The following is a 144,179-nucleotide window of genomic DNA, read 5'->3' on the forward strand; positions in this document are numbered from 1 at the left end:
TTTTCATTCACTGAAATGCACTTTCTTTAATTTTTGCCCAATTTACATTAACCAGTTACTCAAAGACAACACAATTCATTAATTTAAGATTGACATATTTTCAGTTTGTAAGTCCTGTTGGTTAATTTTTTTCGTATGTCATGACCGTATTACTTTGTTTTTAAACATGTCATGTCAGGATGAAATACTAATTTCTGTTCAAATAAGGCTGTATGCTCAGTGTGTAGGTGGTCCTGTACAGTGTGTGAGGGATCCAGTATAAAATAAAATCAAATAAATACAACCCAACATTACCTATTATGTCCCCTATTCTCAGACTTCTTTTAAACAGTATTACACTCAGGGACCACTTCATTAGATACACCTACTCTATAGCATGTGCCTAATAAACCATTTCTTTTACTGTGAATTGTACTGTCATAACACCACTGCTGTAATCAAAAGTGAATTGGCTGACGATACCAGAGTCTAGTTTTCTAAATGAGTTGTATCAGGAATTATTAGGCTCTTTTCTTTCTGTGTGAGTAGGCTAGTGCCTAAAGGTTAACTGTATGAGCAATTTAGAGGGAGCACATTTTTAAGAGGGGGACAATTTTATTTCCCTGCTCCTCGCATTATGAAAGACAGAGGCCAATTTCAGATGCATTGCCTCACATGCTTTAGATCCACAGCTCTATTTGTAAACAACTGAGCAGCCAACAATCCAATTATGCATGGTGCCCTGAAAAGGGGGACTCTGCATAAAAAGGGCTTTGATCCCTATGTGATTCATCCAAAATCAATGTAATATTTGTAAATACCCTCATATTGAAGCTGACTTTCTCCACTGTAACTTTATAGTGACTGTTTAATTTCAAATCTAATGTGCTGGAGTACAGAGCCAAAAAATGAAAAGTGCATCTCTATCCAGCTTTGTATAAATGCATAAAAATGACAAACAGATTATTATTAACTGATTCATAATTGCAGTCACATCATCAGCCTTTTGGTTTTTGGTTATACAATCATGAACATACAATTGTTGTAAGCCACTTGGTTAAAACAAAACTAATGTCTTATGTAGAGTATCTCAAATACAGTTTTGGACTGTTTACTTCATTTACCTGCCTATGCCTTGCCAGTGGCACTGGTGGAAATTCTGGGCCCTCTGAAAACTTTACGGACTTGCCTTGCCTCATGACCACCACATTAAAACATGCCAGAATTTTTCAGAATTCCACTTTTTATTGTGTTATACCTCCTACTGAGCATGCAAAAAGCTGTGAATATGCACTACATAATGAATACTAATGAACTGTTTTTGACTAGTACAGGGCAGATATATTACACAAAGCCCACTAAAAACTTCCAAGAACTTATTCGTTATCCAATGTTAGATCAGGAAATTCAGTCATGGAATAATGAAAATATAGTTGTTTTCATTAATAATTCACCCATACAGCTGAAAGATAGGAGGCTAGAAAGTGTCTGTAGCACATAGCAGACCACTTTCAGCTTCACCTCCACTTTCATGTTAAACTTTTGCATTTAAGTGGTGGGGAACACAACACAAAAACAGAGGGGGTATTGGACTATTGATTTATGAGGGAAAAACTCAAAAACATTATAGATTTGCAGGAGACATGGGGTTTTGTTTACACAGCTCTGTCACATCACTTCTAGCTGCAACCACTACAATATAAGCTTTTTTTCTATTATCAGCTCCAGTATATCTTGACAACTCACCATTAACTCTGAAAAACCTGGTGACATTGTCATCCCCATTTTAGTGGTTGTTCTTTACCTGCCATTTTTGAAAACTTGATTTGTATTTTTGGCATCATAATTATTTGAATTCAGTACTAAGCCACTGAACTTTTACACAGGGTGTCACTGGAGAGGTGACAGAATACACAACGCAATGCAGTTGGCACTGTATCTAAAAGTAGTATTTAACTGTTAATTACTAATAATGAAGCATTTCAGTTGAGAATCTTTCTAAACTTCAAATAAAAGCAAAGTCAAACTTCAAATAAAAGTCAAATAAAGCAAAGATACAATCTTTGTGGGCCCTTGGAATGTTCCTAATCCACGATGTTTCCCTTGGTGCCCCTGTACCTTGCCTCACCTATTAGTACTCTGCTGTCATTTTAAAACCTTGTGATTTTTTTTTTTACACCATTTGAACACATTAACTGTCCTTTATATTTCATCATGAATAGACCAATATAAATAGTGCATAACAGTGGCAAGAAAAACTATGTGAACCAATTAAAATTGTCTGTATTAAATATGTCATAAATATGGCCTGGTCTTCATATAAGTTACAATAAAGACAAAAATACAATCTGGTTGAATGTTCTGTGGACTGATTAAAAAAGGTTGAATTGTTCGGGAAGAAAACATAGCACTGCATATGATGTGAAAAGGGCACTGCATACTAACATGGACGTATCATCCCAAAAGTGATGACATGTTTATGGTGGAGGGAGCATTATGATTTAATGATTTGAGGCTGCTTTGCTGCCTCTGGGCCTGGACCAATTGCCACAACCAAGGGAAAAATGAATTCCCAAGTTTATCAAGATATCCTATAGGATCATGTCAGTGTGGCTGTCTGCCATCTAAAGCTCAATAGAAGCTGAATGAGGCAGCAGGACAATGACCACGAACGTCAAAGTAAATTTACTACAGAATGGCTTAAAAAAAATCAGTCTTTTGGAATGGACCAGTCAGAGCTCAGACCTTAACCAGCAGAGACACTGTGGAATGAGCTCAAGAAAGCCATTCACAACAGACATGTGAAGGCTGAGCTGAAGTAGTTCTGTAAGGAACAATGGTGCTGTATTCTTCCTGAATGTTGTGCAAGTCTGATCTGCAGCTACCAGAAGCGCTTGCTTGAGGTTCCTGCTGCCAAATCAGGTTAATGAGTAATTAAATCCAAGGGTTCACTTATTTTTTCCATCAGCACGGTGAATGTTTAATTGGAGTGCACAATAAAAACATGGAAGATTATAAATGTTTGTGTGTTATTAGCTTTAGCATATTGTATTCTTGTGACCTAGATGAAGAACAGATCAAATTTTAAGCCCAATTAATGCACAAAACTTGGTAATTCACACATTTTTTCTTGTACATTAAAGTTGCATTACATATATTAAAGTTAAGACCTCAGATGAAAAGCTCTGGGTCTTACACTGCAGGCTTCAAAGGGCTCACTAATTCTGGTTCAGTACTACACACCTGCATGCTAGTTTAGGTCTTTAACTTCTGGGCTGTTGACATGTAACTTCACATGCTATTTCTCAGACTAGGTCTCGCTGCTTTAGTGTCCTTTCACCCTCAACTGTGAAACAAACTTCTTAATGAACTCCACACAGCACAGTCAGTCAGTTCTTTCCACCATGGTTTGAAGACTCACCTCTTCAGACAGTAATTGGGTTAATATATTATTGCTCTCAGCCACATTATATCTGAATCACTGTGTCATTTCTCTTCCATCTCTACACTTCACATCTGTGTTGTATTACTTTTTAATAAAAATGTACTTAATTAATTCTCCTCGGTGTTTAAACGTGTATGTAGTTGTATAGATCAAGCTATTGTATGGCTCTTGTTTCTAGATTTGTGCAGTATAGATAGGTACTTTGTATCACTTCCAATGTTTGTATGTTTTGTAAGTTGCTCTGGATAAGAGTATCTGCCAAATGACTAAATGTAAGTAATACAAATGTACATGTAAGAAAAATAATTGTGCCAAAAAAGGATTAAATATTTAAAACTGGACTAGAACCCAGTTAAAAATAGGCTTAAAATAGGGAGTAACTTATCACACAGCTTTTCTTGAGTTTCCTTAACTTGAGGATACTAGAGTTCACTCAAATTAAACTTCTATCTTTAGTAAAGAAAAATTCCCCCAGCTGGGACGCTTTCGATTACACAAGCCTACCAGACATTTTTTCCTCTTGGGCTCCCAGTTTTGGATGGCTGTGACATCACTGGGGTTCAAACGCACAAGCTCCTGATATTGGGGTAAACACTTAGATGGTTGCACTACATTGGATTGTGGGTTTGAACCTCAGTGATACCACAGCCATCCATAAACTGGGAGTCCAATAGGAGAAAATGCCTGCTGGGAATGTGCAAAGGAAAGAGTCCCAGCTAGATACAGAACAAAAACATTTTAGGAGGGCTTTTGACTAAACTAAGTAGTTTGAATTGGGTGAATTCCAGTGTTCCCATCTTCTATAATAAGTTACTTAATAATTTTAAGTTGAGCTGTGTAGGAATGGCAGCCTTATAAGCATAGCTGTAGAGTAGGTGTATCTAATAATATGGCTGCTGACTGTAGTTTAGTAGGTTGAGGTTTAGAAGCTCTGACAGGTCACACAAAACAAAACCTCATTATGCACACAAAGGGATGTGTGTGATTGTCTGTTATATATATATATATCAGAACTTGCTCTGCTTGAGGGATACAACCTCTGTTTTGCACTATTCCTCAGAGAAGGGGAGAAAAGAATGAGAGAGAAAGGGAAGAGTTGTCCTCTCAGCATTGTAAAGGATATCAAAAGTGGCCCACATCCCCGGCTCCGCTGTCATGATGTCCCCGTAGCAATTCTGAAATAGTGAAATTTGCTGACTAGTGTTGTATAAACCCCTTTGTGTCACTAACACCTCACACAGAGGTGTCAAAAAGAAAAAAGCTTCACTCCCGCACTGCTCCAACTCACCTGGCCACTGCCTTCTCTGCTTTTTCTATTCAACAGCCAGTCTGATAAGATTAAGAGCATGAGTCATGAGTCTAAGCGGAGTGCTTCTGCCTCTAATGCAATATAACAGAAAGGAGGAGATTAAAGCCTTGTTCCAGAATCACTATGTCTTTCTTTTCTTATTTCACCTTTTCTATAATTGCCAAGTCTAAGGTATAACTGACACCCTGTTTCTGATGCTGGGAAGAATTGAACCATCCAAAAAAAAAACAAGGTATCTAACTACTGACAGAAAAAGAGCAGCCAACGAGAAAACAACACTGTGCTCTAAGGAACTGAAAACCTGCCGAGTATAAATAAAGCTCTATGTTTTTATCTCACGTTTAACAACCATTAACAGTAGTCACAGCACTGTCACGGCCAGCTTCTCATGGGCTGTTGTTAAAGTAATGATTTACCATGTAACATAGTTCATTTACAGTAGAATATTATTGCAAAATGATCATCAAAGATTATCCATTAACAGAACAGTAATTTTAAATAACTGGCTCACCAATACAGGATTCATTTGATGTGCACAATTATTTTATTAATAATTGAGTTTAGGTGTTTGAGCCACAACCTTTGCTAACAGGCATATAAACTCCAGCAGATTGCCATGCAGTCTCCATAGACAAACATTGGCAGTAGAATGGATTGTACTGAAGAGCTCAGTGACTTTAAACGTGGCACTGTAAAAGGATGCCGCCTGCCACAAGCCAGGTCATAAAATGTCTGTCCTGGTAAATCTGCTCTGGTCAACTATAAGTGCTTTTATTGTGTAATGGAAGCACCTGGGAGCAACAACAGCTCAGCCTGACAGCGTTAGACCACGTAAACTCAAGTCTTGAAAATCACCTAGCCTCTGTTGCATCACTCACTAGAGAGTTCCAAACTGCCTCTGGAAGCAACAACAGCACAAGAACTGTGTGTTGGGAGCTTTTGGTTTGGTGAATACCAGGAGAAAACAACCTACTGGAATGCATGATGCCTACAGTGAAGTTTGCTGGAGGAAGAACAATGGTCTGCGGCCGTTCAGGGTTTGGGCTTTGTCCCTTAGAACCAGTGAAGGGTAATGTTAATGCTACAGCACACAAAGACCATCTGCTTCTAACATTGTGGAAACAGTTTGAGAAGCCCTGACCTCACCCTACTGAACACTTTTGGGATGAATTGGAACCTCAATTGTGCAAAACAAATTCTCATCTAACAAACATTCCTGCCTGACCTCACAAACTGACAATGAACTGAGACAAATTCCCACAGATACACTTCAAAATCTTATGTCTTATGGAAAGCCTTTCCAGAAGAGTAGAGGCTGTTATTTGTAGCTGCATAGAGGCTGATGAACTCCATATTTATGCCTACAGTTTTGAAAGCTCAGCACATATATACACACACTTCACTAAATATGCCTAATTGTATCTGCACTCTTCGTCCATTTTATCAGGTCCATTTACCATATTGGTGCACATTATTTTTTGTTAGCCCCCTTTCACCCTGTTTTTCGATCTTCAGGACCCCACAGGACCACCACAGAGTAGGTATTCTTTGGGTGGTGGATAATTCTCAGCACTGCAGTAACACTGACGTGATGGTGGTGTGTTAGTGTGTGATGCGCTGGTACAAGTGGTACAGACACAGCGGTGCTACTGGAGTTTTTAAACACTGTGTCCACTCATTGTCCACTAGACACGCCTACCTTGGTGGTTCACCACGTAAATGGAAAGTCAGACACGATAGCTCATCTGTTGCTGCACAGCCTTCCTTTAGTCCTTAATCAGTGCTGCCCACAGGACGCTGTTGGCTGTATGTTTTGCTGCTGTGTCTGATCCACTCATACCAGCACAACAAACACTAACACACCACCACCATGTCAGTGTCATTGCAGTGCTGAGAATGATCCACCACCCAAATAGTACCTGCTCTATTTTGCTCCTGTGGAAGTCCTAACTACTGAAAAGCAGGGTAAAAAGGGGCTAACAAGGCATGCAGATAAACACATGGACTACAGTCTGTAATTGTAGACCTATAATATGCACCTGTATGGTAAGTGGAGCTGATAAAATGGACAGAGAGTGTAGATATGAGAATATGTACTTAATAAAGTGGGGGGCTGTGTGTGTGTGTGCGTGCCTTTTTTCAACTTGGTAGACATTCTAGCTTGTCTTTAAGGATGGTTCAATATTTCAATACTTAGAGACATGGTGAGACAGAATGTCAGTAACACATGTCTCTAAGTATTGAAATGTCTGGATCTCTGACAAACTAACAATGGAAGGCAGCTATGTTCCACTAGTATGAATGATAGGCAGCAATCTGCAAGTCAGTTCAGCACCACGGACAGCATTTCAGCCTAACTCTTGTCTCCTGAGGATAGAGAGGGTCGATGAAAATGAAGCTCACTGCCAGAAGGCTGAATCCTACCTTCAGGACCAAAGTTTTGCAGCAACCCCACAACCATCTATGGCGGAAAGTCAGTCAGAGAGAGCAGAATTCACAATGCTTGGTGGGAAGGATAAGGATCAGTGGGAAGACCAAGTGTGTTCTTTCTTAGCAACTGTTTTTGTTCTTAACAAAAGTTTGGACAAGCTTTGCAAAAGAGTGGCAAAAATCCTATGTACCCTAAGGAATTTAGTTTAGAGTTTAAATTCTCTGCACAATGTTAAGTTTTCAGTTTAAAATTCTATGCTACTGAGGAAGACTGTGTGGTGATGGCTAAATAAAACTAGGAGGGTTGGGAACAACAAAAAAATTGTCACCATACTAGCATTAGCTTGATTATGTATCATAAAATTTGTTCCATCCTAAGGGTGTGACTTTTCATACACATACAAAATTATTTAACAAATCATTCTAAATTTCCGTATTTTGACAAAAAAAAAAAAATAGGTACTTATCAATACAGATTGATACTAGCCAAAGAAGAGTGCTTGTTAGCTCACATATACAGAACAGTTAGTTTATATTAGTATGAACAGTTAGTATTCATATGTCCAGTGTCATTCTGCTATTAGGAACAGCTCAAGAACATGCTATTAGATGGTTATGTTGAGATAAAGTACATGCTTGGATGCTGTCATACAATTGTAAAGGCAAGACAGCTTAGCTGAGCTTGGCTAACACCAGAAGAAACTTAGCTGTAAAAATTAAGTAACAAGGAAAGCCCACCACATTTACAGCTATGACAAACCGCTCCCAAGTGCTTAACTGCCTCTTTCTGTCAGTCTGCCTGTGATGTCCCACTAGGCAGATTTCTCCCACACAACAGGGCGCTGACCCTTGGAACTTCAAAACCCCATGAGCTGACTCTCCAAAGCTCAATCAGCGACCTACTTCCACCCCTGCACTAATGTTCTGACTCTCACTTGCGTTGCCTAAGTGGGTCAGGAAGGAATGGAGGGGAGGAGTGGAGAAGAAAGAGCATCAGCATTGTCTCTCTGATGATTAATGGATGGCAAGAGTGAGGACAGTTTGAGAAAGATCAGCCCTCAACAGGCAGCTGCTTCTCACTAGCACTGTTCTGCTCCTGCAGCAAAACACACAGTCATCTTATGATTAAACATCAAGAGCCAATGCATTATTGACCTTTTTCCCTGGGTAGAAATACCTTCAAAGACAGGAAACGTGACACAGCATGCAGCAGTGAATCTGCTCTGAGTCTAACTTCAGTATCACCGGATGAGAGCAACTTCCAGCAAGATGGATTTCAGGCAACACAAGGACTCCCAACACTGCCAATTATACCAATTATACAAATTAGCCCAGAAACGGTCCTTTGGTTCATCTTTCTTCCCCTGTGGAAAGCCAGCCATACATTTCTGAGCAGCATGAAAAAATAAACATAAAAGTGCTTCCTTTTTATGAGTATGGATGAACATATTAGACCATGTGCACACACCATGTAATTAGATCAAGATGTTCTTTCTGACTCGTGATTTTCTTGCGTCATGTAATTAGAGGAACAAGAGGGAGTCCTAGCGTGGTCCTTATGTAGATAATACAGTGCGCATGGCGCTAGGCATGCTGGGGGTTCTGCTCTGGTCAGCTCCCAGCAGACTTGCAGACAACTTAGAGAAAGCTTATGCTAACACAAGAAGGCTGGACAAGGAAAGTATCTGCTAATTATCCAGATGCATAGAACATACGAACTCCAAAAGCCTGCCAGCCTTAATTACATCTCGCCTCTCTCTTTCTGTCTTACACTTAGAAAGCAGAGAAAACATGCTCTACTACATATGAACAAACATATTCACATAAAAAAAAGAACATGGGCAAAGCCATATCAAAAACATATAGGCTGTTTACAGTTTGCACCAGCCTGCGTTTTCAGGGACAGGATCACGTTCGAATTTGACCTCAGGATGACTGTGTAAGTGTGTAATTTAGTACAAGTGTGTCATTTACGATAAGTGTAGATGGAATGCATTTTCTATATCCGCATATAATTACATAAGCAGAAATTTATCGAGTGCTGACTAGCAGGTCTAGGCAAGGAAATGCTTCTTGCACTCTGGCCAGTTTCATATGAGCATGAGCCAAGCTTGTTGATCCGCTTTGATGCAGTTCATGAGCGGGAAAGTAATATCAGATCTCATCTGGTCACTCTGAGGGCGCATTCTGTTGAAAAGTATAAATAGAATCCAGCCAAAGTAAATCCAGATACAATGCAGATATGAAACAAATGCTAACACACAGCATAAACAAGATCCTATATGCTGAACCTGAATGACATGCAGCAGGCTGATGTTACTATCTTGAATCTGTTAGTGTCACATTGTTTGCAGATTGTGATGCACGTTTCGTATACCACATGTAGCACATCTGCAAGAAAATGCCAACATCTGCAAGGAACCTTTTGGAAATGCATATGTCAGAGGCAATATATGCATTATTCTGAGAAACAGTGACAAATACTGCTGCCTTTGGCATTCCTGAAAATGATGAAAAATGTGTGTGTGTGTGGGGGGGGGTGTGTGTGTGTGTGTGTGTGTGTGAGAGAGAGAGAGAGAGAGAGAGAGAGAGAGAGAACAGCTATCTATGGCGGAGCTATGCTTGGAGACATGCCTATTAGCATAGATGGATAGGGCTAATCTCTGCTTTTAAGGTCCATTATCTTCTGTAAGCAAACAGCCAAAAAATATAGGATGGGTGAATTCCTCACCCCTTATTCTTTCTGAGGAACAGCTGAGAAGTGTGGAAAGCTGATAGTTCCAGCTCTAACGCACAGAGACAGTGGCATAAGACATGCACACACACACCACCCACCCACCCACCCGCATTCCATTTTATTACATTTTTACTCACAAATACATTCACTCACATGAGCAGTATTTCCATTATACATTTCTAAACATACCATTCGCACTCACACACACATACACGCACACAGTCCATCCCTCAGTTGTTGCTCTTTGTTTCTCTTTCTCTTATTCTTTGCAGGGTATGAACTGTCCTTTCTCATTATGGCTCCATCACATGCTCCTCTCTCTCTCTCTCTCTCTCTTACTCTATCTCTCTTACCGTTGGCTGAGAAATGGCTGTAATGACTTGGATGCCTGGGCTGAGTGGAGAATGGTGGTGCTTGGGCCGATCTCAACAGGGGCACAGCTGCATAGACAGCGTGTTTATGAGGCGAGGCGATGGGCTGGGAGACAGGAGACGGCAGCCGCTCCACTCTTGCCCTTCATTCCACCCCCCTGAGGAATCGCAAACTGTATAATGCCATCCTGCAAGCTGGAGAGGAAAAATAAGCAAAGTGCTCTCTAGAAAACTTCTGGATAGATATAAAACACCTTTTTCATGTATAATGTGTGTGTGTGTCTGTGTCTATGTGTGTCCATGCGCATGCACGTCATGTCAGTGGTGTAGCTAGAATTTTAAGGGAGCCTGTATGTTCCAAATATGTTCACTATTGTCATCACTACAGTGAGGATTAGACACTAATTAGCTTACCAGCTAAGAAAACTACTAAGAAAATTAACCACCAGAAAAAATGCCAATGTTATTTTAACATATCATGGCATACCATGGTTGGTACTGACTAATTAAACACAGGCCTACCTTTTACAGGAAAAGCCACAGTGTTTAGGTGATTGGATAAAGACTGCAGTTTTCTCATTAGCATTTTCTTTAAAGACATAGTATTGTTTGTTACTTGCCATTACCCTGGTCAACTGTTCCAGTCACTAGCTAGGTAAGTAGAAGCCTAGGATACTAGGAAGTTTAAGAAGTTCAGCCAATCAGGAGAAACATTTGAGCAGGGTAATGCTGTACTTACATGTTGCCCTTCAAAGAAAAAACTCTGTTCCATGCCTCTTTGCAGCATAAGTTTTAAACAGCAATGGTGTGCAATTAATTTTAACATTGCCATGGTGATAGCATTTGCTGAAAAGGATAATTTGGGTAGTTCCTAATATTTAGTTTAATGGGAATTCCACAATTCCAAAATTTCTGCATAAATAAACAATTAAGACATAAACAAAGTCAGAGTGGTTTGATGTGAAATGCTCTGTCGTAGAAAAACTTCACAGTGTTAGTGATAGGAACCAGATGTCCAAAGCATTCAATGCCTCTAAAAGCTTCCTTACATGAAGTTATTACACAAAATGTGATAACCTACAAACACGCTGTCTGATCTCCAAGACATTGTTTTATGATAAGATATCTGCCTAAAATACTGTGGCGTTCCACCACTGGCTGTACTGCCATTGGAGCTTGTAAGCATATATGCAAAAGGACCACAAGAAGAGGCTTATGGGAAGCACACATGCCCCCTTATGAAGGATCTGTTTGTTGTTGTTAAATGGTGTTGTTTGTAGAGTGAGATGTGTATATGTGTTGTTTATGTTATTTTGTGTTGGGTGTCTACCATAAAGTCTGTTTCATTGGTTTTTGTGTGCTTCTTTTTTGCTTAGTTGTGTAATTCCATTCATGGTGCAAAGGTACATGTAATACAGAATGTTGTAATACAAAATTTTGCTGCTATTTTTCCATGATCAACAAACTCAGTTGACATGTGTAGGTTCACTGGTGGTTGGTATAGTAAATAAAATGTCTATATTTGTGTTGAAGACATTGCAACCCCTGGTTTCTGTCACCACCACTTTAAAGAAATCTAAGTCAGTAAATTTGTCCTGCAGGTACCCTGTACCTACCCCACAGATGCAGGCGCATGTGCATAGCTGCCACAAAAATATATGACATGCAAAAATTTCTGAAACTTTCTCAGCGCTTCTTCACTCAGTTTGGTTTGCAGTTAATAAGAGAGAATGAGAGATAGAAAGAGACAAAGAAAGAAAGAGAGAATGGTGGAGAGAGAGAGAGAGAGAGAGAGAGAGAGAGAGAGAGAGAGAGTGAGAGAGACCCGGATGCCGTGGCACATCAGTACTAGAGCACTATAGTTTGCCACTTGTTACTATTCTTGCAGAAAAGAAGGAGAAAAAGAATATGGAATAGAGAAATGAGACATGGTGCACAGCAGAAGAAAAATAGTTGAGAGCCACAAAGAAATGGAAATCAGAGGGAGGGAAAAAGAAAACGGAAAAAGAAAGGTAGGCCAATTACAAACAAGCTTTTATATGTCATCCATGTCTGAAGAATCCAAGTTGAAAGAAGAAAAAAACAGAATTCCTTAAATATCATTCTGCTTTAGAAGATTTTTATATACTTGCACTGAGTACCAAGTTAAGTTGATGAGATTTTTGGAAAGGAAGACAGCCTGAGGAAAAGGAAGAAAAACAATGTTATAGACTGCAACATAAATAGCAAGTTTTTATCTTTTATTGTTTCCATGCTAGTGCATGGTGGTGACCTGGGTTCACTGCGATAGCTTTCTTTGAACAAGTCTGTTGAGTAGGCACTCTGACACTGTTTCATTCTGCTTTGCTTTCTCATGCCAATTGAGCTGCACAGCTTTGTGGGATGTGTTATGCACCAAGCATTATCACAGGTGATTTCAAGAGCACTCACACAAAGTGCAGTAATCCCACTTACACAGGAAAAGCCTTCAAATCAGCACAGGCTTTTGTGACCACAGCCAGTAATTCACTGCTTTCATTGCTGTTTTCTGCCACTGGTTCTCTAGCATGCACAAGCGTCTGCATCAAATTCCACACACACACACACACACACACACACACACATATATATATATATATATATAGCTCAGTTGAGAGTGTCGCAAACATCCTTTCTAAAAGGTGAATTACAGAATTTTTTAACACTGTGAAAATTCATTTTTAGCTTGCAGAAGTGGAGGGAGTGCAGATGCATAAGCCTCCAACCCTGCAGGCCTCAAACCCTCCAGTCTTATACAATATGCACAAAAAACTGACCCCAGTCCATGGAGAATGTGGGTCCTCATGGTTCATTCACTGCCTCACATACTGCGGTGGTCAAAGGGAATTTAAGAAGATTTTGAACAGATGCATGCAGGGCTGTAGTATATTAGGCTCTGGTTTAACTCTATCTTGGGGCCACTACCACTATCAAAGCACCAGCAGATATACATAAGACTGTTTAACCCCTTAAAACCCCAGGCTTATTATTCAGTAACTCCATGGAAAGCAATGTAAACTGGCTAAGTTAATGCCAAATTATAGCAGTGAGTAAAGGAAATCTGGATCTTTGGCCATTTAAGGAGTTAAAGTTTCTATATATCAGAATAAAACTACCTAAATTGCTAGCCATATTGTAAAATACAGTAAAGTTAGCTGCAAAGCCAACTAACTGATTTTTATGAGCAGCACCACATACACACACTCTGCTGTAGACTTAATATTGCTTTTTGAGAGAACAATTTGCTCGTGAATTCTTTACAATATATCTAAAGATAAAAATTAAGTATATAGCATTAAAAATTAGAAAGTTTTTAATTGTTCCCTGTCTCCCGGTCTCCAAAGAATCAATAAAATTAATTAAACCTTCATATTTCTCCTCCATTTACCCTTTAACACTTTTATTAATTTTCAGTTTCTACATTCCTGTTTTCTCCAATTCTAGCATGTTTAATAATTCATATATTTCCTAATTTCCTAACAGCTTATATGGTAAAGAGTGAGGCGTGTCTTAGATGTTTATTGATATCTATTACATCATTTACTATTTGTAAAACTACAACACAAATTAAAAAATGCATTTTACTTGAACGTCTGTTATAAGCTTTAATATTTGTCTTGAACTAAAGCTGCCATTAATAATTGCTCTTTTGTGGTCCTGTGGGGGTCTTGACCATTGAAGAACAGGGTAAAAGGGGGCTGACAAAGTATACAGAGAGACAGCTGGACTACAATCTGTAATTGTAGAACTACAAAGTGAACTTAGATGGTAAGTGGAGCTGGTGAAATTAACAACAAATATAGGTACAAGATAAGTGTGCCTAATAAAGCACACAGTGAGTGTACACCTGTAGCACCTTGGCTCTAACATAACGTTGCAGATCCAAGCAGAAATTAGCATTATTGTATAGTTGTGGAAATTCAAACTTACCTGACTCTCATTGTAAACAAAATTTAGAGTTCATGAAATGACTGGGCATCCCATGCTTTATTCCATGTTCATACAGCTGTTTTAGTCTATTACAAGCCTTAGTGCTTTCATAGCTCATGTTATATGCTAGGCTATGAATTAAACTTTTGAAGGAAATTTGATCTCTAAGCCAGATTCTAACACTATTATTCCATTCACTATCATGCTCCCATCGTGCCCAAGGCCCCTGAAGCAAGCTGAGTTAATACTAGGCTTTTGATATATGTTTAAATATGCTTTTCTCGCTGTAGTGAAAAGATCACTAGGTGGTCTTAATTAGCTAGGAGAGGATTTTGTAACTGTTGCTGAAAAAGATGTTAAATAGGTTTATAACAATGAATATTTAATGTGGGTGCCAGTTAAACAAGAACAATTTAGTTCATGTTGTTTTAGTTGTTTTAGAAAAATGTCAGTACTGCATGAAAGTTGTTCTAAGAATCATTTGCATTTTAGACAAAATAAAATAACACTTAACCACAATTTTGTCTTATGATTTTGTCAGTGATGTCTTTCTTGCTACAGGCTACAGAGGGCTCTGAGGTGAGGCGCTATGAGTTTGTGGTGCTTTAGTAAACAGGAAGAAAAGCAGTTTATGGAGACTACTCTTCTGAAACCCTTGTGGTCCTGCCATCTTTAGATATATGAGTAATAAAGATTGAGTCTGCCTTGCATGTCTAAAAATAATGCTACCTCCACCATGTTTCACAGATGTTGTGATATGCTTTGAGTCATTAGCGGTATTTGGTTTCTGCTAATTTTGGAATCATGGATAGTACTTATAGATGTTTTATTCAATATTTTCAGAATTCTGGAAAAAGATGTGGTAGTGCTTCACGTGTCTCAGAGGAAGCATGTGCTAGTTTTGGTAGCATCGTGTGATAGATAATAAGAAGAAGAAGAAGAAGAAAAAGAAGAAGAGGAAGAACAACAACAACAAAACAACAAACAATAAAAAAAAATACATAATAATAATAATAATAATAATAATAATAATGATAATGATAATAATAATAATAATAATAATAATAATGAGAGTTTTATCTTATTGTTTCAGGCCTTCATGATTCTGTTGTGAAACTGGTCCATGAACTGTTAATTGTTTTATTCATTCTGGGGGAATGAATTGTCAGTTTCAATGGCACTTCAAGGCTTTTAATCACATTTCTGATTTGATTAATTATTTAATTAATGGTCCTGTAACTCATTTATGGTGATAGTTTATAGTGATGTGTGAATCACTTTAAAATGTATTTTGGATCTCTCAGTGTCTGGCTTGCATATCATTGCTTCATCTGAGCTAAACTTGCTAGAACACCATGCGTTAGTACTGCATGTACTGTAAAGAGCTGCTTTAAGGAGATGCTAATATTCCCAGAGCTGGTGTGGGAATCCTAAAAAAAAATCAAAACAAGGAAAACATAGACGCTAAAAAAAAAGAGAAGTAACCTTACTCCCAACCACATTCTTACCATGATTTCTGAGAGTAATTCTGAAAACTTTAATAAATACAGACCCACGGGCATTTAGAAGAGCAGCCGGGGGAAAGAGAAGCCTAGGGCACTTAGAAAAGAAACTGGGTAAAGACAGAGAGAGAAGTATGTAGAAATGCATAGAAAGCCAGAAAGCTTGGGGTGTATTATGATTCGAGGGACTGAGGCCAGACTGCAGGGAGAGAGACAACATGTTGCAACACAGCTGGAGGCAAGTAGCTGAGAGTGAGAAGAGAAGGAGGGAGAGGGAAAGGAATGGTGATGGAGGATGAGAAAGTAGAGGAGGAATGAGAGGGAGAGGAGAACTCATGCAAAGAGAGAGGAGAGAATGGGGAAGAGGGAAGAGCAGGGTTAAAATGACGAAAAGAATGAGATGAGCAATACAGAGCAAATGCATGAGAGAGGAATTATAGATAGAAAAATAAAGAAAGATTTGATTTCTTGCTGCAGCAGACGAGACCCTGACAGAGACAAAATGACCCATCTGTGGCCTTACATAAAGTGTTTTCCTCAAGTGGGACTATGAATGTGAAAAAAGTGCTGTAATCTGCTACTCTCAGTCCTGCGGGAGAGAAAGAGCAAAGGTATGTGAACCATGAAACAATGGAAATTTTACTATGTCTTTTTCCACCCTCCCACCTCTTTGGTTCACTCTATCGTTTCTCCAGATAACTGTGCTCTCTCAATTCACTGGGCAATTTATTAGATAATTGGAATGACCAAACACAGTCATATACATTGCCATGGCTTCTGTAGCAAAATGAAAACTAAAAGAAAAAGCTTATTAAATCTTTCCCTGTGCTGTATGTAGAAATACATCACAGCTGCTGAAAGATGCACCTTCTACCACATATTGCCTGTTGCCATTAATCTCCTTTCCTTTACAATACACAAACAATGAATAGTAAATGCAGTGATAGCCAATGAACTCACCACACACGTCAGACTCAATTCATTCTCTCCATTCATTTTGATTAGGGCTTGGTTTACCCTTCTTTAGAAGCGTTAAAGTGATAATAGGAGTCAGAAGGGCAAAGATAAAGGACATCTTTCCCGATCCATCAGTATGGATCCAAAGAGTATAACCATTACGACACTCAGTGCTTTTGATGTTGCTGCCAGCTTTTAAATGTCGGATGTTGAATCGCAATAGCAGTTTAAGTTCTAACTGAGATTATATGTACATAAAACACGCCTGTTATTCATCTATGAATTGCTGTTGATTTGTTTCAGTGTATATCTAAAAATCTAGTTTAAATGTTTTAGATATTTTAGTTTAAACAACATACAAATCAATTAGTGTAGTTTTAAGTTTAAGAGGATTGTCATATATAGCACCAGTCAGATGTTTGAACACACCTCACTGAATGTATGCTTTTAATTTAAGTACATTTTGATCTGGGTCATAATTAAATGCTTAAAATTTGTTTCTAAGACAGTCAGCAGTGTCTCAGTATGGAACTCCTTCAAGTTTTTTGGAAAAGCATCCCAGGTAGCTCCTTATGAAGCTGCTTGGGAGAATGCCAAGAGCTTATAAAATTACATAGAGACCTACATTAACCTCTTAAAGTCTAAGGGTCTATATGAGGTCTTCACTTTAATTCTTCACTTCTATAAATAAAGGATTTTCACATTATTTTCATAGTAGTTGCTGAATTACTTATATTATTAATTAAATCATTTACAGTAACAATGCATAGTAGTTACTGAATAATTCCTAGCAGATACTAAATCATTCATAGTCGCTATTGAATAATTCCTAGCAGATACTAAATCATTCAGTAGATACTAGTACATACTGAATAGTTCATAGTAGAAACTAAATAATTCATAATTGATACAGAATAATTCATAGTAGATACTAAATATATCAAAGTTGATACTGAATAATTCATAGTAGATACTGAATAGTTCATAGTAGATACTTAAGTAGGTGCTATAGATACTGAATAGTCCATACACACACACACACACACATCATCTAAACTGCTTATCCTTCTGGGTCGTGGCTGAATAGTTCATAGTAGATACTAAATAATTCATAGCAGATACTGAATTTTTCATAGTAGGTAATAAATAATCCACAGTAAACACTAAATAATTCATAGTTGATTTACAGTAGGTACTAAATAATTGATAGTAGATACTGAATAATTTATAGTAATTACTGAATAATTAATAGTAGTAATTAAATAATCAACTTAGTTAGTGAATACTTCTTAATAAGTACTGAACAATGTATAGTAGTTGCTATATTGCTTGCTATAATTACTGGACAATTGATAGTGGTTAGTGTATAGTTTGTTGTAACGTAGTGACTTTATTAGGGGCATTCAGATACTCATGATCGTAGCAGGCAGGGACCAACACACAGGCAGGCAGGAAAAGATTCATATCGATACTCAAAATTAGAAAGAAAAGCAAGGGTCAAAACCAGTGAAATCCAACACAGGAAACAGGCTCAGAACTCAGGTAAGGTACACAGGTAGCAACACAGAGACTTCACAAACACATGGTAGAAACAAAGAGGCATATAAAGCCTTCTTAATGAGTCCAAAAGGAGCTGCAGCTATATGGGAGAGTGAGCAGAGCCAGGGAGAGTACAAGTCAGTCTCCCCAGAGGGGAGGAGACATGACATTCATAGTGGTTACTGAAAACTTTATGGTGGTTACTGAATCATTCATAGTAGTTATTGAATAATTCATGATAGTTATTTTTTATAGCAGTTACTGAAACATTTGTTGTAGTTAATTAATTTATATAATAGTTACAGAACAGTAAGTCTTAAGATTAATAACAGAAAACTAAGTCTCTGGTTTAAGGGGTTAAAGAATTTAAAATAGAACATAGTTTTGATTTGGTATATTAAAAAGAAAAACAAAATCACTTTCTGGTCACTGCACAATTATGTATGTGGTATTTCATAGTCTTCACTGTTGTTCTAAAAAGTGGAATGAATATATTAACTCTGGAGTTTGCTGATAAGATTCCACTCAGGTGTAATTTTACACCATAAACTTAAGCTCTTGTCTTACTACAGATATAAAGAACATATTTCATAATGCATTAAAATAAAACTAATCTGAAAACATGTTCCACTTCACTTCGAATTTCCAGGTTTGGGATTTGTCGACATAACCATTAAAATTGACGCTTTTGCAATCATCAAAGGAAACAGACACAAACAGAACAAGTAAGCAGGTGAAAATGTACTTTGATAATGTGACCGTTGGGTGAACTTTTATTTGACGTCTTGTTGGATGTTGTCAAGAGGGTGTGATATTTTTCCTCTCCAATTAGTGAGAGAAGATGAAGCAGGGTCTGCCTGCCTGACATGCAGCTCTGGATAATTATGTTGGCTTGCCACACTCCGCCTACAGCTTTCAAGTCAGAACTACCACACTTGGCATGAAGCTGCAGGCCATGCTCCCTAATACATGCACCTCTCTCATTTTTTTCTCCTTTAGATTTCCATTCATTTTATCTCCCAAACACTTCTGCGATCACAAGCCAAAATCTGACTCATGTATAGATTATATATACTTATATATACTTAATTTGGTGTCCATACATCTAGAAAATAATATTCCTATTTAAATGTGTTCTTTTTAACTCCATAAACCTGTTCTCTCATTTAATCACTATGGAAATTAAAGTGTTGTTTTTAAATTTTTGTTTTTTTGCCATTTTATGCCATTTGTAAGTGCACATCCATTCTAATTATTGAGTTCAGGTGTTTCAGTCACACCCTTTGCTAACAGTAACCTTTCTTGAACTTTTCATGGCCATAGACAGAAACAACCATTGTGCTGCCCTTTTTACTGATCTGACCACAGCGTTTAATACTGTTGACCACTCGCTTCTTTGAAATGGCTGACAAATAATGGATTTCAATAAAAAATGCAATAAACCAACCTCAAAACTATCTCTCATACAGGCAACAATGTGTGGTACGTGGTAAATATAAATGAGATTTAATGCCTATCATTAAAGGAGTTCCACAGGGTTCCATCCTTGGTCCAGTCTTATTTAATTTATATATTAATGATCTTGCTGCCTCTGCCTCTGTCAGACTCTGACAGAGGCAGAGGCAGCAAGATCATTAATACATAAATTATATATCATGCAGCAGTAGAAAAACTTCAGTGCTCCTTTAATGACTTACAGACTGCTCTGTATCAGCTTAAGCTGCTTTTAAATAAAAAAATAGTAATTTCATGCTGTTTTCCAGAACCCTCAATATTGATTTTTAGACTGTGAACATCCACACCCGGATGAATAGTGGTATTGAGAAAGTCACCAAATGTAAGTCCCTCGCATATGGCTGGATAATAAATTTATGTTTGAGTATCCCATTAATTAGCTAGTCAGTGAATGTAGACAGAAGCTCAGATACCTGTACCAAATTAAGAAGTGTTTCCCAATGCAAACTAGGAAAATTATCATGGGGACAACCTTATTATTCGTCCTGGACTACGGTGATGTGATATAGACATCTACCAGAAGCCTTAAACCACTACAACACTCATTATTGCCCACTGCATGAAAAAGCTGTTTGGTCCTCTCTGTAGTGGTGTGGCTGAAAACGCACTGGTGTGTTTTTATTTATAAGGCACCCTCCAGCCATATGCCATAATATATCATATCAGAGCTCTCTGTAAATATTGGTTTTTAATCAGAATCAGGTTTTTTCTGAATTGGGAAAATCTGCTTTTAACTACAGTACACCAGCAAACTGGAATACATTATAGAAAACTCTAAAGCTCCACTTGCTGGTGTCACTTGAGCATTTTAAGCGTCTAATTTCTAACCACCTCCACTCAGCCTGCACCTGTTTTATGTTAGCTCTTTTACTGTTCAATTTTATTTTAATATTAAAATATATATATATATTTTATTTATAATTTCTATGATGTATTATTTATTAAAGATTTTTAGTTTTTCTTATTGTCTATGACCTTAGTTCTTTTACTTTTTTCATTATAAATTTTATTGCTACTTTATCTCTATTTCTTATTTGAGCTTTTATTTATTTTATTTTATTTGTACATTTTCTCTGTTCATTTAGTCTTCTTGGTTTTTGATTTGTTTTAGTTGCTTAATTTGAACTTTTTTCGATCCCTGTTTAACTTGCTTGGCTTAACTGTAAATGAGGGTCACCCTCACTGTACTTCTGAGTTGAAATAAAGGATAAAATAAGCAAATAGCCATGCAATCTCCACAGACAAACATGAAGAACTGAAGATCTCAGTGACTTTATATATGGCACATTTTAGACAATTATATGCTTCCAACTTTGTGGCAACTGTTTGGGGAAGGTCCTTTCCTGTTCCAGCAACCCTGTACACAAGGCACGGTTCACAGTTTGATATGTTTGGTGTGGAGGAACTCCACTGGCCTGCACAGAGCCCTGACATCAACACAGCTGGACACCTTTGGAATTAATTAAAACAATAATTTCGATCCAGGCCTCGTCTAACATCAGTGCTCTTTTCCATGCTATAAGCAGTCTAAGCAGCCATTTAGGGCCCTCAAGCACGAGTGTGTAGAGGGCACAGTGAGTTGTTGTTTAGGCACTATAAGGCTTGTTGTAGTTCAAATTAAGTTAGTGGCTAACTAGCTAAAATCTAGGTGTCAGTCACATTGTGTTGCTAGCTAGCTAGTTTACATCTAGCAAGTTTTTTATCTGTAAAAGCAGCCGCCTACTGATTGTGTCATAAACTACATGAAATGCATCTTAGTATTGATCGACAGTGAAACATATATTTTTTGTATGTTTAGTTAAAAAGTTAATTTACTGATTTGCAAAAGTGCTCCTTGGACATTATGTTGTGTTTACCTTAGAATTTACAAAACTCTTTCAGATCAAAATAAGCTGTGTATTCATTCTTTTTCATTCATCCATATGAATATGACTGGGGAGGGTGGTGGCCTTAAGCAACATCCTACTTGTCAATTAGGCCCCCACCCCACCGTGTAGATATATGTAAATGACCTTTTTTCTGTCTGGCTGTGCTACATTGTGCCTTACCCAAACAGTAGTCCAGACTGAATCACACATCACTTCAGTGTGAATAAGCAGGGCTGAACTGCTGTAGTTAGAATGGCGGATGCATGTAAATCACAAAAACAATAAATTCTGTATGCACTGCATAGTTTCCACATGGTCTCTATGAACAGGGTGAAGAAAGAGAAGCAATGCAGTAACCTTAGAGATTGCTTGTGGGGGAAGAGCATACTGAACAATCAAACAATTATGTGACTGCTTTAAAGTGCTCTGCGATTCAGACTGGTGAGGTCCAAAAATCACAACAGCAAAGCAGATAGAGGAGAAAACTCAAGGGTGGAGAAAGCACTGCAGAGAGATGGCGGCTGCGAAGAACAACCAATTAAAATGTTGCAATGCCTCCTGTGTGATAGAGCACATTCCTGACAGCAACTCACAATAAACAGGTCATTAGTGTGAATATTCTTTCCTTAAAGGTTACAGGCGATTCAGGGCATATCCAAGGTAGCCTAAGGCTGGTGCTGAATCTGGTGAAGTAAGCCTGCAGACAGCACAACAACACTGCCAGAAATTTTTAAAAGAAACTTTTAAAAATGTGCATTTGACAAAGTAATTAAACACTTGCTGCACTGAAACATTAAGTGATAGCACAACTGCATTAAGCAAAATGAAAAACATTTCCAAAAACAATGCATTTAAGGATCAACTCATAGCCATGGTTACAGATACAGACATTTTTAATCTCCCACTGGTCATGTTAAGGTGAGTCAGGAACGATTACTGCGTAAGTGTGTGCAAATCTAGGAGCAAGACAGAGACTGAAATTTGCCTTTTACATCTCTTTCTGTGTTCTCAAATTAAATCCTGTATGCCTCACGTATACCAGAGCAATCCACCAGATGTTTTTGACATCAGTCATGGCTATCCTCACTGACTTTGCTTCTGCTTGACTTCAGTGCCTATGTTTAAGTTCAGTTGTAAGGTTGTACTAGTTATTTTATAACTCCACTTGTATTTCCCAGTGGCTGAGTCTTGGCTCCTTTCACCCTCAGCTTGCTTATGAGAGGGCTGGGCCCGCATTTCTGTAAAGCTGCTTTGGGACAAAGTCAAAGTGCTCTAGGAACTGATGACGTGCAACCGAATAATAACAATAGGTACTTTTTCAGCCTTGTAATTACAGTTTCCTTTGGATCTGGGAGGAGAATTTGTATGAGAGTGAACAGAACCGTCACTTTATAGAGCTGCAATGTGCTCAACATTAAATCACCTGTTGTTTTTCAAGATCGTTCATTTTCAGGTTCATTTTATCTGCTTTAGCTTTGTTTGAATATCTGTATTAAAATGAATACACACTTGGTATCATAGAGAATTTTATATTTATGACAACGGACATATAGTACACGAGCCAAACAAATAAGATAAAAAGAAGCACAAGCCAGACAAAAATCATGACAACAGACAGTACATAATGCAAACAAATAAAGTGAAAAGCAAGACAAGCCAAACAGAAAAAAAACAATGACAAACAGGCAATGTACTGAAGAAATAAAGTAAAAAAAAAAATTGTATTATATGTATACACATATACACATACAAACACACATTCAGCATCTTTGTAGCAAGAATACAGTAATCTACTGTAGTCATCTGAGTCAATAATAACTAGGTAATATTGCTTTGCTATACAGAAGAGAGATCCAGTGCACCCCCAAGGGTCCTCCCCTACCAACCAACCCCTCCGCACGAAGCCTGCTTCCCAGCACAGTGAAGCTGAACCAGAGCCACTTTCCATAGCAGTGACCATCAGGTCTTTTTGAAGAGGCCACTGTGCATTAGTGGATTGCAGCTCACAGAATAGAACAGAATTTGAAATTTGAAAGTATGTTTGTGTATATTAAAAACAGAAATATTCTCATAATTCTCATAAAAAGTAAATTGTACGGATCACTGTGACTTCTTTGCATATTTCTTTGTCACTAGCTGTGTTTGTGGTCTTATTGTGACCACAGTTAGAGGGTTTGCTGTACAAGAATGTTAACAAATTTGTTATCAAAGAAGAACAAATTAAATTAAAATTAAATAAACTGTTCCTCACTCACCTTAATATAAGCATTGGGGGAATGAGATCACAAGAGCATTTTTGAGCTCAGGTACTGATGATGGATGATAAGTTCTGAATCACAGACCATTTAACTCAAAGGTATTGGATAGAGCTCCTCACTCCAGAGAACGTTGTTCCACTGCTTAATGCTGCTAAGCTTTATACCCCTCTAGTCAACGCTTGACATTGGGCGTTTTGACCTTAGGCTCATGTGCAGTTCCTGCAATCTATCCTATTCTATTGGCCATGCTTTTCTAATGAGATTTTACACATTGTATTTGCGCAATTGAATGCCTGTGTCAGCAGTGGGTGTACCTTAAAGTTGCTGAATTCACTCATTAGAAAGGGTGTCTAGAAACATTTGGACATATGATGTAGATCTGAGCCTCAAAGGTGCCATATTGGCTGAGATATTGCGGTAGATGGTGAGCTTACCATTGTCAATTCCCTACATTCTGGAACTGAATTGAATAAGACTAACGTTTGCAATTTAGACTTTACATTACATTTGATTTGACTCTTAGCATAGGATTTTAAGGTTTCTTTTACAAATGTTAAACATATTATAAAAAAGATAATATTACTGACATGGTTGGAGATGTTTTGGAAACAGACATATTTCAACTCATTTAGAGTTCATCACTGCAAAGACAAGCCATTGGCCTGAGAATGATATAGATGATTGTAGCCTGAGATCATCAAAAAGCCAGCTAAGTTAGCTTAAGGATGACATTGCCTTCGTCATAGCATAAAATCATCATTGTAAAGTGAACTATGAAAGCCTAAGGATCATATAGCATTCACGGTAATGGTGTGAGGTCATCATTGACAAAGCCAGCTATGTTAGTTTAAGGATGATAGCCTTCATGGCAACAGCCTAGAGTCATCACTGTTAAAGCTACCTAAAGATGATTTAGGCTGTCATGGTAATAGCCTGTGATCATAGTAGTGAAATCCCAAACAGCCTGAAGTAATCTTAGTAAAATCCTGAACAGCCTGAGGAGCTCATTGTAAACTTTAGCTATGTTAACCTAAGGGAGATTTAGCCTCCATCCTAACAGCCTGAGGTCATCATAGTAATTCTGAATTAGTTTGTACTTGATATGACTGAAACTGGAAGGTTTGATTCAGTTGAATAAAAGAAGGGGGGAAATAAACACTAAGGTGAACTTTGAGTAACTGCAAGCTAACTCAAGTTTCCTACTAACTTACAAGCTGCTATACAACTATACTAGCTGTCTAACTGTCTTCTAAGCACTGTAGCTCCCAACCTATAAAGCTTCATGTGATGCTTAACAACACCCCTTAACAATAGTAGAACATGGTCCCTTATTTGATGCTTTTATAAACAGCAACTTATAAAAACTTATTACTTACAATGAACAGTTCTTTTGGGGATCAATTTCTGTCATAGCCAATCTACTTTAACATCAGCACAACCAAATAAATTGACTGGATATAAAACTTAAGGCAATGGTAAAATAAGGCAAATGAAGCTTTATTCATGCTTAACACCCCTTAACCATTGTAAACTTACTGTAGCACATGGCCCCTCATGGCCTCATGCTTTTATAAAACAGCAGCCTATAAAAACCTATTACAAAAAACTTTTTGGGAGCAAAGTAGTTGAAAATGATTCCATAGACAGCAAAGTGGATTTGAATAACTTGCAACATAAATACATGTGCATGTAGTGTATTTATTGGTCATTTGATCCATTTAGCCCAGTGCTTCCCAACCCTTGTCCAGGGTTTTTGCAACATTTCACTTGTGGCAAAAACTACATTTAAAGTGAACCCTGGTCTGCCCTGCCCATTTTAGTGTTTTCCCTGCTCCCAACACACCTGATCAAACTAATCAGCTCCTTTACAAGCCTTTCATGACATGAAGTGGGTGTCTCAGAAAAATGTGCCGGAGGTACTCCAGAGCCAGTGTTAGGAATGTGTGATTTAGTCAAACAAGAAAATGGTAAATGCATGAAAGGCTGATGTTTCCAACACGATTTCAGTCCAGTTTGCATATTATTTTGGAGATGAAAAGAATTATGTTTAAGTCTGCTGATTAGCAGGCTGGGGAAAAACTTTCAGATGGATTTGCACAGTTTATTAAGTCAGATTATTTTTTTCAATCACTTAAGCACAAGCAGTTAAAAGTGCAGCACAACATAGAGCAGCTATTTATGGTTGGGCTTTAATAATACCCCAAGAAACTACATCAAATCTGACCTCTTGCAAAAAAACTACATTCGAACCGAACTAATAGCTGAACTAGCCTGGTGTGTAGTGTTGATGAGGTAGGCAGGTAAAAGTGTTAATGAATGAATCAGAGAGAACAAGAGAAAGCATGAAATGAGAGAGACCAAAAGAAAGCATGCCGGTGAGAGAGGTAGACAGATCGTGTATGTGCAATATACAGACACATTAGGAAGTATGCCTAAGCAACCATTAAGTGTGGCTTTGGAGCTAAGCTTTGACAGCCCCAGCTGCACCATCCGTTCACACAGTGTCTGTTCTGTGCATTACTTTAACACTAGTGTACTGACAGTAACTAAACTCCTTCCCCTCTGTGACACATGCCTCCCCTCTGGAACAGAAGGCTCTCATTATCAGACTTCTGATTCAAATGAAGATCATTTGCAGTGGCTCCATGAGGCTCCATACAGAAATATATGAGTGTGCAGTCCTTTGGATGTGACTAAGAAGAGCTGATTCACCCTGTCCAGTCCAATCCACTGTGATTCAAAGCTGAAGCACCCATATGAGAAAAGCCTCTTTAGGAAAGCTTATAGTTTTTGAGGAGCATTGAGCTAATTAACAGAAGTTTATTTTGGGGTATTTTTGGATCTCAAGGTCCTTTGAGAGTCAATTACACTGGATTCTATTTGTAATCTATCTCCATGGTTTTTTTTTTCATGTGTTCAAGGTAAAATCTTACCAAAAAAGCACGTTCCAAAATAAGACTGTGTTCTTAGATCATATATTTTTAGCAACATGGGCCAGAAGCGAACGACGCAGGAAGACGACACAGGAAGACTTCAGCAGCGTGTCTCTTTAGTCACACATAAAACTCTTATAACACTTCAGAAAAAGACTTCAGTAGACTGAGTCAGTGGGCCCATTAAGGTGGGGGGTCACCAGTCAGTCAGGCAGCTTTAAACCGGAATTCATCCGGAGCATCTCTGCCTACGTAAAGCATCTCCATGAAGCAAGACCTTTTATAAAGTAAGGCAACACGTATAAATAGTTTACTCTCAGTGGCAGAGCATGTGGAGGCGTAGGGTTAGGATAAAAGAGAAGATGTAGAGGAAGAGAGGAAAAGAACCCAGAAGATCACATAAAAAGGATTTAAGTTAAACAAGTTAATGAGATAATCAATCAAATGGCACTCTTCCTTACAACTATAAACAAATAGAAAAGGTTCCTCATGCTTCTGTTTATTCCTCATCCCCATTAGTGATGGGCATTTTGGGTATTTCTGTCTTTCGGCTTCCAACTCAGCCTAAGTTAGCAATGTCTAACCAATGATCCTTTTTTGTCTATTAAAAACTGTTAAATACCATCTGATCGCCTAATTAAAGGTGCCATAGAATGCATTTATTCACTATTTTAAATTGTTCTCTGATGCCTACATGCCACTTTAGGTGGAGTGAAAAATGTCCAGATGTAGTTTTACATGCCCATCATTTGTCTTTAGAATGAAACAAGTTGTTTTCCCTTTTTTGGGGGCTCATGAATAATTTTATGAGCTGTGCTACGATTTGCTGGTTTACAGCAAAGCAACGTGAGGGTTCACACAGACACATATAAACACTAAATAAGCTAGATTGTCATACTATTTAGTTAAATATGCTAGTTACTTGGAGCTTGCTAGTAGCAAATGTTACCTATACTAGCTCCTTGCTTTTGATATCAGTAACAACACAAAGTAAATTAAAGTTGTTAGCTCACTATGAAGCAATTCAATTTAAGATGATTTGGCTTCAAATTTTTAAAAAGTGGATAAAATCACACAGCATGGCTAGCTACTTATAGGATACAGTTGGGACTGTCATGCTAATTGTCTCTTTAGTGTCAAGCTCTGTGCAAAGCCTGCCTGATATAGTGCAAGTAAGATGTTGGCGAATAGGAAGCCAACTTCAGCCTCGTTTAAAGATGAACATTCATGCCTGCTGACAGTTTGATTTCTTGAGAAGGGTATGAAAAAAGTGCTGACATCCCCTTCACAGCCTGGAATGGTACATTTCTGCACATAGTCTGCCATTTTCATTGCTGTTGCTCTGTTGTCATTGTTTTGTTGTTTCACAGTACCTACTGAGCTTAAACATGGGATGGTGTATGTACATTTTGGTGTCTGTAAATTTTAATGAGTCAAAATTCTTATGTAACAGTTTAGGATTTTGGAACTTGCCCATTTAACACCCTCTTTTGCAAGTGCAGGATCTGCATGTGAAGGAGGAGATAACAATGTTTGAGGTTGATTTCAGAGTTGTTTATTACTACTTGTTTTACCTTGATGAGTACAGCATAGCTGGTGGTATATATGTAAAGAAAATCTAGTGTTTGTTATTTCAGACTGTTTTCTTCAAGTATCCCCAGTGCGCGACATAATCATCAACACAGGCCACAATGCAATCTGCTAATGCTGCTTACACTATACAGAGTCAAACAAATGCCTCAACGTTCTTGCTAGATTTGGCTCTAGATCTAAAGTCAGACATAGTTAAGAGGTTTCACTGGATGCCCTTCAAATGAGTGTTTCATAGGATTAATGTAAAAAAACAGCTCTTCAACAGGAATCAGCTCCCAACGTTCATCTGTAAGAGCCAGTGTTCTAACAATTTGTCCTACCTGTCGAGTAGTCTCACCTCACATGCACATGGGTTTAGCATACTAACTTAGTGTTTTAAACATTTTATTGTGTTTTTGATGTTAATTCAGCCTTACTTTCAAGTCTGTAGTACAGACTCAGCTTAATATTAATAATGTACTTAGCCCCTAATAAGGTGATTTAGGCTATCAAAATCTCCTATTTACACTTTTAATGCTAGTAACATTTTTTGATAGGGTGACTCAGGATATCAAAATATCCTATCTACAGTTGTATGTTGAGAGCTACCAAAAAATATTAGCTATGGTAGGACATTTTGACAAGGTAGGACAATACCTGTCCTGGGCTGTTAGGGTTTGGGCTTGGTCTCTTAGTTCCAGTGAAAGGTAATGTTAATGCTACAGCATCCAAAGACATTTTAAACAATTATATGCTTCCAAATTTATGGCAACAGTTTGGGCACAGTCTGTTCCTGCGTAATTGTGCCCCTGTATACAAAGTGAGGTCCATAAAGACATAATTTGATAAGTTCAATGTGGAGAAACTACAGTGGCCTGCACAGACCCTGACCTCAACCCTGCTGAACACATTTGGGATAAATTATAATGGCAATTGCGGGCCAGGCCTTCTTGTTGAACATCAGTACCTGACCTCATCAAGATCATCAAATGATCTTTTGACTGAATGGGCACAGACACTCCCACAGACACTCCAAAATCTTGTTGAAAGCCTTCCCAGAAGAGTGTAGACTGTTATAGCTGCAGAGACTACTATGGGGGGCAACTCCATATTAATATCCATGGATTGAAGTTTGAATTCAAATTTATTTTATTGTCCACTATTCTTTTTCTTTAACTATGTTTAAGGTGGCTGAGAACAAGTATAAATGATAACATTTAAAACTGCATTTCTATACTCCAACTCACCCAACTGTGTTAGTATTTACATTAAATGAACTAACCTAGCCTAGCAAAGCAAGACCTCAGACTGTGGAATACACCACTGTATCCTTTCCATGGTGATTTCAGGTCATAAGAGTAAAATGCACAGTTTTACTTTTTTTTACTGTTTACTTCTTGTTTATTCTGTCCTAATTTTCAGAAAGTTGAGGCATACTTTGAGCAAGGCCCTTCACTGCCTCTCCCTTCAGGGTATGCTTGTTAATAAGACACTGTTCTGAATGCACTTTCCTAAAATAAAGGTTCTCAAATGCAGCCAAAAGCACATAGTCAAAGGAGCAGCAAACTAAGGACACAACATGTTAACTGCTTGACTGTACTGAAGGGCAAAGCCTGTGGGCAAAGCTCATTCTGGCATACTGAATATTGCATTTTTTATACGTTCCAAATGCCCCATGTGATAGAAATGCCCCTTATGATCTACTTATCTCATGATTTTCAATGAGCTAAGTGATTCACTGCGTATTTTTTAGGGAGTGAAATGATGTTTTGGTTCCATGAGCCGTTCCAACTGTCATAATGTTTGATGTGCCTCTACTGACCTAATTAATAGTCAATCAAAACACAAGGGAGCATGTAGTGTAGTAGTCTGTGATGTGGGGGGAGTTCTGATGCTTCCCCAGTGTGGTTTGGATCAAGCAGTGCATATCAAAAAGTGTTTAGAATGGTTAGTGTTGAGGACACATAGCAATAGTGAGCAGACAATGAGCGCTCACCAGCAGCCCTGGTTTACCCAGCAGGATGCTAACTGTTTCCAGCTACCTGACCAGAGTAATAAAGAGTGAATTATCTGGACTTCAGAAAAAGTTTATCCTTTCATGACTGAGCAGCAACAAAGAACTCATGAAAAATTATGTTAGCGCTCATTGTTCTCTACCTGAGAGCCATTTTGAACATTACACTTTCCTCCCAGACTTATATTCATTTGGTTTGATTCTTTTCCTAAGTCCAGTTTCTTGCGCTCCTATGATCTTATCTTTATTCACATCCAGTTGTTGTTCATACTTTTGAAAATGCCTCAAAATCATGTGGAATAAAACCTCTTTGTATTAACTTACACTCTCAGAAATAAAGGTATGAGACTGTCACTGGGGCAGTACCCTTCCTGTCACTGGGGTGGTTCACTCAAGGGTACATTTCAGTACCTTTAGTCAGGGAACATAATTGTACCATAATCCACTGAAATTAGATTTTCTAAGTTGTATTGACTCCACACACTCCGTCTCGTCTCCAGCCTTTTTATTTTATTGTTCTGTTTTAAAACATTAGATTATGAAAAGGTAGAAATATATAATTTTCCATTGGGAAAAACTTATTTAAGGCCCACAATTAGAGCTTAAAACCACTGTTGCACCTCTGTTTGTACCTTGATGAATGAAAAATGTACCTGCACAGCACCTTTATTGCTAACAGTGTACATTAAAAATGAAGATTGTTTTTGGCCTACCCTAAAGTTCCTATCTTGGAGAGACTTCTTTTTCTTTGGACAGTGACAATTTGCTCTCAGCTGGAGACTTTTTCCAGACAGGTAGGCATTGTTCCAACACCAGAAGAAGGCTGTGCCAAAAAATGTGGGGCATTTTAGAGAATCTGAGGAAAATAGAGTGACAACAGTGCATTTCCTTAAGAGATAAGAAATGAAGCTTTGGTAGAAACTTGAGAAGAGAATATTCTGAGTGAGTGCCATTTCTAAATGTGCATTTTGATGGGTGACAAATCTGCACTTCACAGCATTTTTTAAATAACAGAAATGAGGGATTAAACCCTGTTGAGTGGTCTCCAGAGACACTTGTAAATAAACAGAGACATAAATCAGAAGAGGAAAACCTTAATAAAAGTGCTTCACTTGTAGCTCACTAGCTCATTTGTCAGTTAATATATTAGGACAAAGTAGAGACATGAGAGGCAAAGCAGATGGGATGCAGGAGTTTATCATGCTCATCAGAGCCTGGGCACACTCCTATCTCACTGATCATTACACCTCACACGACTCATGAACTGCTGCATGCTGGCTCAAATATGGCCTGCTGCAGAGGAGTTAAAAGAGCTATATATGAAGTCAGATAGATATTAAGGGGGTAACTGCAGCATCCTTCAGAAATAAATGTAGAGGTTGCAAAAATTCTGCTGTAGTACGCAAAGCTTCTTGAGAAACAGGACGTTTCGGCCAGGAGTCCTTCATCAGCTGAGCAAGCGAAGTTGTAGGAAGTGAAGCAGATGATACTGAAACGTCAAGATATTTAAAGCTGTTGCTTCAAAGGTGCTTAACAAAATGATCAGCCAAGCTTCATTTTGCATATCTTTTGTTTGCAGTGATGCAAAGTTTTAGTGGCTTGGATAATAAATTACTACATACACATCTCCATTAATCCTTGATAAACCTTTTATTTCACTTCTAACTAGGACGCCTTTGATGTTTTGGCCAAGTCTGTGGGATATTAATGGAGGAGACTGCTTGAAAATAGAAGCATTCTCAATATCATGCTGGAGCATTCTGAAGCTTTTAAGGATGTAACAAAACTTTTCAACTGAGTTTCAACAACTTTTTATATATTTAACATATTTTATATATTTTGCTGTGGTGAAAAACTTTGGATCTCCAAAATGGGATCTTACAGGAGAAGAACAAAACATTCTTAGCTTAAAACGGAAGTAAGGTAATTCCAGGTGTTTCTGGGGCATCAGTGGGGTTTAAAAGTCTGGGACCACATTAAAAATGTGTTGTTTTTTTTTCCTTTGAACCTGGAAATTAATAACAAAATGTTTTAGAATTTTGAAAACTTTATATTAATCCCCAGCCCTCCATTATATTAATCTCCATCACTCCAGAGAATGCAGAGTTCTACTACTCCAGAGCCCAATGCTGTGGAACTTTATACCCCTCCAGCCAACACTGGCATTGAACGTAGTGACCTTAGACTCATGTGACTGATCCAGAGTGCCCCATTCTATTGGCCATGCTTTTCAATGGAGATTATACAAGCTCTGTGTGTGCAGTTGAACACCCGTGTCAGCAGCTGGTGCACCTTAAAGTAGCTGAATTCACTAATTATATACACAAATGTAAGTTCCATTACAAGTTACTCTCTCTGATCCCCATGTCCCCAATATTGCTTCTACTTGCCCTTACTGTTTACACCTGTGACTAGTTATGCTAACTGCATGTAGTTCTTTTCTTTATTTTGCTCCTCGTGAAGGCTTAAATATAATTATTCAAATGTAATTGCATTTTTATATTTCATAGTATCTTCTGCTTCTCTTATGTAAAATAGGTCTCTGGTTCTGAACTAAATAAACTGTTTCTTTTCCTTCTTCTAACCTCTAATATGGATTGTGACTATGTTTTTAAGGAAATGTCCTAAAAATGAAGATAGCTTGCCCTTACAACACCAATCTGTAACACATATGGGTGTGTGTGTGTGTGTGTCATTTGTTTGTATGCATACACAAATATACTTTGTACAGCATGGCAGTAAATAATTGATGATTTGTTGGAGCTGATCAATAATTGATTTAATCTCGCACATTTAACATCTCAGGCAGAACTGTGTAGAGGGAATTTCTACATCAGAGAGACAGAGGAAGAGAGAGAGAAGGAGGGAAAGACTTCCAATCCCTCCTGCTCCATCAGTCTCAGGGAATGCAAAACTGTTCAGCAACAAATTCATAAATATGCAGTTTTGCAGTCCAGATTCGTAATTTGGTGGATATATGTACAGCTGGTGTATAAAGTATATTTTATCTCAGTTTCTTTTTTTAATATTAATTCAACTATTTGGTCATTCATTGATCAATTGTACAGCGAAAGATGTATAGTTTGACTTACACTGACTCAGTATGTGTAGTTTTTCAGGACATCCACTTTCCATTGCATCTGAGACTGACACTGCTAACAGGACTAACCCCTTCAAATAATAGCAAGATTCCCTTAAAACTTTCATCACTGTGAATCCTGAATAGAGTAATTAAATGTTTATTTGATAGTGTCTTTTTTAGCCTTGTCTGTCACTATAAGGTCTATTAACCGAACTTCTTTTTCTTCCAAATTTTGTTGCTTCAAATCTAGTATGTCGCATGGCTATCCCTTGGCATTGTCACAGATGCTAATGCGATTAATGCAATGACATTGAGCTGAATGAGTTAATCTTTGTTCATCACCTCATGGCAAACAGGGACTCAAGAGATATTGCTCGCGCAGACAGGGTGTGATGGAGTCTATTGACTTTTATGCTGAAGAGGATGACAGTACTCCGTTTATCTGCTGCTCTCATCTTGGGGAGTAAATGAGGAAAGCCCAAGACAGCTAACACGATTAAGGCTGTGACCTACATTATGAAGTGGAATGCTTAGGCTGCTATCCATAGGCTGTTGTAACACATTATTTCATGATTACTAGGGGGTTACAACAGACCACTCTTTTAAGGTTACTCACAGAACACTCTTTTAAGGTTACTCACCTTATTTAACTTCGGGGAAAGGCAGTTTCCAGCTGTGATAGCCATTGTTCACTCCACTGGAAAACATAAAGAGCTCAGAAAAAGCCTGAAATAAACTGGCACTCGTTCAGTAGGGACAAACAAATGCTATTTGCAGACTTAAGGTAAGGGCTTGTCACCTTTTGTGCTCCATTCAGCTGATGACTGGAGAAAATACTTCCTTTACCCATGTAATAAAATATGGCCTAATGGTCTGCATTATTGGATTTTTAGTTTCTTTTAATTAAATGTAGAACAAAATGTTTTAAAACAGGCATTTGGATGGATGTTTTCACCATGTAAGGTTCTAAGCAGCCCTGGCTGTCTGGTGGGCATACAGGCCCTTCAAAAAACAAAGAGATTACCTCAACATCACGGCCACCTGCTGTCACGCCACTACACAACACTGCACCCACAAGAAAACCCAGCAGTGCACAGAATTAAATAAAAAGCATTGCAAACGGACAGAAAAATACAAGCCAAGGAAGCATGGCTGGGTAAACATGAAATGTGTCGTGAAATGTGTTGGCCTTGAAAGTTGCACAAAACCAGTTAAAAGATTTAAAGAGATCTTATTCTAAGCATAGGCCTGGAATATAAATGTTTTGAGGTTTACAGTAGGCCTAATATTTTCAAGCTTTTTGAGTTCTGTATTTTTTGTCCTTGTCAGATTAATTTGCTATAATGATATAAACCTCTCAGAACATGGAATAGCCAAATAATTTTCTTGCCCCAGACATTCTCTGCTTGTAATTATGAATTAAAATACAATGTGCCTGGAGTCTTTGGAGCTCAAAAATAATTTAATGAGGCTACTAGAGTCAACTAGTGATATTTGCACTTGCACTGAGACCTCATTACCATTAACAAGCTACAAACATCTGGGGAAATTTGAGATTAAGAGGCATGACTGTCAAATTTTGTTCTAAAGGGGGATGAATAACAGAGAACCTTTGCAGCAAATGGTAAAAGTCATGATACATTTAGCAACTACTAAAAGAAAAAAAAATAGAAAATATGCCTACAAACAAAAATACACTATATTGACAAAGGTTTTGGGACACACCTCCTAATTTCTGAGTTCAGGTGTTTCAGCCACACCCATTGCTAACAAATTAAGCACATAGCCTTGCAGTCTCAATAGACAAACATTGGCAGTATAATGGGTCGCTCAGTTACTTTAAATGTGGCACTGTCATAAGATGCCATCTCTGCCACAAGTCAGTTTGTGAAATTTCTGTCCTGCTAGGGGGTGTAAAGCACGCCCCCACTAGACTCTGGATCAGTGGAAATGCATTCTGTGGAGTGATGAATCACGCTTTTCTATCTGGCAGTCTGATGGACGAGTCTGGGTTTGGCGAATGCCAGAAGAACATCACCTGCTTGACTGCACTGTGCTGAGTGTGAAGTATGGTGGAAGAGGAATAATGCCATGGGGCTGTTTTTCAGGGGTTGGCCTAGGCCCCTTAGCTCCAGTGAAGGGAAATCTTAAGGCTTCAGCATATCAAGACATTTTGGTAGATTGTATGCATCCACCTTTGTGGAAACAGTTTGGGGATGGCCCTTTTATGTTCCAGCATGACTGTGCCCCAGTGCACAAATCAAGGTCCATAAGGGCATAGCTGGGTGAGTTTGGTGTGGAAGAATTTGACTGGCCCACACAGAGCCCTGACTTCAACCCCATCAAACACCTTTGGAATGAACTAGAACAGAGACTGCCAGGCCCTCTTGTTCAACATCAGTGTCTGACCTCACAAATGCTCTTCTGGATGAATGGGCAAAAATGCCCACAGACACACTCCAAAACCTTGTAGAAAGCCTTCTCATAAGAGGGGAAGTTGTTATAGCTGCAAAGAGGGGAACAACTCCAAATTATTGCCAATGGTTTTAGAATGGGATGTCATAAAAGCTCCTGTGGGTATAATGTGTAGGTGTCCCAGTACAAAGCGAAGGATATGATGCTACATAGTCTATGGGCTTAGTAGCTACCGCACGCTGTGTTTATTACATGGAGGGCACGGACGGCAGTGCATAACTTTTTGAAACTCTCAAACACTATGGCTGAGCCCCAAATACCTCTCTACTCCCTACATAGTGCACTATGTGAATAATGAAATGTAGACTTCTACACAAAAATAGTGCAGTATATATCCTGTAGGGAATTGTGCACATGTGGCTGAATCTCAAATGGTCTTTTGTTATACATATTATGTAGTCTTTGGGTGCCAGAGTCTAAGACCTACGGGGTACGCTACATAGGAAGTAGGGAACCGTTTGAGATCCAGCCTAGTGATCATGGAATAAAATAAAGTTTATGGGGAACGAGAGCTTGGCTGTGTGAACACACGGTTAATCAGCACCCAGATATACTTCAGTACTGAAAAGAACAAAAATGCTACTATGAATACAAATAGTTTCTCTTGAAATGGTGGTAGATAATAATGTTTTTGTTCAATCCACCGTTACTCCCGCACTCATGAAAGCTTAAAGCGCGGCTGCATGTCCTGAACAGAGGCGCAGGGAGCTGAAAACGCAGGTCTGAAAGTGTGAGGGCTAAAGTAGCAGTGCTGCGGCTCTGCGGATGGATACTACTATAGCACTCCAGTTCAGCGTTACCGTTGCTGTGATACATCTCCCTTAGCAACAGGCACGCGCATATAAAGTGGCTGGCTAGTTTTTAAACGTTAACGTTAGATTAGCTGAATTAGCTATGCTTATTTATCCAGAGTGAATCATAGCTATTAGCTGGTTTTCTTCTCGGTTGGGAAGCGGTAGTCATGCTTGCTTTTTAACGTCTGCCAAACTGTAGACCAGTTAGTTCAGTATAAAGGCAGAAGGCTGTTCTTACTTTTGAAGTAAACTGTCCAAGCGTCGCACAGATGGATCTTGAAATCCGTCACTGCTTGATAAAGACACAGGAGAAAAACGGTAACAGTAGATACTAGCTAGGTTATCGTTTGGGCTCCACAGTTGCAAGTAATTGTATTTCTAGGTCGTAAATTTAACGTAATGATGTCTCATGTCACTTATGGTAACTTAGCTGCAGTGCAAGTTAACTGTTAGCCTAACTATGCAACCTAGTTAGCTGACCAGCTCCAGTGCGTACAGCCATATTCTAGCTACAAACGTGTCAGCCTAAAGTGCCACTGTTTTGCAGACCCTGTAGCTCTGAAGAAAGCGTATGCCGCAATTAAAGATGTTGTCTCAGGAAAAACGACGTCAGATGCCAAATGTTTCCTTCCTGAGCTCTGTGTGTTGTGTGCAGAGCAAGCTTTACGGGTAAGAATTTAAACACACTGTTAACTTAATGTCCCGCTCCATCCACAACTTGACTTGACTTGAAGGAAGTAGTTAACATCAGTACAGTCTACAGTTTGTGGGGTGTGTGAAAATGTTTTCATATAGCTACGTTACAACAAGGCGCTCGGGTTATTAGATCCGCTTTAGTTCATATTGCTTTGCCATGACATATGATACTTGTAGTTGTTGCTGACAGGTAGCTTTATACACAGTCAAATCCATATTTGTTATTCACACGGAAGCAAAATGGTTTAGACATTTCAATAGAAAAATGCATGTATGTGTCAAGATGTCCCATAACAAAGTAGGGCTTTTGAGAGTCAAGCAGAACCTGAGTATTTAGTTGAGCTGTGTGGCCTTAGCAGCTGGATGATTGCTTGGCTGGCGTAACCCGGGCAAATTAGCCACACGGGTGGGTGAGCCTCAAATCATAGTAGCTTGGAAATAAGCAAAAAGTGTCAAAGATTACAGGCGCTGATAAATGAGCTGCATGACTCTCAGAGTTTTTGATTTGCTCTTTTTCCTCTATGGGCTGTATTCATTTCTCTATGCTAACCTGACATAACATTAAATAACCATATATTAAGTGGCCTGTTATGCAGAGAACGCTCCTTCAAAGCTTTATCGTAGACAGCAGAAGCCTTACTCTATAGATTAATTGAATTCAGTATACAGCTCAGTTGAATTTCAGAGAATTGGGCAAACAAACATGAAATAGGGCTTTATAGTGCATCACACTCAATAGTTGATGTAGCCAGTGTGTTCACAGTTGAAGGTGAGGATGCACTATATGAACTGGAAATATGCAATGTTTATGTGGTATATTTTGTATGTCATCTTTGTCTGTAATCGCTGTGTGTCACTCGCATGCCTTCTATGAACATGTGTGACATTTGAATGGCGAAATGAAAGCATCGCACTCTCGTTCTCTATGGGAAAGCCATTTTTGAAAAAACCTCAGGCACTGAGGATAAGCTTGCTTTTACATGCACGCTGCTGAGACGTTGAATTTGGTTTTCCATGGATCTGCAAAATGCATGCAACATCTCAGCCTGCCATGGAGAGGGATTGAATGGAGTGGGGAGGGGGCTTTGCATCCCCACTGCAATAATGCAGTGCTTTCACCCAGCCAGAGTGACAGCAGGATCAGGCTGTGCTTCAGAGAGATAACACTAGCGAAGATAATTGGTCGCTGCACTTTTTTAGATTGCCACATCTCTTTGACATGAGTTTTACTGTACACATTGCTTATCTATGGTCATGGCCAAATGTTCTGTAATAATACAAAGAGCCAACACTTATCCTCTCTTTGGGCCATAAGAGCGAATAAAAGTGTGAATTAGGTCACAGTTATCATGTCTTTCTTTAGGGTTTTTAATCATTTTTTTTAATGAAGTCAGAACATACATTTTTGCAGTCATTGATTGCATAGATTATAGCTCTTTCATTTTGTTCAGTATAGGCTAGTACTTCTGACTGGTTATTCATGCCAAGAAAATTCTAAACATTTCCAGAAGTTAACCAAAAAGTTCTAAAATGGCTGTAATTGTCATGAAATGTTTCAGTTTTTATTTCACCTTTAAGACAAAGGTGCTGTTAATAAGAAGTTGTGCTGGTTTTGAATAACCAGCCTAAATCCAAAGCCGGGCTGCATTAGGAACACATCCTCCAGCTCCCTGAGAAACTGTGGGACACTTGTGTGGAAATTTATATCTGTCTGAAACTGAGCACTGCTACATAATCTATGCAGGGCAAAGCTGAAAAAGTCTGAAAGTGCTGCCCTGCGAGAGCTTTTTAGAGTCATGATTTTCCCACTGGATCGTATTTTAAATGTTAAAATAATGCAGTGCCTTCACTGAATGAAGCAAGCCTTGTTTGAGTGGAGATGCTGCAGAAAGAAAAATGTTAGGTGCATTGAAAGCTTATACAGGCATTGCTCTCCCAATCACATGCTCAAGGAAGATTAAAGTGATGGCACTGTGGTGTAAACTGGATTCAGAAAGTGGCTAAATATTCATCATCTGGGTGCAGGTGAATTTTGATTCATCTGTGCTTGTGCTTTCAGCTGGGCTGTAAGGAGATTACAGAGGATTGCCTAATGATGTATTTTGAGAGCAAACCCCCCCCTAATCAGTTTCTCTGCCGTGCATACTTCTGTCAGGCTCAGTTGAACTCACCTTCCTCTGTCTGCACTGTGGTGAGTAGTCCTGTTACCTGGATTCATTACATGCCTTATAGTCATTTCTGAATAAGTGTGAGGTGCGTGAGTCATAGAGGGTGATGGTGACACATATAGCACGCATAGATCATGAAGACATAGTCCTTCTTAGTGCATGTGATTAGGCACTGTAAGTTGCTACAACATTTTTGTTATTCTCTTGTGTTTCAACAGATACAGCATGGTACCTTTTCTACTGTTTGTCTGTGTCTGTGTTCTATTTCCAGGAGGATATGGATAAGGCTGTGATGTACTATCTGAAGGCTATAGAGATATCCAAAGACAACCCGAGGTAGGCTGTGCAGTTAGCAGGAAAGTGGAGCAGTGCTTTTCCATCTCCTGTCTTGACCAAAGAGAGACAAGTCTGTGCTTTTTTGACATGACAGTCAATGTTGAATAAGTTACTGAAGTTGTGCAGCTTCACTTGTAATGTCTCACAAAAATGCTGTCCTGTCTGTTACAGCTTAAAAGCATCATCTGAAATAAGCTAGATATATTTTGGGAGAGAGCGAGATCTCAAAGGGCTGGTTGAGGGAGTAGAACAACTTGGTTCAAGCCCCAAGACCGAGACAAGACTACACTTAGTACAGATACACATGTTCTCTCACCAAACATTGCTTAAATACTTTACGTCAGGATAACTGCAGCTACAGAATGCCAGTAAGAACTAGAAGCAAGTACGCTCAGCAGTTCATGCATATTACGGTTGCATAGTGATGAGTGGTGGATAACTAATCACTGCTTTCGGTCTGGTATGGAAGTTCACACATACTGCCAAAGCAAAAAATATGTTGGATATGGAGCATGCTAATGTGTGCAGAGCTCCCTGGTGGATAAATTAGCTCTCAAATAGAGTCTACATCCCCTTTTTTGGTGTGATGATTCCCCTTTGCATCCACATCACCCCTGTGGCTCATTTCAAGGCCATTTGCGAAGACCTAGATCCAAGGTCAGCACATGGTGAAAATTGAGATGTACAGAAAAATCAGACAGTGATTCTTTCAACAGAAAAAGCACTGAATAATTGAACTGGTTTCGGTTTCCCTAAAGCACAGCTGTGTTAAGATAATCTTAACTGTTAGAAAGTTTTCAAAGTGATGCTCGCTGTGACATCTTTTGGGAAAACAGATCTTGAATATTTTATTCCCATTCCTGTCTTGACATCTCTCCTTTCTCTATCCCTCTCTTTCACTCTCCCTCACTCTGTCTTGCATTCTCTCTCTTTTTCTCCTTGCTCTCATTATCTCTCACTCTTTGTCTGTCTTTCTCTCTGGCTTTCTTTCTTCTTCTCTCTCTGTCTTGCAGATACCATTTTCTGGTCTTCAACGCATCACTTCTGTACTTTCAGACTGTGCGTGTGTTCTTGCGGCCTGGCCAGCGTCAGCACCTGGTCTCCTCACTCACGCAGGTGCTCAGTGCTCTGGAGGTGGTGCATGAGCCTGACTACGCTTGGCGGGCTGAACTGATGCTGTGGGTGCTTACAGATGTGCACTTTAAATCTGAATGTGTTTAGCAGAAGTTCAGTTATAGAGAGATTTAGGAACATACTGTGTCATTTACATTTAAAATAAATAAATCAAAAATAAATCCAAAATTGAAAAATTGATGCTTCCCCAGCAGAAACATCTGTAGCCAACACTACAAAAGTTTAATAACCTCTTTAGTATTGGTTAAAGATGTTTATTACACTGATAGAAGTAAAGGTACTGTGCTGGTACATTTTTCGTTCATCAAGGTATGAACAATGTAAATATACCCTCAAAGGTACAACAGTGGTTTTAAGGCCTAATTGTGCACCTTAAGTACATTTTTACCAGTGGAAAAGTATATATTTGTATCTTTTCATAACCTGGTTTAACACAGAACAGTCAAATAAAAAGCCTGGAGATGAGACATAATGTGTGGAGTCAATACAACTTAGAAAGTACGATTTCAATGGATTATGGTACAATTATGTTCCCTGACTAAAGGTACTGAGATGTACCCTTGAGGTATCACCCCAGTGACAAGAGTGGTACTGCCCCATGACAGTTTCATACCTTTTTCTCTGAGAGTGTGTCTAGTCAGTTTTCTGCTGAGGAATGTTAGTGGCATGTGTCAAAGCTGTCACTCCAAATAGTTCAACTTCCTTTTGTGTTCAGACTCCTAGTTGAATGCCTAGTGGATGCTGGGAAACACAAGGAGGCAGCTGCTTTTGCCAAGGTCACCTCTGATTTTATAGAACTCCATAAACCTGAGATGTATCCCCGCATTTTCTCCATACAGGTAAATCATTTGCTCTTTCTCCTGTCCTGTCAGTGACACTCTTTATTAAAAGCTTCCTGAACAGCTGAGCCCCTTCACACTCTTGTGGTCTTGGCAATCCATTATCCAAAAGAAGCCAAAAGTGTTATTTGTTCTTTGTTTTCTTATATTTCAAAGTGTCAATTTTCCAGGAATGTTTCAGATTTTAAAATTGTTGTTGTGTGCGGATGTTCTGACATGATTCACAGGTACGACATAACCTTATAGATGCCTCCAAAACTCAGAAGAAAACAAGTCCCAAATTACTTGTCATCTACAAGATGCAGAAGCTCAAAAAGTAAGTTGAATATTTTCTGTGCATTCAGTGGTCCTTTTTCTGTTTTGCTGTGACTCGCGTTATATAATGTAATCAGTTTTCTTTTCCAAAGGGGGTAATTGCACTGAGGGGGATATGTGATATTAGTACAGATACTATTTCCAAACTGTAGATTTTTTTGGGAAGCCTCTACAGAAAAAGTGCCTACTTTGCATTTATTGTCTATTGTACATTTGAATATTTCTGTTAGCCCCAAGATGTTTGCAAGGACCTCTTTCTTTGATGTTTCTTATATAATTTATTTGAGTTAGTGCTGATGTTTTTATATTTGACATCAAAAGGCCCAGCTGTATTGACATACTGTATCTGTTGAAGCTGTAGTGGGATTTTGCTCAAGGCCTGTAAATAAGTCTTGTGAGTTGTGTGGGCCAGTTTTTTACCCTTCAGAAGAGCCCATGGAGTGCATGATCCTGTGCTGTCCAAATATAAATGAATTTGCTTAGCAGAGCAAAAGAAAAGAAGACTTGGTTATCCATCCTGAAATTAAAGTTTGAGGAAACTACTGATTCATGCATAAATCTTGTGGTGCTTAAGTATTAATGTATCAGCAATGTGCCCTGTCATATACATATCTGCAGGTTTTATTGTGCAATTATTTGTTCAGACTGTCTGTCTGTGTTGTCCCCAGCATGGCTGAAGTGAGTGAAAGAACAAACGAGTCTGCTGAACTGAGGGAGATTTTCCTCTTGCTGACTCAATCATCTCAGCCCCAGTCACCTGCCTCTCACAGTTCTAGTCCTGATCTTGATGAAAACTCCCCTATTCTTTTGACTGACAGGTAGGCCAGTGGCATTGTGTAGCTGCGTTATGGTGTTTATGGTTAGGGGTGGGCAACCAGTTATGCATGCTAACCCGATGCATGCTAACCTGCCCCTTTTGCACTACAGTGGCGATAACAGGAACAAACAAAGCAAATTACACATCGGGTTAGCATGCATCCATTTGAAAACTTGTCAGTAAGGCATTTCACTAGTATTTGTTTTCTAGTTGTGCTGGTTTTGTAAATCTTAGGCAGTGATATACACACTGAATACAAAAAAAGAATGAAGCACTATTGTTCTTTTAAAGTTACATTTTTGAACATTAAGGTAAATCAACATTTGCTATCAAGTTAACTTAACCTGGGAGTAGCTGACATTAGGTGGCTACATGTATTTATAACAATATTTTAGGAAATTTGTTTTTTACATACAATTTCAAATGTTGTGAATGAGGAGGTGATAGTGAGGGCCAGAAAGCACAGATCAATGAGAATGAGTGATAATTCGCTATGTCAGCATTACGAGGCTGCTTGGCCTGGCCACTTGAGTGATGCTACATCACAGCTATGAGGCAGCTCGGGCGGGCCACTTATGCAATGCAACAGATCTTAAAACAACCCTCCCAGGGCCTACATCTGTGTGATGTTGCACCATAGTTACGAGTTCCGCCAGGCAGAGAGAGAGACCTTTCCCAGCAGCCAAGGACTCTTTATGGGCCAATTAAGTGACTCTATACAGTAGTCTGGGGAGTTTTTCACCCTGCTAGCCGAGTAACTCTCTGTGAGTTTTGAGTTGTTTTGTTTATTGTTGGTTATATTTTTTGTTATTTCTGGAAAGTATCCCTGGGCTTGAGAAAGGCGGTATATGAGTTAAATTAACTCTCTGAAAGTACAGGGTTGCAGTCTCACTGTACTGAGTTGGCTACTCCTAGACGTTAGCTACTAGCACTATGAACAAATGAGTTTCAATCTGAGGTTGCAGTGCTGTACTAGGTCAGACTGTTGTTGCAATATTCTTAATGCAGTTTAGTTGATAGATTTTAAACTTGTGTATATCTTTAATGTTTTGTTGAATAACAGTGAATCTTACTTATGATAGCTATTTAAAGCCTCAGAGGAACCTGCTCTATTGAAGGCATTCTCCTGTAGTTATGCAGCTGGGGTGTCCCTATGTAAGAAATGTGTCGCAGCATTGTACCAGACAGCATTTGTTTTGGTTAGACTGTAAATGTAATTATCTGCTCATAGTGTGAAAGGGGCCAATTATGCTCCCGACAATAATGAGAAACCATTACTGCCAGAGTATAATAAATCTCTTTTAATGAAATGTATGTGTGTGGTCACTTTTCTTCAAATACCCGTGATGTCTGTACCCGTATAGTCATGATAATATCAGAAAAGCTTGTTGTGACCATGGTAACAATGTGATCTTTTCCTCTCACCCAGCCCCAAGTGCACCTTTAACTAACAGATGGTTTATATATGCAGTATCATTACTAGAGAAGCAGGTGTTGGTGTACATACAGTATCGTTATAGCAGAGAATCTAGTGTGCTGCAGCTACTCTCTGCATAGTCATAGCTTTCATACAAATAAATAAACTTTGGTTTCTGCTCTGTGACAGGACTGAGCTCCTGTTGGAGTTGGCCTTCCTCTCTCTACAGCTGAAAGAGCACAGAACAGCAGAAGACTGCCTTAAGGAGCTAGAAGCCACTGATGCTGCCGTGAGTGGACTAACTACTCTTTACTGACCATCATGCTCTTTCAGATATGCCAAATAGCCAAGCTGTAGCTTGTTTTAGTGATATAGAGGTCAGAATTCTGCATATGTTCTCTTTTCCATGCAGACAGTCGCCCAATGCATTATGATGGAGTGTGTTGAGTGTGAGCTGGCTCTAAAGAAACTGAATGGCCACATTGAGGACTACACCAAAAGCAGTGTGGAGGTGCCAATATGTGTTTGCTTGATTTATGTGTTGAAACTTGGCTAGTGTACTTTTAACAAAAACTTAGCTGAGCTACAGATGGTGTTAATCCATATTAGGTGCTTCATGCTGCCAACAGAAGGCAAAATCAGTTATGTGTCATAGAAAAATGAACGCCTGTATGCTAAAGAGTGTGTACAGAAAACCAAATGAGTTTCATGTTAGTTAGGCTGCTGTTCTACAGTAAGCAGTATGTATGAGCTCTGTTGAGCTTTGCTGTATTTTTTGTTCTCAGGCCCGACTAGCTATTGTTGGCCGATTGGATGCATTGCTCCAGAGGGCAATGAAAGAGGGAGATGGTCACGTGACGCAGTGTGTGTGTGCTTCTTTGTGGAACAGCTGTCTGCCTCTGCTCCAAAACAACCTTCGGAGGAGCATCAAAAGACCTCTGCTTACTCTTGCACATGCGCTGGAGGATATTAACAGGTGTGCACGTGTTTATGTATTTGTTATTTAAATCTGAGTAAAGTGTGTTTCCCAGTTCTTCCAGCTTTTTTCCCTCCATTGATAGTTTTCCATTGGAGCTGTGAAGAAAACTGCTACACTCTGTTGCATGCAGAACACAGAGCTAGGCAGATGTTCTGCAGAACTAATGAATTTGGACTCAAAAGCAGGGCGCAGAAATGGAATAGAAAGCAAATCGGTTCATTCTGAGCAAATCCAATATTTTAACATTTCTGTTTTCTCCCAACACAACGTTCTTTGACCAGTTAGAATAAAGTGAAAAACTAGTTGTTAGGCTATATGTAGGCCTATTCTAATTAAGTAGTGACTAGTGAATAGGCAATTAGACCCGGGTAGCTGTGCTTATGTTGATAACATATTCATATTTTACTGTTTCTGAAGCCAAATAAAGCTATCAGATTATAAGAGTCTGTAATTATTTACCAAAGGTTGTTATGATAGCATAGCATTGTCTGCCATCATGATAACCAAAAAGCAGGGAACAGGACTGATTAAAGTGAGGAGAAAAAAGTATTCAGACACTTTTATTTTTGTAGCCCCATATCATTATGCTCCCACTTTATGCTGAGTATCATGTTCTTGGGATCATATGCACAACCTTTAATTCGCCAACCATGATAAGCTGAATTATTGCCACAGTTCAGTTTTTGTTTCTTCTGATCAGAGTACATTTTTCCAAAATAGTTCTGATTTGTAAATGCTTGTGCAAAGGAATTTTGTGTGGGGTGTTTGAACAGAGATGATTGTGGTGCAGTTTGTTGCTTATTGCTGCTTTCAGGTTGTCCTTCAGCTCTTTTCGAGTGACTGCTGGCTTCTCTCTTACCTTCTGTGTTGTGAAATCTTGCATGGTGCTCCGGTCAAGGGATGACTAGTTTTGGTGCCGTGAAATTTTCCACTCGCATAATACTGAACCACATGTACTGACAGGAATATTTAAGGTCTTTGCTAGGGCTCTGTAGTTTTTTCAGTTTTAGTGTTGTTCAGTAATGTTGGCCTGAGAACTTGCTACTTGCGTGAAATCTGGCATTATCTTTTATAACAATACCAGGTGCAATTTGCACGAGAATATTTTCTTTTTCGCAAGATTGATATTAATACATATACATGATACTTTCATACATATACAAATATATTACTATCTCAATACTTTTTTTCCCCATGTAAGTTTTGTTTTGTAAACATATACATTTGTTATAATATAACTATACGTACCTCCCGCAGTCACTGATCATCAACTCTTGAGATGCTGCACATTGTGCATAAAGTCTTGCATTAAATGAAAGCAGATGATGAGATATGCTGTTGATCCAGAGACATTTGGGAGTTTGGAGGTAAATGAATGTGTACCCCATGTGTATACAGCATGTTGTTGAACATGCGGTGTCAGGTCCATGCTGAGCTGGCAGCTATAGAAGAGGAAGAGCAGAGGCTGGAGCTTGCATTAAAACACCTCCATACAGCACTGGGTCTGGATGAGAACGGCCAGTACCAGCAGCATCTGTCCTCCTCCTTGCATCTCCTTCAGCTGCACACTAGCATCTACGCTACTCCCACACGGCCAGAGGACCAAGCTGCCATGCTTATCCAGCAGGTCTGACCTAAACACTACAAAATTTTAGCTACTGCCTTAGTCATATGGTTTGAGCATAGAGATGCAGAGATGTAGTCAGGGAGCACAGAGACATACTGTTATAATCAGAGGGCCTTTTGTGTTGGAAAAATTTCTTAATATTTATAGGTTCTTCATTCAGTGTCTGTATTTTACAGGCAAAAGAGGGGAGTGGCTGTGAGCCAGCAAAGAAGTGGCGCCCAATGCTGGTTACTGCTGGAATTGCTCTGGCACCTAACTCCTTCCAGATGGTCCTGGATGCAGACAGTGCAGTAAAAGGTGTTTTAAATCAAAATGTTTGGCGGTCATCTTTCTTTTGGTGCTAGAATTTCTGTAAATGTTAGTACACATATCAACATGTCAATGATGCAGATTCCGGACAGATGCTAAAAGCTAAAAGAAGTCTAGATATTTGTTGGGCACTAGTCACTTTGCCATTGGTATTTCCTCTTTCCACATTCCTTCTGAGAGACAGATATATGTCTCTGGTCTCGGTCTCGTTTGATCTCTGTTCTCTTCTGCTCTCTTACTCTTTAAGAACACCACAGCTCCCTGAAGCTTATTAACCATAGGAAGAGCTTCTCTCATTCTGTGTCTGACAGTGATGTGATGCAATTTATGTGAGAGTGTATGTGGGTGAGCATGTGTGTGTGTGTGTGTGTGTCTTGTGGGGGTCAGAGCCTCCAAACCTCAGCCGGAATTCACTCCATTATTCAAGAACCACAGAGACAGGCAAAAAAGGTGTTTGAACTCAGAGCAACAATGGTGCTGACCCTGAGGGACAGTGTGTATGTACATGTGAAGGGAAATGAATAAATTATGAGTGGGGATGTTTCAGTGGTTATGGTGTAGTGGTGTTACACTTAGAGGTGGGATCAGAAGAGTACAGGGTCCTCTCATTCTTAGTATTATTCAAACTAAACCACCAAGACTTAGCTCATTGCTGTGCTTTGTTCGGGCTGTGCATGAAATGGCCCATGCAGTGATGTAACATGCAGCATATGATAATTTTGACCTCACTTTTCCTTTTGCTTGCTGTGATGAATTAAATCAGCATTAGGGATGGATGGTCACAGTTGTGTAATTGGCATTTAACACAAGAAATTGGCATTTAGCTGATGCCAAGTTACTTTGTTGTTTTCTAAGAATCAGGTGGAGCTCTTTGGTGTAGAAATAGAACAGGAAACAATTTGGTTCACTCTGAGCAGAGCCAGTATTTTAATGTTTCCATTCACATTTATAGACCTGTTAGGACATGAATAAATTGTGGCTAGGAAAGCTGTTAGACCGAGCAACTTTATATTGATAAAGACTTGTTCAAACATAGGCTGGAATGTTGCTGTTTCTAAGTCAGTAAGCTGCTACAGAATATGTCAGATAATAAAAGGTCGTTATTTTTTACCAGAGTATGTCATGAAAGCTGAGCACTATGTATCCTATCATAAAAAACAACAAACAGGCCTGATTGTGTATCTGAACACATACTTTGTAATGAGGCTTGTGATGAGAAATGATCTAGGCCTGACAATTATGGGTCTTAGAAAAATAACAAGTTCTATCTTCTCACTTGGTACTATAATGTTTAGAGGGCAGTGGTGAGTAATGTTTGTTTATTTGAGCTTGAGCTGTATCTGTCATTAGTTGGGAGCTATTGAGTTTTGACAGTTAAAAAAGCTAGTTAGTCGTCAGTTTGGCCAAATTGAGCCAATGAACTAAAAAACAAAAAAAGATTGGTGATCACAATAATTTATTTGGTATTTAATTGCTATAACATAAAAGGCTACTGGATATTATAGATGCTATTACATAACCTACCCCTTTATTTAATGGAGAGTCACCTCTCAAGGTGCTGACCAGCGTATGTGAAATGATGCATTAAATGAAAGCATGTGAGACATGCTGTTGATCCAAAAACTTTTGGTATTGATATTAGCATTTAGGTGATGCTGAGTTACTTTGTTGCCTTCTGAATCAGGTGGAGCTCTTTGCTGTAGCGTGCTGTGTTTGTTGTTCAGTTTCAGGCAGCAGCCCCCAGGGCCAGGGCCATTTGGAGCAGCTTGCTGCCAAGGCCCAGCAACACATGACTTGTCTGCAAAGGATAGAAGGTCATCTAGCCAGCCTGGAGAGAGGCGCAGATGATCGAGAGAGGTATGGGGAGCTATGCCCGTTCACCACTCACTTCCCAAGACATCCCAATGTTATGTGTGAATGTATCTGTGTTCTTCACTCGGAACCGCACAGGACTGGCACAGAGTTGTCATGAATTGTCAAGGATGTGTGAGGCAGCATTGTGTAATGAATTGGAATCCTCTTGGACCTCATTAAGATAGCCAGAACCGTTGAGCAGTCCTGCTCAGAAAGCTAGAGAGAGAGAGAGAGAACATACCATTAAGGATAGCCAGCCTCTAGGAAATATCTATTATTTACTATAACCCAAACAAACTAACTAACTAAAAATGTTTGTTCTTGGTGTGTGTTCTCATTTTCCACCAATAGTGGAGAAGAGTAGTACTTCTTGTTTTTTGTAACTTCCATTGTATGCATTCTGGTGGTATGTTTATGTGGAAGGATGAGGTTATGGGCGTCCCTGGTGAAGGCTGCACGGAAACAGGAGGCATGGGATGTGTGCAGGACAGCGTGCCGGTTCTGTCTGCTCTATGATGATGGTAGATGGAAAAACAAACGTAAGTGACAATGAGGTGAATGTCTAACTTCTTGTAAGTAAAGAGTTTGGAGGAGACCAAGATTTCACAAATGACTTTAAGCATTTTGAAACTATATTGTCATTAGTTTGTTCCTCTGTGCTCTCTGTCACCAGTTGATTTGAATATGTATGTGTCTCTTCTCCTGGTCCCAGGTGAGCTGATGAATGAGGTAAAGCCAGTGGAAGGCAAGCAAAGTGACCATGGAGTGGCAGCAGGAGGACTGAATCAGGGTGGGGAGGGAGATCTGCTGCGTCTGTTGTCTGAGGTTCACTTCATTTGTGCAGAGGTAGACCTGATCATTAACAGTCATAGCCTGATTTACCTGCTCTAACAACTGAAGGCAGGATCTATTTGGCACACCCAGGAGTTGCCATATGGCCATCTATAGGCTTGGTACATAAGCTGAAAACAATTTCAGCACAAAATTAGAGTCATTTAGGTGCACAACTCCAGTCCTGGAGGGCCGGTGTCCAGCACGGCTTGGAGTTTCTCTACTCAAACACAGCCAGTAAACCTGCCAATTAACAGATAGATGCAATCAGGTGTGTGTGAGTAGGTAAATCACCAAACTGTGCTGGACATTGGCCTTCCAGGACTGGACTTGTGCACCCCTAGTCTATATATTAATAAACTATAAGATGTTATACCTGTCATCACGGACACCACACCTGCAAATTAAAAAATAAAAAAGGAAAAGAAATTACAGTCTGAAATATGTCAGGGAAAAAAGGTCTCAGTTGAAGAATGGTAGCTGACAAGTTTGTGATGACATTATTAAGACTGCCCTGGACCTCCGGGCTCTGTCCCGAAATGAAGTCTTCAGAGACATTAACTTCCCTTTGAAGCAAACAGAGATGTGAGAGCGGGAGAATTGAGAGAAAAAAGAAAAGCGATGACCTTGACAAAAGCAGAAACGGCTGTCTCTGCTGCTCCTCTTTGATAGCAGCCCATCTCTTTGTTCTCCATGAATATGTTTCCTTTGTTTTTAGAGAGGTCGGCTTTTTCAAAAGGCGTCCCTCTAATTTGATGAGGGTGCCAGGCGGCGGAAGTGCAGGGATTGTACTCCCGGCTCCTTAATCGACCTGTCTCGCTTTGATCCTCTGTCGCAGTATGTTAGAGCCTGGTGCCGGAGGCTCTCAGCAGTTCCGTCTGCTTGGCCCACAGTGACTATGGCTCCCCATCACCAGCTCAGTGTGAACAAGGGTCTAGAAGATGTAGACGCTCTCCAGCAAGAACTTTAATAGGGGCTCTTGAGTATTATAGAGCTAGAGTACAGCTTGACTTTACAGTATCTTGAGATTAATAGAAATCCATTGTTGTTGAATGATTATAGGAAGACAGATCTGCAGAACAAGGATTGTTGACTGCCTTAAAAAAAGTTTATTCTAACCTTAATTTGTCACATGTGTTTCTTTCTCTGTACCATCTTACCACTGCTATTCTTTTACTCAGCTCTTTACACAGAGCACATGACTACAGTGTTTTGTTATTTCTCATAGGCAACCATACACAAACTTCGGTCTGAGGGGGTGGAACTTAATGGCTCGCCTGTTCTACCCATTGAGGGAGTAGCATGCCCACCTGAGGATGATCCTCGCTGGGCTCTGTACAGGTACAAAAACAAGAGTCTCCATTCCTCAGCTCTTTAAATGAACTGCCCACATAAAGAGGGACTCTTATTTAGGTTAATCCATTTTGGGTCATATTCTTGATTAAAGAAAGTGCTAATAATACATTTTAATTACGTTGGTCTTCTGTCATGTTACGTTATGAATATAAGGACAGTTTCATTTTTGTGAGGTGAAATTAATTTCCAGCATTCCTCTGTGTTCTAAAATGAAAACTGGCCATAGAGGCTTTACAGAAGATTGACCAACAGTACCAAGATAATGTTGAAGCACTAGTGTGCCCCAAAGAGTGTGCCCCACTAAGAAAAGTTGGTCTTCTGTCATGTTACGTTATGAATATTGGGACAGTTTCATTTTTGTAAGGTGAATTTAATTTCCAGCATTCCTCTGTGTTCTAAAATGAAAATTGGCCATAGAGGATTACAGAAGATTGACCAACAGTACCAAGATAATGTGGAAGCACTAGTGTGCCCCAAAGAGTATGCCCCACTAAGAAACTGTTTTAGGAAAGTAATCCATTAATGACATGGCTCTAGACTGGACAAGGTACTCATGGGGTCAATAAAACAATTTTTATTCAGCTGCAGCCTTCTTCATAGATTCAAAAATAAAATGACAACAGCCACCCCTAACTGGGGGGGGGGTTGCATGCCATATAATCCTTTTAATATTTGTCAATTTTTATTCAACAGTTAATATAAAAAAAGCATATAGACTAAGGAATACAAAATTGGTAGCTGCAGTGGTCCAACTGTATTGCTTTTGGGGCGGGGGGTTGAGGGGGTGATGTAACTGATAATCGCAATTATGCTAATTATTTTAGGTTATCAACCATGCCTACACTTAATCACAAACACATTCTAGACCTCATTCTAAACTTTTGTCTCCTAGCCACTTTATCTTGTGGAAGTTGAAGTGCTTAGCCTGATATGCTTAGCTCTTCATGCTCAAGCTAACCTGTAAAGACAGGATAATCAGTGAGAGCTCAGCTTTATCCCAAACCACAGCATGCATTTAATGACTTTCTCAAATTATAAGCCACGGGGAACAATAGTCCCTGAAAGCCCATGGCTCACAGCTTGGTAAACAAAGCTCACCAAACACCTTCTCAAATAAGACTGTTAATTGCATAGTCAACAGCATCAAGTGCCTATTAATGTTGTGTTTTGCCCTTTGCTTATGTTAAACAACACATCCTGTCTCTCGTCAGCCCTGAGCTGAGGACACTAGAGGATTACTGTCTTCCTCTCTAACCCATATCATTGTTTCTTCGGTTCTCATTCTCTCTCTCCCTCTCTCTCTTTCTTTGTCTGTCTCTCCTTCTATGTCTCATTCTTTGTGTTTCTGCCTTTTTTGTCCACAGTGATTGGATTCGAGAGCTGTCAGCCTATGCTACAGCTAATTTCCTGCGAGGGGCTGAATTGGGGGCAGAAATTCAGGAGTCGTGGATCATGGCTAACGCAGCTGTGTACCTGTGGAACTATAACAGCCACTTGCTGGCCATGCGGGGACACAGCACTCTCCTGGCCACATTCAGTCGACTAGTGGAGCTACTCAGACAGACAGGCCATGCTGGGTGAGGCAGTGCCTTCAACCCCTGATTTAAGCTTTTTTTTCAGAATTGTTTTATTATGTATGTCTCTTGCACTGAGTATGTCTCTCTAGGGAGGTGGTGCTTCTGGTCTTGTTGTGTGATGCTGTGGCTCAGGGTATCATCCAGCCTTGGTGTGAGACATCTGGACAGATCAAACAGGAGCAAGATAGTGGAAAAGGTGGAATGCAGCAGCAGGCTGACAAGGCAAAAAAAGGTGGAGGAAAGGTCTCAGAGAAATCAGGCTCTACCCATTTCCTTACTTTGGAGGCAGCTGCTGTACAGGACATCAAGAAGGCTTTAGAGGTGAGAGGGGAATGTTGAGTTGATTACTTGTGTGAGTGAAGCTCCCCTTCCCTTGCTTATAAAGGCTTTCAGTCATACAGGTCACTGAGTTGTGTATTGTAGTCCTTGAAGGAGGCCAAGGCATACTATTTATGGACAACAATGTGCATGCTTTGAATGGAGATGACTGTTGGTTTGAAAGAGCTGTGAAGATGGCCATCTCTGTCAAGCTGTAAAATCCTTGAACTATCAGCTGCTTACATTGCTGTCATAACGTCTTTATCCTTCGTGCCAAGTCACAACTCCAGACTGCTGTAACACTGTAATGACATCATAGCTATGAAGGACTGCTCTGCTAGTGATGGTGGTCCTAGACTTGGCATGGTGAAGGAGCAAAATGATCAATTTCTGTTGTAAGTGTATCAGCGTTTAACTTGATCACCATCAGGTTTAACTTAATCTCTAGCAGAGATTTAAATACCATTCACTTGAGCCACTGAAGGCCCTTAGCAAATTGGTGAAACATCTTCAAGATAATATCATGAGAGTAGTCACCTGATTTACTATCATGGCCCTTCTCTTACTATCATGGCCCTTCTCATGGCCCTTCTCTTAAAAGGTGAATCACTGATTTTTTTTTTTTTCAAAATTTCTGCAGAATTCAGTCATTAAGATGTGAGCAAAGTCATTGAGAGTGGTTTGATGTGAAATAAGCTTGGAGCTTATTACAATTGTGGTGATGGGAACCAGTGATTATGATGTCAGAACTAAAATATAGTCATTTTATTTACTATCCAAACACCTATACGTTTTAATATGTAATGTTGATAATGGTAAAATAATGGTAAATACATTTTCTTTTGACACTATTATGCCTTACAACACTCTGCATGTACCTCTATGCCATGAATTGATTATATATATTTTAGGCCAAAATCTTATCTCAAAACTATCATGAAACAATGTATCAGGCCTAAGGCAGCCAATTTGTATTTATTTAATGTGATATTTTTCTAGTGGTTTCTAGTTGGTTTGATCTAAAAAAAAATGGTGCATTTCACTTAATCTTGTTTATATCCTAATAATTTAATTATGCGGAATTTTTTTCATCAAAGGAATTTCCTTTTAACTCTGTAGATAATAATGCAGTCCAGTTCTCCTCAGGCTGTGTACCTTGCCAAGCTGAGCTGCAAAGTCTGATTTTATTGTTGTTTCATTCAGAGCAAACACTAACTTTGTTAGCTCCAAAGTTGTTGGAGGTAACAGTGTGACGGGAGCTTACCTGGAGGACTGCCCAGTGCAAAACCTTGTGTGCTCTGAATAGATCATAGGCCCTTTAGGTCCTGCCTTCATCAGCCATCTGTCTGAGTTCAGGTTCTCCCAGACTGGAACAAAGCACACCAGTGCACCTCAGCTGAAGTGTGCTGTAGTACATGCACTGTAGAACAGGGAAGTTCTCCAAAACTTGTACAGCTTCAGGTGTGTGGGACAGGAATATGGTGCTTAGCCTTGCACAGGACTTTGTTCCTTGCTCAGTGTTTTAATACTGAATTCAGCTTAGCAGATGTTACTCAGAACCCATACAAAACATCAAATTAATTAGAGTTCTATTAATTAGATTCAGGATGTTAATAAGCTGGACCTAATTAGATCTTAATTAACTGGGTTTGTGAAAGCCTGGAGGCAGATCTCCAGGTGCGGTGATGCCTACCTCAGCTCCCAGAAGATGCATATCAAGGAAGATGCACTTCCCCAATGAAATTATACATTCAAACACTCTAGCAGCATTCCAGTGAAATTACGTGTGCAAACACCCCATGCAATTTCACAGTTTATTGCATCAGCAACTACTTTATTGCTTTTCCCTTTCCATGTCTGCTTTAATAGACATAATTGTGTATCATTCCATGTAGATTTAGAGAATCCTCCTTTCTAATTTTTGAAAATATGTGCTGAAAAATTCGATGCTATGAGAATAAGAGGCAGTGAGTCTGAAAGTATGGAGACTCTCAGTGGGTCTGCTGATACTGCCGCACAGCAGAGGCGAATGGAAGGAAAGATGGATGAATGGCTGTGTGCACGCAGTTCTAAAGTGATGGATGGATAAAATAAATGAGAGGAGTGATGTATTTAGGGATGTATTTCTGAATGGATGGATGGACGGACGGATGGATGGATAGATGAATGCTGATATCTTGTTTGTGCTGTAGATGTGCGACTATGCTCTGAGGCTGTCCAATGGGAATGAAGAGAGGGTGCCCATCATGGTGAGGAAACAGCTCATCAGCACATGGGTGAATACCAAACGCCTGCTGCAGCAGCAGATTGGACAGAAACTCGACACTGACGATGAGGTGTGTGTATGTTTTTGTTTTTTTCTTTGTGTGTATTGTGTTTGACATTTGGTCCTTGTCCTCATGATGACGCATTTCTCTTCGTTAATTGAACTGAAGGAGCCAAAATATTGCAGTTTCATTACTAAAGTTAATGTTAGGTACATGCATAGCTTTATTCAGTTACAGTATTACACGTGTTTATGTAAAACTAATTTGAGTGTGCTGTATATATCGAATAACCTCTTAAATAATGTAGTGAGTTTTTTATCAGTCAGACTCAGAGAATGGTTTAAATTGAGCTTGTATAATTGACTAGTAATCTAACCTACTTCCACCCACCTCTTAAATGAGACACAGCAATTGAATTATTAAACAGAATTTAATAATGCCCTCAGCATGTGTATAGTTTCAGTGTTTGGAATTCATTTGACAGCAACATCTTAACGTTACAGTAGATCAGTCTGCTTTGCTGAGCATCATTTGTAGTGCTGCATGAATATTGCTAATGTTTGTGAATATTCACAAAGAAAGACCAGCACAAACGTTGCTCTGCATAAGGGCTCAGTATAGACAGACTGTGAAAACAAAATATGGTGAGACATTAAACATAAAAAAAATTAATTCAGTAAGGTCAGCTAGTAAATGTCTGTGTGGCACCCCTAGAGTAAAGATGAGGCTGTGGTAGCCATGTCCCGTGTGCTGGTTGGAGTGGAGATGCTGCTGTGTAATAGTAATCCCAGACTAATGGAGTTCACCATACCTAGTCTTGGAACGGTAAGAGAACTATGGCCATTCAACTTGTAGTTTTATATCTACAATATCTCACTAACTATGTCTTCTCAAGCTGTTGAGTTGTGTTTTGATATGCAGTTTAAACCTTTTTAAAAACTTTTTGACGATTATGCCTCCTATAAGTCTACCTTTTTTATCTATATCATTATTTCCAAAATTCCATGTCTTTTTTTTCTCTCTCTGTTTCTGTTTGTCTCTCAGCTGGCGCAAATGGCATCTGACTGCAAGTGGTCTGATCCAGTGGTGGAGTTGTATGTGTGGGTCTCAGCTTGCTCGCTTTGCCCACCAGAGCCACGATCATGACCTGGTTATAACCTGCACACAGAATGCCCTGCAACTAAAGGAGACTGCCATTCATAAGGCAAAGGTCACAGCGTGCAGCCTGTAAGTGTTTTTACCAGAAGACTGGAGAAAGGATATGCAAAAGAATATGATCCTATAAAGTTCAGCAGTTGTCTAAAGGTTTAACTCAAACACATTAAATTGAAAGTCTTTTATTTAATAGTCTTTAGACAGGAAAGAAGTATTGCAGGTGGTCATGAAAGGATACCCCATTAAACGTGACTGCCTGGCATAGTTTGGATATTTGCAGTGTTTGTTATATAATCAGTTTATGTTATAGCAGTATTTAAATTCTACAGATTATCCAAGTCATGAAGAGCCAGATAGCGCATCATTATCTTAATACACCAGCTATTTAAAGATGTTTTTAGTTAAAACACTGATTCATTTTGAGTAATGCAATTGATTGTAAACTAAAATGACTTTATATGTGTGAAGGTACAGTGTGAGAACAGTGAAGGAGATGCTTAGCAGCTCTGCATGTTTAAGAGGACTGAGTATGCTCCACAAGTGTGTTGGCAATCCTGCAAGCTATACAGCAGCGCTCGCCATGCTCCAGTCTAGCATCAGGTCTGTCTGCTCAGTCCATCTCAATCCTTGTACTAAGAGCAATTTATATCCTTATACTGACAAATACAGTTGCATGGAAATGTTTGAGCACACCACATTCACACATTCTCTACAGGGAATAAACTTAGATATGGCATTTTTATTGGCAAATTAAGTGCACAATTTGTGTTTATTTGCTGCCAATTTATTTGTTTAAGATAGGAAAAAAGACAAACAATATATATAAATATATATTATACATATAAAATGCACATTTTATGTTTTTTTCCCATTATGTTACATACAGTAAATAAATAGTAGTTGTGCATTACAATGTGCAGAAGTGTATTTTCTGTAACAGATGTGTACTTATTTTCAAAAAAACAACGCTTAGAAAATCAATAAAACAATTTTTTTGTAACCAGGGTCAAAATTTTGCATACGACTGTATTTTTATAGCTATGTTTGGGGCATTGGGAGAAACAGTATTACATTGTAGCTGTCTGTTATATGTACATGACATTTTGTTATACAGTGTACATGTATAATCGCAATAAACCTTGATTAAACTGAATTAAAATTTGGACCAGAAAAGAAACAACTTAATTAGTATTTAATAAGATGTCAGTGCACAATCTGTTATCACAGCCTTTTCTCCATGCTTCTCTTGTGGTTTACACTCTATTCATTAACATACAGTTATTAGATCCTCCACTGTGTTATGCTATGTTTGTAGCCTTGCTGAACAGGCAGGTAGCTGGTCTCTGTGTGGGTCTGCAGCCAAGCACTACTGGAATGCCTGCCTTCCTCTTCTAACCAGTCCTGAGCAGAGACAGCAGCTCAAAGAACCACTGGAGCTCATTGTGAAGGCCCTGACCAACACCTGCCCTCAAACAGGCACTGTAAGAGCAATGGCTTTTCCCTTAGCTTAAAAGTTGCTAAACTCCCTGTTTAATTATATAGTAATTATATGCTAGTGCAGATCACATCCATCTTGCTTAATAATTTGCAACAGATCAGAATGGTTATGTAGATTTTGCACTATTAAATAATCTGCTAAATTGTAATTGCAAAACTTCAAAGTTAAGCATTAAAGAGCAAGTATTTTAGTGTTGGTTTTATTAGCACCCACTTCCCATTGCCCAAGATTAATAGTTTGTAACTGAATTTATGAGCCTTCAGATGTTGTTGCATTGTGCATTAGTATAACAATAATGTAAAAGGCAGCATAAAAGATACTTTTACTCTGTAAACAGGAAAGACGTGAGAAGGAAACGCGAACAGAGCCTTTGACCTCAGCGCTGGAAACAGACAGTGAGTAGAAGTGTATATGTCATATCCAGTCATGTGGAAAAGAGACTGAAAGCAGTCACCACAGTGTGTTGTGGTGGTCACGTTCTTCAGAGAAAACCACAGTTTATTGCTTTCCTTCATTGTTTCAAAAGTAAAGTTAAATATTAAATGTCTTAAATGATTTTTGTAACACATGGGCAGTGTCTCCTGTGTAATAGCACAAACACCAAAAAACAAAAAAAGTTGACTGCATTGGCCGGGAATCGAACCCGGGCCTCCCGCGTGGCAGGCGAGAATTCTACCACTGAACCACCAATGCTGACATGAAAGGGAAGAAGGAGCATGTGACTTTAAGCAGGAAGTACCACGTCTTGTTGCCACATCAACAAAAGCTGGGGGAGGAGCTGAAAGATTTAGAGAGCTGTGCCTCACACCAACCGGGGCGACAAGCAAACAATTGTTCCTTCCTTACGACCCCCCTCTTCCCATGTTTCTGCCCTTCCCCCTACCTTCTTCTGCCTGCCGCTCTCGCTCTCCTGTCCATTCTTGCTCACTCGTCTGCTCTCAGCCCTGCTCTGCCTGCGGTATTCAAATGACACCTGAGGCTGCTGAGTGTTAATGCTGGTGGACAGGCATGACCCCCGGTTTGGGGGTGGGGGTATGGGGGGTGGGGGTATGGGGGGCGGGGGGGTGGGGGGGTGCTGCTGCAAAGTATGCATTATTTTGTGAGATCTCAAAATAAATGGGGCAGAAGTAATACGGCAGTTTTCAGCCAGAAGAATAATTGTGAGTTTGTGAGCTATAACCTCAAACACACATTCACTCTGTTTTTCTTACGATCCTTCACGGCTTCTCTCTCTCTCTCTCTTTCTATAGGTAAGGCTGAAGATGACCTGGCAGTGAGGGCAGCTATGTACAGTGTACTATTTAATATCTATACTGACAGTGGTAGTTGGAAGAGTGGCCTGCAGATCCTGGACCGGGCCATCAGAGAGATGCCCCGCAGCCCACAGAGACTGTGAGTTCATATGACCAGGGCAAATACAAGTCAAAGGGATATTCTTATAATGTATTTTTATTAACATATGTGTACAGTAGGTGTAGGAATGTGCTTAGTACCTACAGGGACATATGGTTGATAAACAACAGAAAAGACAGGGACAAACAGAAATGTCAAGCCAGACAGCGCTGTGCTTGTGTCTGCGTCATATTCTGCTCATGTATGTCTTTACTTGCATGACTGTTTTTTATACGTGTGTGTGTGTGTGTGTGTGTGTGCAGACTCCTTTATAAGCAGCGGGTGCTGGCGAAGGCTAAGCTAGGAGAGAGTATTGTGCTGGATATGCAGAGGTTTAAAGAAGAGGGAGAGCAGGCCTGTGCTCTGATGTGGCATCGCGTGGCTCTCTGCGTCGAAGACACACAGCAACAGTTGGCCTGCTACCAGAATGCCATCAGCACCCTAAAGGTGCATAGAAAATACCATCATGTCCTCACTCTCAGGCAAAAAACCTTGTATCTCCAACATGGTAGCTGTATAGGAGAAGGAAAAAACATTCTTAGCTTTCAGTCTAACTTAATGTGAAGAGATTTCATTCCATGCAAGTCTGGGCCATTTCTACTTGACTGTTCAGCACGAAATTTGACCACAGTGTAAAGGCAGCTGTTGTTTTTCAATTATGTCAAATAATGAGAATTGATAGAAATGGAGATGTAGAATATTGGTCCACTAATGATGTTTACACAGGCATATGTGCCAATTATAGTTCTTTTTTACATGAACATTTTGTAATCTCAGTTTATTTAGAATTAAGATAAGATAATCCTTTATTAGTCCCACAGTGGGGAAATCCACAGTGCTACAGCAGGGATAGCAAGGCACTCAAGAAAAGAAGTAACACAAAGAGAATGAATAAAAAAGGTAATTAACCTTGTTAATTACTTAACACGGTTACAGTTTGTTACTTATTACTATATAGACAATATATATAATACTGAAGATGAAAAAAATCAACTTTCTCCTTCACAAAATTAACAATATAAAACATGAATAGAAAAGCAAAGAAATCTGTACACTATAAGAATATTTTTTTACATATTGTACGTGGAATATTGCACGTGGAGTAGTGCACAAGATGTGTTGATTATATGGCACATGGGTATGGTGATGAATTAACAATGTAAACATAAATAGGAAAGCAAAAAAATCTTTACACTATAAGAAAATTTCACATGTATTGAACATGGGATATTGCACACAGAGTACTGCACATGAAGTATTGATTATATTGCACACACTACATATTTATTAGTCAAGCTGTTTTTGTTACTGTGCCTGTAAGAACGATAGCACTGGTAGAACTGATAGGACTGATAAGATTGATGACCTTTGTTCTGATAAAAAGCAGTCCAGGCTGAAACGTTCCATGTAACTTTTATTTTGAATTGGCAGAGCTACTTTTACTATGTTTAAATACATTGTGTTTACAAAAAAGTACTGAAAATTTGGTATACTAGGAAATAGCCTCTGTAGCATTTTCTGTTCCAGTTCTAGGGGTAGAAAATATCATCATATGTAACATACAATTATCGTTTAAACATATATCCAAATCTCAAATGTAGCCTTGTGATTCAAAGATCTTCATTTGAAAACGTGACTTGGCCACAGTTTAGAGAATTTGCATTGCAACATGTGCATTTATGTAATGACACCTGCTGGACATTCATGTGGACTACATACAGTTAACTCAAACAGGTGTAGACTATAGTACCCTTGCGTTGAGGTGTATATTATTTATTATTAACATTGTGCAAGCATATGATGTTTACATTGTATTGTCTCTTTCTAGAGTGCCAGTAGTCAGCGGCAGAAGGTGGATTTTCTGCTGGAATTTGGGGAATGGCTGTACTGTAGTAATTTTCCTGTGGTTGATGCACAGACGCAGATTCAGAGTGCCATAGACATCCTTCTCTCCGCCACTACTAACATGACCCAGAGCCTTGGTAACCTAGCTAATCTATTTATTGAGATAATACAGGCTAATACACATGCAGATGTGAAAATCATGTGAAAGTTCTCATGATGTGGATCTTTTGGTGGCCTGGAGTATAGCTGAATCAGTGTGCAGAGAGACAAACTGAAGCTTGCTGAAACAAGTTCAGTAACTAGATTCATAGATTCTTGCAATGAAATGTAATACCTTAATCCTCTTTACGGAGCATTCTTTGTTGGTAATCCAGAAATTAATTTGAACATTCTCAGTTTCGTATCTACTCTGTCTCTTACTTGTCTCTAATAGCATATTTGTTCCTGTTAGAGACCTCTGGGCAGCCAGAAGGGGTGATTCCAGTCAGCTGTCTATCTGAGCTGAGGGAAGTGTGGCGTCTCGACGGCCTAGTGAGAGCACATACGCTGCTGGCTTTCATTGAGTCCAGAGTAACCCCTCAGCACCAGCAGTACCTGCTCCTGGCGTATTCCTCTGTGCTGCAGATCTGGAAGGTGAAGACACAAGACTCTAAGGAGTGTCAGCTTTTCTTTTTTGTGTTCATGATGTACAGTGCAGTCCATAAGTAACTGGAGAGTGACACAGTTTTGTTTTTATTCTTTACTCCAGCAGCACATTGGATTTGAAATGTATGGAATGTTAGTTTTAATTTTAGAGAACCCTATAGAAATATTTTTATTCAGCATTCCCCATTTTACACACCCCATTTTAAGATTTTCCAGTTTCTTTAGTAAGGTTTATGGGTGATTGCACTGCAGTGATCTCTGAGCTTGAGTGCAAAAGTGATTTTCCCCAAAAGTATAGCTGCTGTCATTAAAGCGTGTTGTTTGTTTACAGTACTTAAAAGGCGTTTGTTACTCTTGTATATGGAATGATGCAGATTCTTCTCATTTAATCTTCACTGCTTAGCCTGGTACAGTGACAACTGTAGTTATTTTTGTAATCGCTCATAGGGTATAAAGGCGTGCACAATGCATTTGGCAGCTTAACTGTAAGCAGTAAGTCTTGCACTGTGGTGCATGGCCTATTCATATTTTTGGAACACCTTTCTTTGTTTTCATTTAGTTTCAGTTTTGTTATTGTTCGATCATTCCATGTTTAGGTAAAAAGTACATTTGGTTAGTAATTTGGTTTTGCACTTTTTCATCTGCTTTTGTACATAGTAGTAGTTTACTATTTTTAGCACGCCCACTAAAGATTTAGATACTGCAAATTAGGGGTGGGCAATGGTAACATTATTTTGTTGTCATCAATTATATTACAATACCCCTTTCTGTGCATATCATGGATATTGTCAGTACTTATTGAGAGCATGATTACTTCTGTTTCAGTGGAAACAATGTAAAACTTGATTCAAAAATGATTCTGCTCAATTTTTTTAATGTGGCACTATTGGTGCTTTTTTCTGTTTCCACTTATCAAACCTCAGAAAAACAAAATATGGTTTATCGTGAAAATGTCACGATAGTATCATGATACGATATTTTTGCTCCCGCCTCTACTGTGAATGCATATTTCCTATAAAGTTGTCTCTCCTTGCTGTTCACACTGACCAGCATAAAGTTTTAATTCATTAATTTAACTGAACACTAATTTTGTTAGAATATATTCAGCTGGACAGCAGATGTCGGACATTAGTTGACCTTTTTGGAAAAGTCTAAATTATTTAAAGGTTGCCTGGAGGAGGGTGTATGATATTGAAATACCCGAAGGACAATGAGCAAGCATTGTATTTGTGGCAAGATCTGTAAGAATGGATGGGGCTTAAAGATCCATCCATCTACGATGAGGCTTTTAGTGAATACAGGAGTGGCACAGCACACAGGGAAGCATAATCCTGGTGAGATGCAGGATGAGCCAGGCTGGGAGTCACCCCACAGTGTGCAGAACCCTAAGTGCTGCAAATAACTCACCTTAGCATCAAGTCCAAGAGGGAAAGGATCCAATGGCCAGCGGCTAACAAGGCATCACTGTGGAACCAGCTAGACAATGATGTAGAACAGACTTGCTATGCAATCGTAGGGGAGATTTTGACAGAAAACCTCGAGCTGTGACAGCAATCACTGTGAACCTTGCCTCTGAAAGATTTGGAGAAGAGCAAGGGAAAACTGATGGGGGCCCTTACTTGAAGAATCAGATAGGAGCTGAAGACCCTAAGGTGCCAGTAAAAGCAAGCAGGGGAGGCAGAGTGCAAAGCCCTGACCCAACTGACATGCATCCTGAAGAAGACGATCATTGTGCTACATCGATCAGAGTGGCGTTGGAGGCATCGCCGCGAAAGAGCCCATAAGCGGGCTACATTCATAGCCAACCCTTACAATTTCACAAAGAGCTGTTAGGACAAAAACGCAGTTGCAGGCTGGTATGCTTACAAAAAGAACTAGACCATTTCCTGAAGCAAACATGCCGCAATCCAACAAGAAAGCAGGAGCTAGGAGAGTGCAGCACCACGATCAACCATCCTGAACCAAACGTGCAGTTTGATATGTCAAAGCTGCAGCTGAGCAAAGTTCAGGAGGTCACCCAGAAAGCAAGAGTGGGTTCTGCAAAGACCTAACAGCACCTGAAACAAGGTTTACAAGAACTGTTCAAAACTTTTTGTGTGCCTGTGGGAGATCCTGCGAGTAATCTGGAGAAGGGGCAAGATTCCGGACCAGTGATGAGTTTCCGAAGGTGTCTGGATCCCAAAGGAGGAGAACTTCTTCAGTGTCATCTTCAGCCATCTCTGTAGCTTCTTCTTAATGAACAGCTTTATTGACACATCAGTCCAAAAAGGGTGGCATTCAGGCATCTCAGAATGTTTGGAACACGCAGGAGTGGTCACAAAGCTTATCAGAGAGGCCAGGGAGAACAAGGATAACCTGTCAGTGCTGTGGCTTGACATTAGTGAATGTATATGGCTCTGTACCGCACAAGGCAGTGCAGCTCACACTGGTCAAACATCACGTCCCCAGCAGAATTAGAGCTCTCATAGCCGACTATTGTAGTAACTTCAGGCTGAGAGTCTTCTCTGGAGCAGTTACATCAGCTGGAACAAGATCAAGGTTGGGAGGATCACAGGGTGCACAGTCTCAGTGATCGTGTTCTCCCTGGGGAGGAACTTCGCAAAACGTTGGCTGAACCAGAATGTAGGGCCAAAGACAAAATCTGCCCAATGCCAACCACCCATCAGGGCATTCATAGATGACCTGACAGTCACAACTTAGTCAGTCTCAGGTTGGTTGCAGGTGGACTCTCCGAGGGCTTGAGAAGCTGATGGAATGGGCCCGAATAAGCTTCAGACCAGCCAAGTCGGGATACATGGTGCTGAGAAACAGAAAAGTAACCTGATAGTCATTGTTTCATTTAAAGGGCCCACATCATGAAAAAAAGAGAGAGGGGTGAAGAGAGAGATTGGAAAATTTATGTAAAAAAAGTGGTTTTTGCTACAACCAAAACATACAAACATTATAAGTGCAAGGGGAAAGAAATAAAATACCAAAAATGGTGGGATTGGGGCCCTTTAAAATCCACTGTGCCCATTGGGTTCAGCTGCTTACAGATTGGACTAATAATGTTACGATACTTTACTATAATGGTAAATATTCGGGTTGCTGCTAGCATAGTGTACCAATTGAAGACATTAAATCAATGAAAACAGCATGGTTTGCTTTGTTAAATTACAAAAGCTTTCAAGGTGCATCACTTAAATGAATTTAACTTCTCCACATATGCCTTTAATTCAGGTGTCCATGGAATCAGCACAGGAAGTCATTAAAGAGGAGCTGAGGAATCCTGCTGTCATGGCTCCACCTGCGTCAGCAGCCAGCAACAAAAAAGACAAGGAAAAAGAGAAAGAAAAGGAGAAAGGCAAAAAGTCAAAAGAGGTTTGGCCCTTACCTACGCAATGCCTGTTTTTAAAAACTGTTAAACGTTATTAATCCCCAAACTAAAATAAGCAAACATAAATGTATAAATTATAACAATTTAAGCCTTGCTTCTGCACACATCAGTCTTGGAAAATGCCCCCCTCTCTCCATCCCGTCCAGCCCCCTCTTGTTGAGAAAAAGCCCAGAGGCCCGGTTTCAGACTCCTTCCCGCCTTCCAGCCCAGAGGAGTGGGCTCAGTTCGAATGTTCTGAGGAGGTCCGCCAAGCTTTCAGACATGACAGTGGCCCTTACTCCATCAACAGGCACAGCATCAGTGTGCAGGTCAGTGGTCTCCACTAGGAGGTGATGCACTCTCTACATGCTGTCAGTCATTAGTTGGTCCCAGTCTTTTACTCTGTTCCCTGACACATATAATCAAAGATCCAGCATAGTAGAAAAACCTTGCATCGATCCCTACTGTGATCTCTGAGTTTCAGTTAGCTTACTTGTGGGTGAAGTGTGGATATTGACCTTTATGCTCAGTCAGCGTGAAAGTGGAGGCAGTTTTACTCTGCTGAGAGACAAAGACAGGTACATGCTCAATTGATTTGCTGAACTGAATGTGATGAAGTTGAATCACCCCACAGAAAAATGACCATGATCTCTTGTCCCACTGATTTGATCAGAACTAGCAAGTTTATGGATGAATGCAATTCAACATGTTTTAAAGACAATGGACAGACTGCACCAAAGAAAATATTATACAGATGAACACAAATTTATTCATAAATCTATTCCTGTGTATAAGTTTACACGACTGTAATCCCAATCTCTGCCTGCTGTTTTAGAAAAAAATGGCAGTGCTGCCATCTAGCTATGAGTGGAGCTTCCTACCACATGTTTTTGTTGTCATTGGTTTAGGAATAAATAAATAAAAAAGGACCTGAGAGGCTCAAAATGCAGCATAGGGATGTTCAACATGCAAAATAGTGACTCAAAAACAAGTTAAAAGATTTTGTAGCTGTCCTTATTGAGGAAATTGTAACTTGTGGATTCAGAAAGTATATTTCAATTTTACCTTTGCTGTGATTTCCCATCTGACATTTGTTGTGATATGATGCACCTTAGCTGACTGAGCCAGAGCTTTCACGCAGTAAAAGCGACATACACCAGATCATGTTCTGCTCATAAACCTTGAGTGGAAACCACGTTGACGTGCAACAGCCTGCACATGTCTAGGTGGATACCATTAGCACCCAAGAGTCATGGTGTATAAAGTGGAGGGATCGCAACCTTTTTATTTTCCTTCGGTAGGGCAGTTTTGATAGTCTTCTGTCAGCTGTACTCTAACAGTTCAGAGACGCTGGACACAGTAGAGCAGGCAGAAGCCCATTTAACTACACCATCACCCACCCTGTGAATCCCACTGGAACAAATAGTTCAGATAGAACATAGTGCCAAAGAAGTGACTTTTGTTTCCGCTATGTCAAAAATCTATTTACCATTACCACTTTTCACATTTCACTTTTATCAGTAGTCCATCTTTTCGCATCATCCAGACATAAAAACTTCTTTTGCAAAATTTAGGCATTCTTGGGAATTTCTAGCTTTTACATCCAGGTTTTTTATGTGCATTTTCAAAATTAGCAAAAAAGTGGTGGATAGAAAACCAACTGTAGAGATTCACAGGGCTTTACATAGAAACAGATGTGGCTGTTGCATTGTCTGCTTTTTTGTTGTTTTAAGAATTTTGTGGACTAAACGTTTAAATACATTGTGCATAAATGCTATGTCTGTGTCTTTGCATGCTCACAGAGCCGAACTCTGTTCTATCTGGATGTCCTAGTGAGAGAGCTGGAGTCTGTATCTCTGACCCCACTAACACTGCCTCCTCTGCACTTGGCTGAGGTCATTGCTCATGACCTCTCACTCAGCAAGAGTCACTCCGACCTTTACCGCCTCAGGTACAGAGAGCTGGTTTTGCCAGCTCTACAGACAGCAGATACAGTTGTATGCCATAGATATTGGGTCACTCTGCATTGTCCTATTCTAATTCGAATTTCGCATCAGTGTCTCTAAACATTGGACACTTGGACTGGGCCTTGAGTCAGTGTCTTTCAAACCTTTCACTTTTGGGAGAGGTTTCCTCCTCTTGTGTTACTTTTTGGTCAATGAAACATCAGTCGCTGCACATGCTTATTAAGCTTCTATCTTTTCAATACGTACTATTCGACACTACTTAAGAAAGTATCCATGGAAGCCTAATGACAAGTTAATACAGAACTTTTGGAAGCTAGCACAGAAACTAAAGCATTGTAAAAAAAAAAATAATAATAATAATCAAACAAATAATCTAGAAAATTGTCAATTTATCACTTATGTTAAACCACCAAACAAAAAAAAGCAACTGCTAAATGCTACACTGTGCTAGCTAGGACAGTTACCTGTAGCTTACATCAAAGGTCTGCACATTTTTCTTATTGAGTAACCTTAGCAGATGCCTGACTCAAGTGGGAGTGGACAAAGTGTAGCACAGATACAGTGTTTTGTAAAATCATAGTAACAAGTACTTACCTAAAAAATATATGCTAACTTCTCAACAGATGTGCATGTAATTTTTTGGTAAAAACAACTTGTCACTGTTATTTAATCATTTTATTATCAACTTATTACTGCTACAATTGCTCACCAATTATTTATTAGGAACTAGAAAACAAGCATTTAATTAATGGATACATACAACTTGTTACCATCATATTATCATAACATCTGTTGTTCCATGGCCTGTGGAAGATTACTGGAGGTCATTTTGGTATCATATCATACTTCAGAAGTTTTTACATTTTAAAATTGGAAAAAAATGAAAAACAGAAGTTACCAAAGACTACCATGACATAAAGTGCCACCATTTTTTTAATCATTTTTTTCTTAATAAATTGTCACTGACAAATTACTGCTTTCAAAAATGACATTCAGAACTCTACACAGACAGTTGTATGCAAAAGTTTGAATACTCTCTTTTTTATTGATTCTTTAAGTGAAAATAAGTTAACACATTCTTTAAGTGTTTCCTTTTTCTGCAAATTTTAGTGCACAGTTTCCATGTATTTAAGTTTAATATAAAAAAAAAACAAAGTATAAAATGTGCCATAATGTTTGCACAGGCCACATTTTGTGTTTTATTTTTTCCCCAATATATTAAAATTCAGAAAACAAACCGTTGTAAATAAAACTGTCCAGATGCATCTTATTTTCATTTATTTTCATTTAAAACATGTCATTTGACCAGGGGCACTCGAATTTTGGCATGCGACTATATGTACATTTATTATCTCAAACATGTAGTGTTTTTTTTCTAATACAATATTGTAATAATATCATAAATCGTGATAAAAGATGAGTAAACGTCCTGCTTTCACTTTTGCCCTAGGTTCACGTATGCTTGTATCTCTGTTCCTCCCCATAGTGTGTTTTACCACTGTACAAAGCCTGTACAGTAGTAGATTACCTTAGAGCTTTTCATGTATTTCAGGATAGTGAAGACCTGTTGCGACCTGGGACTTGAGTCTTCATCACCATTCAGAGAATCATTACTGAGCTTCGCTTTTGTTCCTGAAGATGAGCAGATGGCGTAAGAGATGTGTTTTTTATGTCATAGTATTGGTATATAGCATACCACATTGTTAAAATCTACAGGGACAACTCAGTAACGGCCCTGGTATTCATATTCAATGGAGTATGACAGTGGGTTTCAGAATAAAAAGGGAACTGAGATGTGCAGTAGAAAAATCAGCAGTATCAAAATAGGCGTTCTTGTGTGTTGGTTAGGTTGGCTTATGTGAAACTAAAGCATATCCTTCAGATACTGAGCTAAGCTATTGATTAGCATGCAAGCTGTGTGCATTTAGATGTAGATGTATTTAGGTTAATGTGGATAACCTTGGTTAATATGTTAGTATTTACTGCATGTTATAGATCAATAAATGTTGATGTATAATACCTTTTATTTGATCTTAGGTGTCGAAGCAGAATTGCTCTCCAGAGAGAAAGAAATGAATATGAGTCAGAGAGTAAAATCAGCAAGACAGATGAGGTTAGTTTGTTGCAAAACACATTACTGTAAAGGGCATTGGTGAATTGGAATTATCAGCCTCCCCTGCTGCTTCCTACTCTCTGTGACTTTCCTGTGTAAATCAAAGCAATACAGTAGCTAACATGTCTCCACTCTTCAGCTGCTGCCTCCTCACAGTGGGAGCACTGCATCTGTAGGCAGTGTGTCCAGGAAGAGGTGGGGCTGGTGCTCTGTGCAGGAGCTGTGGCTGGACAAGGCTGCTGTGTGTCTCAGTATGGGTCTGTACCAGCCTGCCAGGAGCCTGCTGGCTGAGGCTCACCTGGTGGCCAAGGTGAGAGAGGACACTCACAAGTGTTCATGCAGAGTTCTGTTGGCTGGTAAAGATTAAGCATCAGGGAAGAAAGTGCTGTGCACACATGTCCTGAATTTTATCCAGAAGTGCACAGAGTCAGCTGGCAGTCAGGTTCCTCTATATCAGTGACTCATTCATGTCATACACCGATCAGCCATAACATCAGAGCCACCTCCTTGTTTCTACAAACATTGTCCATTTTATCAGCTCCACGTACCTTTTGGGAGCACTTTGTAATTCTACATAATTTACATCTGTTTCTCTGCGTACATTGTTAGCCCCCTTTCACTCTGTTCTTCAATGGTCAGGTTCCCCAGGACCGCCACAGAGTAGATATTATTTAGGTGGTGGATCATTCTCACCACTCCAGTGACACTGATGTGGTGGTGGCTTGTTGTGGATCAGACTCAGTGTCACTGCTGGACTGAGAATAGTCCACCAACCAAAAATATCCAGCCAACAGAATCCTGTGATTATTGATGAAGGACTACTGGATGACTAACACAAACTGTGCAGCAACAGATGAGCTGCTGTCTCCACCACATCAGTGTCACGGCAGTGCTGAGACTTATTCACCACCCAAATAATACCTGCTCTGTGGTGGACCTGTGGGGGTCCTGACCATTGAAGAACAGGATGCAAGGGGGCTAACAGATGGACTACAGTCTGTAATTGTAGAACTATGAAGTGCGTCTATATACTAAGTGAAGCTGATAAAATGGACAGTGTGTGTAGAAACAAGAAGATGGTTTTAATGTTATGGCTGATCATTGTACTCATGCTATATATGCCTGTGTACTTCCAGGGACTTGGAGACCAGACGTCATTTGCTAGGAGTTACCACTTGTTGGCTTTTCTGGTCAGTCAGGAGCAGCATCATGTTCAAGCCCTTGCTTTATTGAAGCAGGCTGAGGAGATAGGTGGGGATGAGGATTTCTGGTTCCACCTCACTCAAAGCCTCCTGAACACCACAGCCGAGTGTGCGGGAGAGGACATGTACACCCAGGTTCATTTTATTCATTTATACAGATACTATGTTTTTTTGTTCTTTTTTGTTTTCATCTGAAAGGATTTTAAATGGATCATAAAGATTTTATTCATCTGCAATGATTAGGCAGCCTTTCTGGATGGCAGTAAAACACACAACTATCAGAAGAGAACTTGTTAATGTGTAGAAGCTTAAAAAAAGTGAACGTGAATGTGAAATACTGGTCTACATGCCCAGTATTAAAGATCGTTGTTAAAACACAGATGCAGTAAAATGAGTCTTGTGTATTCACGTGCAAAATAACTTTTAGCACAAAGCATGTGTATATTCTTTGGTTTGAAACTGGTTTTGTGTTCCACCTTTGAGTTATAAATGCAAGCAATTTATAGGTTTAGTGCTATAGCGCCATCTGCTGGACAAAAACTCAGTTGCACCACTTTGACTATGGATGTAAAACTGGACTCTAAGACTACGTTCACGTGGCTAAAGTGGCACAAATCTGAGTTTTCTCATTTTTAATGTGCCACAGGTGTGATGTTTTCTCACAAATCAGATCTGAGCCACTTTGAGCTTGTTTACACCTTGCATTAACCAGTGGTTTGTGTCCAGATTATATCTGGATAAAGTTTGGCCGGATTACACTTACACTGTTCACTAAAATCCCTGGTCCCCAGTGTGTCCAGATAAAATCCAATTCTACTTTCCCGGGTAAAAAGCACATTGACATGTACGCAGTTTCTGTTTTACTTTTGTTAGCTTTTTCCCTTAATATGACGAGTTGACAAGCTTGGGCACTTTCATCTGCCCAGATTGCAAGAATGCTCTTGGTTTTTGGATAATTTTAGGCTTGTGTACCCTTTGTCTTTAGTTTCCTTGTTTATCCTCTCACCTGCTCATCAACATTTGGCAGATGCTTTTCCGCTCTCATAATTATATACGGATAACAAAAACGCATTCTGTTTACTTTGGTGTTAAAGGTGATAATTTATGAATTTTTTTTACTGCACGTGCACCACCATTGATTGTTAATGTGGCAGCAGAGCCTAGCTTGAAGTGAATACCAGCATATGCTGCAAAAACATCTGCCCTTTTTTGCCCAGCTGAGAGCTGCTCAGAGCATCTTCACGATCATGGCTTGTTTTTACTAGTTTGTTTGTTGTTGCTCATGACATATGGTTTATTCAGTGGGATGTGCTAATGTGTATCATTTCAGGGTATAGGTTCACACTGACATTAATGACAGGTAAGAGTCACTTACCCACGCAATGGATTGGGTCAAATCTGAAACGTTGCGACTTGCAGTGTGAGTGTAGCCTAAGCACAGTAACTGTTGAAAGTAACCTCATAGCAAAGAGGTCTTTAACATCACATCTAATTCTCCGAGAAATATTGTAAAACATTAGTTATATAATGTCATAGTTCATGTACTTAAAAAAATAAAATTATTAATATATGAATCAAAATAATACATTAAAATAATATTTATTTGATTAAACATAGACAGGTAACATTTATTTAGCACAGTCTGAAAAGGTCTTTGTCTTACAAAGTATTTTATTTTGGAAGGATAACTTACAGAACAGTTAAATAGATCAAGAAGTGTTCATCATAAATTGCCAGAGCAGTTGCTTTATTGTACCTTTAGAGGTCCCAGTGTAAACATTGGCTTTGTTTCTTCCAATTCTACACAGTTGCTGGAACCAGAATATTTTTTAACCATCTACTTTCACTAAACAAAGGTAGCAAACAGAATGGAATTTCTGGAGGAAAAGGAAATGCACTGTGACATTTTTTCAACAGGTTGAACCACTTATATAGAATGTTCCATCTGTGTTTGTTTTTTCCATCTATGTTCCATCTGTGTTTGATGCGAAGATTCTGTAGGAGAGAGTTATTGTAAATGGTTTCTTCTCTGTAGGTGTGCCAGATAGTAGACAGAGCCATCGGCCTTCTCAAATCAGCTCTGGAGCAGAGACCGAATCGAGCTCCTGTTCTCTATTTCTACATTGCATCACTGCAGGCCAAGTAGGTTGCATGTGTGTGTGTGTGTGTGTGTGTGTGTGTGTGTGTGTTTTTTTTATTTGTTTATTCTGTCTCATTTTCAGTAACGTTCACACATTTTCTAGCAGAAGTGGATATCTTGCACTAAGTCTTGTGTCTTGGTGTTGTCTTGTAGAGGTGCAGTGCTGTGTCGCTCTACACTTAGGCCTGCTTGTGCTGACCGGGTCAAAACGGTGGAGAGACTGAAGTCAGTTTGTGACACTCTGAAACACAGTGCTGCAGCTCTACTCCAGCATGGCTACAGAACCCCCGCTGCTGAGACAACTCTAGAGCAGGCAAGCTCTCTGAGGTACACCTCACACATCTGGAGCATAATTATTGCTCTTTGGTCTTTTAAGAAACACTATGTGCTTTTCATTATACTGGAAATATGCTGTAAATTGAGTGATGAATAATGTATGAGATACATACAGTGCAGTCATTCCATATGCTAAGGAAGATAACCAAGGTGTTGAGATCGTTTGAGAATGTTTTTGTACATCCATCATTTACCTTGTCTCTGTTTTTTATTTTGTGAAGAATGCTGGCCATGCTTACTTCCGTCAAAGAAGAGAAACAGCAGCACCTACTCGAGGCCCTCATGCTTATGCAGCAGGCTGTGTCCCTGCAGGAGGAAGTGCTTTCCCATTGCCTTAAGCTTCTCCCAACTCATGAGGTATCTTTTCCATAATTTAAGCGTGTAAAGGCACTGGAGGCTAAACGTTTGCAGTGCACTATGTGGTGTCTGAATGGCAAAGTGATAAAGTAACAATGTTGGTTATTATTTGCAAACCATAAGAACTAGGGTGTAACAGTGCATTGTGTTACTGTAATATCAAAAATACAACATTTTGTGGAGGTTTGTGACAATGTATTGTGGAGAATAGACATTCTATTAATTAAGGCATTGAATGCAATTGCATTGTTTGAACATTAAACAGCTAGCACCAGTCATCAAACAACACCAGCATGTTTATTAGTAAGTTCATTAGTAAATGAAAGTAACCTTAAACTCTGTGCATCTACAAGTAAATATCTTCAGAAATAAATGGTATACAGTAAGTTACAAGCAAACTAAGTTAAAAAATCATAACATGCCTGTAATTCATAGAGACCTCACTTAGGTCTCAATTTCCGAAATCAATTTCAATGCAGTTTAGGTCAATACATAAAAACTGAGCACCTTGCATTTCATCATGAGAGAAAATCATTTTGTTTCCTTGAATAATGAAATGAAGGCTACCAGTGTTGAAAAGCAGACTACAGTCATAACATGAACCAGTGAAATCAGCAGGCTGTGATAGAGTCAGCATGCCATTGAAAATTCTGTATTATTTACGTCCCTGCCTCACAGTCTGGTCATAATTAGCTTAACAGGCTACATGCCTGCTGACCAGATAAGCATTATGTTGCAGAAAACATAACTTATTTTTCATCATGTCTTCACAGTGTTTGCGACAAGCTGTTGTAAGATTGGTAAAATGAGATTTGGCTCGACCCTGAGTTTGTTTATTTGGCCCAGCGTGAGGCTACCTTGTGTCTATGTGCCCTTTTGGACAAGCGCACCACAGTATTGTATCAACTCCACTAAACAGCCTTAGTAATTTATTTTACCTCATGTTGCACTCTGGAGTTTCATTTTCACAACCAGATTATTTCATTATAAAGCACACTGGGTGTTCATGTTTATAAAATGGGGAAATTAACGCTCATGCTATTTGGGGAAGTCTGAATTACTAAAGCAATTAGACTCCTGCTCTGTTTACACTCTTGTAATTTCATTTGGCACAAAAACTCTTGATAAGATGAAAGATAAGATGAAGACAAATCAGATAAGATGAAGACAAATCAGACAGAACTATAACGCTAACCCAATTGACCCAAAGTTTGTACGCACATTCAAGAAACAGATACGTGATGGCTACACATTACCAGAAGAATCAAAAATTAAAGGCCTCTTTTTATTTAAGTACCACTTATCCAGCAAATTACCAAGTCTCAATGCTACTCTCCATAGCTTGGATAAGCTATAGGTCTCTACCTACAGCAGATGGTGCTGGTTTCCCAGCAAAAGCAATAAACGTGGTGCACTCTACAGATTCAAGACTGATGACATTGTTAGATGAGTTTAATATCTGTAAGAATGTGTGTATTTTACAGAAAAAGGACAGAGATATAACCTGCACTGTACCACTGAGTGAAATTTGTCTTTGATCAGTGTACCTACCTGTCATTCATTCTACTCCTAAGCGCTGTGAAAGATAAATTGGGGGAAAAGTGAATGTTAAAACAATAAAAATGCTTTGCAGTGGACCACAGGGGGGCTGTTCACAGATTTCTTTTCAGGGTTTGTGCTGATGGCTCAAATGTGAGATTCCCAAAAGATTGCTTTCATTTGTTCATCGGCTCTCCTCCTTTTCTCTTCTACCTTGCATACTCTGTTGAATCATTCATGACTTGCAGGTTGTTGTAACCCACTTTTCTGGGGAGAATTTCTTAGTCTCTCTCTCTCTCTCTCTCTCTCTCTCTCTCTCTCTCTCTCTCTCTCTCTCTCTCGCTCATCACTTGCGCTCTCTCTGTGTCTCTCTCTCTTTCTTTCTGTTGTAAGTGTGTATGCCCGTGCTTATATCGAAGTTTCATGGGACTGTGCCCCTTATGAGAGTCATCTAACCCTAATTATGTTTTTGTTCCCCACAAAAAAAAAAGTTTGCATACAACGTTTTTTCTTAAAGTTCTGAGTGCTGTTAATGTATTAACATGGTGTGTGTGTTTCCAGTGTGGGCGGTATAGCCTGCCCGCAATGCGTGTGTGTGTGGACTTCAGGTTGGCTTTGGTTAATCTGGCTCTGCTGATGCTGGAGATGCAGTGTGAGGAGGAGATGCTTCAAGCGAGACTCCGTAGCAGGAAGAGCTACATTGAGAGAGCTGTGGAGGACTACATCTTGAGCAACACAGACCTGAGTGCTCTAGAACAGGTCAGACCTGAATGCTCTAGAACAGGCTGCAATCGATGCTTATACTCCCTTAGACTCCCAGCACTACCAAATCTCTGTTTGGTGTAAGAGAGAATGTAGACAAAGATGTCTGTTGTTTAGTTCTAGTAAATGTTGGTGCTGCAGGTGCACAAGTCAGGACGATGATACACCAAGCTGATTATTAGCCGTCGAATGCTGTCAGGTCACCGATAAGCGTCAGTGATGGACTGTCAAACAAAGTTTGTGTGATGTGTCCTGTGAAATCCGACATGAGGCCTCTGACTTTTAAAACTAAAACTTTTTGCAAGGTGACTCACAGCAGCATACAGACATCATATTTTATCATGCTTTTTTCCCTCCTGACTCAGTTTCATTTTAAAACACTAGGTTTAGCTTAAACATGGACATTTTACCCTGTATGACATTAAAAAAAATGTATTATTCACTTTGTATGATGCAGTTTGATAGTTTTACAGACTATTACCAGTTCTTGCTACAAAGAGTTGTCCCCTGTTGCACTGGCTTTTTAAGTATGTGTGGATTGACCATCAGCTGTAGTCTTCGCGGTGTGTTCAAGTGCAAATTTTCACAGAACTATTTAACTGTTGAAAATAATTGATACGAGGATCAAGACAGGTATGCACTGGATATACAAGACTGGGTACAGGTTATAACTAAACTCTGCAGAAAAGTAGCTCTCCAGGACCAGGGTAAAAGACCACTGCACTACAGTGTGAGTAGCAGTATGCAGTAATCAGTATGTAACTTTTTTGGTTTTAGGTTTTACTGAGTCTTCTCTATTAATCTTGTAGGAGTGGCTGACTGTGACTCAGTCCCTGGGTCAGATGGCTTTGACTCAGCTGTCTGTGATCAACTCTCTCTCACTGGACTGCATAGAGACCAAAGCACGCTCCATTGGCATGCTGGGAAGGTGTCTGAGATTGATAGCGCTGCAGAGAGACCCACTCTACACCATTCCTATGTGGGATGGACCAGTCATGGTACAGCATCCACATGTGCAGCAGCAATACAGACTTCAAGAGTACAAACGCAATATTCCCAACAGCCCAGTATATGTTTTCATTAATATTTAGCATGAGGCAATGAGAAAGGTCTGTAGTATAATATTTTTGCTGACAGCTGGATACTTCTGTCCATGTTTGTTATTTTAATACGTGTGTAGTCTATCTGCCTGTCTGTCTGTCTGTCTGTCTATCTGAATTTTATGCTTTGTAACACTTTAGTCCATGTATTAAGTGCAGTGAACATAAGTCAGATTAAAACTACAGATAGATTGTTGATTAATTTTGATTAGTTAGAGAGACTTGATAATGTTTCTGTGCTGCATCAGGTGGAGAACAGAGAAGAGAGAAAGGCAAATGAGGATGACGATGAAGATGAGGAAGAGGCAAGCATGGAAGGAGTGGATGGAAGCACAATACAGAATGGAGAGAGCACTGCCAAAAGTGTTGAACTGCAGGTAGGGTAGTCCCCCCAAAACATGCACACACCAGTAGCAAACCATGTCCATTAGAGCTAGGCCTTCAGTTTAGGCTATAAATGTCAGAATCCAGTTAAAACAAGTGAAAAAAACAGCTCTATGATAATATTATTTTCTCTAAGATTGTAGTAGTATGTTAGCGCTAAGCTATTATTGGCAATTCTTGGTCGTTATAGGTTAAACATGGATAGTTGAAGCTTGTAAAATACTTTCCATATTTTATTTGAAGCTTGTAATAGACTTCTTAACACACAAATAGCAGCTTTACAGTTGCTTTTTCTAAAAAAATAGAGCATAGAGTTGCTGCCTGAAATGCACTGGTCAGGCTACATCTCGTACTTGTGATCAGTGACATATCTAAGACTTCAGAAGGCCTAGAGTGACCATTTTTCTCATGAAAATGGTGCCACCTATTGTCAATCAATGAATGATTGAATGATTCCTCTGTGACACGTTAGGCCTTCAGTCCGGCTCGTGAAGTCCTAACCAGTGGGAGAGCTAGCTTGGCTCAATCTACCGAGATGCCACAGAGAAAACTGATTGGACAATTTTCCATTGGGTTTTTTAATTTAACTCTTTCATTTTCACCCAAAACTTATCAATGAAATAAGTATTACTACAATGCTTAAAGAGTTTAAAAACATCAAGCATGGTGATTCTAATTAATAAAAATAAATATAAATTGAAATTACAGACATATAATTTTACACAGAAATCATTAGGCCTGAAGGCTTAGGAGGCCTACGTTATGAAGAATTTATAAAACTACAGAATGGATTTACTCTGTGGTTCTCAAACCAGACCTCAGGCCCCACCACATGGTCCACATTTTTGCTCCACCCTAACTTGCAGTGCGTAGGGACAGAGCAAAAATATGGATGGTCTGGGAGGCCCTGAGGACTGATTTGAGAACCACTGGATTAAATTCTAACCTTACTAATGGTTGTTTTCCTGCAGTATTGTGGCTACGATAACCTGTATATCTCTAACCTGCCACTTTAAGAGTACATATGTTTGTTGTTTTTGTGCAATGATTGTATTATATTCTGTCATACACATAAGAATTATGTATGATGGCAATTTGGGTATCTCTGAATAGAAAACTGTAGATAAATAGACTTGTTTTATATACAGCAAGCCATGTAATACTCCTCCTTCAGCTGAGTAGTTTTACTCTCAGCAAGACAGAATAAGGTTATTGCTTAAAAAACACATCTCATCTCAGCATATCAGCAGGAATTCCAGACACGTTTTTGTCATTCTGGCACTTAATGGTGGTGGATGATATTGATGTGTTCAGATTATCACATTTACACACAGATATGCACGCACACACACACAAGCACCGCTACAGGCACTCATCAGGACATGCAGTCTCATGGTTGATTGTGTTTGCTTGTCTGCAGACAAATAGGAGGGCAGTGCAGCAGAAGCTGGCCCAGGCGAGTGAGACTCTGGCTCAGGCTCTGAGCTTGGCTCTGCAGCACAACTTCCCCCAGGTACTCTCTCAGGTCTGTGTGGACTTGATGGAATGCTACAGCCAGTATGACCCAGCAGTCTGTGGCCAGTACCTTGCTCTGCTGCAGGTGAGAGTGTGTGCTTTTGTCAGAGAATGAAGAGTGTCATATATATCACCCTGTGCAATTTAATTTAATGGCTTAATCCATCAGGGTTTTGCCTGTGAGGGCTTCATGTTTGCAAAGTTGATGACTTAAGCCATTAAATCACATCACAGTATGTGGATCTTTTCATTGCCTTACATTGGCATCCCAGGGCTTTGCAGCAGCATTCCTCATTCTATCTCTATCATAGATACACAGATTAAGCACCTAGATATTAGATGATGTCATTTTGTACATAGCGATGAGAAGCCACTTGGCTGCTATACTGATACTCCCGTTCTGCACTGTAAAATAAGTGGTTGTCTATGGACATAATGTAAAAATGTGCTGCGGTTTCCTGCAACAATACCCAATTTTTGGATTAAAAGTTGTGGCATGTGTAGATATCTGTGTAAATCTAGGCTACCTAACCATTATTTAATTGAATAACTGACTTTGTAAATGATTTCTAATATGTTGGATTCTCTAGAACACACTTCTAGGTAACACTGTCTTTGATGAGTACAATTTTTAAAAAACACTGTTGCATGCATAACCAAGACATAACATACCACAAGTCACAGTATATTATGGACTCAGGCTTTGGGTTTTTATTTTTATTTTCATATGAAAGAGGCATTATGTTAAGAATCCTGGGAGAATATGCGCTGCCAGAGCGGTGGTTTCAGGAGTGCTATTTAGGTCTCTGATATATTTACAGCAGACCCAAAACTATTTGGACACTTGTGTCATACTTAAAATTATATTCATTTGTGTTGGGGGAAAAAAGGACCAGATTCCTAATACGCGCTGCCAGATTTACAGCGATGTTAAGCGCAAATAACATGGTGTTAGAGACGTGTGGCCATATGTTTGCTTCATTTAAATGTGGTGGTAGCGTTTTTGCTTCATTTGGTGTAGTGTTAACGTTTCATAACACACACAATAGTAAGAAGCTGTTTTGCCATGGATGTTTGCTGGAAATGCTGGTAATATCTGAAAGCTTTTTCTTTCTTTTTTTGCTTCGCTTTTGACAGTCTGCATTACTTTGTGCTACATTTGCCACCATGTTTATATGTTCCGCAAGTGTCTCATATATTTTTTTCTGTTGTTTAATTTTTGCTGAATCATTACTGAACAATTTACCATTAATTGCCAGCCCTTCCACACTTCAGATTTGTAGCTCTGTTTATGAATTTTCGTTTTCTTTGTTTTTGTTTCCTTCATTGTATCCATTTTGGCAGCCAACCAGAGCTTATCCTGGCATGGGTCATTAATATATATATATATCCTCATTTACATGTCAAATTTGATTGGCTCTTGCCTAGGACATTGTTAAAAAAATACTGCTGCGTTAAACAGACCAAGATGTGCTAATCGCCACCACAGTGACTTTATGAATGAGTTTTATTTACCATGCCGCACAAGCATGGTGTAAATCTGTTACCGCCAAGTTCTGTAAATCTGGCCCAAAATGTCAAACCAAGTGGCATTTATTTTAAACAGACCGTTCCAACACTGTAATTCTTTTTGGCACAGTATTCTTTCATATGGCAGCTGGTATGTTTCAGATGGTTATTAGTTGAGCAGTTTCTTTACAGACCTCTGCAAGTTTGTATCAAAAATGTCTTTGTGTACCTCTGAGTTCATGATCCCGTCCAAGAACACAAGCTCACTGACACCACTGTAGGAAAAGAAGCCTCAGACTTTGACATTTTCACATCTGTTCTTTACAGTAGCCTTTGTGCAGTCTGGTTGGAATTTTTCTCCAGGCTTTCTCCACACAAATTTTGGTTTGATGTTGTTGAAAGTCTTTTCTCTGAAACAAATTTCCATCCATCCATCATCTAAACCGCTTATCCTTCTGGGTCGCGGTGGGGTGCTGGAGCCTATCCCAGCTGTCATCGGGCGGAAGGCAGGATACACCCTGGACAGGTCGCCAGTCCATCGCAGGGCTCTGGAACAAATTTAATTTTGTTAAATATTTTATGAAATAACTTAAAGAACTTCATTAAAATTTACTAATAGTCAAATAGTTAATGTGTCCAAATACTTTTGAGGGCCACTGTATATCTGGATCCTGCATACAGAGTTTTGGAGGCAGGGGGGGTTACACTGTATGCATGTTTGTATTTGTAATACTTCAAGCTGTTCAGTCCTAATCATTCCCTGTTTCTGTCTCAGAGCTGTGTGTGCTGCGCTGATATGTCCAGCATGTTGCGTGCTGCATGTTCGGACACTGGTCATTCTCAGTTGGCTGCCCTGCTGGGTCTGCAGAAGACCCTTCAGTCCTCTCCACAACTCCTCCTCTCAGCAATTGACCACTCACTCCACACATTCTCCAAGGTGCTGCTGTCTGAACTTTCACACTGTGAAAATTACACTTTGGGGAGGACGTAACTTTGAGAAGAGAAAAAAACATTTTATCTGCCAAGGATGCATAGTCTAATAGTCTAATACGTTATTTCTCATCCCAGTCCTTGGGCCTACCAGATGGTCCACATTTTTGCTGTGACTTAGTTCCCAGTACCCCTGTTCCACATTAATGGCTTGGTTCAGGTGTTTTGGGAGCTGGGAGACTGTGAGATTGTGGACCCTCTGGTGGGCCTCAAGGACTGGATTGAGAAACGGTCTAATAAGGGACAGCTGGTCTCAGATCCACACAAAAGAATAACATTTTTCCAAAGCCTTAATCCTGTTTTGTTCATCCAAACTGCATTGTTCCTGTGCCTTGCTTCATTTAACATAGAAAGGTCAACTGAAATCTGTGTTTTTACATTACTATTTCAGCCCCCCATTTACTATACAGCAGGTCTTACATCAACAGTATGTGTCTAGAGAAGTTATCCATCTGGATGAGCACTTAGGAGTACCAGGATTCACGCCTGATCAAACTGTGTTTGTGCTTTATCTGTCCAGGGCTACCAGCACTTGACTATAAACCCTAACCACCTGAGCTTGCTGGGAGAAATGCCACCCAATCTCAAAATCCTGCTGCTGCAGCACTCTGAAGATGGGTAAGGTCATGCAGCACGTCATCAGAAAGTAAACAAGTTTTCCAGTAAAACAAGCAAAATTTTGATGAAATAGCTGAAGTTGTACTTTGCTTGGAAATTTAAAGGAATAGTTTGGCAAAAAATGTAAATTATATAATTATAATAATAGTAATAATATAATAATAATAAATTATAATTTTTTTTAACGTGTTTTGCTTCTTTAGTTTAGAACTGGGGCTGCTAGGCTAACAGTGCTAACAAGCAGTGGAAGTAAATATTCGCCCAAACAGTTTCCACAAACACGTGGCAAAATCTTCGTATTGTTGTTTCAAATTACATTGATAAGCTACACGAACACATTTATATAAAAAAAATTGGTCTTAAGTCATCTCGTGTGGAATAATAAATTGTGCTAAGAAAAGACGTGATTCCGGTTATTCAAAATGGTAAGTGAAAATCACATAAATTAGATTTTTGACATACAATTTCTTTAATAAGGCCTAATCAAGTGGAGCTTTTAATCATCTGTTGAGGCTCCCCAGCACATCCTTTGCAGTTTTCTAAGCCCTCTCAGTGTTGTCAGTAGTTCTCAGTATTGGTGGGGTCATAAAGATGCACAGCTTGCACCATGCAGTCACGCATTCAGCCAGTTTTCACTGACATGTTTATACAGTGTACTTGCACATGTGAGTAAACACATACTTATATCACACTCTCCTGATTCTGTTTGCACCTGGGATCATGATGTCTTCTTTCCCAGTAGTAATGAATAGATACTGATGAGTGTAATTCTACCATGTTAATATCTTACACCCCAAGCAATCATTGAGATGTTTTTTTTTGCAGTTCAGTGCTGTATGGAGCTTTCTATGAGAAGACAAAAGCCACTGAAAGTCAGAAAAGGAAGAGCATGCAGATCGCAGGTAAAACAGCCTTCCCTTCTGGATTTCCTCCGTCACCTCTTCAGCTCCTTCTCCAATACATTGTACTCGTGCATACGTATGTGTATGAAAGTGTACGTGTATTTGAACAGAGTGTAGGCTCAGAAATTTTTTAGTTTTTGCAAAGAATGAAAATGCATCCGTTCAAGCATCGTAAAGAACAGCCTAAGGTTCTGAGGATGCTGATTGGAAGCTGAATGCCTGCGAGGGGAGAGTGTCCTGTTTCATCCACAGTCTTGTGAACTGAGAGGGGCTCACTGGGACCTATTACTGCTCTGAGCTGCATGGTCTGGTGTGCATCTTACGATCGGTTTGTGTGCTGCCGCAGGTGGGTTAGCTTGTTCCAGAGTGGCCAAGGCTCGAGTCCAGCCTTCTGTCCTGTTCCGGCTCCGAGACCAAGTGCAAGCCTTCAGATGCCTCGCAGCACAAACCCTGCTTGAAGAGTCGCGCAGCCACATACATGCAATGCCAGAAGAACACTGCACTCAGCTGGTACTTATGCACAAACTCATAGTACTGTGCAAAGGTTTTGTTCATTTAATCTCCAGTCAAAGCAGCAGTTTTTCAGTGACAGGAAAAAAGGAGGAAACTTAAATTTAACTGAAAATTAGAAAAGCCTCCAAAACTAAGTATAACTTCAAGTCTATTAGTATTTTATTAGTCCACTCTTTACTTTTATGCATCCTATTGCCACTTTAATTTAATTACAGCTCTGTCCTCCCAGCAAAAGATGTTCTTAAAGGTGTCACTGACATTGTTACCCTTCAGAAAGACACTAGATTAGATAAGGTTATCCACTTACATAGGAAATGGAAAAATTAAAAGAAAATAAGTGAAAACAGGAATTTTCAAAACTGGAATTCTGAAAATCAGAAAAAGATATAGAGAAAATGTGACTGTGCAAGACCTGGTAGACCATCACCATCAGATAAACAGTATTAAACCTTTAATTTCTACATCTGAAAGGATGTAGAAAAGAATAAAATTTGCACTAGAACACTGAAACTGGACACCTGAGATGTGTTGCAATCTAAATTTGTAATTAGGTTTAATTGTGAGAAGCATAAAATGCAATTTCAAGACTGATCTTTGGAGGTATTTACAAGAAGCACAGAAAAATATCCCTTGAGATTTCTTTGAAAAAATTGAAAGCAAGTCTACTCAAAGACAAACAGAAACCATAATAAAGGCAAAGTGTGGACACCCTAAATATTAAAAGAACATGTTATATTTAGTGACGGAGGCTTTTTTGTAATTTTCTGTTAAATATAGGTTTTTGGCTTTTTTCCAAACGAAAAATGAATGATTTGTCCTTAATGGCCTTTTTGACTGGAAATCAAATAAATGAAGGGTGGTCTCTGACTTTTGCACAAGCAACTGCACTATTTACACTGTTAGTGGTGTGTCCTTATGATTATTGTGACAATGGGACCACTCATAAGAAACCATTTCTCTTACTGTATAACTTTAAAATAATCTCTGTCTCTCTCCCTCTCTCTCTCCATCTCTATCTGCCCTATCCCCACATCTCTTTCTTATGCTTTCTGTACAGGATGACAGCACAGACAGAGAGTTGGGGTTGCATTTGCAGGCCATAGTGAAGGAAATGGATGACTATCTGGATCCTGTTCTCTCTCAGTTTGACTTCTCCTGTTTTAGGTACATAGACACATACAGCGAATAAGAAGCTGACTGTCCTCAGACTTTTCACAACATGTGTATCTAAAGCTCTTGATGATGAATGTGTGTCACTGTTTGTTTGGATTAGATTTTTTGGTTCCTCAGGCAGCCGTTGGATATGGCGTACTTGTATTGATGCGTAGCCCTCAGTAAACATCAGTTACTTTAGAAAAAGTACATAGTTCTATGTATGTGTGTGTTGACCTGAGCGAATCCTCACATTCCCTAAGGTTGCCTATCCCCACTCCTCTCAAAGACCCATTTTCCCTTTTCATTTCCTCTTGTCAGTGGAATATTCCTCCTTTTGTCGCTCTGATCCTCCCTGGCTCTTATCGCTCTCTTTCAGCCAGCGCCCTCCATCGATATCCATCGGCGAGGCAGCCCGGTCCAAAGACAAGGAGGAGAGGGGGACTGCAGATAAAGCTCTGCCTGGTAGTCACCTCACTGGCTGTAAAAGCCCCATTACACACATGCTTAGAGAAGACACAGTCCCATTTCAGTTCAGTTCAGGCTCTGTGGGGTCAAGCATTAAAACTGCCATGTTTTTTTAACCGTGTGTCTATTAATGCAAGCTGATCTCGTGGCTTTTTCTAGATTGAGGATTGAGTAGCCCCGCTTGTTTAGCAGAGATCCACTGATTATGCATTCATACACTATGTGTACTTGTCATATTCTTTGATTTTGTTTTTGTAAGTCACATCTCAATTTGTGCAAAGCAGTAAGAACATTTTTACTCTTGCTTTTCTGGGTTTAGCAGAGCAGGGGAAGATTGCTTTTTGATATTTTATGTGTGCAGGAAAAGATGTTTGTTGACAAAACGAGACATCTGTGTCAGTGAGACTTATTGAACTGTTCCATGAGTAGTTCAGTTTTGAGTTCAATTCTGAGTTTCATTCTAACTGTATAAACATCTTATAGTTTGTGTGATGGACTCTGAAGAGTCTCTGAATGAGACTCTCAAATGCCAGTCTCTCCATTGCTCTCCATTGATTTTTCAAAATTTCTGGTTGAGATGTAAAGAAAGTCTTTCAAAGTTGTTTGATGTGAAATAATTTATAGTAGAGAAACTTACTGACCCACATCTTTATAGTGGTGGTGAAAGGAACCTGGGATCTTGATGTCTACAACACAAATATAGCCATGTTGTTTACTTTATTTTCATTTAAAATGATCAGTAAACTTACAAGTGTCTTTGAGTTTTTATATATAATGTTCTTAGGGGGACTATTTTGCCTTACAACGCCCTGCATGTACCACTGCATGTAACACTCCTCCATGAATTAATTGAAAAATACTTTTTAGGCCAAAACCTTATCTCAAAACTATCATAAAACAATGTCTCAGACATCGGGCAGGACATATTTCATGTAATAAGTTTCTGTGAGGGAGTTTTTAGAGGAATTAAATTCTTCAGATGTCTAGTTCTTATCACCACTGCTGTAAACAATTCTCACTCAGTATGTTTCTCTGCAATGAAGCATTTCACTGAAAACCACTCTGAAGGAATTATACATCTTAACCACTTAAGTATGCAGAAATTTTGAAAAATCAGTGGAATTTAATAAGCTAACTGTACAACCTGCCTGCTGTTTACACATATGTGTACCTGTATGAACACACTCATGGGAGATTGTATGTCATACTGTTTGTATATGCATGTGTGTTCAGTAGGATCACCTGCAGAGCAGGGTGAGTGTGTGGTAGTGTTAGCTGACAGGATGTTGCTGGAGATGCCATTAGAAGCTCTGGCAGTTCTGCAGGGGGATGGAGTCAGCTCAGTGTCCCGGGATTTCTCCCTGCAGGTCTTCCACACACGCCTCCAGAGAGAGCAGCCAGGTAAGGCAGCAGCACCATACATAGGCGCTTCACGTTGAAAGCTCCCTAAAGCACTTCTTTACACTGACCCTCTTTGGAACATGGGAGCACGATGTATTTGATGTTTTAAACCAAGAATCTCTGATATACTCTTCGAACATGGATGATGTAATCCCGTCCAAAATCCTTCCACTGTTTCAGGACAAAACTCAGCAATATCTGGGCTTCACATCTGAAAATGGGCTCTTAAATACATTAAACAGTTAGCAGAGTATGACTAAAAATCTCAGCAGTTTTTTTTTTCTTTTTTTATGTTGACCTGAATGCAGTACAAAGAGAAAGTATCAGAAACCTCAAAAACTGCAATATCAGAAAAAAATTCTAAATAATTTAAAAATGATCCACAAAAATGTATGGATGTCACAATCAGAATGCCTGAAAATAGCCAAACTAATTGAATTTTGCTTTTCTCCAGTTAATGATTTGTTATCTTTATTTGGAGTAGTAAACCTTCATGATTTCTTTTTTTTTCTCTAATGTTTTGTCACATCAGCAAGACAAAACAAGGGAAAAATTACAAAAAGTAATGGTCACAAGTATAACCCCATTTCCAGAAAAGTTGGGATGCTGGGCAAAATATAAATAAAAACAGAATTCAATGATGTGCAAATCATTTAAACCCTGTATTTAATTGAAAATAGTACAAAGACAACATATCAGATATTGAAAGTGAGAAATTTTATTGTTTTTTTTTTTAAATATATGCCCATTTCGAATTTGATGCCAGCAGCACATTTCGAAAAAGTTGAGACAGGGCATGTTTACCACTGTGTTACATTACCTGTTCTTTTAACAACACTCAAGTGTTTGGGAACTAAGGAGACACTGCTGTAATTTTAAAAGTGTTTTTTTTTCATTCTTGTTTGATTTAGAAATTTCACTTGCACAACAGTTCAGGGTCTCCTTGGTGTTAATTTTTTGTTTCATCATGTACCAAGTGTTATCAGTGGGTGACAGGTCTGGACTGCATGCAGGCCAGTTTAGCACCCAGGCTCTTTTAGTATGGAGCCATGCTGTTGTAAAATGTGCAGAATGTGGTTTGGCATGGTTTTGTTGAAATAAGTAAGGGCTTCCCTGAAAAAGACGTCATCTGGATGGCAGCATGTTTCTCCAAATCCTGTATATATCATTCAGCATTAATGGTGCCTTTACAGATGTGCAAGTCACCCATGCCATGTGCACTAATGCATCCCTATACCATCCCAGATACTGTCTTTTAAACTGTGTGCTGATAACAAGCTGGATGGTCCCTCTCTTCTTTAGACCAGAGGACACAGTGTCTGTGATTTTCAAAAAGAATTTCAAAATTTGATTTGTCGGACCACTGGGCACAAGTCCATCATAAATGAACTTGTGCCCAGAGAAGGCAGCAACATTTCTAGATGCTGTTTATATATGGTTCCTTCTTTTCATGGTAGAGTTTTAACTTGCATTTTCAGAAGTATTTGCTGAGCCCATGCAGTAATTTCCACAGAATCGTATCTGCTGTTAATGAAATGCCACCTGAGGGCCCAAAGATCACGGCCAGTATTGAGTTTTGGCCTTGTCCCTTGTGTACAGAATTTTCTCTGGATTCTCTGAATCTTTTAATTATGTTACGTACCATCATTTATGCTATTTTACACTGAGAAATGTTATTTTTGAATTGTTGCACTATTTGCCCACGCAGTCTTTCACAGAGTGGTGGGACCCATCCCATCTTTACTTCTGAAAGACTCCTTTTCCCTCCTGTGAGATGTTTGAACCATGTGTTTTTAGCATTACCTGTGTTTTTTGTCCCTGTCTCAGCTTTTTTGAAACATGTTGCTGGCATAAAATTTAAAATGGGCATATTAAAAAAACATTCTCAGTTACAAGATTTGATATGGTGTCTTTGTACTATTTACAATTAAATATAGGGTGTAAATAATTTGCACATCGTTCCTTTCTGTTTTTATGTACATTTTGCACAGCATCCCAACTCTTTTGGAAACAGGGTTGTACATGCATCACCTGTTGTGTTTTTGTACATTCAAGGTTCATTAATTTTATATACATTTAATATCCAGAATGATTGCAAATGAATCCAATTGTGTAAAATTGTTTTCATTACAGAAGTAAAGCCAGCAAATAATATTGTACTTTGTATTAACGTTAAACCAAGATGTGAATTGTAATTTTGTGGGACATAAACATGGATTACATATGTTAATTTTGATTAGATCAGGTAAAACAGAATGTATGAGATTCCAAAACTTTACAACCTCAAGACATGCCCAGAAAGTGGAATGTTCTAGGGAAGGTGATATTCCACATGTGATAATGATATGTGAGTTGGAGTTTGACTGGAAATCTCTTTTAGGGTGTTGTGTATGATTAGCTGTCCTAAGGGCTAACCCTACTGCTGTTGGAGATGTCAGGTTATAGAAGAATCCATGCAAATTTATTACATATTAGATGGGTTAGCATCTTGGTTTCACCCTGCTATGTCTGAAACAGAAGAAGGACTCTCACTTAGACAAAGCTGTCATATTTACACTCAGACTTTGCTAACAGAAATGCCCCAAAGATTCCAGTTTGTTTGAAGCTAGTTACTTGTATAGTGTCAGTCTTCACTGTGACTTTACTGTATTAAGAACAAGCAAAAGAACATCTTACATCATGACTGTGGGTGGCAGAAGTCAGGAAGTATTTTAGGAAAGTCTAAATGCATCCTGAGGTATTTCCATCTGAAGCCTGTTAATCTTTCTACCTCCCACCTCCTTGTTCACAAAGCCCCTAATAAAAATGCCATGCTAATGGGAGTCCTCTAATAGGAATTGCACAGTCAGGATTTACATCCTCATAATCTCTTTTAAAATTCAAATGTGCCTCTGTGTATGTGGGACTGGAGGACTGGTTTTAAATTTTATTTGTGTAATTAATTTATTCCTTTCCGACTCATGTGCCCCTTGTGCGTGTAAATTGTCAAATTAAAAATGAAATGTCCTCACCCGCATTTACTTGAGAAGTGTACGCTTTGACTCATCAAAGGCTGAGAATTGGGAAATGTACTATTAGATTTGGGTAAAATAAGCGGAAATATTTGTCCTATTTATTGAAAGGAAATTAAAATGATTTTCTGTAAATAGGAATGAAACCTGGTTAAAAAAAAACTCTTAATTGAAAGCATTACAGAAAGGAGTAGGCTTAATTCTTTTAAAGATATGAGTACAGCATTATTAGTGCACTTAATCTGAAACATACTGGGTGGCTTCTCCACTCTGGCACCATTACATCACCTTCAACACTTTAACTTAATCTTGCATATAATCAGATAGTAAGAGAGAGAGAGATAACTGTTAACTGGGTCACTGAGTATATCTGGGACCCAAACGGTGCTGTACTACATGACTCCAGACGGTGTGTGAGCTCAGTGTGATTGGTAGGCTGTGGGTTGATGAAGCTCAAGGGAAACGTTTATCTTCTTCAGCTCTATGTGACAGGGTAACACAGCATTTAGGTCATCATGAGTCCTGCTTTTACTTTTTGTCAAAACTTAATAACATGGATTCCTATACCATGGATGATTATAGACCTAATCTTTGGAATTCATCACTTATAATAAAGTAAGGTTTGGTAATATTATGATTAAGCACTATAAGTGGAATGTAGCTGATGGATCAGGGGAGACCGGCCTGCAATACTCAGGGCTGATACATGCCAGTCTGATGCCCCAGGCAAATCTGTGAGTACCACCCCTAATCACTTCCACAAAGTAGAGGATTTTTCACTTGGTACCAAAGCCATTTCACTTGGTACCAAAATATAACAATATATTACCCTATCGACACCATCCAATAACAGGCTAAAAACATCAACAACTGTTTTACTATGGCCAGTGTCCAAAGTTAGGCTATATGAATAATGAAGCATCCAATCAGGAGAAATTTATATTTCTCAAGGACATAAGGGGAAAAAAGGACTGTACATACAGTCATATGCCAAAATACCCTCGGTCAAATTACATTTTTTGTTTTTTGTTTTTTGTTTTTCTTTTAAGAGAAAATAAGTTAAATATCCTATACAGAGAGTACCCATAATATAGCCTTTTCTGCTCATTTAGTGTACAGTTCCTATTAATTTGCTGAGTTTAATATATTTAAAAAAAATAAAATAAAATAAAATGTTTTGAACAGGCTACAATGTTCTCTGTAGAGGATGTGTTAACTTATGTTTGCTTAAAAATTTAACAAAGTGTGTAATTTGACCAGGAGTACCCAGAATTTTGTGTATGACAGTACTGTTAGGGTGTGAAGTTAGAGGGGTTTTGTTGTTTAGGGCGAGCATTTTCTTTTCTCGCAACACCTGGTTTGAGCACCACTTCATTTTACTTGTATAGCTTCTTTAACAGGTTATTCAACTAATTATACCATAGTCTATAGCTTAAGAATACAAAGGGCATCATAAACTGGCAGCAGAATGGTGCCTCTAGCTGACACTCTTGGCAATTGCTGTTCAGCATTGCCCTCGTTCTGGCCCTGACAACCCTACATGTAACCTGTCACCCTCTGTTCAGTATAACTGGATGCTCAGAGTTCAGTCTCTCTAATAACTTCCATACCCCTTGAGCATTATGGCAATATAGGAGATAAATTGTTTCTACAGAAAAACATCAGATTTATAATAAATGTGAAGACTACTGATTATTAGTCAGCTTCTGCACCCCAGCATCTTTGGAAGTTCTTGTAGATGATATATGCAAATGGATGATATTGTACTTTTTTATTCAAATGTGATCATGCATGCTTTTCCAAAGGTTGGATCATTTAGTGAACCCACCACCACCTCACCCCCTCACCACCCCCAGTGAGCACAGATTAGATTCAAACGAATGTGTCAAGTGCATGAGTGAATACCAAACACCTGCTGCAGCAGCAGATCGGACAGAAAGGCAATGCTGATGTCAAGGCGTTTGAGAGTGGGTGTGTGTTTATGCATGCACGTGTACATGTGTGGACTTGTAATTATAAACATAAGTGCATACATTTACATCCATGATATGTTTTGCTTCAGTAGAACAGCTGTGGGAATACTTTTAGGAACAGAAGAAACTAACTTTGTTACCTTGGACCTCCATTACCATAATTTTGACTTCTATAGTTTACCATTATGTCAGGAAGACATAGGGCCCAGAGCTGCACACCGAAGGGGCTGTTTGTTATTCGATGCAGTATTTTGCTTGAAAATTGCTGGATGAATTACAGTGTGGAATAAAAAGCTTATTTTAGCAATGAAATGTTTTTGGTTGACACAGTGCATTTTCCTTCATGTTTTATTTCAAAGTGCTGTGAGTATTTGAAGTTCTTTTTCTTCTCCCCTTTATTCACCCACATCCTCAGTCCATACCACATGAATTTTGGACTCATTGATGTGTGAATATTCTCTGCTCTTTGTTGAATTTGCAGATGAATGCCTTGGCTGGCACGCACTACAGCACAACAACAAACAAACTTTTACTTAGTCACTGAAGCTAAAGGTCATTTGCTGTTTTAGAGGTGGAGTTAGATTTGGGGTTTGTTGTAGTTGTTGGTTTCAGACAGGGCTAATGCTGTGTCATTTAAAATCCTCAGTCAGATGGTCATTTCCTGTTCTAACACTACTTCCTGTTGATGACAGTTGAAAGTGACAATAAAAAGGAGACCAAAGGTGGAAAGCCAGTCAAGGGGAAAGGAGATCAAAGCAAAGCCATCAAAGTGGTGAGTCAACTAAATGAATCTGGCAGCAGCTGATAGAGCAGTGGAATATTACTTTCACCTGTCCTCACAGCAGTCAATTATTTAACTGACCCTTCCTCTGCTTTTAACTCAGCCTCTCTCAATCAGTTACATAATTTGTTTTCCCTAATGATACTGTGTGTTTGGGTGCCCAGTCATTTTTCTTTCCTGTCATCATGAACGGATCCCCGCGCTTTGCCTCTTTCCTGTGTCTGTACCTTCCTGCTAGATGCCCTTTTTACTTTTCAGATTCTAACTCATTCTCTCTGCTTTCTCCCAAATGCTGAAGAGTTTAGCTAATTCTCTTACGGTGTGTCTGCAGTCATTTCAATTTATAGGTGAAATTTCGTACATGCCTGGCCTTTGAGGAAGTTGTAATTATTAATGTCATTGGTTTTTCTCATGCAGGTACCAGTAAACCGTATCTTACCTCCAAACACTCTCCCGGTGGACACACACAACTTCAAATGTATCCTCACTCTTTTCTATGGGCTCACTGTGGCATTATGTCATTTTGACATGTTGTACCTGAACTTCTTTTGCTCCAGGAGCATATTTTGCTATAGTACTCTTCTTACTCATGTTACCTATCCAGCTCCATGATTCTTACAGTTTTATTTTGTGCTGTCATGACTGATAATCTTGTAGGATCTACTGTGCAAAAGTCAGAGACCCTTTATTGATTTTTATGTAAGTATTTATTTATAATCGCTATTTAGTGCAACCCATTCTTTTTTCAGCATTGGGGAAAAAGAAGCAGAAAACACAGATACTTACCGGAAATTTACACAGAAGCCTCAACAACGATATATGAGATTTATTAAGTGTCTCCACCCTATGTCTTTATTACAGCTTTCATTCTTTTTGTGACACATGTTTTCAAAGAAATCTTCAGGGAAGTTCTATCACATCTCCAAAGTTCAGTCTGAGAAGTTAGTTGCATTTTCCGCTTCTCATGATCCAAGTAATCCCAAACACATTCAATGATGCCTAGGTCTGGGGTGGCCAGTCCATTGTTCCGACAACACCAGCAGTTTCTTTGACTGATTTGCAAACATTCTTTTTTTTTTTTTTGGCTACGCAACCTTTCAGACCCATAGCATTGAGTCGTCTTTTCACAGTAGATGGATGAACAGAAACACCTGTGGATTTTTTAAAATCTGAAGCAAGAGTGAAACTTGATTTTCTCTCTCTCATAAAAGTTTCAAGTACTGTTGATCTGATGGTGACAGTTTTGGTGGTCTGCCAGGTCTTGCATGGTTATTAGGAGTCCCATTTTCGCTATATCCTTTAATAATTTTGGAGGCTAAGTTTGGAAGCACCTGTTTGCTCATTTGTTTTTCTTTGACTTTATCTTTCAGTGTACAAGTGAATCATCTTATTTCTAAACTCTTCAGAAACATCTGCAAAATCCTGTACTTAATGACCACTGACTGGAATTGAAATACAGAAGAAGAATGGTCTCTGACTTTTGCCTGTACTGTTTATGTAATTTGAGTTTGGTAATGAAGATGAATTCCAGTTTTATCCACCATTAATAATTCTTTAACACATGTTCAGATGTTGTTGATCTGCACAATGATGGGGGAGACTGTGGTAAGTACAATCAGTTTTTTTTTTTCTTGGTGAAGCTGTTAAGAACCAGTATGCTCCACATATGAGCTAATATTATGTAACTGCTATCAACTACCCAGAGGTTGTCCAGCTTGTCTGCCAGGTCAGCCTTTTATCATTAGTGAGAAGTTTCATGAGATGTAAAATTTATGAGGTGCCCTTAACTATTTCAGAGCTGGGAGAATGAGAACCTTCTTCACAATTTGAGTGTTGTCGATGCCTGAGAAAGTTTTTTGAATATTAGTTAATTCATTGTTATTAGTTCTATTAGTTGTATCTCAGTGTTTCTTTCGTTTCTAATGACTCTACAGTAATTTCTAAGAGACATAACAAACTGTGGTGTTATTAAATAAATTTACATAATCCCTCAGTAGTGTTCTGAATTTGTTTTCACAATCTGGCAGTACATTTATGTTCATTTGCAACATGTTGTAGAATTGCTGGAACACTATAAACAGAACTCATGCTTCACGGCTAAGAAAAGATCACTTATGGTAATGTGCCCATTACTGATGTATTTTGGGTTGTTCATAATGTCCCCTTGATGCTCCAGTGAGATATTTGAAGCAAAATGTTTATACTTTTTATATAATGAGCTGTGTGTAAATATTACATGTTGCAGAAAGAACCATAGTTTACCTATGTGAAAATTGATTATATCTACTCCCATACTTGCTCAAACTAAGGACTCTGAAAAGTTTAACTGAACTTTGATTGTGTGGTTGCATGTACTGGTCGTGATGTCCTTAATCCTGCTTGGTTTAGGGCTTTTTTTTTTTGGTTTTGGAGATGATGTTCAACGACAGAAACCATGCATTACACATAGCACATCAACCAAACACTCTGCAACAAACAGCATAATTCTGATTCTGAAGAAGAGTTAAAAAATTCTTGGGGATCTCACATGATAGCATGCTTTTTACTACTTTGAGAGGCTTGACCAACCTTTTAAATCATTGTTTGGCTTGAACTATAAACACAGCCTCCCTCCAATCATGATAGACAATTGTATTGGACTCAGGGGACAGATTTGAGCTCCCATTAATGAGGAATTCCCTTAAAGCTCCTGCCATTTGTGCAAACCACACAAACCACAAATGATCTAGTCCACTAGCTGGATTGTTCATCCAAGTCCTCAGGGACTCTTTGTTCTTGCAAGCCTTGATGGAACACACTTCTCTGAGGAATTACAATGAAGTGATTCATTCCATTAAATTATATACCATTACTTTGCCACTGTGAATATATGAAGCACATTTCGTTTAGGAATCCTTATGCTATCTCATTCTGTCCTGACTGCCTCATCAGACAGTGCTGGCTGTAAAGAACACAACTACTGGAAGCTTAAATGACTAATAGAATAGTAGCTTGTATGGATTTAGTTGGGCTCATGTTTATGTTGATTGACCTCTTCTTGCCCTTGCTGTAATTGAAAATGTCATAGGACAATGGTAGTCCTGCGCCTAGCTGGATTTATAGTACCATGTCTGCAGCACTTTTATGTGAGGTGCCTGCAGTGGTGCAGTGGTTTTACTGCAGAAAACTGCCTGAGCCCAGGAGACCTCTCACTATGATTAATGCTCTGTTGGAAAAACTCAGTCGAGTGGGGTCTGACCATGACACACCACCCTCCCTATCTTCAACTACCATCATGCACTTGGGCCTAAACTCTGCATGGAGATTTTAAATGGATAATTCCCCTTTGAAAAACATTTCCCAAACATTTTATTAAACCATTTTGTACTTACCTGGCTTTGATGTCTGCATGCAGTCTGAAGTAGTGTTGTAGAAATCGAGTCTCAGTCTTGTACCGGTCTCAACATTGTTTGGACTCAGTCGTGTCTTGGTCTCAGGGTAAGCCGGACTAGAAATTGTTCTCGAGACCAGCCGAGTGCCTTTGTCTGAGGTAACTGGAAACTGAAATTTTTTTCTATCAGAATTGAATATCAACAAAACCTTCATACAGAATAAAACAGTCCTTTCTTTGCACGTTTAAATAAAATTTAAACGTGCAAAGAAAGGACTGTTTTATTCTGTACGAAGGTTAAGGATCTAGTTGATTCTTACCATGATGGCTTAAATGGGCTTTATTTTTTTGTCGATGTTAGTTGGTTGTTTCCACAATTCAGACATCCTCTCAGGGCAGATTGGAATGTTGTTGTTGTTATTATTACATTTTTTATTTTATTTTACTTAATAATAAAAATGTATGTATGTTGTTTGGTTAATATTCAGTTGACTTTAGCTGGTGATTCTAAATAAATTTTAGAGAAGAAGGGACAGAGAATAACCTCACTCTCATTTGCTTCCAAACATTACAGTACAAAGCTGGACTATAAAGTCATGTATAATGAATGTTAGTAAAAGTACAATGAACTACAAACAAATTTCATCTGATTTCTTCTTTTTATTTTTATATTCTGAAAAATTCTTAATCTGTTCTGGGTCTCCTGGGCTTGGCCACTTCTGGTCTCTGAAGATCATTGGGTGCTAGGCTGATCTTAGCTTAACTAGTGAATGGGTTGGGGAAACCGTTACCCGAAATGAAATGAATACTTTCCATAAAAGACAGTACATGTCTAGTTAGTGGTGCTTTAGTGATCTGCCCTCTAATGCCTGATCTTACAGGAAAGATTTTGCCAGTGAAGTCGTCCTTTTAATTGTGTATTTCTTCCTTATTTTTCTTTCCACCCATCAGATTCCATTTATCAGATAAATAATAAACTTTTCCTGATTTGAACTGTGTGTTCCACTGGGGGAACAGTAAACTATGCAAGGCAGTGGTTCTCCATGACCAAGATTAAAAACCACTGATCTGTGCAGAGATGGGTAATTCAGGTATAGAGAGTAGAAGTCCTGCCCACATTTGCTGCTGGTTCGAGCTAACAAGAAAAGCCAGGCAGTTAAAACTAGATCCACCTCTGGATCGGCATCATAAACTACATTCCCGTTTCATTAATTTGTTATGGGAATGGTAATACATATTGTGTGTAAATGGCAGGAATAAGTGGAATTTCATTCTATTGTTTGATGGGTTTTCCATCCTGCAGAATGGAGCAGTCCAGCAGAGAGAATGAGGAAAACTCTAGAGATGTACTCACAGCAGTTCACACCTCTCTGGGATGGGATCATTGACAGTGAGCATGTCTGCAGGTGAAGGTTCACCTTTTGGCCACACACAAGCATGCACTGCCACTTACCCAAACTTACCACACCTTTCTGATGTTTGCTCTCTGTAACGATTTATATCATGCTGGTGATCTCTTTCAGTCCTGCAGAACTGGAGCCTCTGCTGGCAAACTGCAGTTCTTTCATCTTCTATGGCACAGAGCGCTTTCTCTCCCACATTTCACCTGCCAGGCTAGTCACCCTCAACCTGACCGGTATGTCCCCTTCTGTTTTTCTTTCAGTCTGTGAAGATTATGCCAGCTCTGTATTTCAAGTCAAATGCTAAATGCATGTAGGTATTTTACCCATTTTTTTACTCCTTATAAATTATCAGGTTTACTGTGGTGAAATTAGTGCTGAAGTGGTCTAATAGAGTATAAATAAAAGCTGCCCCATGCTTTCATATCATATGATGTAACAGTTATTCTGGATGCATTTTAATATATTGTAAGCAGTCATATTTTTAAGGCCTATTCCTTGTTGTTTTGTCAGAGAAATGACACAAAACAACAGTTAAGTCCTATTTGTGGCTATCACAGCATGTAAATTTGTATGATTTCCTTGTTAACTGTGCCCTCAAGTATGTCAAAGCCCTTATCGGAACAACCAAACTATTTTTAAAATGGAACAGACACAGAGCTGTTCACCCACAGAGACTGTGGTTGTGAGTGAATAAAAGTTAATTTTAAAAATGAATTTACTAATTTATTAGAATTTTAGTCATTTTACAACTCAGTTGCGCATGATCAGCAGTGAAAATAATATTATCATTAAATTGGGAGATGGAACAGGCCCTGAGAGTATGTGGAGTGGTTTCCTCTTACACAACAGAGTGATTTTATAGCATCAAAAGGAAATTTCTGATTAAAAGTGAAATAGGCCTGCCAGACTTACATAAGTATGAAATGGAGCAGTAGACATTAAGCTATTTAAGCACATTAATCATTCATGTGCCTTGAGATTGCATACATAGAAAAACCCTTGTGTTAGAAAACCTCCATAATAAAGTCTTAGGGATTCTATCACTTTCCCACATTCATGTTGAAGACCATCTGTTGATGCAGATAGGTGATAAACAGGTTTGGCCAGAGCACATTTGAGACTCTATTGAACTTATTTAGTTAAACATTCAGTTCAGGTGGATATTGACAAAAGCATTTTGTGGGGAATGCTTGAAGGGGATTTAATTTTTTTTTTTTTTAATATTGCGTTGGTGGATATTGACATGAAGATAGAAGAGTCAACACACAAGAGACCCCCTATTGGAATATTAAAAAGAACAAAAGTAACATGGTCATCTCTTGTACGGTCTTGTTTTAGATTATTTACTTTTGTGAGCTTTTTTAGTATGCAACTCTGTGTCTTTCAATTTAAAATGTTGTAGAGAGTCTGCTGGCCTCATAATCATTTGAATAATTTTTCAATAGGGAAGTTATACAGATGCAGATTCCTGGAAGTTGAGCTGAGTGAAAGCAGGCCTTTTAGTGGATTCATCTAACATAGTTGCATCATTCTACACACGTATATATGCTCGGTGAAAATGGAAGATCCCAGGCAAATTAACAGAAGTATCTCATCAGAAAAGTGCACTTTCCTCTCCATTTTGGAAGAGACTTGTGTACTTGAACAGTAAGCAATGGATAACTAAACAAATCCAAAGTTCTTTTAGTCATGTTACCCTGTAGACTCTTCTTGGCCTTTGGCAATATACTCTTGTGATAGTCACACTAGAATCAGAACAGGGCTTATTGTACATTTTAAGCGTTTTCATTCACCCTGAGGTTAAGATGCAGCTTGTGGCCCTATTATTTTAATGGCCATCAGATGAAAAAAGCTTTTGCTGTGAATTTTCACTGAGGAATAGAGCAGAACTGCTCTCCCAAGCAGTTTTGTTAGTTCTCCATTTAGAACATAAAGGCCTTAACACACTTGTGTTTACTGTGGTAAACTGTGTAGACAGGCAATTTTGCCTCTAGATGTTGCCAGTTATAGATTTTTCTACGAATTAGTTCATTATTATCAACTGATCTTACCACATGGACTATCCCATGTAGCCTACCAACTTTGCATTCATTATTGTTTTTACATGGCTTTAGAAGCTTTGGAGCAGGCCATAGCCTTGTAGCCTTAGGTTTAAAAAAAAAAAACAGGAGAGCATGGCCCATATTCACAGTGTATCCCAAAATAGGAGCACTGATCTAGGATATGTTCTTGTCCATAAGATCATCATAATTAAGACATGAATCTGATTCTGAACTAGAACTTCTACTCTAAGAAGCTTTGTGAAAATGGGTGGATACGGCACAGAAGAACGCAAGAAGTCTTTAGTATGGATCATACCATCTTTGTCATTGTAGTTATGCAGCATGAATTTTAACTTACAGTGTGGTACAAAGTTGCACAGTTTAAACAAGCTCAGGGTTGCCTGCACTGTATCTCCCTGTTGTTTACACTACACTTCTTCTACAGAATGCCAGATGGCTATCCTCTTTGACCTGGTTCAGAACAACACTAGTATGCTTCGTCAGTCTCAACAGGATGTCCAAAAAAGGTGAGAACATGCACATTGTGCCATCTGTGTAATATTTTATAACTTCAAGTACCCGTCACTAACTCCTTAAGGCTTATAGAGCGCACATGTGCTCCATTCTTAATTGGTATAATGTTAATTGGTAACATATGTTATGATGAAATGCCCACTAGCAGGCTTGATCACCCCGTTGTCTCTGTCCTTGTGTTTCGGCTATGCAGTAAGGCCCTCTTGGCTCTGGAGTCTCCGTTACAGTGTGTGTATCTGCTCACTCTCTGTGGAGTTCATTCTGTAATGCTCAACCAGTGGTCCAGCAGCGCCAAGACTAACGCTCAAAATATGGAAGTCATCATGGAGAGTAGGTCTTTTACATGTTGGGGTAGATACATATGCCAACACACGCACATAGTGAAACTCAAAGGCACTTTCACACACCCACACAGACACACATACCCATACTTAAAAGTTTAAAAGGCGTACTTGCATCAAGTTCACAAACAGATTCTATTCAATTTTATACAAATTTCTGCATGATTCAGTGGTTGAGATGTAAACAGTCATGAAGAGTAGTTTAATTTGAAATGTTTAGTTTTTGTATTTTGGAATATTTTGTCTTACACTGCTCTTCATGTACCTCCCCACCATGGATGGGTTTAAAAAAGGTTTTATACAAAAACTTTCCTAAAACAATCTCCCAGGCATTGTATTATAACCATTTCATGTAATTACATTCTGTGAGGTACCTTTTAAGGTATTAACCTCTTCAGACATCTGATTCCAATCACTATTACTGTGAACAGTTCTGTAAACTTGGTATGTTTTTCTAGAACAGGGCATTTTGCATCAAACCACTCTGAATATTTTACATCTTAGCGATTTAATTATGCTGAAATTTAAAAAAAAATGGTGAAATTTCTTTTTAATGAGTGTTTATGTGTGTGTATATCCCTCTTATATAGATCTCCTGAAAGAAGGACTGTCATCTGGCCAGTCTGTCGACACTTTGAGGAGGAGCTCCCGTCTTACTGAAAGAGAAGTAAACGCTCTGAGCCAGAGAGGTTAGAATGCTTCTGTGGTTGAGTGCAAATGTTTTCAGTGTTCAGTTGATGAGTGTGTCTCAGCTGATAATAAAATTCTAGATTATTTATCATTTTTTTTACAAATCCTTCAGTGCTCATATGCCTTTTTCTCTTTCCCCCAGTGGCAACGTGTCCTGTTGATGTGGACAGTGTACTAAGCTGGGGTTCACCCTCTGCTCTCAACTTCATCATCTATGGACTACCTAATTTAGTCGTTACCTGACCCTCTGGGGCTGTTTGGGATTTAACTCAGAGGACATAGACCACTGCAAGGAATGTTGAAAATAGTCTAATAATGCTATTGCCCCTGGGTCAAAACATTGACACAAACAAACACATACCTAATAAGAGTTGTTGTTATTATTTTCCCAGAGTTATTATTGTATTCAGCTTTCCCCCTCTTTTTTAATTTGATCTACTCATTTTATTACTCTCAATAAAAAATAATCTTTCAGTAGACTTTGACCACAGTGCTTCAGACCATTTTAGAGGAGATGAAAAAGTTTCTTTCAGTCACCTATATCCTACCCAAAAGGTTTCTGGGAGAGTGTTTGTGCTTATGGGACATTCAGCAAATAATTTAATAAAGTAGATTTTAAAGCCATGGCCATGTCAAAGCTGGACTGCATTTGAGTTGATCCCTGTTCTATTAAACAGAATTACAGGTCTGTTTGCTTAAGCTTATAGAAGGATTTACAGCATTTTTTTAAAATGGGTATATTACTGTTTTAAAGGTGGCTGTGGAGGCATGTGGGTTGCCACATTTTCTCTTAATAGACTAACATATGTGCTTGTTTCATGTCAGTATGTGTCAGTATGTGGGTTATTATCTCTGTACCTCTCTATATCATACAGCCCCAACTTGCGGAAGATGCTGGCACTGTAACAGTAATTCATATTGATTTGGATTTTTACGTATTTGATTTTGTGTGTGTGTGTGTTTGTGTGTTAAACACAGATAAATGCTAGTGACTGGTATTATAGGCCCTCCTCTGCTTTGTTTGTTGCCCTGTGCTCAGCTCTTATCTTGTATCTATGGGTCACCTTGTCTCATCTCTGTAACGCTATATGATTGCATGGAGACGAGCTCGAGAGACAGAGCTCTTATCACAGAAGAACGCAAACGTCAAGAGCCATCTCTCCCAAAGCAAAGCACAAGAGTGCAGGACTGAGTCAGGAGTCATGAATAAGCCTAAAAACCCATCAGAAAGCAATTCATCAGGTAAGAACTGCTGTATAACAGTTATGTTTATGTGCAGTGTACAAGTGTTTGAGTGATCAAACCCTGCAATGCATTCTAATTTTAAAAAACAACGTGTGGTTATAGGCCTTAAAAGAAACATGAAGCAAACTGCTCCACAGCAATCAGTGATTCATTCAACTAAACGGAGCCTGGTTAGGGTTGATTATTAATTTTAATTTAGACGGATGTGTTTATCAGAACATGCAGCGTAGTAAGAATATTACCTATAATCCTCTAATCCTCTGTTTCTCAGTAAATTCAACTCACTTTTTAATCAAAAGACTCTTAATTGGGACACACATTTCCATCCACAAAATCCTCTGGCTTGTGGTGGGGCGGATAATGTTTTTTCTTTAGGAAGGCATCGACCTCTGGCTTTTAAAGACTGTGTGGAATTCATTAATATCTAAAGGAAGAGCTTTAGGTAAGCTGTGCCAGTTTCAAGTATGAAAGTGTTTGATATGTTTTAAGGGGCTCCCAGAAAGAGCAGTCATGCAAAGGGCAGGAGACACAAGAAGGAGACCCAAAACATTAATGAAGGTAACCTGCAGTACAGTATTGTCTAGCTTGCACCACGCAAGCATTAATTTAGCTTCTGTTCTGTTAGGTCTGTTCATTGGATAGCTAATGTAGATGTACAGGTCTGAATAGATGCTTACCCTTATACTAGTAGTTACATTATAGTCAAGATCGGGATGTGACGGAATACAAGTATTCAGAATATAGAAATTAAATATCTGTACTCAGTCCGAGTTACATTTAGTAAAGGCAGTATTCAGAATAGTTACTTTTTACATTTTTAGAAGGGTACTTTCAGAATACTCCCTAAATAAAACACAATCTGCAAAAGAAACACTATCAATGCTTGCTTATTAACTAATTAATTAATTTATTGATAATATGTGGCAAACCTGCTCACTAGATGAATTCTAAAGAGGACCTTGATTAATGGCTTCTTTACAAATACTGAAGCTCCTGCTAAAGCCTGAGTAGACTGATAAATCAATGTGATCAGTTATTAATCTCAGTGTTGCTGAGCTCTTTAAGAGATGATCAAACTAATAATCTCAGAGGTGGACATGTTTGTGAGTAATAAGCTTATCATCCTTGCTGTACTGGACTCCTGCTCAGGGAAATTATGGAAGCAGCAGTGGACTTTTTAATGAAACGTATTAACAGAAGAATTACATGTAGAAAACTGCCAACCAGTAACAGAAAGAAATTAATTAAAAGAAAAAAGTTTTTCCCATCTGCCTTATCAAGATGTATTCTAGATGTATTCTAAATTTATTTTTAATGTGTACATTACCAAATACATTTAGGACTGTGTAATCAGCATCCAGCCATCATTACTTTTTTTAAGTATTTTGCTCAGTCCTGATTATACTTCTACATACATTCATGGACAGACTGTCAAACTTTGAATATTTTGTCAGTGAGTGGAATGCATTGTTATCCCACGCTGATGTAAGTAACAATCCTTATCAGAATTGATTATAGCCTGTAACCATCTGGTAATTTGTCACCATAGTGACATGCTTTGCTGTGACTGACTAACGCCACATTTGGGCACTTTAGATTACACCATGCTGTGACTGAATTCTTTATTCTGATTAGTCAAAAAGAAGTTGATCCAACTCTGAACAACCACACAGTTGGCTGCAAGGTGGAAATCAAATGCCCTTATTCTAATCTGTAGTCCTTCTACACTACATGGCCAAAAGATTGTGAACACTCCTTCTTATTATTAGTGTGTTTGGCTATTTCAGCCACACTCATTGCTAAAGGGTGCATTAAATCAAGCATGCCGTCACATTAAAGAAGATAGGATGCCCCCTTTCCACCAAGTCAGTTTGTCAAATACCTGCCCTGTGTAGAGCTGCCCTGTTCAATTATAAGTGCTGTTATTGTGAATTTGAAACGTCTACAAGCAAAATCAGCTCAGCTGCAAAGCGTTACGCCACACAAGCATACAGAATGGGACCGCTGAGTGTTAAAGTGTGTGCACAGAAATCATCAGTCCTTGATGGCAGAACTCACTGCCAAGTTTTAAAGTGCCTCTAAAAGCAGTGTAAGCACAAGAACTGTTTGTCTGGAGCTTCATTGATTGGGTTTCCATGGCCAAGCAGTCTAACCTAAGATCACAATGCACAATACCAAGCATCAGTTGAAGTGGTGTAAAGCACACTGCCACTGGACTCTGGAACAGTGGAAGTGCATTCTCTGGATCAAGGTTGAATCTGTGTTTGGCAGATGACAGAAGAATGCTACCTGCCTGAATGCATAGTTCCAACTGTAAAATTTGACGTAGGAGGAATAATGGTCTGGGGCTGTTTTTCGAGCCCCTTAGGGCCAGTGGAGTTTGTTTGAAGAAATAGTTGGCCACGTTTGACGTGGAAGAACTTGACCCGCCTGTTCAGAGAACTGACCTCAACCCCATCAAATATCTTTGTGATGAATTGCAGTGCTGACTGCGAGCCAGGCTTATCGCCCAGCATCAGTGCCTGACCTCACTAATGCTCTTGTGGCTGAATAGTAAATTCCCACAGCTATGATTCAAAATCTAAAGGAAAGTCTTCCTAGAAGAGTGGATGCTGTTATAGCAGCAAAGAGGGAACAAACCATATATTAGTGCCTGTGTGTTTAGAAGAAATGTTCAACAAGTACATATGGTTGTAATGTTCAGGTGTCTACATACGTTTATGTGAAATCTTGATTCCTCAGTTAGCACATATTTAAATCAAGACCTAAACTTATAAGTAACCATTAAAACAAAGTGAATGGTCAAATAGGCTGTGGCATTTAAGCGATGACTGGTTGGCAATAACGGGCCCAAAGTGTGCCAAGGAAACATTCCCCACACCATTACACCACCTCCAACAGCCTGGACCTTTGACACAAGGCAGTTGGGTTTATGGATTTATGTTGTTGGCACCAAATTCCTTGTGCCTCAGCAGAAATTAAGATTCATCAAACCAGGCTCAGCTGTCCAGTTTCGGTGGGCCTGTGTCCACTGAAGCCTCAACTTTTTTCCCCCATTCTGATGGCCGATGTGAACATCACTTAAAGCTGCTGGCCCATATCTGCATGATTTTATGTACTGCGCTGCAGCCACATGATTGGCTGATTAGATAATTGCATGAATGAGTAGGTGTACCGGTGCTGCTAATAAAGTGCTTGGTGAGTGTAGTTGTTATGGACATTACACAATTAAATGTAATAATAAAGAATTAAATGACAAGGTTATAGGATAAACTTAGATAAGATATTCTTTACAAAAAAGGTATAACTCTTGGCAAGTTGCCATGGTATAAGTGGTAACTGCATCACTTTGTCCTGGAATGGACTGTTTCGTTGTTTGTTGTAGTAACACACAGGCTAGGGTGGTTTTCCACATGGGTACGTAATGCAGTGTCAGAGAAACTGTTTGAGATGTGACACGGGAATGTTGCTACATTCGTGTCATGTCTATAATGACATTTTATATCACATGACAGAATCACATATGGTGCTCTGACACATATTGACTTTATATTGATCATGTACACTGGTGAAAATAGAATTTTGTGGGGGCTCCAGAGAGCAGAAATTACTGTACAGTGTAGATACATTGGAGAGACCTGAACAGGACCATAACTGCACTGAGTATGAAACAGATTTACTGGAAAATAAGATGACCTCATACAATCTAGTGATTGAAGTTCTAGAAGTCTTGGAACCTCTTCTGGCTTGCTGCATTACAGTATAAGTGACAACGTCATGCCGTTGAAGGGCTGAAAAAAAGAAATCACAATGTCACCAAAGCTGTCATGTAACAGATTTATGAAATTCTAAGAATTTGAATATGTTATTAAAGGTGCCATGAAATGGAATACTGTGTTATATTGGCATAGTTGAAAAAGGAGAGTTTGGTACATGAAACAGACGTACTGTGAACTTCACACTGTTGTCTGCTCCTTCAAATACAAATCCTCATTTGCAAGAGTGGGTGGTAATATTTGCGCCCCTAAAATGTACATACACCATCCCAGCAGGTATTGTGATGACTGAAACAATGAGCAACAGCAAAGAAAGTGGCAGACTATATGGAGAAATGTTCAAGGCTCTTCCCAAGGACTCAAACTGTGAACAGGCGTGGTTGGTGTTCATCTTTAAATGAAGCTGAAGTTGACTTCCTTTTCGCCAACTTCTTATTTAAATGTTCCATTCCACCTTAAATGCTACAGCTTGTACAGCCAACAGAATGTAACTGCGGCACCGTTTAAGGTGAAATGGAAAATTCACAAAACAAGTCGGCAAATAGGAAGCCACCTTCAGCTCCCACGTGTTTAACAAGGTTTCTCAAACCTTAGACAATATCGAGCATGCTTAGTTCAGCGTTTCACACTTAAGAGAGGGGCAGTTCCAACTTTATTAGCATCACTCTATGAAACCTTCATAGAAAGCTAACAACTTTCATTTACTTTGAGTTGTTGTCGAGATCAAAAGCACATAGCCAGTATAGGTAATGTCAGCTACTAGCAAGCTCCAAGTAACCAGCATATCTAACTAAATAGTATGACGATCAAGCTTATTTCCACAGAGGTTCATTTTATTTTCCTGTCTGTGTCTATTTCAACATATTGCTTCTGTGTAAGCCATCAAGCTTCTTTCATTCTAGGGCTAAATCATAAATGCATTGTATGGCACATTTAAGTTTTTTGTTGTTGTTGTTATTCAGATTTCAGTATTCCCTTAGCTACAGGAGTTTTGGAAGTTGTTTTAACAGTTACGGATGTGAGAAAATAGTCACTAGTTTCAGAATACTCCCAGAAACTGTAATGTAACTGTAACTGTAATGTGTAATGAGAAAAGTATAAACAGGTTTTGTCCCTGTCTTGCAGTTTTTTTACCTTTAATTGGATGTCCAATTTCTACTTCCAGGAGTTCTCACAAGCATTCCAATGAGTCCTTGATAGCACCCCCCTTTATAGTCCGCACAGCAGAGGGCTCTCACCCATCCAACATTGCCTTTTCATGACCTTGCAGCTTCTGACCAGTCGTAGCAGATTGATGTTGCAGCAGGATTGGATAAGATGGAAAACAAGACTGCAGTGTAATCTACGCCAAATGAATCATTACACCCCATTAGGTCACTTTCACAGTCTATTCTGCATTAATTTAGAAATTAAAGCTTAAATCAATGCCATGGCTCCACATGGGAGTACAACATGAATTAAGGGCCATCTGCGAGCTTGAGACTCTACAATGAAGTGTTATGTTAGGCCACACATGCTCACCCAAGAATAAAATAACTCCTGTTACAATAAACTGTGAACAAATTTAATCTACATCAAAGGCATGTTAATCATGAGTTTCATTACAGAGGCAGTGTATATAGCCTGGATGTGTAATCACTGTGGAACTCATACAGTTTTAATTTATGGCTGTTCTTTTTTTAAGTCTGCTTATCATTTTTGTCAGCTACCAACTTTCAACAGATAAAATGCTTGAGATGCTTTCTTCAGTTTCAAGTCAAATACTTTGCATGTTGCAGTAAGTGAGTGAATGAATTAATTATTATACCCTGTGTACTAATGACCATAAAAATGAGTCTTTCCCCATGCTTCGTTCACTCTGTTTTGGCCATCTGTGATGCTGGGCCACTCTCCTTAAATATGTTTTTTCATTGTGGTTGATTCCAGCATAAATGGATATTGATTTCTGGCTTTGTGTGTGATAAAGTGGTTGTTTGCTCAAATCTTCTAAACCCTTTAACATCTCTTCAGTTGGCCCTCAGAAATATGGTGTCTGTGCTTATATTGCTTTAGATGAGAGGGAGCTCAAGGCTCTGCGGCTGACTTTCCATCGGCTGACCGAAGCCAGGAGGGTCCAAGAGAGAAAGGCCCAGGAGACGCTTCGCAAGCAGAGGTTTCCCACCGACATCCACAAACCCACCATCACACCCACAGTTTGGAAGGTTTTTATATGAAACTTCAGTTCTGTGAAGCAACTAGGAAAAGCATAGAGGAAAAGGCCGTGACTAAGTCAGGGAGGCCGAGCCCTGCGCTCTCAGATCCAGAACTTCAGCACTGTGGGCTTGTAATTGTAACTTCTGCACTGCAAAAAATATCTTGAAATCATGCGTTTACATGCACATAATAATCTGATAACTGCAGAAAATCAGATTTTGTCGGTGATCCGATCAACGCGTTTACATGCACTTGAGTTATCAGAGAGTGGGAAAACTCCAGGTCTACATGAGTCAGGCCGTAATCGGATTTCTCCTTTTCAACCGACCAGTAAACTCACAGAAGAAAACGTGACGTATACATAATGTGAAACTCAAACTTCATGTTGCAGCTTTTTTTTTAAAAACATTGCACATCTTTACCTGAAAATATGAATATACATCATCTAGAAGATGAAGAATATTTAAATCCTTCATTTCTTCAAGCATGTAGTTGGTTTCAGTGTCGCTCCAGAAGTGTTTTGCTGCCATCTCAGCGCTTACAGTACTCCGGTACTGCTGTCTGTTTTGCACATGCACAGACTGAGAAATCCGAAAGAAATCTGAGTAAGAGTATACATGCACTGATTACTAAGCTAAAATCCAGCTCTCTTTATTGAATTTCTTACTCAGATTTCTAGACTTTACTCCGATCTGTGAAATCTGAGTATGCTGTTTATATGACCATTTGAATAATCAGATAACTGCAGAAATCCGATTATGATCGGATTATTGATTGCATGAAAATGCACTCATTGTAAATCTAGTTAATATGTCTAACATTTCTCATTATGAGATTGTTGTAAGAATTTTATTTACCTTTATTTAAGATTATTTACCTTCTAGGCATTTTATTGATTTTAAGGCATTTTACCAAATGGAAGAAAAGTTTGCTTGTTTCCAGCATTATTTCTTAAAACAAGCAAAATTAGCTGCCTGATCATCTCTAGATAAAATGGCATAAACCAAGTAAAAAGCATGTAGAAATAAGTTGAATAATCTACAATCTCGTAATGAGAAATATTAGCTTAAGATGTAATTAAGATGCTTTTTTACTTGCCAAGACGTAATTTTTTGCAGTGTGTCTGCATAGGAAATTGGAACTGATATCTCACTTATGTCACTGCTTTGGACAGTTGTGTCTGAAGGCCTGGTCAGTATAATACTGAAACTGTCTCGTCTTGAGGAAGAGCTTCCTAAGTAAAGGACTTTTCTGTTTTCTTTTTGTTTTTCTGACAGCCATACAAAGAGAGCTGCTCTTGATAACAGCATCTGCTAAATGAATAAAAGGAAATATAAGAATCACATGCCTTCTCTAATAAGGATGTGGAGCTACAAATGATCAGAACGAACTTGTAACCTTTGGTGACTAAGCTGCGTGTCCTCCTCAATGATAGATTTTGTCTTCTCTAAACATTCTATTGCGGCTAAGAACATGACCTGTCCTTTTACCCGAAAATATACCATTTGCTCATGACTAGACCAGACTACTAAAGCAACGCTGCCTGCTTAATCAGAGTAGATGGCTGTGAACTCAAAGCTGGGTGGTTGACTGGACAGGACGGGAGGGGAAGACATTATCAAGTGGCTCCGCTTCCTGTGTTTTGAAAACTCATGTATTTTCTTCTTTTTTAGGTGTCTGGAAATCAGGTGCATATTTAAACCAGTGTTGTCTTTTGTCTGTTTTCAGCCAGCTGATTGGTTCTCTGAAGGCAGAAAGGCAGGGCCTACAGGCAGAGCTAGAGCGAGTGGACCATGCATTGGGGACGGGGAACATTTTAAGACAGTCCTTTAAAGCTCTGTATCATCACAGTGTCCTTATAGATGAAAGCATCACTCAAGAGAAACAGATTATTTCTGAACTACAGGAAGAGGTTTGTGTCCTGCATGGAATTAAGAAAAAAAGTTGTTTTGTTATCCCAATTGCCCGTCTTTTTTGGACCCCCAGAAAGATAAATGACTGAATCTACAGTTTATTCAATATATGAAACAAGTAGATTATAGATCTGCTGAATATGCACATCCACAAATAATGCACTTAAGAAAAAAGTTGTAGTTCTCTTACCTGACTTTTGTTTAAGAGTGTGAGAAAAGTTTTCTTTCTGAGTAGGTTTGTTGGCGATGCCAAATATAACGGTTATAATATTATGTTCAGATTTCCTTGTGAATAAAAGGCTAGAAGGAAGTTAGAAAAGCAGCAGTTGAAATCCTGAGTAAATCATATGACATAATGCAGCAGGTTGTGACATTTCAAAAGAGTGCAGTTTCTGTCAGGATTCAGAATGCATTTTTAAATGTTCAACAGAGTTAATAATGTGGTGTTTGCGAAGAAGAAAACGTGAGAACCACTGTTCTTTAAAGGCAAATGCTCTTTTATTGAACAGCAGCAAGGGACAACCGCCGCATAGCACTGCTAAAATGGCGACTATAGCAGGCAGGTCACTTCTAGCCATATATTGTTCCTTCATAGTAGACAGTAACGCTGCACAAACTACCCCACAAACAACACAGTAATGCTGCACAAACTTCCCCACAAATATCATTCATGGGCTTTAGCAATGTCAGACACTCTCAGAAAAAAAGGTACTAAACTGTCACTGGGGCAGTACCCCTCTTGTCACTGGGGTGGTACCCTCAAGGGCACGTCTTCAGTACCTTTAGTCAGGGAACATAATTGTACCATAATCCATTGAAATCATATTTTCTAGGTTATATTGACTTCACACATTATGTCTCATCTCCAGGATTTTTATTTTACTGGAAAAGTACAAATATGTTCTTTTCCAGTAGGAAAAAACTTATGTAAACTACACAATTAGACCTTAAAACCTCTGTTGTACCTTTGAAGGTACATTTACATTGTTTGTACCTTGAGGAATGAAGAATGTGAACCTGCACAGTACCTTTATTTCTAACAGTAGACAGCAATAAAGAGCTAGGTTTGTGTGAAATAAGAAGCTAAGCCTTTGTGTTCCACTGCTTTTGCAGGAACCGAATGTAACAATCTTGGATCACTGAATCTTTTAGAAGGCACTTAATAAACCCTCTAAGGAGTTACATGTACAATTCATATAAAATTCATGTGAAAAAGTTGGTTAACTCCTCCTGGATGGCTTATTGCAGTTATAATAATATGTGTATCAAGTGTGTTAATATAGTTCATATCATTCACATTTTTCCTTTGAAAGCACAGTCTTTGTCAGTACATCAGAAAAAAAGCTTTTCGGGCACTACATAGATATGCTTTTGTACGTCACAAATGAGCTTGACCCTAACAAGGTCCAGTATACTAAAATATGGTAATGAGGGGATGTACTTCCAATGAGATACACGTGCTGCTAATGCCAAACCAGCATCAGCTGGCTCTCATTATGGGCAGCAGGAGCACCTGAGCTAAGAGGGACAGAAAGAACTTGTTGCTCCTTGGTCCGTGTACAATTTAATAGGTTTATTTTCACACTGAATCCAAAACGTCTATGCCTAATACAAGAGAAACAAGAATTTGGCCTGATCTCATTCATGTTTACAAAACAAACATACAGTTAATTATTTTGATTGGTAAGTGTTGGTGGAACTAAAGTGCTAGTTGCAAGCCATTGGTCAAGCTGTGCAATCACTGTCTCTATAAATCCCTCCTGCTAAAATAAGCATCCACCTATAATATATGAAGTGATTGGTGTGATAATGTGTAGTTAGGTGTATCAATAGGCGTAAATAAGCTTATTGAAAGAGGAGTTCAGGAATACTAGCCTTGATTACGAGTCTTGTTCAGACTGTCTGAACACACCTGATTTAGCTACTTAAGGGAAAGATAATGATGTAATGAGTTTAAACAAGTGTGATAAAGAGACTGTAAGATGAGAGATGACGTTGACTATGTATGTAAAAGAAAGAAGTGTCTCATTATGTTCATGCTTCATATCAAGGCTGTCTGTAGTCTACATGCTTAAAGACACAAACTCATGTCCTGCAGCGAACATGAGAACATGAAACCAGAGGTCGGGTTAAGTAAGGCTGTCAGTGAGTTAGAGACCTAAGTCAGCCCCTTAAATTTAAAAGTTACACCAACAGATAAACAAGAAAAGTTGTCCATAATCTGAGTCACGCTGCTCAGGTGCTTCAGTTGATTTTCTGGGCAGAGCATTCAGATTACTGAAATTACCCATGTTCAGTTCACACCTCTGAGGTTGCCAGATTTTTCTTCTGCAGAGCTTTTCAGGCATCATTTTTTCCTCTTTGTCCTGCCACTTCTATTTAAACAAGCATTTATCTTGAAACCCATTGGCAACCCACAGACTGATAAAGCAGGTTTTATAAAGCAGGTCACACCTTATAGATAAAATGCATGATCTCATAAGTGATATGCTCTAAATGTGTTGGCATGAAACCTGCAAAATTGCAATACTGCCTTGCCTAATCTCCTAAAATCCATGTGAGAATCCTTACAGATACACGAACAACACAGTGGGGTTGGAAAAATCAAACAAGCAAGCAGCATTTAGGATAACAACTTACGAAAAACAGACTATTTCTCATTCTTTACATTTTGGATTCATTGCAAGAATCAATCTTTTAAATGTACACCAGATCTTCCTCCCTCCTTTGCCTCAGGCCCATGGCAACGGCAATGGGTTGAATGTGAGGCGAGGCCCAGCAGCTGCACCGCTAGATGTTAGCATTAAAAGCTAGTGTTAGTTTAGTAAGAAGGCCCACACAGCTACTTCACACACAACTAAGCAGGTTCATCACAGCTTATTGAAGCCTCAGTGATGTATGTTTAGAAAATAAAGACTTAAATCTGAGTGAGTAAACCTGTGTTTTTGTATTTGGTGGCATTGCTTAAGCTACTTTTAATTTATATATTTGTTAGGCTAATGTTAGTTTAGCAAGAAGCTAAACCACCAGCGAGTCTAGTTTACTGACACTGCACTGAGACAAGTTTAAAGAACAAAGATTCAAAACTGAGTAAGTGAAATCGAGTGACAGAATATTTCTGAATATTAAAGTTACAGCAGGAGCTTAGTTTCTGCTCTGCCGTGTCACATCCCTTCCAACAGTATGTGGTGTGGTGAGGGGAAAGGGTGGGATTTAGAAACAGGGCAGCAAGGGGGTGTTTACAATTAGCATAATCATGCATGTTCATACATCTTCGCATTCTTAATGAGTGAGGTTTAGGAATGCTCCAACACCATTTTAGTATTTTTTTGAAAATTAACATGAACATTTAGCATACCATTTGACAATCCACTTACTTAGCAACAGAGCACAGCCTGATTTGAATTCTTGTGGTCAAGTTGTGATTAAGTGAACCCGACTGAAATGTTGTTCCACTGTTAATTTTCACTGTTCAACAAATGAGTCACTAAGCATATTTAGACATAAAATATGAATGTTGCAAAACAGTGTGTGGGAAAATGCTGCATGTTCAGGATGTGTGTGACAGAGAAACATTAGTATTCTAGAGGAGCCAGAGGGATTTGAAATGTGTAATCTGTATAAAGACCGGGCTACAAGAGCACCACACACTCCTGTTTACAAATTCTAATTGAAATTTTCTAGGTATATATATTTTTCAGTTTCATCTCACACTGAGCTCTGAAGTAGAATGGAATCTGTAGTGCCCCCCCACCTTCACTTTTTATTGATTCTCCTTGGTAGTTGCAGTTCTGAAGAAAGTAGACTTAGTTAGAAAGAAATGTGATGCAGCTTGGTATGTTTTGATCTCAAGAAAACAAGGAGACATTAAAAGACTAAATGCATTCTGAGGGTAAAGAGAAAGCTTTGGTGTTCAGTCTTTAGGTATTTATAGCTTCTAAGCTTTTTCCAATCATAGACAAGATTGTGGAATGCTTAAAACAGTAGTGTTGTTTGTGTGTATGTTCAGACACTAAGGTGGTAACCATGATACACTGTTAAAAGGTAGAGAGGTCAGCTCAACTCAGAATGATATAGTAACTGATTACATGGCTTTTCTTGAGTTGACTCAACTTCACGATACAAAAGTTCACACAACTCAAACTTCTTAGTTGAGTTAAAAGTTCTCTTAATTTTTTAGTTCTGCATATCAGTTAAGTAAATAAAATGAGCTTGTTTTTTTAAACTCAATTTCCCCACTAGCCAGGACTCTTTCCTTCACACATTCCTGCTAGACAGCGTTTCCTCTTGAGTACATCCTTATGGATGGCTGTGGCATTGCTGAGGCTCAAACTCACAACTTTCTGTTGGGGTGACAGCTTAGTCCACTGCACCACTTAGGAACACATGAAGCAACTTTTTTTGTGTCTAAAAATGTTTAATACACTTTAGAAAATATTTGTTGTTTTAACTATAATGCTTTGTATTGTCTCATGTGGTGCAACAGTCTAATAAAAATTTATCCCAACATTAGGCGATTGTAAGTTTGAATCCCAGCAATACCGTAGCTGTCCATATCCGGAGGCCCAAAAAGGAAGATATGCCAGATGGGACTGTGTGATAGAAGGAGTGCCAGCTAGTGGGGAAATTGAGTAAAAAATACACAAATTCAGTTTTGTTTATCTAACTAAGATGCAGATCTAAAAGCAGTAGCTGAGAGAACTTTTGACTCAACTAAGAAGTTTGAGTTGGGTAAACTCTGGTGTTCTCAAGTTGAGTGAACTCAAGAAAAGCCATGTAATCCGTTACTATATCATTTTAAGTTGAGCAGACCTCTCATTTTTTACAGTGTAGGGTTACATGTGGTATTAATGTATCTCACAATTTCAGCTGTCAAATTGATATTGTTTCATGTTAAACATGTGAGTCCTTCGCTCTGAGCAGATAAGGGAGATGCACAGGAACATTGATAAAGAGAGGAGAACTGCAGCTTTTGAAGCAAACCCAACCAGGAAAATACAGCGACTTACAGGACAACTTGCACAGGTACTTCACAAATATCCATCCTTATTCTTCACATTCTCTCTCATTCCTTTTCTTCTTCTCAACCTCTCTGTCTCTCTTCCTAACTCTGACCGCCCCAAATCCTTATTGTCCGCTGCTCAAACAAGCATAAATGGATTGACTTTGCCCTCATTAATTAGATTGCTCTTAACAGTCTATCACAGTCCATTTGCTGTGAGCCGTTGCTGCTCCTGTAGCTGGCGGGCTGGCTGCTGTTTCTCAGGCCTTTATTGATTACAGATAAACATGCCCCTTTGCTTTCCATCCACAGCATTCTCTTGGCTCTCTCTCCCACTACAATATATGATGCTTTTTTGTTGCTCTTGATAACAGCAATTGAGGATCAGTGTATTTTATTTCTGTGATTAAAACTTGTTGGTTTTGAATTGCTTTGAATAGCCTGTGCAGCTTCATACTTTCTCCTTTCTTCAGCTCAGGCACCATTACACAGGACAGTATGCCATAATGCTGCTTATGTTGTACAGTCTCTTTCTACCAACATACCTAAAAGCATGCATCTAAATGGATGCAGATATTTGATCTACTATCTTTGAATTGTCACTTGCCTCTTCTGGGTCTGAAAACACAACAAGCAAATGCAGATGTATGCAAGTTTGTATGTAAGTATGTAAGTTTTTGCACCCCTAGTCAAATTACATTTTGTTGATTTTGTGAAAATAAACACATCCACATCCTCTACAGAAAACACGTCTTATTCCATAATTACTGTTTATTTGTTGAATTTAAGATAAATGGAAAGTAAAACTCAGCAAATGAATCGAAATTATGCACTAAAATTAGCAGAAAATGGCATATTTAAATTGTAGAGGATGTGTTTCTCTTCATATGAGAAAATCAACAAAACTTGACTAGGGATGTTCAAACTTTCATATTCAACATTATTTTAGTGCTCTGTTTAGTTTTATGTTGCCAGTTTCATGCCCCTATGCTACACAATTTTCATGAAACTTTTGATAATTAGCTGATCAGATGAATGAGGTCTGTTAGAGCAGGCAAAACACAAAATCTGTGTAGTCTGGACAGTGGGTTCCCTGATCTGATATTATATTGCATAACCTTTGGTAGTACATTAAGTGAATTTTAAAGGCTGTTCATAAAAATGTCATTTTTTTTTTTTACTCACATACTGCCACTTGTCTAATGATGCATGAACTAGTCAGATGCTCATTGATAAAAAGAAATGAGATAGTCTTAATGAAGTGTTTGGCAAAAACGAGGTACAAAAACAGACCAAGGTCAAAACTAAGAGAGCAAATACACAATACATGGGGCTGAGAAAAAGAGAAGTCAAAGACAGGTCCAGGTCAACAAGCCAAACAGAGAATCAAAAAAGCAACCAAAACCAAAAAGGATATGCCATAGAAAAGCTAAGCAAGTCAAAAACAAACTGCTGAAAACTTCACAAAGAGTGTGTGGAACAAAGCACTATTTATAATGAAACAGAAATGATTTACAGGTGTGTACAGTCAGTATTTGGGTGACGTGGAGCAATGGAGTGGCTTGTGATAGGTGGGGTTATAGGTGTGGGTGTCACATGATCTTCCATGGAGTCCTGGGAGATGTAGTCCATAGACTGAATAGAGCAAGGTGTGTTGAAAACATATTAATATTAATATTAACCAATAATGAATAAATTAATAATACAACAGTAATTTATACAGTATATGTTTAAATGTTATAATCTAAGCACCAAAATGTCTCCAAAAATGTTTTGTTTAACATTTTGGGATCAACAAGAACATGATTACATGATAAATAATATGTCTCTGTCAGGTTATCTGCCTCAAGATTTGATCTCCACTTTTGAAATAGGAGGCATTATTGATATTTATTTTAATGAAACTTTGTTCTTGATACTGTGAAATTTTCTCAAGTTCTTTTAGAATCATCTACAGCTCAGTTTATCATTCTGAACACATCTAAGATTGTTTAATCACTTTTTACAGCCTATTATTCATTTGAAATTTGTGTATGTACATGGCACTAGCATATTATAGTCATTTTGTACATTTATCTGTGATCACATTGGTTTATTACTGATTACAACCTTCTGTGTGTTGGTTCCACTTTTTGAACAAAAGTATATTTTATAATTTACTTTGTTAAAAGAGACTTATTTGTGATGAGAAGGATGATGTAAATTCTGATCAGCCTGCAGTCATATAAGTCAGAATTTTTGCTGGAGGCTGAAAGAGATGCTCCTATACACAGCAGGATTAAAGACAAACTTAATCCCATAGATGCCAGGACAGTGGGCATACACAGCTCTGATTAGGGCATGGGGTGAAGCTGCTGCAGCCAGATTGAGAGGAAAGATATGGCGTTGCACAGATTGACAAAGTATGTTTCTGTGTAGCCTGGAGCACAATAGTCTTTCATATTCAGAATAATATGTGTTCCTCATCTTCCTTCAGTAATGCATTGGGCAGAGTGGAGCTTGAACCTGGGTATTGCAGTGCGTTCAGTAATGGAATGAGAGAAGGCTGATCTGCTGATAAGCTTTTTGGTTCCTCTGTGCCTGCATTTCCAGGCTGTGTTAGGAGAGGAGCGGTATTGGAATGAATGATAGAGAAGGAAAGTGATAAACCCTTGATCTTTTATCAAGGGCTTGAGCAATCACAGTGTGCACACAAACTGAAACAGCTGTACATTTACTTTTCATCCTCCTGGGTTTAAACAAAACATGGTACTGCACCAATGGATACCAGAAATATACATTATATATAGGCGACTTCATTAATTATATGCTGGCCTGAATCTTCTAGGTTAATAAAAGGTTCAGCACCCTTATTTCAACCAACGCCCAGCTCCGGCATGACGTTGAAACTATGAGAGGAGAAAAAGCAAAGTTCCTTCAGATACACAGCAAACTGGAGAAGGTGAGAGAGAAGCAACAGAAAAAACTATATTGGAATAAAGTAGTTGTCCGTCTGAGGAATTGCTTGAAAGGTAGCTTTAAACGCTCTAGAAAGTACTTTAAGGCCAGTGAAACATCATTTTCAAGTATATTTTTTGCTTTGTGAATTGGATTCCTGTTTCAGTTTGATAAGTTACTTATTAAGTAAGTTATTTAGCTTAACTGTACTCTTTTCAGTGTGGAATCACTACAGACATTTTAATTTAGCCCAAGACCAAGCTCAAGCTGTGCCCACAAAGGGGGCCCTAGATGTGGTGAATTCATAATCTGCACATTTGATGAAGCAGGTCATTTCAAATCCTCAGGCGCTGCAGGAGACTCGTCTGCAGAAAGGGAGAGTGCTGCAGCAGGCCACTGAGAGTGCTCTCATCAGGTATTGAACAGCCGCTTCATTCTTTTCCCTAGTGATTTGCTCTTTATTTCTCTCCGGCTTTTTCTCTGCTAATTGACATGACCAGTTTATACAGATAGCAGTTTCCCAGCCAGCTCTACAGAGGGAGAGCAGCTCAGAGAAAAGCTAAAGGAGGGATGCTCATGGGATTTAGTAGGTCACTTAGGGAAGTTCCCTTTACTGAAGGAGTTTCTGCTCTCACTGTGTGGCAGTGCTGTGAAGGCAACATTCTCTTCACCTTCCCATCTTCCTAAACCTGTAAAGACAGAGGTAGCGAGCCCAGAGTGACGTAGATTTACTAAATCATCCTTCAATAAAATTTGTGTCTTTTCGCAATAAAGAAATCTCTGGAATTTTAAAGGGGAATTCTACTTTTAAAAACAAAATCTGTATAATTCAATGGTTAAGATGGTTTGATGTCTTACACAGTCAGAATTGTTCACTGTCATGATGATAGGAACCAGAGGTCTGAAGTGTTTAATGCCTCTAAAAGCCACCATACAGAAAACAATTACACAATATAGTAAAAAAAAAAAAAATGCATTCATGGCATTTCATCTGCCTTTTAAATGTACAAATGATTTCAAAGGAATATTTGAAAGGCTATGATCTGAAACATTTTTTAAAATGTTTACTGATGTGTTTTTCATTAAAAATGAACGAATGAATAAATAATTACTTGAGACTCTGTAATCAATAGTGACAGTCTTAATTATCCCCGTTTAGGCTGTGTGTGGTGAAGCAAGGCCTCAGTTGATTTTTAGAAAACATTTAGAACAAAAAGACTGATGTTACAATTCCTACCTGCTTTTCTCTTTACTCTTCTCTAAATGTGTGAGTGTGTGTGTGTGTCAGGGAAGAGACTAGGGCACGGACACTCCGTGTGTTGGAGCAGTCTTGTTCAGAAAAGGACACTCATGCTGTGGAAGTACAGGAGCTGCAGAGACAACTGGGCCATGTGAAGAAATCAGTCCACTTTCTGCAGGAGAAAAATAAAACCCGACAACCAGACCTGAATTGCTGCTTTACAGCTGAGAGAAAAGGTGCCTACACACTCAGAGTCACACACTGCACTACAAACAGACGCCGCACAGTCCAGCTCACATCTTTTACTCCAGTCTCTGCTGTCTGGTGGAAACTTTAAAAGCCATAAAGTGGATTCAAGAAGAGGAGAGCAGAGTGCTATTGTACTGCAACAGATATACGGCACTTCTGTTTCTCCACTCACAACATGCCATACACAGTGTATCACATTTGGAAACTCTTACACACATGCAGCAAGCACTAATCACTAGAGATCAAATATGAAGTGCCCACAGAATTATTGGCACCCTTGGTGAAGATCAGTCAAAAGACAAAGCTAAACAAAATCTTTGTTATTTATCAGCTTGATCTTACACTGACAATATGAGAGAAATCCAACTTTTCAGTGAGGTGAACTTATTCACAGAAAATCAAAATCCTTATATGTACACTCACTGAGCACTTTATTAGGTACATCTCCTTGTATCCACACTTATCATCCATTTAATCAGCTTCACTTACCATATAGGAGCACTTCAGTGTACTTCACTTATAGTTCTATAATTACCGACTGTAGTCCATCTGTTTCTCTGTATACTTTGTGACCCCCATTTTTGGTAGACTGTTCTCTGAGGTGTTTAAAAACTCCAGCTGCACTGCTGTGTCTGATCCACTCGTACCAGCACAACACACATTAACACGCCACCACGTCAGTGTCACAGCAGTGCTGAAAATGATCCACCACCCAAATAATACCTGCTCTGTGGTGGTCCTATGGGGGTTATGATCATGGAAAAACAGGGTGAAATGGGGTTAACGAAGTATGCAGACCTACAAAGTGCTATGGTAAGTGGAGCTGATAAAATGGACATTGAGTGTAGGAGGTGTTTCTAATAAAGTGTTCGGTGTATATTTTAAGTATGTGTGACAATTCTTGGCAACCCCTCCATCTACTCTTTGTACCCCCTTTGCTAAGATAACACTGAATCATAATCATCTGTAGTAATGCTGGATGACATGGCAGAACCTGAGACCATCCTTCCATATAGCATTCCTCCACATCATTGTCCAAGTCCATGAAAACCAGAATGCCTGGTTCTCACTTGTAGACTCTTCTCTTTGCCTCACCTTACAGATTTTCAGTGGAGCTCAGGTCAAGGGATTTGGGTGACCTTTGCAAACACTGAATTCTGAGATCATTCTTTTGAAAAGTCCCACTAGACTTAGAGGGGTAAAGTTTGATCTTCAGTGTAATATTTGATGGAGATCATAACAAGATTTCCTAATCCTTTGGAATTAAAGCAGCCTTAGAACATCACAGGTCCATTACCGTACTTCTCTATGGGAATTAGGTTTTCATCATGACCTGCACTTTCTGCAGTGTCAAAATCCTCTTCATGTTTCATCTGACCACAGTACCTACTTCTAATCTGAGGTCTCACTGTATGTGTAGCAAACTCCAGATGCTTATGTATGTGGTTTAATAACAGCAGAATGGAGGTGGAATGCAGGGGTAAAATGCACTCCTCTTCTAGGCAGGTTCATCACAGCTCCAGCTGTTTGGAGCTTCTTAATTATTGCCCTGATGATGCAGATGTGTATTTTCAGGCTCTTTTTGGCATTGCCTGATTTATGAAGGTCAACAGTCTATTGTCTCATTGCATTTGTGTATTCTCTAATGTTCCCCATTTGATGGATGGCTCACCTCACATTTATACTCCAGTGAGGAAGGCAACGCTGACCACTTAAGAATTCCTAAAGACTAAGATGTGCTCAAAGGTAAAATTAACAGAGGTATTTCAATTAAATTCTGTTCATAAGAGTTTCTATGGTTGTCAGTTATAGTGTTCAAGATGTGTTTATAAGGATGGTTTTCTTTAAAAAATTGACTTCACTGGAAGGTTAGATTTTTTTTAATGTCAAAAGTAAGATCAAGCTGATAAACAACATAGAGAGTTTTTCATAGTCTTCTTGTTCTCCTTTACCAAGAGCTTCAGTGTTTCTAGAGGGCACTGAGACGAGATCCCATGGTGTCTAGACTCTCTCAGGAATGTCTAGCCTTGATCGATCCTGCTTTATCCCCTTTCTCTCTCTCTGAAATACTTTTTGCTGTAATATGTTGTTAGTGGTGTGAGATGAAAGTTCGGCAGATCAGTCTTGGTCTGGTACAGCTGTAGATTTCTACCTAACTGGTTTCGTTGCGTCTCATTATGAAACAGCCGGCTCTCACTGGACCTCTCCTGGGCACACGGCCATTCACCACTTGACTTCCAGGAACTTAGAGAAAGAGAGAGAATGAGAGGAATCAACTGTTCTTTTGTTCTGGGTCAACAGGCCACTCATAAAAAATGAAAGTGAGAGAAAAAAAGAGAGACAGAGGCGGAGGGATGATATAAGTACACCTCATTGTTTCTACACTCATTGTCCATTTTATTAGGTCCACTTAGCATATAGTTTCACTTTGTAGTTCTATAATTACAGAATGTACCCTGTTTCTCTGCATACTTTGTTAGCCCCTTTTTGCCCTGTTCTTCAAGGGTCAGGACCCCCACAGAACAGGTATTATTTGTGGGATGGATCATTCTCAGTACTGCAGTGACACTGACGTGGTGGTGATCTGTTTGTGTGTGTCGCGCTGGTACGAGTGGATCAGACACAGCAGTGCTGCTGGAGTTTTTAAAAACCTCCATATCACTGCTGGGCTAAGTGTTCACCCACCAAAACTATCCAGCCAACAGCGTCCTGTGGGCAGTGTCCTGTTACCACTGATGAAAGACTAGAGGCTAACAAAGCATACAGAGAAGCAGATGGACTACATAATTGTAGAACTACAAATTACACTTAAATGGTAAGTGGAGCTGATAAAATGGATAAAGAGTGTAGATACAAGGAGTTGTATGTAATGAACTGGCCATTAAGTATTTCTTTTTTCAGTGTTAGTAACAAAAGCAGAATTTAATAGAAAATTACACAAAAAATTACAGATCTTTTAATCATTTTTTGACCTTCAGTTTTGTAAACTCCTGTTTTTTTCACTTATTTTCTTTGACTTTCCCCTTTGTTATTGAAATGAATTATCTTGTCCATTCAGAAATATCTCCAGAAAAATATATAATGTGTATGTAATGTTTTGACCAGGAATTAAAGGGTGGTCTCTGACTTTTACACAATACTGTACACAGTACACGTCCTAATTTTGTATAAAAAAGCAAACCTCTGTGAATGTATGTGTTTCTGTGTTTTAGAGGCACATGAGAAAGAGCTACAGGTGGAAAAGGAGGTGAAGTTGAAAGAATATGAGATTGCCCTGGAGAAGATCAGTGACATCATTCAGAGCCATGAACGAGGACAACAGAGGAGATGGAAGAACTCTGAACATTCAACTAACACTGTAATGGAGCCATTTCAGTGTGCATTCTGGGAATCAGGTGCATACACACACACACAGAAATATGCAAGCATAAGCTACAGAGTGTGCATATTGCGACACACTGAAAGTGAAGAGCACCTGTAGTTTCTGTGAGTTGGGTGACTTCAAACGAGCACTTCAAAGTTGTACCTGTCAGCAGTCTGTCAAACCCTCTTCTAAATATCATAGTATATCAGCTGTAATAATTCCAGCTTTCAGCCATTTTTAAAGACAATGGCACATTAGCCATGAAAGTCCACAAAAATACTCCTGTCCCACAAATCACTGTGTGCACTTTTATCATGACTCTAATTAGGGTTATTTTACTAATTGTGTGCATATTTTTGTCACATTTTGAATTCTCATTTCAATTGCTAAATTACACTATTTTTGCCACACACAGTGACGTCTGTTGTGAAATTATCATCCCATTCCCTACATTTTAAACACGTTTTCCTGCACAGTGTGATTGTTTAAAAGGCCTTTAAGCATTTGAATATGCAATCACACTGTCCTTCACAAGAGCAAGCAGGAAAAAAGATGAAGCACACTTTTTTTTCCCTTTCTATGAAAGACTGATATGGATGCAGACAATCTGAGGTGCACAGTCACAGAGACTAAAGCGTGTTTAAGGAAGGTATGGGTGTGGGGCTGGTGGTGAAAATGCTGAGGAGGCTGAGCTGGTTGTGGTTGTCCATTCACATCACACTAGAGCTCAGTTCAAAGAATCCATGTGCAGAGCCAATGTCCTCCAACTGTTAACACCTCAAATTTGAATAGAACTGGTTGAAAGGGACTAAGCCTCCACAGAGACCGGCAATTTTGCTGTTTACAGTCCAATTATATATCAGGCTGGTGCAAGTCAACACTCACTGCAAGTCATCACATTCGCTGTCAGCTACAATAATTGTGACTAGTGATAGAGTATAAATGTAACACTGGCAAACATATCGTAGTTGTCATATCAAAATATTGTCATTTTTTCTGGTCTCATTTTTTAAAATTTATTTATTTATTTTACACCACTTGAAAACACCAGCTGTCCTTCACATTCTGTTAATACTTCATGATAAATGTAACAACTGAAATGGTCTAGAATTGCTTTCTAGGTAGTTGAGGACATATAATTCCAAAGATACCAATATTGATTCAGGCTCTCCAGATCTCCCTGTCAGATTCAAGTCCAAAGCTCAGTGCACACCAATTTCTGTGCAGGTTACATCAGTGCTAGTATCAAGTTTCTGAAGCCTGTGTGGAGACACATACATCACTGCTGGTTCAGCCTTGGCTTTGGACTGCATGCTATTGACTTTGGGTGTCACTCCAGCAGAGCTGAAAGTTACACCATAATGAAGCACCTTTATGAAGTGCATAAGAAAGTGAACCCCAGACTAACCTCTGCATCAATAGCGCTGGAGCTTTGAGAGTGGTGGCTAGAGCATCTGATTGAGATGTGGATTCAGAGCCAGTAAAAATGGGGACTGGAGACTGAGCAGGAGAGCTCAACGTGCCAATCTGTTGGGTGTCAGTCAAGGTGATTCAAGGTGATTGTGTGGGTGTGCAGCGGTGACGGATCAGTTCTGACACATTGAGGACGTGGAGCTGCCTAGCAGACAGGTAATTGTACCAGAGGCAGGTCCCACGGGACTCTATCTCCATTTCTCTCTCTCTTTCTCTCCCTTGCTCGCTCTTTAGACCAGGAAATGGGACCCTTTTTTCCCCTTGTGGCAGGTATTGCAGCTGCTTCCAATGTGTAAAACTTCTCCACAAAGACACAACAACCGCAGAGGACAGGACACTCAGCACTGAGTGAAGGCATGATGAGCTGATTTTGATGGAGGGCATACAAAAGTGGAGGCCAGTGACAGAGAGAGAGTCGGTGTCCAGAAATGGCTCACAGGGCTCACAGGAAGGTTTACTGGACTGAACCCAGTTCACACTCTTCTGACAGGACAACAAAAAGTTTTAGAATGTTGTAGACAGCTGCTTTAAAGAATGCAAACACTAAAACTGGGTGTCTGAATTTAAATGGACCACCACTCATGAAGGCCAAGCTCAAAGTAGGAGTGGTGGTGCACTTGTCAGTGTTGTCCAATGGGTGCCCATTGGCATTCTCTTTTTTGGTTTTTGGTTTTAAAACTTCTAGCACTGCAGTTATATAAAATGATTGATGATCTTTACACAAATGGAGAAGGAGCTCCTCTCTTTCCTCTGTGCAAAACTCTGCCACTTTTTCAGATGCATTATCACACTTTTGTGAGTGTTTGAACATCCCGTTGCAAAACCGTGGGCATTAATATAGAGTTGCCCAAAAGCAGCCCCAGACCAGTATACCTACTTCACTAAACTTTACTGTTGCTTACCAGTAGGTAGCGTTCCCCTGGCATCCACCAAACCTAGTTTCGTGTTTCAGACTTCCAAATAGTGAAGCATAATTAATCGCTCTAGCGAACAAGTTTACACAGCTCCACAGTCCAGTGGTGGCGTGCTGTACACCACTCCAGCCCAGAATTGGCATTGTGCGTAGTGATCTTTGGCTTGTGTGCAGCTGCTCGGCCATGGAAACCCATTTCATGAAGCTTGTGACACCAGTTCTTGTGCTGATGTTGCTTCCAAAGGCAATTTGGAACTCTGTTGTGAGTGATGCAACAGAGGATAGGTGATTTTTATGTACTTCAGCGCTCTGTGGCCCCGCACTGAAAGTTTGCATGGTCTACCACTTCATGGATGAGCTGTTGTTGCTCCTAGATGCTTCTATTTCACAGTAATAGCCCAGGGCAGAAATTTCACAAACTGACTTGTGGCAAAGGTCCCATCCTATGACAGTAATGTTTGAAGTTGCTGAGCTCTTCAGTATTATCCATAATGTACTTGATTTTAGAAATGGATATGGCTAAAACTCAGTAATTATGAGGGGTGTCCATATACTTTTTGCCATATAGTGTATATGTTGATTGATCAAATGAAGAAATGGTGCATGGTCATAAATTGAATGTTTTTTAGATTATGTCCAACCCCGACACCAAAACAATTTCTGATCGGCAGAAAGCTCCAAGGCAATGTAGCCTGGTAGTAAAAACCCAGAAAAATTAATACAGGAAAGCTGAGTGTAAATGGAGGCGAACTAAACTTCAATTTCTGTCACGCATCCGGCAATACTAAAGCTGATGCTTTGTCCAGGATTCACCAAAAAGATAACCCCATGCAGGATTCCGAAATAACTGAACGCATTCTTCCCCCCGAGGTTACCATTTCCTCTATCAGATGGGAGATAGATGAAGCCATAGAAAATGCTTTGTCCAAAATCACAGTGCCCAGTCAATGTCCCCCCGGAAAGCTTCTTTCGTACCAAGCTCATCACCTGGGCGCATTCCTCTATCACATCTGGACATCCTGGAGAAACCAGAACCCACAAGCTCCTCGCCCATAGATACTGGTGGGAATCCATGATGAAGGATATCCATTTATTTGTTACTTCGTGCTTAACCTGTTCCCAATGTAAGACCCCGAAAACACTACCTGCAGGCAAGTTAATGCCCTTACCCATACCAGATAGACCCTGGTCCCACATAACCCTAGACATTTTTGTTCAGTTACGGCTGCCATGCAACAGGTGAAAGCGGTAACTTTTGGCGCTCTTTATCACTTAGGATGTTTGAGTATAATCTCAGTCATAATCAGCCCTTTGGGTATAACTTGTATATGCAAAAGGAACATTTTTTGATCATTTCTGTAGAATTTATATGTTCAAGAAGGCAAGTGATTTGTTAAGGTTATAGCCCAAGTAAGGCTCTAACTCCAGACCTTATCTTATTCAATGTATTGTCTTAAGAAAATGTCTCTTGCTTATCACTTCAATTCCTTTCTTCATTGGTTGCATAATGTACAGTAGTATGTATCTTCAGCAGACCTGTATCTGTAGTGTCTGTTTATCTGTTTCAGGTCTCAGCGTTTTTGCTTACTTTACATTGCGTTATGCAACAGAAGGATTTTTATAGATGCCTATCTGACAGTCTGTTTATTTTGGAAAGTGAAGAAGGACCATTCAAAGCAGTGTGAAAATCCTAAGGCCTGTCTTTGATAAGTGTGCTCTTATCCCCAAAGCACTCCTGTGTTTTTTTTTAATCTCATAGCCTCTAAACTGAAATATAGATCCTGTCTACAGTGTCTCCTCTCTTGCCAGCTTCAAATAAACCCATATTAACCAGCTTCCAGCAAGATGAGCCCAGAAAAAGTTTGCTCAGTTTATACTTAATAGAGGGCTTCAGTTATCTCTTTCAGCGACAGACCAGCAGGCCAGTCTCAGCTTGTCATCTTGAGGAAAAGCAGTATTGATGAAGCAAGAGATGAGATACACTTGCACTCAAATGCTGACATATTGGGAAGAAACGTATAATGTTCAAGGGGCTATATCCACATTACATCCAGCGCATTTTTTTTGAATTGTGTTAGTTGACTGTGGTCCTCTTATGATATTTGTTTGGTTTTATCAGAATTCATTTTATTTAGTATCCAACCCTTTCTATATCCCTTAGCATTAACTCCTTAAACCTGACAGACCTGGGAAAAAAGTTACATCCTGTGCACATGCCCATTGGCAACAGTAGAATGATTTTTTAATGTTTAGTGTGTAGAACTGGATCTTTCTTTGTGCTGCAGTGTTTTCGTCTTTATATAAAAGATGCACAAAGGTTTCTTTATTGTTGGATGCACCGGGTGCACAGAGTGAGCATGTGAGTTCATTCAGATTAGTGAGTACATTAGTAAGATCAGTAAGAGCTTAGTATTTTTAGTGTAACGATAAAGCATGGCAGATGTGCGACATGTGTTTTCTTGTTCAAAGGTAGCCTGTGACAAAGGTAGCTTGTGAGCTCTGTTCTGACTGGCTGCCCTGTATTGTGCCTCATTTAGAAAGCAAAATGGGCTGAAACACTCCTTATCACTTCAGTGTAAATGGGAAATTTGAACTGAATTGGTTTTTGTGATGTCACAAAATCATTCAAAATGCACTGTTTTTGCAGCTTAGTTTTCTATATGGATCATGTGAAGTGAATAGTACATTTTGAACATTTTAAGCATGTTTACAACATACTAATGACTTTTATTTTAAAAAATGAGTAGAAACACTTTGAGATATCTGTCCAGCACAAAATCTTTCTGCCACTTGTCTCTTACCCCCTTTTCACCTCTATAATCACACAGCACTATCCACGGATCATCACTTTCTTCTTCTCATTACTGTGCTCAAATGCTAGAAACTATTCAGTAAGAGTTTAGAGTGTAATACATGTTTCAGCTTCACAGTTTTATGTTTTACAGTGAACTCATGTGAACCAATGAGTCCATCAAGCACTTTCCCATTATGACTGCACCGTGCTTTAATCCACCACATTAACTCAGTCTTGAAATTTCTGGCCAAGCACATTATGTAGCATTTAAATCAATTTGCTTTTGGCTTCTTAACTGTCAGACTTTGGCCCTCATTGACGTTCGTTTCACCTGCTTTTCCTTGCAGCCAGAAGGAGGCGCTCTACCCTGGTGGGCCCCATGTTCCGGGAGGCTGCAGCTGGGTTGTGGGTTGAGGCAGAGGGGGTTCGGCGGGGCAGGAGGCTGACGGAGTACAGGAGGCGCTCTACACTTCTACAGTGCCTGAGGCCAGAGGAGCAGGAGAGGCTAAGGCAGCTGTCCTTCTCTGTCCTGCAGCAGAACTCCCAGCAGCCTTCACCAGGCCTTAACCCACAGCTCCTCTATGACTCTTACATGAAGGGTGAGTGTCAAACTCACACTGTTGTGATAAAACTCAAAAATAACTTTTTAGAGGCATTTTTTGTATCTATTTTTTTCCCCTGAGGGCCACTTATAACTTTTGTTTGGGTTATAGAAAAGTGTGCATAACTCTTTTCTTCACATGACCATTTTCCAATCAGCTGTAGCTGTCTTCATCATTTGGAATTAAACAGGCTGTGTTTTGTACTCGGCCTTTAAGACCGTAAATAATATAATTAATATGTAAGTAATCTCTGTTCTTATTGGATATATTGTATGGTGCCTTGTTCAAAAAGCAGTCCAAACTGAAACAGCCCTTAAAACTTCAGCTTGAATACGCAGAATAAACGGCTTAAGGCTGAATATATGATATGAATATACTGATATACAAGACTGATAGTAAGTACTGACTGTATGGTATTTAACACTAGTGTCTACTACTAGTGTTACTAGTGTCTACTCAATGGCTGCAATTGTTTGTGCTCAGAGACAGAGAAAAATATGTTTTTTGAACACATGTATCTACTTTCAATGGAAAAAATACTTGTAAACACCTAGCACATCACATGAAGGAAATTAAAAACCTTAAATTAATTCATATTTAATTAATAAATCTGGCAGTGCGTATTCAGCCCAAACTCCCTTATGTCCTATGGCAGCATGTTCAACTTCACTGAAAAAAGCTCAGTTCATCACCTGTCACTTTTCATGAAGTAACCTTGGGGCTATTGGGTAGGACAGGTTTGCTTCCATTTGCAAGCTCAAAAACATTTAGCTCAGAGATAAATATTAATTCAACCGTATAGGTACCATCCTGTACACTGTTATCACCATAGCTTGGTGAGTAGTTTACTTTAACGTAGAAATGCACTTTGCTCTCTTTGCTAGTATGTGGTGTTGAAGGCACTTGCTAACATTTGCTAATGTTTAGTGGTCTGATTAAGAAGAGTTAAACCTTGTGGATAAGTGCTAGTGTAGTTTCTCCATTTAGTGTGATGTGTGATGTGGAACATCACCAACATCCACTTCGCTTCTTCTCTGCTTTGCAAAACTTGTCACAGGGGGTTCCTTGTGGTTCAGATGTATTTTTTTTGTGTTGTCTAAATGCAGCCTTAAGTTTAAGAAATGCCACAACCATTCTGCAACTGCATGTAGCTAAGGGACTTCACTCAAAATCATACTATCTCCAAACAACCTGGGTGCAAATTTTACAATTTGACAAGTCAACATTTTCTCCACAAAAAGTTTAAAGGAGGGATATGTAATACTGACAGCAAGTGTTGAAAATGAGAACTGCAGACCAGATTCAAAATATTGGTGAGAGTTGTCTGCCCCTGCCCCCTGCTTAGCTTGAAGAAGCTGAAGTCAGCTTCTTATTCCCCAGCTTCTTGTTCGAATTCGCCTGTTCCATCTTAAATGGTGCAGCCGTTACATTCTGGTGCCTCAACCTACTCGTATATGAATTTTTGGTTCCACCTAAATGATGCAGCACTTACATTCTGGCACCTCAGCCTACTTGCCAAATTCTTGTTCAGATTTTCGCGTTCCACTTTAAATGATGCAGCAATTACATTTTGGCGCCTCAGTCTGTTTGCAAACTTCTTGTTCGAATTTCCCTGTTCCACCTTAAATGATGCAGCACTTACCTCAAGTGCAAAACACCAACAGATTTTTTAGCTCTGAAACAGAAATGTCAAAGGAGAACAACTTAGCATATTTCCTTAATCTCTGATGTCATCTTGTGGTCATTTTACAATTTACTACGATAAACATGTTACGTATTTTTTCTTTAAATAATTGCTTATTTTCGCATATTTGTGATGTATTTTGTTAAAATAGTGTCTTATTTCCTCAAAATAGTTGTTTATTAAGTTGAAATAATCACATACTTTTCAGTGATTAATATCTCATTTTATTTGACTTTTAAAGGCTGTTCTTGCACCTTAATTTCCACAGTTCTTGAAAAGAAAGTCATCATTGTTTGAACCTGAAACAGAAGGATAAAAAGTCTTTTTTTTCTTCTGCCTGGCCAAAACTGACTTTCACATAAAACGCATGTGAGCCAAACACATGGTAATATTGCTCTGGTCATATGATAATGGAGAAGTAGTGCCAGAGTTCAATTGCATAGACGTTCTTCATAGATAACCTGCTAAATTAATTGGCCACCCCATTGACGTGTTCTGTTGGTAAACTGTTGGTGTTTAGCGCCTCTCTTTGTAAAGATGCCCTTTAGGCACATTTTAGCTGTCGTTTCTTTCAGTACCTTCCTCTGACCTGTCGACTGTGATTAAGTTCTATGGCTGTTAATGAAGAAAACTTATCTAAAGGTCATCGGTGTATTAGATTTTCGTTTTGAGCTGTGTTCAACATTCAGGATGAATTGCATAAATAACATAAATATTGCTGCATTTTTGACAGAATCTGCTCTTTCGCACACACACACACACACACACACACACACACACACATTTGTACAGACAGTGAGCTTCACCATCTAACTCTTTTAGGAAACAGTCGCAACTATTTATGTTTAACCATAATTTTCTTGATATCTAGTTTGTTGTAGAGAAACATTACACCTGTGATGAATCCCTACACATACACAGTGGATAGTAGTTTATGGATCATTCTACCTAAATGGTTAAATGTCAGAGTGGAAAACACAGTTCAGACCTGTAACTAGCTTGGACTATAAACTAAAATCCCTTTGCTTTGACCCTATACCTTATATCACCACTACAAAAATCATAACACTACCGAAATTTTACCAAACAGTTGTACACACATAAATCATTCTATTTTTCATTAAAGTCCAAAAAAGATTTACTTACTCAGTTGCACAAAATATGTGTTACGGTTACTCCAAAACAATGTAATGCTCATACTATCAGCAGGCCGTGCTGGACAGAGATGCAGGCTCACTTCCTGCTCTGAAATGCTAGGGTGTAGCTAAAATAAGGCTCCACCTATGGACTAAAACTCAATTTTGGTGGTGACATGAACATTTTAAAATGATTTTTATTTAGAAATTACACACATGATAAATCAAAATCTTTTCTTTCACTGTAAAAGAAAAAAAAACAGTTTTTTTAAAAGGGAGTATTATTTTCACAAGTTGAAATTTAGGGGTTAGGGGTATTGGGACAGCCAGATCCTGATAGAAAGTACCCTATAAATGTATACAAGTGTATATATTTACAGATACATTTGTATATATTTAGCTTATTACTATCTCAATTCATGCCTTGGGTTTAAATAGATCATAACACAACCCTTAATTAGTAAATATCTAAGAACTGAATACCAACTTGTTTTTTTTAATACTTTTTTGACTGTGGGACAGCAGAACTGATTTGGTAGGATGGTCCATATATGTGTGTGGGTGAGAATATAATGTGAACTGGAGCTCACTTACCCTTGAACGGACAGCTCCATCACACATCATTAACCAGATCCCTCTCTCTTTGTCTGCTTGCTTGGTCTCATTTACATTAACTAGACAATTCCAGTCTGTGCAGTGCACTTTTTGGAGGACTGTCTGACGTGTGATATGCGTCATTAATCTTAATACTTCAGAGGAACACACCGGGCCAGGAGGATAAATGTCATTTATTAAGGCGATTTCAAGCGCCGTCACTCACAGCATGGTCATTATATCAATGAATGTCTCCCAAAATTGAAATTGCTCTGAAATTATTTCCTTTAATCCAGCAATCAGATACAAGTTTTAGTGATCAGCTTTATTCAGCCAGGTAATTAAAGATAGATCTACATGACGTAGATAAATGTTTGGACAGCTTCAGCTTTCGCAAGCGCTGTGCTGACGTGTGACCTGCTACATTCGGGAATTAGTTGCTGTTTAACCAGGAGAAATATAAGCTCCAATAAATCTGTAACATGTGGCAACACATGTATGACTGTATGAACACTGTATGAACCTGCCAGATGAATGATGGAAAATGAACTGTCACATTTTGTAAACACTACCAAACAACTTAATTTAGAGTTGTTCCCTAAACTATTTCTGCTCTTCTTTTTGCCATGCAGGAGAGGAGCTGAACTTTAGCCTCTTCAGCTACATATCAGAGCAGAACAGACAGATAGAGGCGATGACTAAAGATGTGCATGAGGTACCTTTTGGCATACACAAGTGTCTGTGAGAATAAACAACAGATACACACAGTGTCAACAGAATGGCTGTTCATTTTGCAGACATGTGCTTGTTGAAAGCTCTCAAATATATAATAAAAAATCTATGCATCTGCAGTGTACTGTAAACATACTTAAGGGTGTAACAGTACTCATGTTCAGATTTCTTATGATTTTCAACTCAATAATTGGACAAGATTCGATTCTGCTTACAATAATTTACATGTTAAAAATGCTCTGCAGAGCTCCAAATAAATGTAATGCCTAGAATTTATAAGCTCTAAAATCACAATCCTTGGAATTTATTAGCAAAAACTGCAAGACAGAATTTATAAGTGCTAAAACATCATAACCCCTGGAGTTTATTAGTGCCAAAAATCATAACCCCTAGAATTTTTAAGCACCAAAAAATTGCAACATCTAGAATTTGTAAGCACCAAAAATCCCAACCTCTACAATTTGATTGCCAAAAATGACAAACCCTAGAATCTATAAGCACCAAATATTGTAACCCCTAGAATTTCTAAGCAGCAACAATCACAACCTCTACAATTTAGAATTGCCAGAAATCACAAACTCTAGAATTTATTAGCAAAAAAACACAATCCTTAGAATTTATAAGCACCAAAAATCACAAACCCTATAATTCATAGTTGCCAAAAATTACAACCTCTAGAATTCATAAGCGCAGAATATCACAACTCCTAGAATTTATAAGCGCCTTCAGGAAACCAGTAATTTGAGATTTTGAGAATTTGAGCAAATAAGAGATTATCGAAAGGGACCATTGGGCCACACTAATGATACACTGTTTCAAACATTAATTTTTCTGATTTTCAGATCCTATACTGAAAACGTTACACCCTTACCTAAATAACATTACATTTTTATCACATCAAAACCTCATAACAGTTAATAACCAATGGACCAATAGAAATGGTCTAATCTTACTTGTAATAGAATCCCATTACATTAACACATATTAAAGTTAGAAAGCTTAAAGTTGCCATTTAGATATTACCTCATATTACGACAGCAACGTTATGTACATCTGTTTGTGTAATGCAAGATTTGAGTGCACTGATTGAAAGTCATGGATGTGTATGTCAGTCCTAACTGCCCTAAGCTGTAAAATGTGTGTTTATAAGTTGACATAAGGATTGAGCACACGCATTTATCCCACATTGCTAAGAGGTGGTGTTGTGTTTCTGTGCTCAGAGTGTGTGGCTATAGGCACAGTGGGACAAACTAATGCTGTTACACAGCTGGCTGCACAGGGTCGATATGAAGCTGGGTGTTGCAGGAGTGAAGAATTGCTCTTTAAGGAGAGGGGAGGGAGATGACTGATCACTACGGCATCTCGTGTGTACCTCTGAGGTAATTAAAGAGCGGAGGTGTGTGTGTTTCTCTCTCTCTCTCTCTTTCTCTCTCTAACTCTCAGCTGAGAAAGAGTATGGAGCAGGAAGAGGAGAGAGAGAGTGCAGAAGAGTGTCTTTTGCAGAACAAAGTGAGAGAGCTGCGACTGAGCTGCCAGCAAGCCACCCAAACTGCTGAAACAATCCAAAAAGATGTGGTAGGGAAAGAAAGCATCCTCAGACTGCTTACAGCAGGTACGCACTGTTCACACTGATGTGTGTTACAGGGGAAGCAGAGAGAGAGAGAGTGAGAGTTTGTAATGTCTTGTTAAAGGAACACTGTAGGACCAAGAAAATTAATCTTTATTGTATACAGTTGCCCTGAACTCCAGATGTGCTTTACAAAAGTCAGAGACCACCTTTCAGTAATTTAATTTCTAGTCACAACGGCAGTTATTAATTTTTCAGGAGACATTTCTGAGAAGTTTAGATACAGCATGTATCTAACCTTATATGAAAGGGAAAGTTAATGGACAATAACTGTAAAAACAGGAGTTTCCAAATCTAGAATTAAAAATATTATTAAAATATAAGTAAAATATAAGTAAATATATAGTAAATTGAACATTAATTTCAAATGCATTGGGGGCATGTTGAGGCCGCATTAAGGAACACCTTGCCCTGCACCTCATATCCGTATATCTGGCCCTTACTATTAAACCCCTGTAGTCTTTGGATTTCAGGAGAGCAGAGAAACTGTAAGCCCTCTGTGATAGAGAGATTCATTTTCCTGATCCTGCAATGTTCTTTCAACATGGCACTACAGAACTTTCCATTTCCCTCCCTCGCTCTCTCTCTCTCTCTCTCTCTCTCTCTCAATGTTATGCAATAAGGTTTCCCAAGAAATAGAGAGAAAAGGGGGGAAAGCGAAAAAGACAGAAAGAGACTCTATGGTGGAAAGAAGTGGAATTGGGGGGTGCAGGGATTAGAAGGAGAGGGTAGGACAGAAGAGGAGAGAAGAAATACACCTGCATTCATTAACTCACAATGTAATTTGAAAGAACCTGTCATATACATAGACTGGTTATTTTAAGTAGAGAGTCTGCCAGACTCCAGTTGCACATTTATTTCATATAGGATATCAAATGATGCAATGCATCACATTTCTACATTCTGTGTTTTCCAATGTTTTGCTAGCCTTATTATATTGTTTTCATTTTCCAAATGAGCACACTACATCTGTCTCAGCAGCTCACATTATACATCTACAAACTGGACATGCCTTGCTGTTGTTGATGATGAGAGCATGTTTGTTGTTAGCTGAAGCAGCATGTAGTAATTCTCCTTGTTTACTGTCTCTCTGTCTGTCTATTTTTCTTAATCCCTCTCTTTTTCCCCCCATCCTCACAGAATGAGTGGCTGGGTAGGGTTGCATATGATATTGGAGCTTGTACTTGTGCCCTTGCCTCAAACACTGTTGCGGTTCCTGACGGTTTTGCGCCGCAGTGCCACGGACCCTAAAGCTACCAGCTCCATCTTCTCCATCCTCTAGAGTAGCTCAGCAGGGCCTCACACGCTCAAATGGAAATCAAATCTACTTTCACTGTCTCTCAGCCTCTCTGCTGTGTGACCAATTTACGCCCACACCTATATATCAACAGGTCACAAATTAAAAGAAAAAACTGAATAAATGAGCGCAGAATCATGACAAGTGCAGATGCTTCCAGACAGGTATAAATAAAGCAATTAACATCCTATCATGCTCTAGGGCATGAATAAAAATGCTGAACAGGCTCAGTGAACCTCAGTTTTGGTTTAAGATGGCAAGAGGAAAAGATGTAAGTGACTTTGAAATAGGTTTCATTTTTGGGGCACTGATGGCAGAAGCTTCAGTCACAAAGACTGCTCAACTGGCTGGTGTTTCAATAAGAACAATGCCTATAGAGACATCTGCATTTGGATCTACAAGAAAGATCAGTAAATAAGGTTGGAAATTCTGGTTTGAAGTGCACAGTCAATGACTGTTACTCATATATTGCATTAGTGCAGTATTTAAAGAAGAACAGAAGAGTAAGTGTTCCTCAGGTGACTGAGAATGCCAGTGTTGAATGTGATCAAGCTGTGTTAGCAAGAACAGTCCATCCACAACTACATAGAGTGGGTTATTATAGTAAGGTTGCAGTGCAAAACCCCCTTATTATAAAGACGAATGCACACTTCAGAGGTCAATAGTGCAAAAACCCCAGGCAGTTGTCTACAGAGATATGGAAAAAATGTGATATGATCAAATGAGTCATCCTTCACCGAATTCACTACAAGTGGGCAAGTATATGTGTGTCATATACCAAGAGAACGGTACAAGGCTAAATGCTTGACCCGTACAGTAAGGGTCTATGGCTCTGTTATGCTGTTGGGGCATTTTGCTAACACGATTTGGATCCAGTTATGCCCTTAGAGGGAAAGATCACCTTTATCCTATGATGAAACATTTCTGTCCTGATGGGAATAGTCTCTCCCAGGATGTCAATGCCCCCATCGACAGGGCACGAGGGATTTACATTTTACAGAAATTCTTCATGTAGTCTGGATTATTATGTTGGTCCTAACATTGACTTTAGCCCTAAATTTTTTTGGACATTGTTGATGAAAATGTATACAAACACAGGTAGACACATTGGAATGGATAGTTCAAATTATTCCCCAAAAGCAGCCTGGGTTTTGGCTGATTTCATATTGACACCCTTTCTTGGACAAAGTGAGATGCTATAGTGTTCTATGGCGTCTCACCTCTCCTGCCACCCCCCCCCCTTCCCCAGACTGAGGTCACTGCAATTGCTCGAATGGCCTTTTCATGCTGATTTCCCCAAGCTTCAGTCATAAATCAAATTAGAAAGCTGGGAAGCATTTTCTCAAACACTCAGGCAGAAGAAGAAGAGGGAGATAGAGAAAAGGTGGGAAGGAAGAATGTAAAGTGTGGAAAAGAGTGAGTGAAGGAGAAAAAGAGAGAGTGATGGAGGTGGGGCGAAAGATGAGAGAGGTATAAATTAAATAGTTTGTTAGAGCTGGAGGCCATTACAGATGGATAGACAGAGAGGAGTTAAGAGAGGGTGCCAGGGAGCCAAGGAGCAGTAGGGTGTGTGTGCTTTAAAGTGGGGTCATCAAGGACCACCATCATTGTGTACCTGCCTTATTAAGCATACTACTTCAGGAGAGAGAGAGGTGATCTTCCTTTCTTCCTTTTCTCTGTTTCTCTCTCTGTTGTCCCTCTCTCTCATGCACTCTTGCATTCTTTTTCTCTCTTCCAACCTCCTTTCTTCTTCCCCCCTAATAATTTTGAATCTGTGCCTGCTGCTGTCTTTTTCAGTTTTTTCTGCCACGCAAATATCAACTTGGCACAATTACAGACACAACTAGACAGAGATGACCAATTAGAGTCGCAGGTTGAGTCAGTTAATGAGATTCTTTGAGAGTGCTCTAGCTGCCTAATACTATACACTCCTTTTGTGTGTCTTACTAAACACCATTTCATTGGTCAAAAGGGCAGCATATATCAGAGAAATGCAGAGAGCAGGCAGAAACCATACATAGCATATTTATAAAGTGATCATGACCTATGAGCTGGCTTGTTTTTGTGTGCAGGTGTAGAGAGTTTAGCTGCTCAGGCTGGAATGGATGTCTCTCCGTTTGAGCTGAGTAGACTCGGGACAGAGGACAGTGGAGCAAGAGCCTTGCTCAATCTGCTGGGACAGATAGAGCAGAGGGTCACTCAGCTACTGGCCATTCACTCTTACACACGGTACAGAGTAAGTGCTCTTAACCTACTCAGTAGTTTCCTTACACCGACAAATCATCCACTCAAAGCTAGAGGGAAAACAACCTTCCCTTTGGAATCTTCATGAATGTCTTGTGGTGGAGACAGAGTAGGGTGGTGCAGGGACTATTTGCATATTGCACTAAAATTAGTTGCTATCGTTCCATCGTCCTTATTCATTTTTTTTCTGATCAGCATATGTTTAATTATTAACAGGAGATGAAAGGTGGCAAATTGGATTTTGCATCAGTTGGTTTGAAGAAAGCCGGTTCAAGAAAGCTTCCTGATACAGATATTGAACTTCCTGTAATCAGGTGAAGTATTCAGTATTACATATTACTGTTTACCTGTAAGGCCGCAGTTTTATGGTTGAAAACTTTATTTGCTGATTAACAGTATGTGAAATATAGAATGTCTTCAGGTGCAGTGTTTACAAACGCACAGGGTTTTGGTTTTGTTAAAAAACAAAGCATGTGTTTCCATTCTCACCTGTTGTTGGTAAACATATTCAACACCTACAAAAGTACATGAAAGACAAGAAAAATGTGTTCAAATTGAAATTGCTCATGAAAATAAAACTATAATTCAAAGTACTTTTACTTTTATACTTGAGTACATGACAAGCAAATACTTTTGTATTTTACTCAAGTAGAAATATACAGTGCTGCTTGAAATTTTGTGAACCCTTTAGCATTATGTGAACTTCTACATAAATGTGACCTAATATATGATTAGATTGTCTTTGAAGCCATAACAGTAGAAAAAGAGAACAACAAATATAATTATTTAGTTTTTCATTCATTTATTGAACAAAGTGATCCAACATTATACATTTTGGTTGGCAAAAGCATGTGAACCTCTAGAATTATCAGTTTGGTATATGTGATAATTAGGGTCAGGAGATTTAATCAATTGGATGACAATCAGGTGTAAGTGTGGCTGACCCTAATCTATTTAAAAAACCTGAGTCATCACCATCAAAGTCTGGACATGGTGGTGGCAGTGTCATGGTTTGGGGCTGTGTTGCTGCTATTGGACAAGGACCGCTTGCCATCATTGATGGAGCTATGAATTCTGGATTGTATTGACGGAGATTTTGAATAAATATTCCCTTAATCAGTAATCAAATAGATTAGATATTGTTATCAATAACAAAGGGTAGGCCTTAGTCTGTCTGCATAGGAGATTCGAGACACTGGAAAGCCTCTGGGTTCACAGAAAGGCCTGTGTGTACTCAGTGACCCAGTGAAGAGAGGGACAAGTTGACCTTGAAAGGTAAAGCAGACTGGTAGAAACTGGTTGAAACCAGTTTTTAGGAGTGAGCGCAACATGCAACGGCCAAACTGATGGACGAAGAGATGCACCTATTAGAGAATAAGCTATTATGAAAATTTGAGAAGTAAGGCGGGGGTATATCAAATTACCCCAGATAAATGGTATGTAAACTGTTGTTTGGAACACTGTTTGCGCAGCTGGGTCTCTCGAGACCCTGTGCCACTTGATGCTGAAATAAAGAAGCCTTTTTTACCTCTTCCACAAACTCAGCATCTGAAGACTCTTTTCTTTTTTGCCATCTTTAAAGAACTTAGACTTAGAACAGTTATTAGTGAAAGTGTTTAGCCAGTATTAAAAGATTTCCTTTTTATTTATAATATTATGTTGGAGGCCTGGGGTTGAAGGGGATAGCTCTTGGTCCCGACAGTATCTTGAAATTCTCCAGGAGAATGTGTGGGAGTCCATCCGTGAACTCACCCTCAACAGAAGGTTGGTCTCGCAGAAGGACCCAGTTAATTAAAAAAAAAAAATATTTTTTTTTAAAATTTAAATACCAGTTAGTCTACAAAGAACGGTTTGAGCAGAAGAAATGTTGCATTTTGGAATGGCTTAGTCAAAGTCCAGACTGTACCTGTCTGGGCTCTAAGGGCATTTTGTCGATTTTTGTATATCTTCTTAGATTCTCCATTAAAGGCACTTGAATATAACATGATACCCATATACTTCATATTGAAATGCTCCACTTTCTTTGGTGCTACTTTCCAAAACCTCTGCTGCAACTTTAACAGCTGTAAATTCTTTGTGCACCATACCACATGTGTCTGCAGTGTTGACTGAATGAAGAATGAACGGTTTCCAATGTGATGGGTGAGTCCTTAGTGATTTCCATTGGTCAGTTTCAAATACAATGCAGACAGACACATGCTGAGAGGCAGGTGACGTGTATTTCAACCCCTCTTCATATCCTCATAACTCTAGATGTAACCCATGTATGATCTTGTGATGACATGGAATGGAAAGGGTGACTCTACAGATATTTCTGCACACAAAGATAGAGGAACATATATATAGAAACATCGCATTTGATGTGTGGGCGAATACATGAACCCCAGAGGGTTAATCCAGTAGAAATGTTGAGGCATAAGGTGTGGCGTTCAAGCAAGAAAGCAAGAAAGCCCTCCAACATAACAGAGTTGAAGCAGTTCTGTAAGAAGGAATGAGAGGAATATCTCATCCTTCCTGTCTCTCTCGCTCTCTCACTCTCTCACCCTCTCTCTCTTTTAGCATCTTTCCTGAAAGTGAAGAGGAAGACGATGATGAGGAACTGAAGCCACTTTCTAAAGAAGAACTCCAGAAAAGAGCTTTGGAGACGGTTGTGTCTCTGCACACATAGATCAGTGTTCTTTAAAATAAAGGTGTCAAAGTATTATTTGGGAAAAAAACACTTCTGCTTCCCTACCCTAACCTTTTAATGGATGGTTTTTCAAAGAATCGCTTTTGTGAATTAGGTGTGCGAGTGTGAAGAACTTCAGTGTGAAGACTACGAGATTTGTCAATCATTAGATGGTACTGATTCTTAATTAAAAGGACACTTCAAGATTTTTTTTTTCTCTTTTACCAATATTAAAAAGTTTTTTTGCTCTTCACATATATCTAAAATGTGTTTTACAAATGTTAAAAGCTTCCAATGCTTCCCAATACATAGTACTCTGTGTGACTGATCTAATACTGATGTAATGTGCAGTCAAGGTTTCCCCATGGGATCCGTGTAGGAATGTGTATGTGTGTCTTCACTTTCTGTCCAGACTAGACGTGGACAGACTGTTGGAGCATCTCCTGTGTGTGATCAGTATGATGCATGTATCTCGGGTTCAAGAATCAGACCCTCAACTGAGACAGCACTTCAGCTGTTTGCACATGTGCATTTCTCATCTCTTGCCTACTTGATCACATCAGTATCCTGCAGTGCACATGCAGCTTCACTAAAATCACATCATTTAGCAAGATTCTGTCATCTAATAATGACCAATGAGAGTCTGTTGACCTGAAGAGAGAGTCAAGGTTGTAAAACATTCCTGGAATCCCGGAATGCACAGTTTAGTGTTTTCCCAAGACCTGCACACCTTATTCATCTCATTGCGTAATCACTATCATATAATTTATCAGGTTTTTTTTAGAGACATAGAATAGAGAAAAGCAAAAATGTTCAATGCTGTGTCCTTCCAGGACTGATGTTTGACCATTAGAGTCTGTTTTCACTGAGCTACTTCATGCATCTTGTGCTGATAGCTATCTGATAGTAAAAAGGGAGATGGATTGCTACCCGATCACTTAGACCACTTAAGGAGGAAGGAGTTGTGCTGAGTGAAGCTGTATCTGTTTCTCTGTAATCTTTAATCCAAGCTACATTGTTAGTGGAATTAAACGTGGACGACAAAACAACAGCTGCAAACAACAGCCTGACACCTTTTACATTGTAAGCAATGTGAAATGAGATGATTTGTATGTCCAAGTGAAACACCAAGCCAAAATGAAAAAGTCTAATAAACAGAACTTTAAATGAAAGAATGTAGTGCAAATATGTACATTTGAAGTAAATATGCTTAACATATTGGTATAAAAACAAACATATAAAATTAAATATTACCTCACAATTTATCTATTTTTTTTTCAACTGAAAATGCCTTTAATGAAACAATGCAACAGCAAAATAAATGCAATGATAAATAAAGGCAATATTTAACATAAATTCAAATCTCAAAAACACTTCAGGTCAAGTTCTGTCCTGTTTAACTTTTTACAGTGTATGCTGTAGAAAATGGTTTGTCTAAATACTTTGAATGAAACGATGCAGATCAAATTTTAGTTTAGATGAACAAAAGCAGTATTTTTCAAACAGAACTTCTGTCCTGTTCCACTTTTTACACTGTTGAGACAATTCCTTGAATTTGCAAGTAATGCAGGAAAAGTAGCACTGATGCAAATCAGATTTGTCTGTCCAATGAGAAATATCTATGTAGTCATACGTAAACAGAATGTGCACAAATCTAATCTGGACATTATTTGCTTATGAGAAACATAAAATGACAAGTCTAAAAAGTGGTGTTGTAATCAAGACCATTAGAGGTGAGTCCGCATGAAGACCAAAGACTTTGGGGTAGTTAAATCTGAGTCAAGAGAGACAAGAGGCGAGGGACAAGACTGAGACCAGATTAAGATTTTTTCACAGTATAAAAAATAAAAAGAAGAAAGGCAAAAAAAGAAATTTGTTTGTAGTTTAATCATTCATTATGCATGATGTATGTTATTAAATAATGTAAGACTTTTATTATGTTTTCTAAAAATGACATCAAATAATGTTATAGCTTTTGTCCAACTTTGCATTGTAATGTTTGGAAGCAAACGATGGTGCGGTTACCTAAAGTCACCTGAACATAAACCAAACATACATCCATTGTTATTATTAAATGAAAACATAGTAGTAATAACGTTCCAGTCTGCTCTCAGAGGATGAATTTGGAACCAATTAACATCAAGAAACAGATCAATTAGATCCTCAACCGGCAACAAACAGATTTTATTTAAACATGTAGAGAAAGGACTGTTTTATTTTGTCCATCGTACCCACCCAGAGAGATTGAGGCCACTTTCATTCTCAGCCAAAGATGGCTGTAGCATCACCAAGGATCAACCGGGTGATCTCCTGATGATAAGGCCAACGCTTAGACAGTTGCGCCACTTGGGAGTTCTTTTGAGTTTGTTATACCCCGAGACTGAGTAAATTTCGATTTGATTTATGGTCTAGAGAACTACAACACTTTGGGTTTTGTTGATTTAGGGACACTGAAGGCTCAAAGCTATTGACTGTCAGTCTTGAAATAAACAGGCAAACATTCTGTTTCACTCTTTTCTAAATCATTTACAGCTTTTTGACCAAAGAGAAGACAGTAAACCTGCTTTTACTGTCTTGTACAATGGGACTGATTTTGGATTAATGATGATATACTAGCATACTATGGAGTGGGCCATGCTCAAGCTCTAAAGCATGTGTCAGGCTCCAGTCCTCATGGGCCAAAACTCTGCAGACTTCAGCATGGTGCCTCGTTAAACACACCTGATTCAGCTCATCAGCTAATTAGCAAGACCTTCATGAACTAAATTCAGAGCCCTGGAAGATCCCCTGTTTGACATACCTGCTTTAGAGAGAATGATTGTGATCAATTGTAAAGGGTGTATTTTCGAGTATTAATCTATGAAAACAGATTCTCAAAATAAAACAAAGTTTTCTTTCTAAGCAAGTTTAGTTTTTGACCTGAAAGAGCTTGTCTCATCTTTATTGTTTGCTGCTGATGACACTCTCCACAGTGTTCATGAAAGTAATTTCCGAATAACTAACAGAGATTGTGCTATTTCTGATTTACGGAAAAAAAAAGGGGGGGAGATGTCTGTCTGCTGTAGCTGTGATTGTAATTTGCTCTCCTTGTAGACTTTTTAACACCTGACAACATCTCCATGGACTGTGATAACAGGTTTGATGAAAAAATGTCACTTCTGAAGACATAATAATGCTCTTTAAAAGTTTCTTTTTTTCTGGCAGAAAAAGAAGAGTCCAGCAGGCACTCTCTGCTGTTAAAGCGTTACATCAGACTGAAGCTGTGCTCATAGGAGCAAGCTATAAAAGGAATGACCATGCTGATCACCTGTCGAGGGTGAGAGAAATCTTCTCTTCTCAAAGTTCTCAATTCACAAAGCACTTCTCGAGTTCATTCATGGGGAAAAAATGGAAATAAATAGAGACTTTGTTTGTTCATTCCTTTTCTGTTTTTTTTTTGAGTCTTCTTCTTCTACACAAATGTTTCCTTCTCATTCAACACTTTCCCACACTTTAGCTGTTTCCGTATACACTTACATTGTTCCGTATACACTTCCTTTTAACTCAGCTATTCCTTCTTTTTCCTTTTATCGTTCCATAGAAATCTGTTGATATTGGCATGCCTTGGTTTTTTGCAGTCATCAGATGTGGCATAAGGACTCGAAGCACATGACTGCATTTCATACTAACAGCACTCACTTGTCTGACCCTGCTATTCTTACTTTCATTCCTCTAAACCCCCTACAGAAACCTGTTGATTATGGTATTCTGATCAAACTTGGTATATCGACCTATTGATTCATGCCACATGTGTATTTCATAAGAATATCACTCATTAAGCTAACACTGCAGTCCTTTGTTTCATCCCTCCATCATCTCATAGAAACCCACTGACCACTACTTGGTCCCACCAAATCAGATTCAGCTGTTGCACAGGCCTACTTTT

The 144,179-nt window shown here is 39.0% G+C and overlaps 1 protein-coding gene and 1 non-coding gene across 2 annotated transcripts; one reads left to right on the forward strand and one right to left on the reverse strand.

Annotated features, from left to right (window-relative positions):
* The first annotated feature begins 36,788 nt into the window (after positions 1-36,788).
* LOC118810061 (cilia- and flagella-associated protein 46) lies at positions 36,789-100,963 on the forward strand. The gene is given in 60 exon segments (XM_036573579.1): positions 36,789-37,046; positions 37,276-37,397; positions 39,484-39,615; positions 39,864-39,928; positions 40,942-41,106; positions 41,778-41,901; positions 42,129-42,217; positions 42,885-43,034; positions 44,640-44,739; positions 44,863-44,961; positions 45,236-45,426; positions 46,828-47,056; positions 47,233-47,353; positions 49,090-49,222; positions 49,643-49,758; positions 49,932-50,065; positions 51,279-51,391; positions 52,771-52,983; positions 53,073-53,304; positions 55,494-55,637; positions 56,283-56,393; positions 56,613-56,672; positions 56,674-56,795; positions 57,192-57,323; positions 58,039-58,204; positions 59,294-59,381; positions 59,472-59,613; positions 59,877-60,060; positions 61,442-61,595; positions 61,910-62,091; positions 65,323-65,463; positions 65,626-65,787; positions 67,261-67,409; positions 68,978-69,076; positions 69,463-69,538; positions 69,678-69,848; positions 70,675-70,875; positions 72,776-72,882; positions 73,034-73,207; positions 73,438-73,573; positions 75,674-75,871; positions 76,684-76,872; positions 77,223-77,351; positions 78,779-78,958; positions 81,158-81,319; positions 81,893-81,990; positions 82,816-82,892; positions 83,239-83,402; positions 84,463-84,569; positions 84,937-85,022; positions 86,259-86,426; positions 92,103-92,182; positions 92,609-92,669; positions 93,761-93,796; positions 96,865-96,967; positions 97,085-97,197; positions 99,452-99,533; positions 99,734-99,870; positions 100,472-100,570; positions 100,714-100,963. Coding segments are annotated over 60 exon segments (7,848 nt in total). The 5' UTR covers positions 36,789-36,997; the 3' UTR covers positions 100,815-100,963.
* Positions 58,844-58,914, reverse strand: trnag-gcc. The gene has a single exon. It is a non-coding gene; the product is annotated as a tRNA-Gly (tRNA).
* Positions 100,964-144,179: the final 43,216 nt, after the last annotated feature.

The sequence above is a fragment of the Colossoma macropomum genome, unplaced genomic scaffold (genome assembly GCF_904425465.1).
Source record: "Colossoma macropomum unplaced genomic scaffold, Colossoma_macropomum, whole genome shotgun sequence".
In the NCBI taxonomy this organism is placed as follows: domain Eukaryota; kingdom Metazoa; phylum Chordata; class Actinopteri; order Characiformes; family Serrasalmidae; genus Colossoma; species Colossoma macropomum.